This window comes from Ailuropoda melanoleuca, unplaced genomic scaffold, assembly GCF_002007445.2.
Source record: "Ailuropoda melanoleuca isolate Jingjing unplaced genomic scaffold, ASM200744v2 unplaced-scaffold11384, whole genome shotgun sequence".
Classification (NCBI taxonomy): domain Eukaryota; kingdom Metazoa; phylum Chordata; class Mammalia; order Carnivora; family Ursidae; genus Ailuropoda; species Ailuropoda melanoleuca.
This window is the reverse complement of record NW_023179820.1, coordinates 6,521,181-6,665,359: the sequence shown is the minus strand read 5'-3', so window position 1 is coordinate 6,665,359 and position 144,179 is coordinate 6,521,181. Positions and strand designations below refer to the sequence as shown.

Below are 144,179 nucleotides of genomic sequence, written 5' to 3'. Positions count from 1 at the left end.
CTCAAGAAACAAGAAAAGTCTCAATACACATCTTAACCTTACACCTAAAGGAGCTGGAGAAAGAACAGCAAATAAAGCCTAAATCCAGCAAGAGAAGAAAAATAATAAAGATTAGATCAGAAATCAATGATAAGAGGAGAACAGATCAATGAAACTAGGAACTGGTTCTTTAAGCGTATTAAGATCGATAAACCCCTAGCGATACATATCAAAAGAGAGAGAGAGAAAGAGAAAGGACCCAAATAAATAAAATCATAAGTGAAAGAGGAGAGCTCACAAGCAACAGTGAAGAAATAAAAAAAATTATGAGAATATTATGAGCAATTACATGCCAACAAATTAGACATATAATCTTTCTGGAAGAAATGGATAAATTCCTAGAAACATATAAATTACCAAAACTGAAAGGGGAAGAAATAGAAAACCTGAATGTATCCATTATCAGCAAAGAAATTGAAGTAGTAATCAAAAATCTCCCAACAGGGGCACCTGGGTGGCTCAGCTGGTTAAGTGTCTGCCCTTGGCTCACATCATGATCTCAGGGTCCTGGGATTGAGCCTTACTTCAGGCTCCCTGCTCAGCAAGGTGTTTGCTTCTCCCTCTCCCTCTGCTTCTTGTCCCGCTTGTGCCTGTCTCTCTCTCTCAAATAAATAACTAAAAGAAACCTTTAAGAAAAAAATCTCCTAACATACAAGAGTCCAGAGCCAGATGGCCTCCCAGCGGAATTTTGCCAAACATTTATAGAAGAATTAATATTTATTCTTCTGAAACTGTTTCAAAAAATAGAAATGGAAGGAAAACTTCCAAACTCATCCTATGAGGCCAGCATAACCTTGATCCCAAAACCAGACAAAGACCCCACCAAAATGGAGAATTACAGGCCAATATCCCCGATGAACATAAATGTAAAAATTCTCACCAAGATACTATCTAATAGGACCCAACAGTACATTAAAAGGATTATTCACCATGACCAAGTGGGATCTATTCCTGGGCTGCAAAGGAGGTTCAACATCCACAAGTCAATCAATGTGTTATACCACATTAATAAAAGAAAGGAGAAGAATCATATGATTCTCTCAGTGGATGCAGAAAAAGAATTTGACAAAATACAGCATCCTTTCTTGAAAAAAAACTCTCTGCAGTGTAGGAATAGAAGAAAAATGCCTCAATGTCATAAAAGCCATATATGAAAAGACCACAGTGAACATCATCCTCAATGGTGGAAAACTGAGAGCTTTTACTCTAAGGTCAAGAACACAGCAGGGATGTCCGCTCTCACCACTGTTGTTCAACATAGTACCGGAAGACCTAGCCTCAGCAATCAGACAACAGAAGAAATAAAAGGCATCCAAATTGGCAAAGAAGAAGTCAAACTTTCACTCTTTGCAGATGATACTCTATGTAGGAAACCCAAAAGACTCCACCCAAAAATTGCTACAACTGATGCAAGAATTCAGCAAAGTTGCTGGATATAAAATCAATGCACAGAAGTCAGTTGCATTTCTATACACGAACAATAAGGCAGAAGAAAGACAAATCAAGGAATCAATCCCATTTATAATTGCCCCCAAACCATAAGGTATCTAGGAATAAACCTAACCAAAGACGTAAATGATCTGTACTCTGAAAAATATAGTACACCTATGAAAGAAATTGAAGAAGACACAAAGAAATGGAAAAACATCCCATGCTCACAGATTGGAAGAACAAATATTGTTAAAATGTCTATGCTACCCAAAGCAATCTTCACATTCAATGCAATCCCTATAAAAATACCATCAGCATTTTTCACAGAGCTAGAACAGACAATTATAAAATTTGTATGGAACCACAAAGGACCCCGAATAGCCAGAGGAATATTGAAAAAGAAAAACAAATGTGGAGGCATCACAATTCTGAACTTCAATCTGTATTACAAAGCTGTAATCATCAAAACAGTATAGTACTGCTATAAAAACAGACACATAGATCAATGGAACAGAATAGAGAACCCAGAAATGGACCCTCCATTCTATGGTCGACTAATCTTTGACAAAGTAAGAAAGAATAACCAATGGAAAAAGATAGTCTTTTCAACAGATGGTGTTGGGAAAATTGTACAGCCACACACAGAAGAATGAAACTGTACCAACTTCTTGTACCACACACAAAAATAAACTCAAAATGGACGAAAAACCTAAATGTAAAACAGGAATCCATCAAACTCCTAGAGGAGAACATAGGCAGGAACCTCTTTGACCTCTGCTGCAGCAACTTCTTGCTAGACATGTCTCCAAAGGCAAGGGAAACCAAAGCAAAAATGAACTATTGGGACTTCATCAGGACAAACAGCTTTTCCACAGCAAAGGAAATAGTCAACAAAACTAAAAGGTAACTCACAAAATGGGAGGAGATACTTGCAAATGACATATCAGATAAAGGGCTAGTATCCAAAATCTATAAAGAACTTGTCAAACTCAACACCCAAAAACCAAATAATCCAATCAAGAAATGGGCAGAAGACATGAACAGACATTTCTGCAAAGAGGACATCCAAATGGCCAACAGACACATGAAAAAATGCCCCATATCACTGGGATTCAGGGAAATACAAATGAAAACCACAATGAGATACCACCTCACTCCAGTCAGAATGGCTAAAATTAAAAAGTCAGGAAACAACAGATGTTGGCAAGGATGTGGGGAAATGGGAACCCTCTTACACTGTTGGTAGGAATGCAAACTGGTACAGCTACTCTGGGAATCAGTATGGAGGTTCCTGAAAAAGTATAAAATAGAGCTACCCCCATGACCCAGCAATTGCACTACTGGGTATTTATCCAAAGGATAAAAACACAGTGACGAAGGAACACATGCAGCCCAATGTTTATAGCAGCAATGTCCACAATAGCCAAACTTTGGGAAGAGCCCAGGTGTCCATCGACAGATGAATGGATAAAGAAGATGTGGTATATATATACAATGGAATATTACTCAGCCATCCAAAAGAATGAAATCTTGCCATTTGCAAATATGTGGATGGAACTAGAAGGTATTTGCTAAGTGAAATAAGTTAGAGAAAGAGAAATATATGATTTCACTCATACGTAGAATTTGAGAAATAAAACAGATGAACATAGGGGAAGGGATGGAAAAATAAAATAAGATGAAAACAGAGGGCAGACAAGCCATAGGAGACTCTTAACTATAGAAAAGAAAATGAGGGTTGCTGGAGGGGAGGTGGGTGAGGAGAATGGGATAACTGGGTGATGGGCATTAAGGAAGGCACGTGATAGAATGAGCACTGGGTGTTACATGCAACTGATGAATCACAAATTCTACCTCTGAAACTAATAATACACTATATGTTAATCAAATTGAATTTAAATTGAAAAAAAGGAAACCAGGAGAACAATATCTTAATATCAGTAGAGAGTGTCAACAATACAGAAATAAAAATTATGGGGTGCCTGTGTGGCTTAGCTGATTAAGTGTCTGCCTTTGGCTCAGGTTATGATCCCAGGGTCCTGGGATCGAGCCCCACATCGGGCTCCCTGCTCAGCCGGGAGCCTGCTTCTCCCTCTGCCTCTGCCATTCCCCCTGCTTGTGTGCTTGTGATCTCTTCTCTCTCATTCTGTGTCAAATAAATAAATAAAATCTTAAAAAAAAAGAAATAAAAATTATGCAAAGCTACCAAATAGATATCTGGAGCTGAAAGAACAATAACTGAAATGAAAATTCACTAGAGGAAATCTACAGCAAATTGAAACAGAGGAATCAGCGGACTTGAATTTAGGACAATTGAAATTAGCCAGTCTCAGGAGCAGGAAAAAAAACGAAGACAAATAAAGAGAGCCTAAGTAATTTGTGGAAAACCATCAAGTGTACATATAATGGGAGTCCTAGAAGGAGAAAAGAGAGTCAGAAAGAATATGGGAAGGAGTGAATGGCCACTTCTTCCAACCCTGACACCCAACAAATTTAATGGAATATATGAATCTTCATGTCCAACAAACTTAATGAACTCCAAGTAGAATACTCAAAAGATAGACACACTCAGCCAACTGAAATCAAACTGTCAAAAGACTGAATTTTGAATGCATCAAGAATCAAGCAACTCGTAATGTCCAAGTTTCCTCCATATAATAAAGAGCCAATTTCTCAGCACAAATTATGGAGGCCAGAAAGCAGTAGGATGTTATATGTAAAGTATTGAAAGAAAAAAAAAAGATGAACAATTCTATATCTGGCAAAACCATTCCTCAAAAATGGAAAAATTAAGACATGCACAAAAACAAAAGCTAAGGGAGTTTGATACCTGCCATTAAAGAAATGCTAAAGGAACTCGTTCAGGCTAAAATGATAGGATGTTAGACAGTAACTTGAAGACATATGAAGAAATAAAGGACAGCAGTAAAGGTACTTACGTAGGTTAATATAAATGCCTGTATTATTCTATTTTGGGCTTGTGACTTCTCTTTGTTTTCTACCTCATTTAAAAGACAAATGTATAAAACATTAATTATAAATCTAGGTTATTGGGGTGCCTGGGTGACTCAGTTGTTTCAGTGTCTGCCTTTGGCTCACGTCATGATCCCAGGGTCCTGGGAATGAGCCCTGGGTGCATCAGGCTCCCTGCTCAGCGGAGAGTCTGCTTCTCCCTTTGCCTCTCCCCTTGCTTGTGCTCTCTCTCTCTGTGTGTGTGTGTCAAATAAATAGATAAACAAACAAACAAACAAATAAATAAATAAAATCTTCAAAAAAATATAAATCTAGTTACTGGTCATGCATTTGGTAAAGATTTAATTTGTGACAACTGTATAAATGGGGAAGGGCAGAGTTGTATAGGAGCAAAGCATTTGTATACTACTGAAGCTGATTTTGGATTATTAAAACGAGAATGCTATAATTTTAAAATGTTACTTGTACTTTCAGATATTATGAAGCTGGGCAGATCCTGGCTGGGCTGAGTATATAGGATCTCATTTTCCTCCTAGCCCTCTGACTCTTCCCCGAAGCAGTAAAGGAAATGAGAACAGAGTAAAAATGATATACTGGAAGAAATCAATCACAAAAGAAGGCTGGAAAGGAGAAACGGAGGAACAATAAAGTTAAAAGATACAGGAAAAAGTAGCAAAATGGCACAAGTATGTACTTACTAATAATTATCTTTAGAGGATTAAATTATTCAATTTATGAATAATTGAATTTAATAATAATTTAACAATAATTTAAAAACTTAAAAGAAATCAGGAGAACAATATCTCAATATCAATAGAGAGTATTAACAATAAAGAGATAAAAATCATAAAAAGTTACCAAAATAGATATCTGGAGCCGAAAGAACAGTAATTGAAACAAAAATTCACTGTAGTTGAATTACTCCATTTTCACTTCCTTTTTTGCATATTTTAAGTTATTTTCTTAGTGGTTACTCTGGGGATTACAGTTAACATTTTATCTTTTATTTCACTGAGGGGCTTCAGGGAAGGGTTGAAGGATTACCCTCCATGACCAAATGAGATTTATGTCAGGAATTCAAGAATGGTTCACCATAAGCAAATCATGCAATGTAATCCACTATGTTAACACAATGAGGGAAAAATTTGATATGATCATGTCAATTGACACCAAAAAACCTTTGACAAAATTTAATAACTATTCAAGATAGAAATGCTCAAAAAACTAGGAATAAGGAAAGTTCCTCAACACGGTAAAAATCATCTGTGAAAACTCCACAGCTAACATCATACTCAATATTGAAAGACTGAAAGCTTTACTTCTAAGATCAGAAGCAAGAGAATGATTTCTGCTTTCACTATTCTATTCAACACTGTATTGGAAGCTCTGTCAGAGGAACTAAGCAAGAAAAAGAAGTAGTGGTACCGGGCTGGCTCAGTCAGTAGAGCATGCAACTTTTGATCTCAGGGTCATGAGTTCAAGCCCCATTTTGGGTGGCGCTTAAAAAAAAAAAAAAAAAAAAAAAAAAAAAGAATTAAGAAAGAAAGAAAGAGAAATAAAAAAGCATGAAAATTGAAAAGGAAGAAGTAAAAGTCTTTCCCAGATGAAATAATCTTACTATGTAGAAAATCCAAAAGAATTAAAAAAATAGATTCACTAATTAAAAATTCACTAGATTCACTAATTAAAAAAATTCACTAATAAACTCAGTGAATTTGCAGGATACAAAATCAACATACAAAAATATGTTGTATTTGTAAACACTAGCAATGAACAATTTGAAAAGGAAATTAAAACAATTCCATTTTCTTTTTTTTTTCTTTTTTTTAAAGTTTATTTATTTATTCAACAGAGATAGAGACAGCCAGCGAGAGAGGGAACACAAGCAGGGGGAGTGGGAGAGGAAGAATCAGGCCCATAGCAGAAGAGCCCGATGTGGGGCTCGATCCCATAACGCCGGGCTCACGCCCTGAGCCGAAGGCAGACGCTCAACCGCTGTGCCACCCAGGTGCCCCAACAATTCCATTTTCGATAGCATTCAAAAGAATAAAACACCTAGGAATAAATTTAACCAAGGTAAAAGATTTGTACACTAAAAACTACAAAATATTGTGAAAAGAAATTAATGTAGCTCTAATTTAGGAAAGACATTCCATTCTTTTAAAGATTTTTGAATTTTTTAATTTTTGGGTAATTTCTACAACCAACATGGAGTCTGAACTCAAAACCCTGAGATCAAGAGTCACATGCTTCATCAACTAAGCCAACCAGGTGCCCCAAGACATTCCATTTTTATGAACTGTAACACTTAATCTTGTTAAAATGGCAATGGCAATCTTCATGATCTTGGATTTGCCAATGGTTTCTTAGGTATGACAATAAAAGTACAAGCAACAAAGGAAGACAGATAAATGTCTTCAATGAAGTCTAATAGGTTGGGCATCAAAAATCACTATCAAGAGAAACTACAGAATGGGAAACAATATTTGCAAATCATATCTGATGAGTATAGTGTCTGGAAAATATAAAAAATTCTTCAAAAACAAAAGACAACCTGATTAAAAATTGGGCAAAGAACTTGAATAGACATTTCTCCAGATGTACAAATGGCCACCAAGCACATTATAATATGTTTAGCACAGTTAGTCATTAGGGGAGTGCAAATTAAAATCCACTTCACGGGGTGCTTGGGTGGCTCAGTCAGTTGATTAGCTTGAGTCTTGGCTTAGGCGCAGGTCCTGATCTCAGGGTTGTGAGATTGAGCCCCTCCTTGGGTTCTGTGCTCATTGGGGCTTGAGATTCTGTCTCTCCCTCTCCCTCCCCCTCTGCTCCTCCCCTTGGTTGTGCAGGAGCATGCTGTCCTTCTTTCTCAAATAAAAAATACTTTATTTTTAAAATTTAAAAATTAAAAAAACAAAATCCATTTCACACCCACTAGGATGGTTAAAATAAAAAATATGTATAAAAATAAAAGGGGCGCCTGGGTGGCTCAGTCAGTTGAGCGTCTGCCTTTGGTTCTAGTTATGATCCTGGGGTCCTGGGATGGAGCCCCACAACCAGCTCCCTGCCCAGCGGTGACTCTGCTTCTCCCTCTCCCTCTGTTCCTCCCCCCTGAGAGCGAATATCAAGAGTCAGCACGCATTCTCTCTCTTTCAAATGGATAAATACAATCTTTTAAAAAATGTATAACAAGTAAAAACATGAAAAACAAGTGTGGATGCGGACAAATTGGAACCCTAGTACATTTCTGGTGGGAATGTAAAATGGTGTAACGGCTGTGGAAAACAGATGGCAATTTCTCAAAATTAAATAATTACCCTAAGACCTAACAACCCACTCCTAGGTACATACTGAAAAGAATTCAAAACAGGTGTTTACACAAAACTTTGTATGTGAATATTCATAATGGCACTATTTGCAAGAGTGAAATTGGGAAATAGTGAAAGATAAGTTGAAACAATGCACATGGACATCAATTAATGAATAAAAAATGTGGTACAGCCATATAATGTGATATTATTCAGCCATAACATGGAATGAAATAGTGATACATGCTACACCATAGATAAACATTATGCTAAGTGAAAGAAGCCTGTCACAAAAGGTCACATATTGTATGATTCCACTTGTATGAAAGGATAGACTATTCAAGTCCACAGAGAAAGAAAGCAGATTAGTGATTTACAAGACTTGGGGATTGGGGAATCAGGAATGACTGCTTAAAGGGTGCACGGTGTCTTTTTGAGGTGATGAAATCTTTGGAAATCTTTTTGGAACTAAAGGTGATGGTTGGGTAACATTGTGATTGCACTAAAGGGTACTGAACTGCACATTTTAAATTAGTTAAAATGGTAAATTTTTTGTTGATAAAGTTATTTGTATATTGGGGCCCACAAATGGGGGTTGCCCCTGTGGCTCAGTCTAAATCACAAACCTAAGCCTGCACTAAAGGGAAACACCTGTCAGGGAAACATTACACACAACAATCAATCTTCTATAAATCTTGCTCTTGCCCCAAATCCCTTGTGATGGGTGCTCTGATGCGTGTGAGACCTTGGATCCATGGATTGTATTCACTAGGAGAAAAGATACCAAACTCGTTACTAAATTGTTTTAGTTTTGTCATTGGATAACATTATGTGTATTTTACCACAGTAAAAAAACAAAACAAAACCAAAACAAACAAACAAACAAAAAAACACCCAACAGGGGCGCCTGGGTGGCTCAGCCGGTTAAGTGACTGACTCTTGATACTGGCTCAGGTTATGATCTCAGGGTCCTGAGATGGAGCCCTGAGTATGGAGCCTGTTTAAGATTCTCGCTCACTCTGTCTCTCTCTCCCTGCCCCACCCCTGCTCATGCACTCTCTCTCTAAAACAAACAAAACAAACTGATTCTTTGGGGGGAAAAACAAAAATGACAATTATTAGAGTAAATGTATAAATCAATAAACATAAAGGAAGATTTTTTACATGTGCATTAATAGAACGCAAAAAAGTGAGGTATAAGTATTTGAACAATAAAATTAATTTGTGGCTAAAGAGCCTATATGGAGCCTCCTATCTGCTATTATAGAATGCAAATGCTTTTTTTTTCTTTTTTAAGATTTATTTCAGAGAGAGAAAGCATGCAGGGGGTGGGGTGGGGGATGGACGGAGAGAGAGGGAGAGAGAGAATTCCAAGAGGACTCCCCACCCAACCCAGAGTCATGAGGGGCTTCAGCCAGGGACCCCTGAGATCATGATCTCAGCAGAAACCGGGAGTCAGAAGCTCAGTGGACTGACACACCCAGATGCCCCTAGCATACAAATTCTTTTTCAGGACACTAGTATATTTATAAAAATTGACAAAATAAATCTCAACAACTACCCTAGAACCAGTTACTTCCCAATCATACAGTCTCACTGTATGTTGGGAATCAATAATAAAAAGATAAAAACGAAACGAAGTACATGAAATAAAAAGAAGGGGAAAAGGACAAAATTCCTCTTCCTCCCAAATAACTGACTAGAAGTAGGAAAAATCTGTCATTGTAATATAGAACAAACATTATTAGCTGATGAATTTTGAATAATGATAAGCTAAATTTGGTGTGGGGATATGTCTGCAAATAGCATGAGTTGGTAGTAAAAGGTATAACTGGGCAAAGACCCTTTGAAGGAGACTATACTCTCCACCATTAAGAACACAGGTATTTCAATTTTCTACATTGGTTTAGTCATAACCCTCAAATTAAGGATGTCAACTTCCTCACTGATCTTCAGAAGCAGCTTAGATGCTTATTTCTCTGTTGAGAAAATTTCTCTCAACTATTAGTCAACTGTAGTCAAATACTGTGTTCAGACATTCTGAGTCAGGAAACAAACCTGACTGGGTCTCGGTTTTTGAGGAGCTTACAAACGATTTGACCTAGGGGGTGATTTTGGGGGGATTGGGGCGGGGTGCTGGTTTTCAAGGTAGCCTCCCACGGAAAAAAGGCTTGGGTTCTGACTGCCTTTATTTATTTTTTAAATTTGAGCGAGGGAGAGAGAGCGAGCGAGCAAGCGCCAGCGCACTGAGGTAGAGTGGGAGGAAGCAGCCGACTCCCCACTGGACAGAGAACCTGATGTGTGGCTCAATCCGAGGGCCCGGAGATCACGACCTAAGCCGAGGGCGGACGCTGAACCGCCTGAGCCATACCTTCGCCCTCTGAGTGCCTTAAAAAACCACCAACATTTCACTCTCCAAAACCGCCTCGGTTCAGAGCTCGGTGGGTGTCCGTGGATCTAAAGCTCATCCTGGGCGGAGACTAGGCCGGAGGCGCACGCGCGGCAAAACTCGGCCCCGCCTCCTACAGACTTTTACAACGGCCTGGCGGGAAGCCCTGCCGCCCAGTTTGCGTGTCCTTTCATTGACAGCTTCGGTCGACGCCCGTCTGGCGGGCGCCGTGGCGCGCGGTTTCCCAGCGATCCGCTGTCTATTGGCAGTGCCTGCACGGTGCGCTCGGAGCTCGATTGGCGCTGCCTGCGGGGGCGGAGTCGCTGGTCCTGCCGCCGCCGCGGGCTTGGTTTGTGAGGAAAGGCCTAGGCCCGGGCCTGCTGTGGTGGGCTTGCCCAGCGCCTGGGCTCTCGTCTTGGCGTCTCCTCAGCTCCAGTTACGCCCTCTTCCCGACCCAAACGGGCTGGGCGCGGGGAAGACCTGCGGGAGCCATGGAGGACGAGGTGGTTCGCATTGCCAAGAAGATGGACAAGATGGTGCAGAAGAAGAACGCGGTGAGCGCGGCAGGCGACGCGGGCCGGGAGGGAGGCCGGACGGCTGCCCGGGGTCGGACGCGGCGGGCTTCGGGCCGGGCCCTCTGGAGCGCCCGGCCCGCCCACGCCGGCCCTCCCGGCGCGGGAAGCCGGCGTGGACTGTGCCCGCATCCTGGGGAGGGCGTCCGGGAGGAGGTGGCTTTGGCACCGTTCTTATGTTTCCAAGTCTCTCGTTGTTAGTACAGCGTACTAAAACTAATCGGGACATTCTCTTATTTTAAACTTGCAGAGTAGATTTACTCGCTAATTACCTTTTCAGTTTAGCTTAAGAATTGAAGAGTGTAGAAAGCCCTTCACAGTTTGTAAGAATTCGTTCTCTTTTCCATGATCGCTGGTTAACAACTAGAAATAATACCACGTGGAAGTTTGTGATATGTTTTAGACATCAAGCTGATAAGTTAAATTTTGGGATTTTTTTTTTTTTTTGAAGAATGCTGAACATTCACTTGATTTATCTCGCCTACGCTACCTGTTTGTTTGGCAATTAAAAAGGTAGAGTATGCTAGTATACTTGGCAAGTTGCTAAACGTTTTTTAAAAAGTGGATGTTGTCAGGTGGTGGTATGTAAAGAACTCTGATTAAAACGTACAACTAAGGTGTGCTGGTAGATGCATTTGGCCAGATGTCATTGCTGAGTACTCTTAAGTAGTTTACAGTTAATACCAGTGGCATTATCTTGTTATTGATAAAGTGTTTATATGAACATGTTTTCTTTGTGGTTTGTATGAAGTCTTGCAATTTCTGCATTTTTGTCCACCAGTGTGTGCTTTCAGTCCTCTGATTCAGAGTCAACTGTTTTCAACTGCAGCTCCATGATTGTCTTCACCTGAATTTGTTCCACCCTGCTCAGTACACTTTCAGTATCAGTGTACCTGAAATAACTTATTCCTATCTATGAAATAAATTCTATGTCAAACTAATGTGAAGGAGAAAAGGGATGCTCTGATTTGTACAGCACTTTAGAGTTAAAAAGCATCTGTGCAAAATTCTTTTGGGACTCACAGCTATTATGGTGTACCCATTTTGCAGAATAAGAAACAGAGAGATTAAGTAATTCACCCACTTAAATTAAGTACTGTGCAATTTGGATTAAGCCAGGACCCAGGATTTCTACTGGACAGCATTCCACAGCAGAAAATAGTGTTAAACCGTGAGTTCTTAAGACTTTGTACAGAGTCTGTTCCTCTTTTCTTTAACAGGTGTGGTGCCTAGCATGTAATTTCATACCCTGTTAATCTGTATTTGCAATTTTGGCCTTTTAAAGTATTTCCTGTTTGTTTTCTGCTCCAGACATTACCTTTGCCATTTATTTTTCTCATTGATACAGCCCCATGCAAGTGATGAGATCTGATTATTTGATAGGCTGAACATTTCTGTTATTTTGTTTAAACTGGAAAGTTTTTTTTCTTTACCTTAAGATCCCTAGATTTGCACAGTAGAAGCTCTGAGGGAAAAAGGCCTTTTGTTGGGTAATTTATTTTCTCTAATTCAGGCTATAATGTGTATCCATTAATCATGTAATGCGTTAGCTGTTTGTTTCCTTTCCTTGTAATAGGTTTTTCCTAAAAATGAGTAATTCCTTAGTGGATAAGTATGGAGAAGACTATTTTGTATTTATCTGCAGTTCTCAAGATATAAAGGAATAATGATGAGTCCGGAGGACAATGAGGATGAACTCCACAGATACTCCTCAAATCTCATTTTTCTGATAGTTCAAAACTTGACCAATATGGAAACTTGCCCCTCAAAAAGAAAGATAAAATTGATTGGCTCTTTTATGTTTTTTTTCTTCTCCCTTTTCCTGTATATCTTACATAAATTCAAATTGGCAAATGAAATAAAGAGAAAGGGAAGTGGTTCTGAATGACTCTCCCTCTTTGCCCTCCAAAGCACATCAACCCACAAATAGTTTTTTTAGAGGTCAGTAATTTTACAGAAGTTGTTCTGGGGGTTGTAGGATTATCCCCGTGTGTGTGTGTGTGTGTGTGTGTGTGTGTGTGTGTTTGGTTTCCAGATTTTCTCTTGTCAGCTTTTTAAAATATTTTTATACTACAAAGAAGTAAATTTTGCTTGAAAAATAGTTTTCCTCTTGAATTGGCAAGTTTAAGTGCTGTTATTGGATATATTATTTAATAAAGCATAGGTGTCACATTTAAGTACTAATAAAAATAGCTATCATTTATTGAACTATTACTCTGAGCCAGGCATTTGGCTAAGTACTTATTCCTGGGACAATTTTGCGTGATGAGTAATATCCCCATTCTAAAAATAAGGAAACTATTTGGAAAGTTAAGTGAATTGTCCTAAGCCAAATTAGCTAGAAGTGAGCGGATGAAGACATGAATCTAAATCTGTTTTGCCCAAAGTTAGTACTACTTTCCTAAGGTGCAGTGTCTCTCTAAAAGACCCTTTTTTTGAACCTTGCGTGGGTACAGTTAGGTGAATATAAGATCAGGAAGTAAGAGTATTTGCTCTTCTGGGGAAGGCAGGTTTCCCTAAATATCCACTTAATATCCTGACCCTAGTACTATCCAGAATGTTGTACCATGTATATACTTAATCTTGAACTGTATTAGCAGTTTTGCAAGTGTACACTCTGAGACCTTGATGAACCACCTAAGTTAGTTCCAAATTTTCAGGTATTAGCTGTTTTTTTTTTTTTTATGTCATTTAAACTTTTTTTTTAAATGTCACTTTGACTTGATGTCAACAAGCAAGTCTGACTCCTAATCTGGGTTCAAATCTTGGTTCCTCTGAACTTTAGCAGTGTGATCTTAGGTTCCTTAACATCTCTACTAAAACCATTTTAGGTTTTTGTTTTTTTGTTTTTGGGGGCCTTTTTGGTGGTAAATTGGAGATAACATAGTAAAGATTAGATGAATTAAAAATCTTGGCAGCCCCTAAGATATGGTAAGTGATAAAAAAAACCTTTATTACATGACTCTAGAAGGAGTGAGGTAACTTAGAATTTTCAAATTCATAGATTTTGTCATTGGTGTTGAGCTTTGTTTATTATTTCTGCATTGAAGACTCAGGGCTGAATAGAATTAAATTGTTGAGTGAGAAATTGAAATTAGATGTTAGAATATCCTAGGAACTGGGATACTTGGAATGTATAAATTTCGAAGTGTTATACCTGGGTTGAAGAAGAAAACTTTGGTTTTCCTATCAGGGTTAGATTAATTAGTATACAATGAAATTTAGAATGACTACACAATTTTTTTGTAACAGCCTTATTGAAATACATAATACAATTCTCCCTTTTAAAGGGTACAATTCAGTGGTTTTTAGTATATTCACAGATTTGTACAGCTCTCACCACACTATCTAATTTAAGAGCACTTTAATCACTCCAAAAAAAGAAACCTGTACCCATTAAGTAGTCACCATATATCTACATCCCCTTTCCCCCCCATCTGTTTTCTGTCTCTGTGGACTTGCTATTCGGGACATTTCATATAAATGGAATTATACAACACATGTTTATATAAATGGAATCATAAATTATGTGGTCTTTTGTGGTGGGCCTCTTTTACTTAGTGTTTTCAGGATTCATCTATGTTATAGCAGATATCAGTACTTCATTCCTTTGTATTACTGAATAGCACTACTGTACTGGTGGATATACTTCATTTTTGTTTATTCATCGTTTGATGGACATTTTGGGCTGTTAGCCACTTTTTTCGTATTGCTACGTCATATGATAACTATGTTTAACTTTTTGAGAAGTTGCCAAACTGTTTTCCAAAGTTGCTGCACCATTTTACATTCCTACCAGCAATGGTTGAGAGTTCCAATTTTACCACGTCTTCATCAACACCTGTTATTATATCTTTTCTGATTATAGCCATCACAGTGGATATGAAGAGGTATCTCATTGTGATTTTGATTTGCATTTCTCTGATGACTGATGATGAACATTTTTCATTGTTTGCTGGCTTTTTCTGTATCTTTGGAGAAATATTTGTTCAGATCCTTTGACCTTTTTTTTTTTTTAAGATTTTATTTATTTATGTGACAGAGAGACAGCCAGTGAGAGAGGGAACACAGCAGGGGAGTGGGAGAAGAAGAAGCAGGCTTCCCAGCAGAGGAGCCCGATGTGGGACTCGATCCCGGAACGCCGGGATCACGCCCTGAGCCAAAGGCAGACGCTTAACGACTGCGCTACCCAGGCGCCCTGCTTTGCCCATTTCTTAACTGAGTATTTGTATTATTGAATTGTAAGAATTCTTTATATTCTGAATACTAGACTCTTTTTTTAAATGATTTTTTATTATATTATGTTAGTCACCATACAGTACATCCCCGGATTCCGATGTAAAGTTCGATGCTTCATTAGTTGCGTATAACACCCAGTGCACCGTGCAATACGTGCCCTCCTTACTACCCATCACTGCTCTATCCCAATCCCCCACCCCCCTCCCCTCTGAGGCCCTCAGTTTGTTTCTCATAGTCCATAGTCTCTCATGTTTCATTCCCCCTTCTGATTACCCCCCTTTTCTTTATCCCTTTCTTCCCCTACCGATCATCCTAGTTCTTATGTTCCATAGATGAGAGAAATCATATGATAAGTCTTTCTCTGCTTGACTTATTTCACTTAGCATTATCTCCTCCAGTGCTGTCCATGTTGCAGCAAATGTTGAGATGAATACTAGACTCTTATCAGAGACAGGATTTGTGTATATTGTCTCCTATTCTATGGGTTATCTTTTCACTCTCTTGATAACTGTCTTTTGAAGTTAAAGAACTTTCATGTTTTATGAAGTCAGATTTATGTGTTTTTTCTTTTGTTGCCTGTGCTTTTGGTTGAGAATAACTACAAATTTGAGATGACATAGTAAAATTATAATTCCTAGTATATAGTGATGTTGCTGAGCCATAATGAAAATGTTTACAGTGTTTCCTTGTTTTTTTTTTTTTAAGATTTTATTAATTTATTTGACACAAGCAAGGGGAGGGACAAGCAGCTAGAGAGGGAGAAGCAGGCTCCCCGCTGACCAGGGAGCCCAACATGGGGCTTGATCCCAGGACTCTGGGATCATGACCTGAGCCAAAGGCAGCTGCTTAACAGAGTGAGCTACCCAGGCATCACTCCATTTTTTTTTTTTTTTAAGATTTCATTTATTTGAGAAAGAGGGTACGAGAAGGGGGAGGGTCAGAGGGAGAAGCAGACTCCCTGCTGAGTGGGGAGCCTGATGTGGGATTCGATCCTGAGACTCGATCCTGAGACTTAAGGATCATGACCTGAGCCGAAGGCAGTCGCTTAACCGACTGAGCCACACAGGTGCCCCAGTGTTTCCTTTTGAAAAAAAATAAGTAGCACCTTAATCGTTTAAACCTTGGAATCTCATAATTCTAAGTGGTGGTTGAGCTGACTGAGCTTAAATAATGCTTACTTAAAATGCTGGCTTATGGCTCTTTGAGAATATTGTTATGCTGGAAGTAGATACATTTTTTAAATTTCTTTGTATCCCCTTATCAACCATCTCCTATGTGTCAGGCACTCTTATTTCAGTACTTCACAGTGTTATATTACTCCATTTGACCATTTTAACTGTTTTAGGTCAGTGTATTATGCTCTCCTACATAGAAAGAAGCTGAAGCTTGAAAAGGACAAATAACATTCCCAAGATCTTACAATTAGGAAATGGCAGTGCATGGATTTGAATTTAGATCTGTTATATATATAGCCCATGTTCTTCATTGTATATTCTGTGTTGCTTCCTCCTCCTCACATCTCCTTGAGGAGAAGGATGTTTGTATCCTATACAAGCTTGTATATACTGGGTGCTCAGTACAAATTTGAATACCATATTTTGTAAAAGTACTTGTTTCTGATGCCAGTACCAGCCATGTAATAAAGTCCTGTGATAGCTGTTGATTATTCAGCCAGTAATATGAACTAAATTTGACTCTGAAAGATAAGGTAGAATCTTTCTTTCTCTTGCATCATTATCTGTAGGAGATGCTGCAATCTAATAGACTTGACCTTTAGATGCAGGTGATGATTGGGGAAGGATAGAATATAAGTTTCTTGTTTGACAGTGCTATTCACCCCAGTTCTTGGAGCAGAACTGCTACCAATGGACCTATGAAAAGGAACTAACAGTGGTGTGAGGGTCAGGAGATTATAGTTCTTGTCCTTTTACATCACCTATCAGTTGGCCAAGTCACTTTCCTTTTCTGAGTTTTCTTCGTATAATTAAGGGTTTTGAAGTAGATGCTCAAAGATTTATGTTTATTTTTAAATTCCCTGAAGTCAGAAAGGATTTGTTTTGCTCATTGCTGTATCCTCAGAGTTTTGTACACAGTTAACGAGTATTTGTTGAGAAGCGTAAGTATAATTTGACAGAACTGGGTAGGTCTCACCCTTTTTAGTTAGTAGTAATCATATGACTGTGCAAGTTTCCTAAATTAGCTGGGTTTTCAATTCTTCTTCTGTAAAATGGGGATAAAAGGTTACCTGCTTCTATAAGGTTTATTGTGAAGATGAAATTATATATATATATTAGAATACATATAATATATATAAAGTATATATAGTATTTATATATATATTTTATATATAAATATATAAAGTATTTAACATAGTGCTTGGCACATAGTAATATTCAAAGAAGCTTTTGTCACTGAATTAATATATGATCATCTGTTTTTGCCTTTTGCCCATTCAGATCATCATAGTTGTTTATTTCTTAAAGAACTTTAATTGAAATATTCATCCTATTTGGCTAGAGCATAGTGTAATTATGAGAAAGGTCATAGTTTCATCCCATGAATATTATTTAGCTTTTTTTTCTTCCATAGCTTGTATCTCTGACTCCAGTCTCACCAAAGAGATCAGAGTAAAAAAGAGTGTGGTGAAATTAATGCAAATCCCTCTATTGCTTCTACTTGGGAAACAGCTTAAACCTTTTTTAAAATAATATTTTTTATTATATTATGTTAGTCACCATACAGTACATCCCTACTTTTTGATGTAAAGTTCCATGATTTATTACGTGCGTATAACATCCGGTGCACCATTCAATACGTGCCCTCCTTAATACCCATCACCAGCCTATCCCATTCCTCCCACCCCCCTCCCCTTTGAAGTCCTCAGTTTGTTTCCCAGAGTCCATAGTCTCTCATGGTTCATTCCCCCTTCTGAAAACAGCTTAAACCTTATGCCACATTGCTGATGTGTTAGAAGAATCAACTTTATATGTGACAAAATTGTGTAAGTCTAAGGACTCCTAGAAGTGTGATTCTTTATCTTCCTTTCTAATTGATCCTAGGTCAGAAATGGATTAGAAAGTCCATGGAGACGTGGGTAGAAGAAAAACGTCTATGGTAGTTATAAGATACAAGTCCACAGTCTCTTAATCAAAACTTTTAGAGTCTGATATATTTGAGAATTCCACCGTTTGCAGATTTTATTAAGAAAATATGAGGGGCGCCTGGGTGGCACAGCGGTTAAGCGTCTGCCTTCGGCTCAGGGCGTGATCCCGGCGTTGCGGGATCGAGCCCCACATCAGGCTCCTCCGCTGGGAGCCTGCTTCTTCCTCTCCCACTCCCCCTGCTTGTGTTCCCTCTCTTGCTGGCTGTCTCTATCTCTGTCAAATAAAAAAAAAAAATAAAATCTTTAAAAAAAAAAAAAAAAGAAAATATGATACATACATCATACATCTCAGCAAGATCTGGGCAGTTCCCACTAATCAGACATTAACATTTCTATAGTGAAATGTAGTATTCTCACATATAGTGGGATATATAGAACATAAATGGCTTTACATATGTTGAGAATAGGTGTTGCTGGCAAATGAGTTTATTGAAAATCTATAAGAAATTTTGATTTTTCAAGGGTTTTGGTTTTGGGATTTGCAGATGGCAGATTGAAGACCCCATATGTTCACAGAGACGTCATTCCTGTAGAAATTCCTGATTACTAGTAAATTTAAGGTCAATGTTAGTTTTCTTATTAACAACTATAATGTTTCACTGTTTTTGGTTACCTCTAAAAGAAAAGATTTTATACAATTTTAAAATCAGAAGGGATCTTTAAGCAGTAAATCGTTAAAATCCATCATAATAACCTGTTTCATAATTGCTGTTGAACTTAAGTTTTTACTTATGAGGTACTGGGTGAAATTAAAATGATATATCTGTTTGTTGCCAGAAGAAAAGTTAATACTTTTTAATTCTCCACAGCCAAGTCTGATGTCTCAACTTTAAATGGAAAAGTTACATGACTGGAAGCCTTTACTCGATTTTATATTTAAGAAATGTGATAATACCATAAGGTTCTATGCTTGTTTTTTCCTTTGGGGTACACAATGAGGGACATGCTCCTGGGCTTTCTGTTTGCCTGGGATATGCTGTGTTTCATTGGTTTGTAGGGTGCCTAGTTTTCGTATTTTAATATTTCAGAAAGCAGAATGAGTTACACATATATTGTCACCCAGATGGCTGTTGGGATGTACTTTCACAGGCAGAACATCAAACCCAGCATCAACATTTGCAGAGTGGGTGTCAGTGGCTTGGAAGAAACTCTGAAAAACATTAGTGGAGTGCTCTTTGAACCTCATGGAGCCAAATGGTTGAAGAGCAGTGGGGCTGAAAAACAGCTAGCTCTACACGCTACAAAGCTAGCTAAGAGCTAAAGGCTTTAGCTCTTTGATGGATTCTTTTATGAAACACTGCATTACTAGTGTTTTGACACTACTTTTTGTGGGATAAAAACATATTATTGAATCTGAGTCAAAAAGTTATTCATAAGCATTGGGGACTCTGAATGTGATGTAGTTTTAGAAACACCTTAGCCAATTTATTTTGCTTATGTTTTTCCTTTATATATGTAAAAGGTGATACATGATAAAAATTTCAAGTCTAAAAGAATTAGAAAAGTAATAAAAAGTGATAAAATACTATGCCATAGTTTAATATCTTTTCTCTATTAGTGGCATATAGACTAATAATGTGTCTAAATATAGTACAGTAAGTGAATATTAGATTAAATAAAATATGATTAAGTGAATGTATTATATGAAATATGAGACATTAAATGAATATCAAATCAGAACATTTGGCCATAAGATGGAGATGGTACTGTTGCTTCTCATCTTATTTCATTCCTTTTTTAACTGTAGGTGGTTTATGTAATTCTTCTAGGAGCCTTATTTTGTTCCATCTTCACCATCAACATGGGAACCTTTGATTCTAGTTGGCAGTGGACAGGCCTGTGAGCTTAATATCTTAATTCTGAGTTTTCTCTCAGAATTTGCTTTTTCCTACTTTGTAAGAATCAGGTAGACAGCAGTGTTTTTGTGACAGACCAGGAAGATACAGAGAGACCTCAAGACAATTCTAGTAAAGATATGCCCTTTCCCACTCTCCCTGTGTGTGAGTGAATGCTAGAGGTGCTGCAGCATCTTCTGACCCCCATTCCCACTTTCTCCGGGTTGGCTCCTTAATCAAATAGGTGTTCTCTATGGAAATTTGGGGTGTGTTATGCCACCACAGTAAGAAACATGTTTCACATTTCTAATTGGGACACATAAACCAATACTATATTAAAAATGACCTTTAACAAAGCAGTACTTAATAAGTGCTAGTCATAACCCAGTGAATGGATTTTATATTTCTTCAATGAGTTGCAACCATTATTTGAAAAATACTACCTCTCTTTCCCTTTCTGCCTTTTATGTATATACTATTCCCATTTGAATAAGTGAGCCATAGTGTGTTATGGACAGGAAAACATAAATCTCTCGTTGGTCCTTGCTTTATCATCTGGGAAGTTCAATACACAATGATTTTTTTTTATAGGCCGGAGCATTGGATTTACTGAAGGAGCTTAAGAATATTCCCATGACCCTGGAATTATTACAGGTATGTGCTAATATGTGTCATGATTTGAATAGGTAATTGTCATAAAATATCAAAACATTTTTAATACCATTAAGTTTTTTGTATTGTCCTGTTATGGTGTAAACCATTATTAACTTTCGGGGTTTTTTTTAAGATGGTGACATAAATCAATAGTCTCCTAAGTTACCATTATAGAAAAATGTTGCCTTCCTCAGGAAGAATAAAACCTGAATCTCCTAGTTTGAAATCTCACTGTGAAAGGAAAGGAAGTTGGACTCTTGGCCTTGATTTGATCTCCCTAGATCTCACTTTCTTGGTCTGTCATTGACAGCTGCTGCCAGCATGAAGCTAGCCTCTGGGGTACCTTTTAGTCATCATTCCTATTTCTCCCCAGTTGCACCCCCTCTTCTGCCCTAGGCAAGAACTAATCAATCTACCTTTTGTCTCTTTGGATTTACCGCTTCTGGAGATTTCATAATAATGAAGTTGTACAAAATCTGACCTTTTGTGTCTGGCTGCCTTTTTTTTTTTTTTTTTTTTAAATTTTAAGTACCATCTACCCCTCAACGTGGGGCTTGAACTCACAACTCCAAGAGCAAGAGTCACATGCTCTAACAACTGAGTCAGCCAGGCACCTCTCTGGCTTCTTTTACTTAGCATAATCTTCAGGGTTCATCCATGTTGTAGCATGTATCAGTACTTCCTTCCTTTTTATGGCTGAATAATATTCCATTGTATGGATAATACCACATTTTGTTTATCCATTTGTCGTTGATGGACATTTGAGTTATTTCTTTTTGGTTGTTATGACTCCTGCTTTGCACATTCATGTATAGGTTTGTGTGTTTTTGTTTCTCTTGGGTAGAGATCTCTGAAAGAGTGGAAATGATGAGGCATAAGGTAACTTTATGTTGAATATTTTGAGGATCTGTCAGACTGTTTACCCAAATGACTGTACCATTTTACATTCCCAACAGCAAGTAAAAAGATTCCAGTTTATCCACATTCTTGCCAACCTTTGTTATTATCTTTAATTATAGCCATCTTAGTGGGTGTGAAGTGATAGCTCATTGTGGTATTGATTTCCATTTCCCTAATGACTAATTATGTTCAACATCTTATCATGTACTTCTTAACCATTCATATGTTTTCTTTGGAGAAATGTCATTTGAGATCTTTTGCCTGTTTTCGAGTTGGATAGTTTGTTTTTTTATTACTAATTTGTAATAGTTGTTTATATATTCTAGATACAAGTCCCTTAATCATATGTAGGATTTTCAAATATTATTTCCCATTCTATGGGTTATTTTTACTTTCTTACTTCTTTGAAGCACAAAAGTTTAAAATTTTGTTGTAGTCTGATTTACATATTTTCTTTGGTTGTTTGGGCTTTAGTTGTCAAATCTAAAAGTTACTTAATTCAAGGTTATGAAAATTTATTCCTTTTGGGTTTTTTTTTTTTTTGGCTCTTTCATTTAGTTCTGTGATTCATTTTGAGTTAATTTTCATGTGTGGTATAAAGAAGAGGTCCAATTTCATTCTTTTACATATGGATGTCAACTTGTTTACTTTTTAATATTTTTCTCTAATGAATTATCTTGACATTCTTATTGAAAATGATAAAAAATGTAGGAGTTTATTTCTGGATTCTTAAGTCTATTCCATTAATCTGCATGTCTCTCCTTATATAGGAGCACACTGTAGTTTTGTAGTAAGTTTTGAATTTGGGAATTGCGAGTCCTTCAACTTTCTTCTTCTTTTTCAAGATTGTTTTGGCTATTTTGGATCCCTTGTATTTCCGTATGAACTTAGGATAAGCTTATCAGTTTCTGTACAAAAGGCAGCTGGGATTTTAATAGGGATTGTATTGAATCTGTAGTTCAATATTATTAGTATCGCAATCTTAACATTTAAGTCTTATGATCAGTGAATATGGGATGCCTTTCTATTTATTTAGGTCTTTAATTTCTTTCAACAATGTTTTTAGTAGCCTTTATGTTTTTTACTTTAAGATTTAGTGGCTATCTTAAATCATCTTGGCAAAAACCCATGAGTGATCATAAAGGTGATTTTTCTTCTAAAACATATGAGTCTGCTTAGTTCCTGTGGTGCTGACAGTGTCTCTTAATCTCACTACTCATTCCTTTCTGTCTTAATCACCAATGTGCAGCTGATTCCCTAAGTCTGCTTAATGCCCTCCCTATCTTTCCAAGGTAGTGTCTTTCTAATTGCATAGCTGGTGTTCTATAGAAACCAGATGGCCATACGTGGGCAAAGGCATACATTTTCTCTGTCTAGAATTTCACAACGTATAGTTGATCTCAAAAACCTTCATTAGTTCCGCAATCAAGAAGCCTGTTCAACTCTACAATTCTTTTTTTTTAAAAAATCACTTATTTATTTATTTTTAAAAATTTTATTTATTTATTTGATAGAGGGCACAAGCAGGGGAGGGGTAGAGGAAGAGTGAGAAGGCAGACTGTCCATTGAGTGGGGAGCCCAGTGTGGGGCTCAATCCCAGGACCCAAGCCGAAGGCAGGCACTTAACCGACTGAGCCACCCAGGCAGCCCTAACTCTACAATTCTTAATGTTATTTGAGCACACAACACTTTTTTTATAGGCTACCTGTTACATCCTATAAATTGTAGTGTACTGGTTTTAGGAAAAATCCAGAGTCTAGAGAATTCTTAGAGGTACATCTAGACTTGGTTATCAAAGTAAAATAGCTTCATAGTCCTTTCTTCTGTCTCGTTTCTTTTACTGTTCTCCAAATACCCACTTTAAAAAGTACCCAGATCTTTGTCAGTCTACCTTAGCAGCCCCATTTCCTACTATTTTTGACTAGACAATATCTTCCTTAAATAAGCATGCTTATTACAGATGCCTAATCTCCATATGGGTTTTCATAGGTTTTAAGCAGGAAATTATTGGCTCTAGTGATGAAAACATCCTGTAATAGTTAAAAAGCAATCAGCCACAGCACACGATTTGTTCATACTCTTCTTATATCTTTGCTTGCCTCTGACTACTTCCTAAAATTCCATTTTCTTTGCTAATCTGTCTCTACTTCAAGCTTCAGAACTATATTAGTAACGCAAATGATTTCCCCCACTCATTCCAAAAGTACGTTTTCTTCTAGGTTGGTGGGGTGGGTTGTAGCGGGGTGGTGAGGAGGAGCTGTGAGTTGGTGCTGGAGAAGGAGTTCCGAAGGCATCAGCTATAAGGAAGTCAGACCTGACACTTGGTATGGTGGCTGCAAGTGCAAGCCTGGCTTCTGAGCACTTAGCTGTATCCAGTAGGACAGTTCTGGGTCCACACAGTTGTAGGCTATGCCATCCAGCCCAGGCATTTGCTTCTGGAAAATTTTCTATATTGAAGTGTTTTAGAAAAGTTCTAAAAAGTTTTAAAGTTCTCAAAATATATTCTTCTCTAAAAAAAGTTTTGAGACCATTTTATTAAAGTAATAAACATCTTTCTTTGGGGAAAACCCTCCCAAAACATTAATCTCAAAACATTTTTGGATTTTAGAATTGTGGAGTCCCCTTTATCTTTCTGCTCTGGAGTCTTATCTGCCTTGCATAGCCTTCCATAGGTATAACATAGGTCAGTCCAGCTAAACACATATTCTAAATTCTTGAACCAGATTTCTGTCCTGAATCTCTTTGTTGAGAAGATTGAATAATTTAGCAGGAAACCGTAAGTATCCATTTATTATTCTGCCTTAAAGTTTATATCAGCGGGGTTCCCTCTTTTTTTTTTTTTTTGCCACTAACAATTCCATTTGTTGTTTTTTTCTTCCACTGACCATGTTTTGAAAGACTGTCTACTAACAACTTGAACTTTCTAAATAATTTACCATTTTTTATTTATCATCCTTAATTGGCCTGTCATAGCTTTTGTGTTCTTGGAGTACAATTTGAGAACTATTGATGTGCTGGAAGGAGCATGGACTTTGGAGGTGGGCAGACCTGCATTAAAATCCCAGCTCTGCCAATTAGTAACGGTGTATTGCTGGACAAGTAGGGATAATGTTCTCAACTTTAAAGGGTTGTTAGGAAGATGAACGAATATGGATGCTCCCGGCATAATCCTGTCATCATCATCATCATCATCATCATCATAATACCACATGATATATTCCTGTATTCTGTGAAGTGCATTTTAATGTCTGTGATTATATGCTGGTTTGGGGCAAAAAAATGCTTTTCAGCCTCTGTAGATGGTAATATTTGGGTATTCTCATTAAAGTCACGGCAGATCTATGGAGTAATCTATAGAGAAGAATATATAGAAACAAAGAAGTGCATATATTAGTCATGATTGCTTTAGCATGGCTTATATATAAATACAAACATTTTATATTTTATTCTTTGAGAGATATGGAAAGACTGATTTCATTTTACTAGTTAACCAGCCTTATTACAGTAGCAGCTTATATGCTTGCAGATCTCTGATCATAACCTTGATGAGTCCAGTATTTGATCTGAAGATGCATATATCTTAATTCTGTAGTATACTATTATAAGAATTCAAATAATGGAGGTTTTTTCTGTTCTACAGTGGAAACAGAAGATGAAACACTAAAATGTCTGAAATAAAGCAGCTTGTACAAATTTTTTTGTCATTGCCTTGCAGTCCACAAGAATTGGAATGTCAGTAAATGCTATTCGCAAGCAGAGTACAGATGAAGAAGTTACATCTTTAGCAAAGTCGCTCATCAAATCCTGGAAAAAGTTATTAGGTATAATTGATCTTCCCTTTATATATTTATGATCTGTTTATTCACACGTTTGGTGTTTTTCATTTTTTTCTGTGTATAAATATAAATGTATTGAAATCAGTGCCTTTTATTAAGAGGGAGTAGCATTAGTTTGACCTTGAGGGTTTTGGTTTTTAAGTTAGTCAAATTTAGCTTTTTTTATCTTTTAGCACTTATAACTGGACTTCCTCTTTAAGAAAATTTTCCCCCATGGGAAAGTTGTCATACTTTTTAAAAAGGTTTTTGAAATAATTTTCTAACTTAGAGAAAGTTTACAAGAACAATAAAAATTTACTCATGTGTATCTTTTTCTAGATCATTAATTTTTAATATTTGCTATATTTGTCATATTTCTGTCTTCTCTTTCTCTATGTATGTGTTCATAAATGCACAAATATTTACTGAACCATTTGAGAATAGTTGCATCTATCGTGCTTTACCCTTTAATACTTAAGTGTGTATTTCCTTGGAACAAGTTTATTTTCTTATGTAATCATAATATAGGGAATTCAGGAAATTTAACATTGGTATAGTACTGTAATCTACGGTGCAGGTTCCTGTTTTGTCAGGTGTCCCAGTGATGTCCTCTATAGCTTTTTTTTTCTCTTTCAGAACAAGATCTAGTCTAGGATCACATACGTAGTCTTTTGAACTGGAATAGTTTTTTTTTTTCTTTTTTTTTTTTTAAAGATTTTATTTATTTATTTGACAGAGAGAGACAGCCAGCGAGAGAGGGAACACAAGCAGGGGGAGTGGGAGAGGAAGAAGCAGGCTCTTAGCAGAGAAGCCTGATGTGGGGCGTGATCCCAGAACGCTGGGATCACGCCCTGAGCCGAAGGCAGACGCTTAACGACTGCGCCACCCAGGCGCCCCGATCTGGAATAGTTCTTAAGCCTTCTTATGTTATTTATGCCATTGACTGTTTGAAGAATATAAGCACTCATCTTTGTTTTTAATAGCAGATTAAAAGAGTCCTGATTTGACTTTGTTATTTTCTCAGGACTAGATCAGGTTGTGCATCCGTAGTTGGAATACTACATGTTGTGTCCTTCTGTGGTTATCACATCCAGAGGCATTGATGATGATGTTAATTTTGAGAACCTAGTCAATGCATATACTGTATAGTTTATCATTTTTTTTTCTTGTATCTAGTAGGCATTCTGTGAGAGAGACTTTAAAATCCTGAAACTATCTTGCTTCTCATCAGACCTCCCCCCATCCCCCATTTAGTATCCACCAATTCTTGCAAAAGTGTGATTTTCTAACTCTTCTACTTCAGTATTTATAAATCCACATTCTATTACTACCAGAAAGAACCCACCTTTTACTTCCCAGTTATTTTTCTTTTAGGGGATTCCTATTTTATAACATGGATTATAATCCATTACTGTTAATATTATTTTGATATTTATATTATCCCAGATTTGACCAGTGGGCACCTTTCAAATTGGCTCCTGTGTCTTTTTGACAAACCCCTTCAGTTTTATCTCTTTTTTATATTCTGGAATCAAAAAATGTGTTGGGTTCATCTATCTTCCTTGCCCCAGCCTGGAATCAGCCATTTCTCTAAGCAGTTATTAGCCTTAGATGGAAGAGAAAAATAGAAAAAAGTTGAACCTTTCAAAATTTCAAAGGCAACAATAATAACAAAAAACCTATTACTTCCAAGAGCCTGGAAACCAGGAACTAATTGTAAAGCCTCTAAAATTTAAAAAGTTTAGTCTTAAGTAAATTAAATATATGTTCCTGTATTAGATTCTGGACCAGAAAAAAAAAATTGCCATAAAGATCATTATTGGGAAAATTGACAGAATTTTTGTAAGCTCTGTAGGTAAGTAAATAGTATTGTATCATTGTAAAATTTACTTATTTACTGTGGTTGTATAAATGAATTTCTTTTTTCTTGGGAAATACACAGTTAAGTATTTTGGGATTAAGGAGCATAATATCTGGGGCGCCTTGGGTGGCACAGCAGTTAAGCGTCTGCCTTCGGCTCAGGTCGTGATCCCGGCGTTGTGGGATCGAGCCCCACATCAGGCTCCTCCGCTATGAGCCTGCTTCTTCCTCTCCCACTCCCCCTGCTTGTGTTCCCTCTCTCGCTGGCTGTCTCTATCTCTGTCGAATAAATAAATAAAATCTTTAAAAAAAAAAAAAAGAAAATAAGTAGCAGATATCATGCTTTTTTTTTCCCAAAGATTTTATTTATTTATTCGACAGAGATAGAGACAGCCAGCGAGAGAGGGAACACAAGCAGGGGGAGTGGGAGAGGAAGAAGCAGGCTCATAGCGGAGGAGCCTGATGTGNGAGGAGCCTGATGTGGGGCTCGATCCCACAACACCGGGATCACGACCTGAGCCGAAGGCAGACGCTTAACTGCTGTGCCACCCAGGCGCCCCTGCTACTTATTTTCAAATGGTTCAAAAGAAATATGTGTGCACACGACAGTGTATGTATATAGTAGGGGGCAATGAATGAATGAGGAAGCAAGTGTACTAGACATTAACACTTGGGGAATCTGAGTGAAGCGTGTGTGTGCGCGTGTGTTTTAAAGATTTATTTATTTTATTTTATAATAATTTTTTATTATGTTAGTCACCATACAGTATATCCCTAGTTTTTGATGTAAAGTTCTATGATTCATTACTTGCGTATAACACCCAGTGCACCATGCAATATGTGCCCTCCTTTATACCCATCACCGACCTGTCCCATTCCCCCACCCCCCTCCCCTCTGAAGCCCCCAGTTTGTTTCCCAGAGTCCATAGTCTCTCATGGTTCATTCCCCCTTCTGTTTACCCTGCCTTTCTTCTTCCCTTTCTTCTCCAACCTATCTTCCTCCTTTATGTTCCATAAATGAGTGAAACCATATGATAATTGTCTTTCTCTGCTTGACTTATTTCGTTTAGCATTATCTCCTCCAGTCCCGTCCATGTTGCTGCAAATGTTGTGAAATCGTTAAAAGATTTATTATTTATTTTAGAGAGTGTGAAGGGGGCAGGGGCAGAGGGAGAGGAGAGAAACTCAAGCCGAGTCCACGCTGAGTACAGAGCCCGAAGTGGGTCCCAATCCCAGGACCCTGACCTATCACTACTTGAGCCAAAACCAAGAGTCGAACGGTTAACCGCCACCCAGGAGCTCCTGAGTAAAATTTTTTGCGCCATTCTAAAACATTTGTGCAAGCTTCAGATTATTTCAAAATAAAAAGCTTTTAAAAGAAATCTAGTCTTTAAAGACAAACTGAAACTTTATGTTTATAATTAATTTAAATTTTAAATCTAATTCCATATTCTAAAGTAATTAGAATTTGCCATAGAAAGTTGACTGAGAACCATATACATATGTTTTCATTTCTGGAAAGATGGTTTACATTTTGTGGGACATTGTAGTTATGTTCATTTAATATCACATTTAAAGAAGTTTTTCTCTTATACTTATTGGAGGTATCTGATCTCATTACAAATTCTCCTTTAAAAACTTTTTTTAATGAAAAGATTTCCATGTTCAGTAAATATGGAGAATTGGAGGAGGAAAAGAAATCATTCTTAAGTCTGTCTAAATATAACCATCAGTTAATATCTTGTTGCATTTCTTGTCTTTTTTTCTCCTTGTGTATGGATTTTGCTTCAACTATAATTCTTTTTATGCTGTATATATATTTACTTATATTGCCTTTTTTAATGAAAAATTTTTTATATTTTTATATTATCATTAACTCACTTTTATTGGCTTCAGAATAATCCAATTATGCCATAATTTAATCATTTGCCTATTAGATGTGTTTTTTCTTAACTTTATAGCTATTATAAATAATGTCTTTTTTCCTTTTTGTTTTAAAGATTTTATTTATTAGAGAGAGAGGGAGAGAGCAAGCACAAGCAGGGGGAGCAGCAGCTAGGGGAGGAGCAGGCTCCCAACTGAGGAGGGAGCCCAACGCGGGGTTCGATCACAGGACTGTGGGATCATGGCCCAAGCTGAAGGCAGCTGCTTAACCAACTGAGCCACCCAGGCGCCCCTATAAATAATGTCCTGATGAATATCTTCCTGGCTAAAGCTTTTTCTTTAGATTATTAGCTAGGTTTCCAGAAGATTTACTACTACTGCTACACTGCAGCATAGTTTTGAGTATTTAACATAGGAATGCATTTAACCCTCCCAGGAGCCCACTGAGCTAGGTGTCATTGTATTTCCCATTTTCTAATGAGGAATGGAGACACTGAGAGATTAAGTATCTTGTGCACAGTTGGATTGGTGGTGAGGTGTGATCTGCAGATAGTCTCAGTCCAGAGTTGGACCACTTCTCTCTGGGTCTGCTATATTGCCCACAACACTATATTCAGACAGAATTCTTTTAAGGCTATTTCCACCTCTTACAGCTCTGCTTCCTTAAAGCATTGCACCAGTTCACACTGTTAGAGCAGTGTGTGGGATCCCTATGACTGCATTGGATCCTTGTTAGATAGTACTGCATTGTTACATCACCTTTCAAATGCTTTCTACCCTCTTAGTTTTGGAGTATTTCCTAGTCCTTGTTATGTTATTTAATGTCATTATTAATCTTTGTTTTCTACCATCTTTAGGCTTTGGGGCCTTCCACATGAATTGTAGAGAATAAAGGGGGCAATAAAATTAGTATGTGAAAACTAACACAATATCATAGGGGACTTGAATTGTATTTTGGATTTGGTAACCCTAACGTTTACAAGATGAGTTCTAGAATTGTGGATTAGACTGTTCTCTATCAGCCTCATTTGGATTAGCATTTTTAGAGTCATTTGGGGAACTTTTAAAGATTTTGGTGCTCATGCCTCACTGCCAGAGATTTGGATTGAATGGATCAGGATAGGAGCTTGAGCATAACGATATGCTTAAAAGTTACATAGGTGGTCCTGATAAACAGTTGAATATGTATATGTTCTTTTATATGCTGTACAGAGGGATATGGAGAAGTATTTATGTAGCTCTTATTACAAATGTCGGGATCAAAATGTAAATAGATAAGTGGGATTATTTATGCAGTAGATCCAAACGTTTTCTGAACCCAGCTTCAGAAGGCTGTTCTGGTTGATTTAAATATGTATGTTTCTTTTCATTGTTAAGCAGTTGCACTGGCCCAACCTATTTTACACCTTACCTCTTAAAGCTTGTGCACTCTATGTTACTTTATGGATTATTTAAGATAGAGGAGGTGTTAGGTAGGGCTTACAAATTCTGAAGTCTTTTCTATGAAAATGTTCTTTGTTTACTATCCCCGAAATATTTGTATACATTTTGGATACTACCTCAGATTTTTTGACTTCATGAAAAATTGTTAAAATAATATTGCTATATATGCTTTGCAATTTCATTTTTTTTTTTTTAAAGATTTTTTATTTATTTATAAGACAGAGATAGAGGCAGCCAGCGAGAGAGGGAACACAAGCAGGGGGAGAGGGAGAGGAAAGAAGCAGGCTCATAGCAGAGGAGCCTGACGTGGGGCTCGATCCCATAACGCCGGGATCACGCCCTGAGCCGAAGGGAGACGCTTAACCGCTCTGCCACCCAGGCGCCCCTGCAATTTCATTTTTAAAATAACAGTTACTGATATTATTTCCATATTCTTTCCTTTGTTCTATATATTTTTCTTTTTCGTTTCATTTATTTATTATTTTTTAAAGATTTTATTTTTAAGTATATTTTTCACCATTTTAGGTTCCCATTGGCATATGAATTTGTGTGTCCCACTAAAGGAGGGGGTTTATTTGGGAATGCTAAGCATGCATTGTGAAAAATACCTAAGTACATATGCTAATAGAATAACTTGCATAAACTTCATTTACTGTTGAAAATTTAGGATTTTTGGTTTTTTTGTTGCATCAATAGCCTGATAATATGCAGTAGTTCCATTTTGTAATTTTTTTTTAACAAATGCTAACAACTGAGGGATTTTTATAATTTTCAGATGGACCATCAACAGATAAAGACCCTGAAGAAAAGAAAAAAGATACTGCAATTACATCACAGAATAGCCCTGAAGCAAGAGAAGAAAGGTATGTCACTTCATGGAAATCATTTCTGTTGGAAGTCATAGTTGTATTTGACTGTCACTTCCTCCATGGTCTTATTTATGGTCTCGTATCTGTACTCCTTTTTCTATTTTCTTTAAAGATTTTATTTATTTATTTGACAGAGATAGACACAGCCAGCGAGAGAGGGAACACAAGCAGGGGGAGTAGGAGAGGAAGAAGCAGGCTCACAGCGGAGGAGCCTGATATGGGGCTTGATCCCACAACGCCGGGATCACGCCCTGAGCCGAAGGCAGACGCTCAACCGCTGTGCCACCCAGGCGCCCCTCTTTTTTCTATTTTCTAATCAAACGAAATTAGTAAATGTATATAGCCAAATAGAATATTCTAAGGTTTCTTTCAAGATTTTCATGGAAATTTAAAAGAGACTTAGAAGATACTACATAAATAAGGAGGAATTATTTACACTGTATTCAACAAGTTTAATTGAATGGAATCCCTGGTATAGCACTAATAGAATTGATAATGAAGGTTCTGATTAGGGATTCAAGTGATTAGTTCTGTTATTTACCACATTTCTTCTTTAGATTTTTTTTTTTTTTTGGCCCTGCATCTGTTTCTCTTTTTATGCTTTTTTCCTTTTCAATTCAGCTGTCTGTCCTAAGAATTAAAATGTGAAGTTCAGTAATGAAGGGTTCAAATTGTTCCTCAGTCTTCATGAGGCCTTTGTATTTATTCTTCCCTGTCACATATAATGAATGAACTGTATAATATCCAGCATGTTGATGTGGTAGGTGATATGCCTTGTAGGTTAAATACAGTTCCTCTGTTCTTGGGAAGCTTGTATTTTAACACTTGACTCTGATGCAGAGTAATAGTTCTCAAAGTGTGGTCCCTGGAACATCAGGTAACCTGGCAACTTGCTAGCAAAGCGAATTCTTGGCCTCCACCCTGGAACTATTGAATCAGGAATTATAGTGGTGGGGCCCAGAAATCTGTTTTTAATAAGCTTTTCAGGTGCTTCTGAACTCAAGTTTTAGGCCACCTATTTCAACTTCGTTTATTTCTTAGTATTTTCCCAGAAGTGATAATGTACCCCTCATGGGTTCAGTAAAAATAATTAATATCCCATACACTGTTGACTTATGCATTAGAACTAACTAAACTTGATGATAAGAGGTGAGCTAAAGAAAGGGTAAACATCAGTTGTCAATAATATTTATTCATTGTTTCTAACTCTTTTGAGATAGTTTTAAACTATTAGAAAATTTTAAGAACAGAGAACTCCCAGTTGCCACTATGTGTGTATATGCATACGTGTGTGTGTGTACATACTCAGACACATGAATAATTTTATTTTGAACCAAATGAGAGTCCTTTATATCCCTAAATACATCAGTGTGTATTTTTCTGAGAACAAGGATGCTTTCTTACATCTAAGCACAATATAGATACCAATGTCCAGAAGTTAGGATTAATACAATACCTTTTTTCTAATCTGTAGGGCTTATTCATATGTTAGCAGTTTTCCCAATAAACTATTTTATTGCAGAGGAAAAAGATTTTTCCATAATATCATCCAGGATCACATACTGCATTTAGCTATCATCTCTGGTTTCCTTTAATCTGGAGTAATTCTTCAGTCTGTCACTCTTTCATGACCATAATTTTTTTTTTAATTATAGGCCATAATTTATGTAATTTTTAACAAATGCTTTCAGTTGTGTTATATTCAAAGTCACTGACCTCATGCCTTGAATGTGAAATATAAAAGTATAGGCAGATATTTTAAATAGATATCAGAGGAGGAATAAGTTCCTAGTATATTTTTATCTGTTTTATGTAATTGAAGTTTAGGGAGAGAACCTATTGACAAATGCACAGAATTATCACATGAAGCCTGACAAAGTGGTTGGTATCTATCCATACACATGCACGCTTAACGCACTCTCTGAAGACAAGGCTTCAGGAAGGAGGTGATTAAACGTAGAAGGTATACAGAAGGACTGTTCTGCCCATGGGGATCCGTTTGTGCAGTTTGATAGTGGGTTATGTGGAGAGAGAGGAGTACGTATCTCCTTGGAGCAGTGCGGGAAGTTACTCTGGTGGGCGAATGGTGTCTTTGGAAAGGTTTGTGGCAAATATTTTCAATGTGATAAATGTTAATTGAAACCCTGCAGAAGATATTTTGGTGAGACTCTTAAGAAGTTAGAAGCAATAGAAATGATTAGGATGACTGGAAAACTGTTAAACTGTCCTGATTGAGTTGATGTTTCTAGGGAGGATTAAAGAAACATTTTCATATTCTTACAACTCATTTCCCACTATACATGTTTTTTATCCAGAAGGGAGTGTTTTAAATATAAACCTTTGTGGTTGTCTAATTGGAACAAGGTTTTTCAAACATTGTTTTTCCCCCTTTGGTCATGGTTGAGAGCTGTCGTATTCTCTCGTATCATCCCCTCACCCTTCTCATAACCAAGATCCTTGTTTTCATTTATTGTATTAAGCTGTAATGTGTATTTTCTTTATTAAAAATATTATTTAATGTTTAAAAGGAAAATCAGGTGTTTAATTGGTTAAAAAAACCATGAAACATGTCTCAGGTTTCCTAAAATTTTATCTTTTTAGAAATCTGTATGCATGCAATTTCTTTTTTCATGTAAGAGCTACTGAATACAATCTCATTTAGGCCAAAAATTTTTGTTTTTTGAGAGTGAGAGTAATGATGTTACTTTCTTAAGAGAATTTTTCCTGTTTTCTTTTTGGTGTGTGTGTGATGTATGTGTATTTTAGTAGTTCCAGTGGCAACATAAGCAGCAGAAAGGATGAGACAAATGCTCGAGATACTTACGTTTCATCTTTTCCTCGGGCACCAAGCACTTCTGATTCTGTACGGTTAAAGTGTAGGGAGATGCTTGCCGCAGCTCTCCGAACGGGAGGTAAGTTTAATGTACCCTGTTTCGTTGCCTATTCCTTTGTTCCTCACCACCACTGCCGCATGTCCACCTCCATGTTTCTGTTTCACTAGTGGCATCCCCGTGATAGCTGCTTGCACTGCTTAGTTCAGGAAGACGTTGTAGCAAATAGGGGTTACTGATGGCAGGGAGCACTAGGCATGCTGGGGCCTCTGCTCACTACTATATAGTTCCAAGAAGAAGATTCCTTCTAATATATGGATGTTTCCCTTGATTCAGAGTAACTTAAAGGTTTTTCACAAATCTTTTTTTCCCCCATTTTTGATCTGCAAGCCCTAGTTGACCCTTGGATAATAGGAGTTTGAAGTGCGTGGGTTTACTTATAATGTAAATTTTTTTCAACAAAAACAGAACAATAATGTAAATGTGTTTTCTCTTATCATTTTCTTAGTAACATTTTCTTTAGAAGCTTACTCTATTATAAGAATATAGTATATAGTGCATATATAAAATATGTGCTAATTGTTTATGTTATTGGTAAGGCTTTTGGTCAACAGTAGGCTATTACTGGTCAAGTTTTTGGGGAGTCAAAGGTTATATGTGGATTTTTGACTGCACAGAGAGTTGGCATCCCTAACCCCTGTGTTGTTCAAGGGTCAACTGTAATTACTCTGGTCCCCAGATTGAGCATTAATGGTAATGTATTTGTGTCCTGTTGTTAAATGTTAGTATGACATATAGTATTTAAGTTTTATATTCATAATTCCATTTTTTACTTTTTTTTAAGTGGAAAAGAGATCTTGATTTATATATGGGAGCCTTAATTTAATTTGAAGTTATTCATTCTTATGTAATATTTATCATCTTACACATCCATTCCTTTTCTATTATACTGAACCATAGTCAGTATGACCTATTTTTCTCTTTACTCTGCCCTTTTTATTTTGATTCCCTTACTGTCTCTTTATATATTTTTTCTTTTTTCTTCCTAGTTTCTTTTTATTTCCTTCTGTCCGTTTGAATATTTGCATAGGAGTCTTCTGAGTGTGTCCATATATGTGATTGGCAGATGAAATGAATGGTTTCTTTGCATTGAAGCCTGAGTCACAGGAGACAAGACAGTTCTTTCTATAACTTTCTCTACTCTCTGCTGGAGCAACCAGAATTTATGGAGTTGTGAAATGAGGAATTGCCTGCTAGATCAATTACTTCCCCACTCCTGAGGGATAAGGAGTCACCAATGCAGGAGCACTGTGGACATTAGGTGAATCCAGAGGAGGAGTCTAGTGGGTAGGAAAGAGACCACATTCTAATGAAACTAAGCAAAAAGGATTCTTTATTAGGGCAATGGGGTTGAAGAAATAGGAATGCAGTTTAATTTACCTATACTGAAATTTTTTTCAATGTCATAATCACTCATTTTTGACAATTCTTTGTGCCTGTGTTTAGATGACTACGTTGCTATTGGAGCTGATGAGGAAGAATTAGGATCTCAAATTGAGGAAGATATCCTTTGTGTGTGTGTTCATGATTGTTTAAATAATCTGCTAGATTAACTATTTTTCTTCTTCCTATATAGAATTTAGAGTTTAATTTTTCAGTTTCTATCTTCATTGTATTATTTTCCAAGGAAAGGATAGGGCCATCCATGTCATTTTATTCTTGCTTTCTTGTTATTCAAAAGTAAAACGTATGTGATAGTATTTTTATTTTTCTGCCTTGCACATTGAGTATGTGGCTTCTTAATTGAATTTGTACAAAAGGGCATGGAAGACACATTATACGTGTGAAGTAGGGTTTCACGTTTAGGGGATCGCAGCAAAGCATGTGAGGTACCCTGAGTTCATTATCCAGGAGGGAAGTGTGTTTGTCATGGGCACCATGGAAGGGGCTTTGGGAGAGGGGTCGTTCACATCTGGGTGACCATGTGACCACAGAACTATCTGAGTTTTGGAAATGGCCTTGTTGGAAAGAAAGTGCTGCTCTTCAGGCTCGCCTGTTCTGTTGAGGGGGAAAAAAACTGCTAAATTAGCTTCTTGCTGAGCTGGGGAAGGAAATGAACCATTCGGGGCCACCATGAATGGTTTCTTCCCAGAGGGCTCCCAAAGGAACTGTGTAGTCACCAAGCCTTTTAGAATCCTTTATAGAATTCAGATTTGGGCAAGTGAAAGTTTACATAAATGCAGACTTCTTTTCACAAGTCTCCTTACTCAAGCGGAGTACCTAAGTTACTTTTTGAAACGTCTTTAATTTGTGTGCTGCAGGCATTCAACATTAAGAAGAAAGCATTGCTCATTCATAGTGTAAAAGTAGGATTACTGTTACTTGCCAGTTACAGATAAAGAAATGTGGTAGACTCACTGCCTTGTTAGCTTAATCTAATTTGGAAACTGTTTTGGAGAACTGCTTAGGAATTTCAGGAATTCTTATTTTGGTGAAATAGGAAAAAAAATAATTTTATAATTTAACCTTTTTTCCTTAACGGCCTAGTACCTATATATCAAGAAATAAGGAATACAGACATGAAATACAAAAATAGAGTACGAAGTAGGATATCAAATCTTAAAGATGCTAAGAATCCAAATTTAAGGAAAAATGTACTGTGTGGAAATATTCCTCCTGACTTATTCGCTAGAATGACAGCAGAGGTGAGTATATGTGAATATAATGTTTCCATGATGTGATTACATGATGTCAAGTGAAAAGTCTGTAAATCATGAAGTACTATATAAGTACTACATTTATATCATTATTAGCTATTCTGGTATATGTATAACATACTAGACAAATACTTACGGTGATTGAATCTGTTGGTATCAGTACTTTGTCTCTTCCGCAACTGTACCATGATCTTTGGTTGATTGCCTTAAATCATTGTCTAAAAACGAAACTGTTTTTACTTATTTTAGATTCATGAGGAATTGAAGATTTGAATATCTAATTGCAAACAGACTTTGTAATCTCCAAGTTCTTTCTTTTTTTTTTTTTTTAAAGATTTTATTTATTTATTTGAGAGAGACAGAGAGTGCAAGTGGGATGAGGGGCCGAAGGAGAAGCAGACTCCGCTGAGCAGGGAGCCCGATGCAGGTCTCGATCCCAGGACTCCGGGATCATGACCTGGGTCGAAGGCAGATGCTTAACCAACTGAGCCATCCAGGCACCCCTCCAAGTTGTTTTCATGGCTAAAGCCCATAAAATTGGTCACATCTTATTGACTTCTCCTTAAATTTTAGGGAATGATGGAGAAAATGAAATTCAGAGCTTGCTATTTATAGACACAGCTGTTCATAGTCTGCAGTCTCATTATTTTATTACACACCCAAGAGAGTGAATTTGTCTTTCTATATAGCTAATAAAAATTATTATATTTTTAACATTCATTTTTTTTAAACCTCATTAAAATAACCTAAAACTTTAAATTAGAGACCATAGTGTAATGAACTCCTATATATCCATCACCCAAGCTTCATATATTTTCAAGAATTTGTCATCTTTGGGGTGCCTGGGTGGCTCAGTCAGTTAAGCGTCTGCCTTTGGCTCAGGTCATGATCCCAGGGTCCTGGGATTGAGCCCCAAGTTGGGCTCTCTGCTCTGTGGGAAGTCTGCTTCTCTTTCCCTTTGCCTCCCTCCCCCCCGCCCCCTTCCCCCAGCTCATGCCCACTCTCTCTCCAAATAAAGAAAATCTTAAAAAAAAACAAAAAATGACTTTGTGATCCTTTTCATCTATCCCTTTTTTCTTTTTTCTTCTTTTCCCCTGAATTGTTTTCCAACAAATCCCAGACATTATGTCTTTTTACCTTTATAAACCTAAGAGAGATACCTTTAAAAATACAATTTTCAAAAAAAGTCTGATAATTTTCTTACATAATTAATTACATTGTCATCACTACATCCAACAAAGCTAACAGTAATTCCTAACTTATATATTCATATTTTCCTGATTGTGCATTTGTTTGTATCAGGATCCAAGTCTGCACAGTATTTTTAGTTGGGTCTCTAAAGATTTTGTACATGTATGTTTAAATCCCTTGCAGTCTCTTCTCCTGCCCCTGACCCCTTTTTTTTTCCATGACACTGACCTGTTGAAGAAACCAATTTATCTCTTCAACCATTCCCACAGTATGAGTTGTCTCTTTCTTCCTCGTGATGTTATTTAACTTTTCTGTCCCCTCTATTTTTTGTGAACTGGAAGCTAGGTTGATAGGCTCAATTACATACAAATTCAACTGGTTTTCTCCACATAAATACTTTGTAATTGGTGCTTTTTACTTCGTATTGCATCAGGAGACACATGTCTTGTTGCTCTACTGTTAGCATGCTGACATTGATCAGTGGGTTTGGATATTAACAGTCTGATTCCTCCATTGTAAAGTTCTCCTTCGACCTTTCATCTAATGTATTCATCCACTGATTTCCTTCCTGAATTGGTTAAATTATTAGGAGTTGCATAATAGTGATTTCTAAAGTTCTGTCATTCTTTTCACATTTATTAGCTAGATTTCTTTGATAAAGAAGCATTTTCCCTTGTAAACTCAGGCACTTGGTGACCCTTTTGGTTTGGATAGGAAGGGCAGGTAACTGTGAAACTTCTTTCGCTTTAGTTAACGGTTATCAGAATGAAGAGTTGGTGCCCTGGTTACTGCCACAAACTGCGTTTGTTCCTGTTTTTGCATGCTTGTGCTCTCCTTTTTCAGTATCATCATGGAGTTGTGACATTTTTATCTATCCAGGGGGAATTGGTTCTTTACAGTGATTTATTTTGATAGCTGAGGAAATTGTCCTATCTTTGGCTAATGCAAGCTCCTTCATGTTAGCCCCTCGTCCATATGACTCAACCACAAAAGTCTTTGGTAGCTTCCATGCTTCTCTGGCACAAAAGGATGACCCTGGCTTATCTTGTGCATTTTTTTTTTCTTTTAGAGTGTGAGTGGGCAGGGGTGGGGGGCAGAGGGTGAAGGAGAGAGAGAATCCCAAGCAAACTCCGCATTGAGCACAGAGTTGATGTGGGGCTGGATCTCACAACCCTGAGATCATAACCTGAGCCAAAACCAAGAGTTGGATGCTCAGCTGACTGAGCCAGCAAGGCACCCCAAATCCTGTGCATTTCTTGACTCAAAATGGGAACCAGATATTCCTCCAAAGATTCCTGGTTCCTTTTTGGGGAGGGCAGTGGTACTGACAACGATCTGGATATAGAGATGCTCATTGGTACAGTATTACTACATTGTTTATAAACCTTTAAGCAGCAAGGAAATCTAATTTTCACATAGAAACTTAAAAGTATTTGATGAAATTTGAAAAGAAAGCAAACTCTGAGTTCTTTGAGGAAAAATAATTTTTCACTTCTAAAACTTCAAAAGTTGGTTTTTGTTCCATTATTATTAAGCTAATTGAACATAAAAACATTCAGGTTATATATAGAAGATGCCTATAACTGAGTGGTATTGCCACCCCACTGACAGGAAATGGCTAGTGATGAACTCAAAGAGATGCGGAAAAACTTGACCAAAGAAGCCATCAGAGAGCATCAGATGGCCAAGACGGGTGGAACCCAGACTGACTTATTCACATGTGGCAAATGTAAAAAGAAGAACTGCACTTACACACAGGTTTGTGATTATTTATAGATTCTTATTTTCATGTTAAGAACGCTTGAAGATATTGTGCTATAAGTCAAGTAAGTCAGAGAAAGACAAATACCATATGATCTCACATATATAGAATCTAAAAAGAAAAAAAAATGAAACACTCATATACAGAGAACAAACTGGTGGTGGTTGTGGTTGTTGGAGAAGAGGGGTGGGGGATGCATGAAGTAAGGGGATTAAGAGGTACAAACTTCCAGTTATAAAATAAGTCACAAGGATGTGATACACAGCATAGAAAATATAGTCAGTAATGTAGTAACTTTGTATAGTGGCAGAGGCTAAACCTATGAAGATAACCATTTTGTAATGTATAAAAATATCAAATCACTGTGTTGTACACTTGAAACTAATATAATATTGTATGTCAATTATAATCAATTAAAACTAACTAAATAACATAAATAGAATGCTTACAACTCCTGTTTCAAAACAAGTAGTAAAGATAGTTTGATAATGCTTGCTTAATACTAACACATTACAGTTAATTGAAAATAAGTTGATACATTTATACTTTCATGGAAGTTGTTACTGTGAAAGCTATACCAATTAAATAAAATTTATAAAAATCATTGTAGGATTTAATGAAATGGCCATATTCTTTCTCTAAGAGTTGAGCAGTTGATTATTGGTTAGTATATAAACTGGTTATAATTCTTTTCATTTGGCAGGGTCATGTAATTTAAGGAAAGTTGTCTACTCTTCCTCACTTGGAGTGTGGGTACCTTTTGCTTAATTGCTTTCCAGATACTGATTGCTTTTGTGCACCATATTGATGACTTTTCACATACGATGTGACCTTCCTTTTTTGTTCTTGGACAAAAAGAAAGCTGAAAAGAGCCACATAATGGTTGTTTTTGTTGTATATGCGTATGTGAAAATGGCTTATCACTGTCATTAATTTCATTTGTCAAGTGGGTATTTTTGTGCTGCGTCTATAATCTACTAAACTCAAAATTTTCTTCTTAAAGAACAACTTACAGTTAATGTTTTAGGGTAATGGATTTAGGGAATTGAATTTTCTGATTGACAGAAAAGTAAGCAGTTTAAGAAAGTAGAATTACTAGAGGACAGCATAGGCAGCAACCTCTATGACATCGGCCACAGCAACCTTTTTCATGACACATCTCCAAAGGCAAGAGAAACAAAAGATAAAATGAACTTGTGGGACTTCATCAAGATAAAAAGCTTCTGCACAGCCAAGGAAACAGTCAAAAAAACTAAGAGACAGCCCACAGAATGGGAGAATATATTTGCAAAGGACACTACAGATAAAAGACTGGTATCCAAGATCTACAAAGAACTTCTCAAACTCACAAGAAACAAATAAACAAATCATAAAATGGGCAGAAGATATGAACAGACACTTTTCCAATGAAGACATACAAATGGCTAACAGACACATGAAAAAATGTTCAAGATCATTAGCCATCAGGGAAATTCAAATCAAAACTACACTGGGATACCACCTTACGCAGTTAAAATGGCAAAAATTGACAAGGCAAGAAACAACAATTGTTGGAGAGGATGTGGAGAAAGGGGATCCCTCCTACATTGTTGGTGGGAATGCAAGTTGGTACAGCCACTCTGGAAAACAGTGTGGAGGTCCCTTAAAAAGTTAAAAATTGAGCTACCCTATGACCCAGCCATTGCACTACTGGGTGTTTACCCCAAAGATACTGACGTAGTGAGGAGAAGGGCCATATGCGCCCCAATGTTCATAGCAGCATTGTCCACAATAGCTAAATCATGGCAGGAGCCGAGATGCCCTTCAACAGATGACTGGCTTAAGAAGCTGTGGTCCATATATACAATGGAATATTACTCAGCTATCAGAAAGAACGAGTTCTCAACATTTGCTGCAACATGGACAGCACTGGAGGAGATAATGCTAGGTGAAATGAGTCAAGCAGAGAAAGACAATTATGATATGATTTCTCTCATCTATGGAACATAAGAACTAGGAAGGTCGGCAGGAGAAGAAAGGGATGAAGAAAGGGGGGTAATCAGAAGGGGGAATGAAGCATGACAGACTATGGACCCTGAGAAACAAACTGAGGGCTTCAGAGGGGAGGTGGGTGGGGGAATGGGATAGGCTGGTGATTAGTAAGGAGGGCACGTATTTCATGTTGCACTGGGTGTTATACAACTAATGAATCGTGGAACTTTACATCAAAAACCAGGGATGTACTGTATGGTGACTAACATAATATAATAAAAAAATATTACTATAAAAAATTAAAAAAAAAGAAAGTAGAATTACTAAACTCTATATATAAGTTGTAGGAAGGATTTGCTTTTTTTTTCTTTTTAATTTTTAGTAGGTGTCATATTCTCAAGGTTAAAAATTCAAAAGGTACAAAAGATTGTGACTGGAACGTTCCCTTCCCACTTTTGCCTGCAGCAACTTGGTCCCACCTCCCTGGAGGTAAACCAGGTTACTCATTTGTTGGGTGGCTTTCTGTGTGTTTATGCATACACATGCAAATATGAATATATTTTTGTTTTCCCTTTTTTAAAATTTTTTTATATTTTTAGTAATCTCTGTACCCAATGTAGGGCTCAAACCAATGACCCCAAAACCAAGAATTGCATGCTCTTCTGACCGAGCCAGCCAGGCGCCCCTGTTTTCCCATTTCCTAAACACATGTGGTAGCACATTATATAAACTTCTGCCTCTTTTAGTTTTTAAAGGTACATAACAGTCCCATTTTCAGATAGGTTCTATTTAACCAATCCAAAGTCCTCTGTCTTTTTGAAGTCTTCATTTAATCATAGTTATAGATCTGATATTTCAGTATTTTATTTTGGGGAACTATTACTACTGATAGTCACTAAAATATATTAACATACGAAAGTGGCTTCAGAAATTTCTGAGTTTGGATTACTCTTTTTTCTTTTGATTAGGCAGAAAAATCTCAGCAATAAAAATTCTGTCCTGAATATCCTACATAGTAGGAAGTATTAAGTATTAATAGAAAGACATTTAAAAGCCAAAGCTTCTTTAAAACATTTGAAGTCAGGGTGCCTGGGTGGCTCAGTTGGTTGAGCGTCTGACTCTTGATTTTGGCTCCCGTCATGATCTCCGGGTCCTAGGATCAAGCCCCTGTTGGGCTTGTGCTCAGTGTGGAGTCTGCTTGAGGTTCTCACTCCCTCTCCCTCTGCCCCTCTCCCCTTGCTCACTTTCTCTAAATAAATAAAATCTTAAAAAAAAAACAAAACACCCATATGAAGTAGAAGTGATATATTTACATAATCAGCCACAATAAAAAATGTTTCTTTTAATAGAAAGAACCTAGTCTAAAGATGAAGTCAGTATGATTTTCTTAGAATCAATTCTGTCAATAGACAGAAAACTTCCAAAGTTGGCAAAATTACAGTTATAATTAAGTTTGACTCTTAGTTAACATGTACCTACCAGGAGATCAACATTTTTCCCAGAGAGCAAAAAAGTTCCTCCTTTCTAAGTATATTTAGGGCCCTAGTTATAAATACATGAGAATATTTCAGAAAGATTTTTTCAAACCATTTTTATCTGAAGACCTTAAATAATTTGCAGAATGCTATTCTTTTGAGAGTGCCTCTTCTTTATCTCCCTTTGGGCTTTTGAGTTAAAAATCATGTTGATGGTTGACAAGTATTGTGTGCTTCTCATCTTCAAGGCAGTAATATACTGGATTTCATCATCCCACACTAAATTTAAATAGACCTTATTCAGAATGCAGTATTGTTGGTATTCAGGTTCTTGCCTTCACCCATCTTCTTCATCTCCCCCATAACTTAAACCTAAGAATAACCTTTAATAATGTGCTGTCAGCTTCATTCAGGAATGTACAGTTGAAAAAAAGCCTTCTGTCTCTGGGACCTTGTTTTCAATAATTCTCAGTAGAGAACTTCAGAAGTCTATTATGTTGATAAAATTTTAAAAAAATGATACTAGCTTATTTATTATTTTTTTTTCCTGAGTTCTCTTTTTGTTTTAAAAGTTTTAGTTGTGGCAAAATACACATAACCTAAAATTTACTACCTTAACCATTTTTCAGTATACAGTTGAGTAGTTGTACATTCATAATATCGTGGCAATCTCCAGGACTCTCTTTCTCTTGCAAGACTGAAACTCTATACCCATTAAACAGTAACTGTACGTTTCCCTAGCTCCTGGCAACCACCAGTCTCTGAATTTGACTACTGTAGGTAGTCAAAAGGATAAGTGGAACCACATAACAGTTACTCGTCCTTTTTTTGTCCCTGGCTTATTTCTGATATCTGATCTATTCTAAGGTAGTAATTAGAAGCACAAAGAAATGTGTACAGGTCAACATCACTAATCATCAGGGAAATGCAAATTAAAACCATGTAATGTTCATAAATGGTTGTTCATATTATAGCATGTGTCAATTTCCTTCCTTTTTAAGGCTGAATAATAATCCACTGTATATACCACATTTTGTTTATCCAACTGTTGATGGACACTGGGTTGCTTCCATCTTTTGGGCTGTTACAAATAATGCTGCTGTAAACTTCTGTATAAAAATACCTCTTTGAGACCCTGCTTTCCATTCTTTTGGGTATTTTCTCAGGAGTGGGATTTCTGGGTCATAAGAGCTTTTTTTTAAAAAATTTTTTATTTTTTAAGAGAGGGATGGTGGGGGACAGGCAGAGGGAAAGGGAGAGAGAGAGAATCTTAAGCACACTCCACACCCAGATCCCACAACCCTAAAATCATGACCCAAGCCAATATCAAGTCAGACACTTAACTGAGCCACCCAGGCGTCCCTATATTAGCTGTTTTAAGGCAATGTAAAGTACCTATTTATAGAAAAATGGAAAATACAGAAAAATATGAACAAAACATTTAAAATCACCCATTAATCTGCATTCAGAAAGAACAGTGGTCAATATTTTGGTGCCTGCTGTATTTTATAAAGTTTTTCTAATCTAGTTGTAGCTAAATACTGTAAGCCATTTTTTAAAAAAGATTTTATTTATTAGGGAGAGAGCACCAGCAGTGGGGAGAGGCAGAATGAGAGGGAGAAACAGACTCCCTGCTGAGCAGGGAGCCTGGTGTGGGGCTCAATCCCAGGACCCTGAGATCATGACCTGAGCTGAAGGCAGAGGCTTAACTGACTGAGCCATCCAGCTGCCCCTGTAAACCATTTTATGTACAGTTGACCCTTGAACAACACGGGTTTGAACCGCATAAGTCCACTTAACACACAAATTTTTTCAACAAATACTTGTCCAGTACTGTAAATGTATTTTCCTTCTGATTTTTGTAATCACATTTTCTTTTCTGTAGCTTGCTTTAAGAATTCAGTATATAGTAGGTATAACATACAAAATATGTCTTAATCAACAGTTTGTGTTGTTGGTAAGGCTTGTAGTTAACAGTAGACCATTAGTTGTGTTTTGAGGGAGTTAGATGTGGATGTTCAACTGCATGAGGAGTTGGCGCCCTTAACCTCCACATTGTTCAAGGTAGAACTGTACTTCTTTTCACTTAGCTACTATAATAATGTAAACATTTTCCTTTAATCATTTAAAATACACCCAAAAACTTTTGTAAACATCTTCATGGCTATATAATATTCCATCAGATGGGTATGCTCTTATTTCATTATTTCCCTGTTGGATATTTAAGTTGTTTCCAGTGTTTGCGCTATTACAAAATTACACTTCAAACATCCCTGTACACAGATCTCCCACTCCCAACTTTATGACGAATAATTGACATATAATTGGATGTTTTTAAAGTGTACAGTGTGATGATCTGATACACATATATGTTGTGGAATGATTACCAGGATCAAGATAATTAACATATCCATTACCTCACATTGTTAATTCTTTTTTGGTGTGTGTGGTAAGAATGCTTAAGATATACTCTTAACTGTAGTCACTATGCTGTATATTACATCCTCAGAAATTACTATTTTTATGTTTGAAAGTTTATATCCTTTGACCTTTATATCTCCATTTCCTCCTTCTCCCAGCCCCTAGCAGCTACCATCTGTTCTCAGTTTCGGTGAAATCTGCATTTATTTATTTATTAAGGTGCCACATATAAGTGATACTGTACAGTATTTGTCGTTCTCTGGCATATTTTATTTAGCATGCCTTCCAGGTCCATCTGTGTTGTCTCAAATGGTAGGATTTCCTTCTTTTTTATGGCTCAATAATATTCCATTGTGTGTATGTATCACTGTTCTTTATCCGTTCTTCAGCTGAAGGACATTTAGATTGTTTTCATATCTTGGCTGTTGTGAGTAATGCAGTGAACATGGGAGTGTAGATAACTCTTTGTGGTATTGATTTCATTTCCTTCAGATATATATGCAGAATGGGATTGCTGGATCATAAAGTAGTTGATTTTATTTTTCATGCTGGCTCTTTTTATTTTTATTATTATTATTTATTTATTTTTTAAAGTCAGGTCCTCCCCCAACGTGGGGCTCAGACTCACAACCCCGAGATCAAGAGTTGCATGCTCTACCAACTGAGCCAGCCAGGCACTCCTGTGTGATAGTTTAATTTTTTGAGGATCTGCCATCCTGTTTTCCGTAATGAATATACCAGTTTACATTCTTACCAACAGTGTACAGGAGTTCCCTTTTCTCTACATCCTCAGCAATATTTGTTATCTCTTCTTTTTTATAATAGCCATTCTAATAGGTGTGAGGTTATATTCCTTGTGGTTTTCATGTGTATTTCCCTAATGATGTTGATCTGTACATAGGTCTTTATTTGTGTTTCTTTTTTTTTTTTTTAAGATTTTATTTATTTATTTGACAGAGATAGAGACAGCCAGTGTGAGAGGGAACACAAGCAGAGGGGGTGGGAGAGGAAGAAGCAGGCTCATAGCGGAAGAGCCTGATGTGGGGCTCGATCCCACAACACCGGGATCACGCCCTGAGCCGAAGGCAGACGCTTAACCGCTATGCCACCCAGGCGCCCCTATTTGTGTTTCTAATTACTGCCTTAGTTGTTAAGTTTCTAGGTCAGAGAGAATGGATGTTTGAGGCTCTTACCTTGTTGCTGCATTTTAGCAAGGTTGTGACAGTTTATATTTTTCAGAATGAAATATTCATAATTTTTACATCTCTGCTAATTTATAAGAGAAAATTGACATATCTTTTAATTAACATTTCTGTGCTTCTTAGTGATGATGAAGTTTTTTAATATTTATTGGCCGTTTATGAAAAGTATGTGTGACTTTAGGTGGTTTTCCCACCTGTTTGGGATAAATTAAACATGAAAAGACAAACAAGCAATGACTTAGGAAAAATGCAGTTTTGAAATATGTGTCCTTTTGACATTACTTAGCTTGTTGGAACTTGTTTCAGGCTCTTACACCTTTTATTGTGGTACTGTTTGGTTATTGTATATCTTAATGTAGAATGTTCTTGTTTAGGTCAAACTTTTTATAGTATTATAAAAAGTAATATTTTTTACTTGATTTTGCTGCAGGTACAAACTCGTAGTGCTGATGAACCGATGACAACATTTGTTGTCTGCAATGAATGTGGAAATCGATGGAAGGTATATGACACTTTCTTATATTCATATTTTACCCATTTATAATAGATTTCTTCATGTTTTTTCATAAGACTACCTGCATATCTAAATATATACATTTGCTCATGCTGCCCAGTAATATGGAAGTTCATGACAAATCATTTGTAAAGGAATATGCTATATTGAACTCTATTAGAAATTAGGAATGTTAACTTAATTTTCCTATCTTCGTATTGTTTTGGTGCAGGAGTAACAGGATTGTATCTTAACTGCAGTTACTGTATCATAGTTTTCTATATACTATACTCATTTAATTGCTTTGAGTCTGGTACTTCCAGAAACTCTGTCTTCATAGATTTGGGGTATTATTTGTCTTCATAGATTTTGATTCTGGGAAGATTACCTTGGTGAAATCCAGCAGGATGGTTTTAGTGTTTATTTTAGGAATTAACAGATGAGCACCGTCATGGTTTGGTAGGCTTTTCACTGAGCCTTCATATCGCCTGTGAACTCTTGAATTAGCCCCACACAGGCAAGTGTATGTTTACACTTAATCATTTAAATGATCCCTTCTTGAGTGATTTTTGTGAGCCACAGAAATATAATTTAAACTTGGGAGAAGGATTACACATCACTTCTGAGACCATTTTTATTGTTAATAGAGATGGGGATGCCGTGGGTGTGTGGGAAGGCTCATGTGGTAGGAATATAGTCTTTGGAGCCAAATAGGTTTTGAACTCTGATTCTTATCATTGGTGAACTGTAATTTTCTCACATATTATATGTAAATAATATCTACATCACAGGCTGTGGTGAAGAGTACAGATAATATATTTAAAAAGTGCCTGATAATTGTTGGTGTTCCAAAAATGCTGGTTCATTTATTAGTTTTTGTGAAGCTTGTGTGATTCTTCTTTTTTTTTTAAAGCTATACTTAGCTTTAGCCCTTTGGTGGTTATTTTGAATTATTCACCTAAGTTAAAGCATTTTTTGAAAATCAGAAGTGAATTAAAATCTAGACAGGGGGGGAATATCCTCCACAAATATGGTATGGGACTTTGGCCCTAGACAGTATTTTAGGGATTGAGGCCAGTACCCATTTTATTATATATAAAGATTTAGTTCTGAGCTGGGAAGGTTACTGGTATTAAGAGTGTCATCATGATTTGAAACAGTGTCTCCTGTCCTGAGTTGGTAGAAGTTTTTTACATTGGTTAAAGACAGGGAAATTCATAGTTAATTTATTTTCGGTCCTATTGAGCAAGTTTGGCTTTTCCAGATAGCTCTTAGATTTATTTCACATAATGGATAATGACGATGATGATGATTTCTGTTATTATTGGGCATATTGCAGTTTGTTTTGAATACAGGCAGTTTGCAGCATAGTTCTGACATAGTACTTCTTGGATTTAAGAAAGTTCAATTTAATGTAGAAAGCTAATGCCTAAGGGTGACTTACTCTAGAAGTTTAAGTTTGGAATTCATTTTTTTTTTCAATTCATTTTTTTTAACCTAAAAATGTTAAGAAGAGGGGTACTTAATAAAATATTTTATACTGTTTCTTCAGTTATATATTCCTACTGATTCTAAATTGGAAAAGTCAAACAGGATAAGTGTGTTTGTGTGCAATATAGCATCTGTTTTAAAAATGCCTCTTTCATTAGGAGCTTATATAAGGTGTATACTGTGTTAAATGGGGGCGGGGCACACCCCATTGTATTTAAGTGTCTCATGAAATACTTTCTCTCTCTCTCTTTTTTTTTTTTTTTTTTTTTTTTTTTTTTACAGTTCTGTTGAGTTGGAAGAAATGGCAAAATGTCTGGACCATTAAAAAATGGATTTTGTAATTAGCTTTAAAACTAGGCCAAGCATATAGTTTTCCTGCAAATCAGATTTTTAAAGTAACATACATCCCTTGGGTTAGTCTTGGTTTTTGACATAGCATTCCTTCCTTAAATGCCTTCTGTAGTTTCAGATCAGTAGGGAGACCACATAATAATTGTATGGTATCTGTTTGAAAACATTTCTTTTCAGTTTTATAGTAAGTTGATATTAAACTTTTGTCAGTTAAACTTTTGACAGTTTATTTTACCTTTATTTTTCTTTTAAAAGAAAAATGTACCTTAACTTTTTTACAGTCCAAACATACACAGTAGAAATATTATTCTTCTCAGTTAATACATAAATGGAAATTACATTTTTCCCCCATATTGGCACGTACCTGCAAATAGTAAAGGAGGAGAAAAGGTAATGTAAGTTTATCAAATGTGGTGTGTATTCAGATAATACTTGACCAGCTTATCTAAATTGTACATAATATTTGAACTAGCCTATGAGATTGATCTTAATTATTATGTTCACAAGTCTGGGATAGCTAGATATTATTTTGCATTTGTAACTAACCGTGATAATCATTTCATGTAATTTCTTGTACATGTTTATGACTTGTTCTTAGTAGATTTTACTTTTGGAAACATGACTTTGTTGAAATCAGTTTGGTTTTGTTGTTTATTTACCTGTTTGACTTTGTAGTGTATTTTAGTTTTGCAGAACACTGTTGTAGTTTAGTAGGTTTTTCATAAATCCCAGCATAGGCAAAGAATGAAAGCTTCTGACCATTTTTCCCCTCATAGGAAGACATACCTGGGAAGAAAATATTAGCATTTTAGTACAGTTTAGTTACTATAAACAGTTTTGACTTGATTTTGATTTGGAAATCTTTACTGACCAAGGATTAAGTTTAAGGACTATATAAATCATTAAACCTGTGGTCTTTCCATATGGAGTTTGGTAGAATATATTTTTGTACTGAGTTGAATTGCTCTTTTTCTGTTAGACAATGAATGAGGTTGTTCAACAGACTGAATATATGGGCTATAATGCAGTTGGTTTTACAGAACAGATCTTATAATTATATTTTATTTTTTACATGTGTACCATTTGTTTTGTTAGGAATAAGAAAAAATGTTTCTCATGTAGGTTCCTTAGGGTACACTTTCACTAGCTCATCTTAAAGGCCACTTTTACAAAGGCCACATTTTATTATGCTAAATCTGTATTCTATCAGACTCCTATAGGAAGACTTCAGTACATGCTTTGCACTCCCCTTTGCTCCCTTTTCCCATTTTTTAAAATGCAAATCAATTTGATGTAATACAGAAAGCAACATTAAAGGTCCCTGTTAGGACCCCATATATGAGCATTGGCCCACTGGTACCATCCTGTCTCTACTTTGGCATTTCACAGATTAACCTTTATCACTTGAAAAATAAAGTGCATTTTTGGAACAATGAGTTTTGGAAGAATAAAACTAAAATAGTCCCACTTTTAAATTAAGTGATCCATTTTTAAATTTGTAATTCAATAAAGTTTCTTGTTATTAAACATGTATCACATTTTGTCATTTTATTTAGATATTGACACCTGCTCTACCTTTTGTTTCAAAAGTTCTCTCCCAGCTATTAAGGTGGTTATTTATTTATTTATTTTAGAGTGTGTGCATGTGCGGGTGAGCAGGGAGGGGTTTGAGGTGGGGAGAGAGAGAGAAAACCCAAGCAGACTCAATGCTGAGTGCAGAGCCCGAAGCGGGGCTTGATCCTATGCCTGAGATTATGACCTGACCTGAAATCAAGAGTCGGATGCTTAACTGACTGAGCCACCCAGGTGTCCCCAACTAAACACTAAGGTGTTTTTAAAGGATAGTTTTAATTGAGTGATGCCTGCCTAGTTTTAAGTAAAGACTAGTATTGAGCAGTAGTACAGAACATGTTTTTCTTTTCTCTCTTCCTGGACTCCTGGTGAGGGAGGCAGGGGTGGTTCTCAGTAGAGCGTCAAGCACATCCTGTGTGTGCGCTTAACATAATATGAGAGACCATAGTCTTAGTAGTGAAAAATACTAGCCAGTTGTAAAGTAATGGGAAGTAAAAGTAACTGTGTTAAATGAATATATGTACATGAATATACATTAAATGAATTTACAGAAGAATTAAATGAGACATATGTAGTGGGAGTTAATGAACGACCATCCTGGGAAAGCAGAAAATAACCATCTTTGTTTTCTAGCTTAGAGGTGATGAGCATTGGTTTACAAGTTTTGCTAAGCCATGGCAAAAGTTCTGAAGTACTTTGTTTTAAAGATTTATTTATTAGAGAGAGAGACTGGGGGAGGGGCAGAGGGAGAGAATCTTCAAGCAGACTCCTCACTGAGTGTGGAGCCTGAGGCGGGGCTTGATCCCACCACCCATGAGATCATGACCTGAGCTGAAACCAGGAGTTGGACACTTAACTGAGCCACCCAGAAGTTTATATATAACAAATGGAGAATAACTTTAAAGTATTAACAGGGTATCAGAAGAAATAGGCTATTCACTTTGAATTTTTGAAGGTACACAGTGATTGTTCTTGGAGATTAAAGTGTAATTCAGGGATTTGAATCGGATTTACTTCTCAAATAAAAACCGTAGTTAGAGTGTTGTGGTTTAAAGAGTTTTAATCAACAAGTACTCTTCTCCCTCCAGCCCTGCTCACACACACACACACACACACACACACACACACACACGTTTAGCTGTAGAAAATTAGCCATTTAAGAAGAGTTGAATATCCCACTGGGAAATGTGATGTGAATAGTCACTGACATAAAAACCGCATATTGTCAGTTTCAAAAATAAAAAAAGCAGCAGCATTGTAGATGCTGCTTCACAGTAAATAAGAGTTACTCATTGACAAGTTCCTAGGTAGTAATGGAAGAATTAGGTTGCAGAAAAGTTAACTGAAGTCAGTCGAAAGTAGTAAGAGACATGTGTTGGAAGAATCTCATCACGTGGCTTTACTAGATAACCAACAGCTGTAACTTCGTAAAGATGGAGTTGGTAAGTTTTTATGGGAAACTTGTTCACTGTTGTATCTTTAACACCTAGAAGCATACTCATCACATAGTAGATGCTCATGAAGTGGTTTTTCCTGGTTGTGTTAGTGCTTGTGCATGACATTGTTCTTGACCATATAGGAGCTGAGATGTAAATAATCCACGTGTTGAGGACCTGCAGAAGCAGTGTAGGTAACTACTAGTTGTCAATGTTTTAGACTCCCATCCTTAAAGGAAGAAATGTAATGAGGTAGAGTCTTGGGAGATCTCTTTTGGTACCTTAATTCTGCAAAGTGATGCAACAGTTTTATTGCTAATCGAAAAAAGTTTTTTTTGTTTTGTTTTGTTTTTTGTTTTTTTCAAATGGACCTGTATACACCTGTACTTGTTTACCCAACTGGTGGATGGTAAATGAAAGCACACATGACTACCTCAAATGACTTGTTCTGATTCCTCCCCCTGGGTGCTATAAAAAGACAGCTAATTATTATTTTTTTCCCCTTAATGCATGACTGCAAAGATAGCAACATTTCATATGTGACCTGCCATATAGGCCAGTTAAATTAGCCCAAGTGTGTCCAGAATTAGAGGACTGAGCTGTTTTGAAAAAAAAAAAGTTTTTTTTCAAACCCTTAAATATGGTTTACAGTATGTATCCAAATTATTTTTGTAATAATGCCATTTGAAAGTATAGCTGACATAAAATAAAAAGCAAAAACCATGAGAGCACTGAATGGAATGGCTTAGCCCTACCTTTTGTCTTTTTGGCATTAGTTCCCAAGTATTTTGTCTGATTCATTTAGGGAATGCCTTCTCACTTCCATATGGCCTTGGGGGTCTATCATTCACTGTCCCACTCCACCCCATGCCCCTTCCCAGGGATTGCTCTCTGAAAGGTGAGAAACGCCGTTCTCTACTGGAAGAGCTAAACTAGCAGGAGCTGCATCTGGGCTTGCTGTACCATTTTGCCCACGATATGCAGAGTCCCTCTGTTTGTGATGAAGCTGAAGGCCGCTGAAATGGAGAGAAGGTCTGGATAACACTCAATGTCTGGATTTGATTGTGCTGAAGCAAGAACTACCCTGGGCTTCCTACTTACGAAAGCCAGTCAGTTTCCTTTGTGTGTTAAGCTAGTTTGAGATAGATTTCTGTAACAAGGAACTGAAAAAAATTCTTTAAATCCTTAATTGTTTTGGATGAATATTTAAATCGGGTAAATGTAAACTGATTCTAAATAAAAGTACTGATATTGGAATATCAAAACTTTTGAGAGTACTACTAAGATTGCCAGGTAATTGCAGAAGCAGCGTAAGTGATCTGGAAGGGCAATTAAAGTCACGGGTAATTTATCAGCCTGATTTATCTCAGGATTGTTTCAGTAATCTGTCCATTATGTTCCCTCTTAATGATTGCAGCCCTAATCCTGTTTTATTATAATTCATCAAAACATGTCCGTAAGACCAAATGCTCAATCCTCTCCCTGTTAAAAACTTTATTTATTTATTTATTTATTTGTTTGTTTATTTATTTATTTATGGGGTGGGAGGGTCAGAGAGAGAGGGAGAGAGAATTACCTTAAGCAGGCTCCACGCCCATTATGGAGCCTGACACGGGGCTTGATCTCACAACCCTGAGATCATGATCTGAGCCAAAATAAAGAGTCGGACACCCAACTGAGCTGCCTAGGTACCCCACTCCCCATTAAAAACTTAAAAATTTGAAATATAATATTGTATTGAGTGTACAACATAATGGTTCAATATAAGTATATTTTGCAAAACGATTGTCGCAATAAGTAGTTAACATCGCTCACCACACATAATTACAATACTTTTTTCTGATGGGAACTTTTAAGATCTATATTCTTAGTAACTTTCAAAATATATGATACAGCATTGGTAACTAGTCACCCTACTGTTAATTTTTTAAAATTTTTATGCTTAAGTAGATAATTACTTTTTTTACTCAGACTTCTCATTCTTTGGCTAATCAAGTTTTAACTTCTGCTTTTCTTATAGTTAATATTTTGATTATTTGCTTTTCCAGTGTATTTCTCGGGACAGTTAATTCAAGTTGATAATTTATAATGTCGATAATTTATAAGGCTGCAATTTCATATCCCATGAGATTAAGTTGGCATTACTCAGGAAAAATTCTGTTTGGTGACTGTTGTACTTTAGATAACTCAAAATAGAAGTTTATGCTTACGCACATGCCAGGAAAGAAAGCTTAGATGGTTTAGCTCCCAACTTAGTAACTAGTGGAGAAAAAAACCTGGCTTGTCTAAGACAGTAGTAGAATTTTTATATATGAAGGCTGATTTTTATTTTTTTTTAAAAATTTTTTATGAAGTCTGATTTTTAATAAACGTCATGTTTAATAAGAAAAACTCCTGAGCCTTCATGAGTCATGAGGGCAGAGGGGATTGGTCAAGGCTACTTTTTTTTTTTTTTTAAGATTTTGTTTATTTATTTGACAGAGATAGAAACAGCCAGCCGAGAGAGGGAACACAAGCAGGGGGAGAGGGAGAGGAAGAAGCAGGCTCATAGCGGAGGAGCCTGATGTGGGGCTCGATCCCATAACGCCGGGATCACGCCCTGAGCCAAAGGCAGATGCTTAACCGCTGTGCCACCCAGGCGGCCCTGATGAAGGCTACTTTTAACTACCACCTATGAAACTGGTTTTATTACCTTTGTCTTTTGGGTCAAAATCATGAACTAAAAATGATCTCCCTGGCTCTGTAATTTTCTCTACGTCTCTTGTGTTTGTGTGTATGTGCTCATATTGGCTTTCTAGTCCTCTGTCCTAGGGAATCAGCATTGCATACTGTTTAAGAGCACAGGCTTTTGATCTGCGCAGATTCAAATCCAACTACCACTTACTAGCTGTGAGACTTGGACCAAGGAACTTCTCCTCTGTGAAGGGAAACACCATCCTACCTTAGAAGGGCCAAACAATAATTTGTAAAGACCTTGAAACAGTACTCAGCTCAATCAATTGAATTTTTTTTAGAATGGCTGTTTAAAAAAAAACAATTTTTTAAAAAAATTAAGTAGTCTCTGTGCCTCACGTGGGGCTCGAACTCAAGACCTCAAGATCAAGAGTTGAATGCTCCACCGACTGAGCCAGGCAGGCGCCCCCCGAATGGCCATTATTAATTAACATAAATAGGCACACATACATATCCTACAATTTGCTTTTTTCCTTTAACAGTTAATCTGAGAACACTCCCTGCCAAGCATAAAGATATATCGGATTATCACCATAGAGCAGTTTGTGGGCCTATATAGCATTTTCTTTAAAGACTGTTCCCCTGTGGGTAGTTTTTGTTTTGATGTAGGATAGATTCTTAAAAGTCTAGCTGGCTTGCTAATGGATATGTACATCCAGAATGAAAGATATTGCCAGATTGCTTTCCAAAAAGTCAAACTAGTTTACCTACCTATCAACAGGATATAAAGGCCCATTTCCTGATACCTTTGCTAATACTGGATATTATCAGACATTTTGGTTTGGACAAATCTAGGGAGCAAGAAGTAACTACTATCCTCTTGTTTTAATTCAAGTTACTATGATGATCTTTTTGTATTTATTATGCGCATCTTTTCTTGTTGATACCCAGTTGATTTCTTCTGTTAATTCTGTTTTTGTTGTGTCTTTCCTTTTTAGTCTATAGAGTTGTCTTGTTAGTTTGCAGGTACTCCTAACCATCTGCAGAGTGATCTTTAGTGTGTTTTATAGCCTGATGTTTGTGTTTGAATTCTTTTTATGTTGTCTTTGTGGCACAGAATTTAAATTTTTTTCATATAATCCAATCATTAGTATTTTATGGTTTCTGGGTTTCATGTTTTGCTTAGGAAGACCTTTTCCATCTGAAGTTATAAAAATATTGCCTACATTTTCTTCCAATATTCTTATAATGGTCTCTTTTTAAAAAGCTTTTAGATCTTTAAACAGTTTGGAACTTACATTTGTTTATATATATCCATTTTTTCCCCAAATAGAGCACCATCCATCCCAACAAAATAAGCTCTTCAAAGTTTACTTAAGAATTCTTAAAAACCTTAGAATTGCGTTCAATTTGTCCTTTTGGAGCTGCCCCAGGATTCTTTCATATACATAGATGTCACTAGCGATTTACCCACAAGATTGGTTTTGTAGTGGGAGTGAGCTCTGTAGCCACGGGGGCTGTGATGATCTCTTTCTGAGATGTGACACATTGTGAAATAAATTTGGAATGGAATTTTTGTTTTAGAATTATGTTCATGCTGTAACTCTCCAGTTCTACAAACATTTATTGAATACTGTTCTTAACTAGATCATATATATAGAGAGAGGGATAAGGTATATTTTCAATGCCTCTGGAGCTTATAGTCTAATGGGAAAGACAGATATGTCAACATAATTTGTAAACTCAGATGATAAGTATTTGTAAAGGAAAATCCTGGAATACTAAAGAATGGCACCCAACACAATGGAAGTATGAATCAGGAGATCAGTTAAGGTTTTTTGGAAGCAGGGATGTGTGAGGTAAATCTTAAAGGAATGACAGGAGCTCGCTGAGTGAAGGGTGGCATTGTAGAGAGGGGTAGAAGAAAGTATGAACAGTATGAGCAGTTATGAAAGGATGAATATATACTTGTCTATAAGTATATATTCTAGAGTCTAAACCATGTGTGGGGTTGGCTAGGAAGCCAATAGCCCAACTATATATAGAGGCCCTTGCTTGTACCCCACACCAAGAATTTGGTATTTGTACTCTGGGCAACCAGGAATTACTGAGGATTTTAAGGAGTGGAGGGAGGGTGATGAGCAGATTTGCGTCGGTCACCTTGTGGCATATTGAAAGGTGGATTTGAAAGGCTGAGATGGGGGCAGGGAGACCAGTTAGGAGGCTCTTGGCAATGATACTGGCAGGTGTGAGATAATGGGGATCAGAAGGAGAAACACGAGAAAAATTTTGGAGTTAAGATCAGCAGTGCTTGGTGACTGTATCTGCAAGGAGAAAGAAGGGAAAAGTTGGCACCTAGAGAAGAGCTTAGGTGACTGGCTGGGTGACTGGGGACATAGGCAGAGGTGGGACTTGGAGGGAGGGGGGCAGTGGGATGACAAGTCAGAATTTAGATGAATTTCACTCCTCTGTGGGATATGCAAGGGGAGATTGTCCAACTGGCAGCTGATTGTGAAAAGATGGAGGAAGTCTACACCAGGTCCTGATCTGGTAGCCATGAGCGCGTGGGCAGTAATTTAAACAATGAGAAGGGGGAAGCATGTAGATTAGTAAGGAAAGCAAGCCAAGGCGTATACCTTGGAGGCCATGGCATTTAGTGGGCAAGTAATAATAGTAATAACTAACATATAGAGATTGCTTCATGTATTTTACTTGGATTAGGGTTTTTTTGGTCTTTTGAAAAAAATCTTATTTTTATTATTTTTAAAAAGATTTTATTTGAGATAGAACGCACAAGCGGGGCGTGGGGGCGTGCAGAGGGAGAGGGAGAAGCAGACTCCCTGTTGAGCAGGGAGCAGGATGTGAGGCTCCATCCCGGGATCATGACCTGAGCCACAGGCAGATGCTTAACAGACTGAGCCACCCAGGCGCCCCTAAAGATTTTTTTAAAAAATAATTTCTATACCCAACGTATGGCTCGAACTCACAACCCTGAGATCAAGAATCGCATACCCTACTGACTGAGCTAGTCAGGCGCCCCCACGAGGGATGGTTTGAATTTGCACAGCAAACCGACAGTCTCTCTTTTGCTGTCCTGCCCGCGGCTCCCTTTTACTGTCCTCAATAAACTTCTGTCTCCTTTCGGGGGGAAATCTGCACAGCAATGCTAGCGTTAAGGTACCATTATTATCCCCGTTTGTATAGACGAAGAAACAGGCCCAGAAAGACTGGTACCCACCAACAGGCAGTGAGCAGGAGTCAGTCTGGCTGCAGAGCCCAAACCCTTAGCTGCTGTGCCCCACTGGCTGGGAAGGGAGCGGAGGGAGACGAGGAGAACACGGGGAACAGCGAGAGCAGCACAGAAGACAAGGAAGTAGTGTTTCCGGCGAGGCGTGGTCAGTGTCGAAGCCGCGCAGTCTACCGAGATCTCGGGGGCGTCGGGCTGGGCTGGAGGAGACCCCTGCACCGGGGGTGGGCGCGCTGCCCAGGTTCGAGGAGCGCATGCGGAGATGAGCAAATGGAGACAGCAGGAGAGCCAAGTCTGATGAGAAAGGAAGGCGAGCCTGCAGTTACGTGACACAGGCTCGTTTTTAATTGGGGGATCCAAGGAAGCACGTGGTATGGGGAAAACTCAAGGTGAAGCTTAGAGCGTGGGAGCATGCAGGGAGCGGAGTTCCAGGTAAGAGCGTTTAATTGACCACTATGTGCCCCCCACCCCTTCGTTTGCAGCCGTATCCCCACTTTCTTACATGAACCGAGAAGGCAAATCCTAAATTTTCTTTGGGAACTCTTGTTTCTCCTTCCACTGTGGCAAGGATTTACCCTCCGCTCTTTTCACGCTATAACTCTATCGGCAATCTTACTCATCTGTGTTGAAAAATCCCAAATACTCCAGCCTAAAATCTCGACCACTCAGGTCCCTCTGTCCAACTGAGGTCTTGACACCTTTTATCTTACAGTCGCTTCATGCGCTGCACATTTACAACGACTCATCTGGGGTTGGTTCAGTTACAACCCTTTCCCTACACCTCCACCCCAACACCCCCCCATCCCCTGCCAAAATCTTCTGTAGCCCCTCAAGACTTCTCTAGCTCAGTTCCTCCCTGTTCTAGTACTTGCTACAGTATACGGTAGCTACTATAGACACCTGTCGTCCTTACTTAAATGTAAACCAGAGGGCAAGAGTTTATGCCTCAATCACAGGTCCTTTGTCTAGTGAAAAAATGAGGCTGCAGATTATGGTATCAAAAGCACATGTAAGGCGTTGATGTCTTGAAAAGGAAAGAGCACCTTATTCCCGGGGACTGGACTGAGGGAGGTGAGAACAGCTGCCCATCCGGACAGATTTGTAGGTTACACAGGAAGATGAAGTGGGTGGGGACCCATTTCACCATGAAGTAGGAGGTAAGATGTTGTACTGAGAACGAGGGCAAGGGGCTTAGTCTGGGGCTTGAAGAGCGTAATGAAGAAATCGTCAGGCCAGATGAGGATAACCAGGAGGAAAGAACCCCTCTCCCCCAAGGGTGAAGGCTGCCGTGGGCCCCTGGCACATTTCTAACCCACTACTCAAACTGTTCCAGATTTTGCATGTCTTTCCCATTCACCACAGTGATGGGTTTCTTCAGGATGACTTAGGGATAAACCACCAGTTTTACCTAGAAGCTGTTTAAGTTATCCATTTGCCTACAATTAAAAACAGTGGGATCTAAATTCAGAATGCTAGTCTGGGAGCTAAATGATACCTTGCACGTCTCCCTACTTACTTCATCCTATGGTCCCCAATATTTAACATGTAGAAAAAAAATGGAGATAAAACTCTTGTGCTTTATTTTTTGAGTGAAAATGCCCATATTTCCTTGAATAATAAAAATGAAAATATGCTTATTTGAAAGTTCCAGTATGAACGCGACTAAGTAGCAAATTAAAAATTCAGTCTTTAGGTTGGCAGATTCTGATAATAAAATCATGGTTACTTTTCAACGAAAGAATTTTTCTAAACACTACTTCTCTTACCAAACAGGTGCGACCGATCCACTTAAGAGCACAGTACTTTCCTTAACCATTATAGACACGTGCACATACATACACGGATTCTAAGATAAAAGCGGGATGCCATTTTTATAAGTTGGTGACACTTTATAAAATGGGAATTTGGGTCCTGTGATGGCACTGAGAAGCAAAATATTCAAAACAGCTGGACGGAAGGAAGGAGTAGCTAAGAAACACTTGAACCCCTTTTCCTTGGCAGGAGAGTCATCAGGTAGAAACTGTACTCATGCAAAACAAAGGCAGTCCTGTTGGCTCCAGTGGACACGCATGCCCCAGGCGGGAGTGTCTTCTAGAATGTTCTTTGCCATTGACAACATGCTGTGGTGACCGTAAATGTAAATATACTATCTTTTTTTTAAGACAGCCATACCCCCCTTTTTTTTTTCAAAAGTATCACTACAAGTGGCCGCAGTTTACAATGTGAATATATAGCCTTCTGTAAAAGGAAGCGTCTGCTGATTAAAACAGCCCAAGTATTACTCTAGCAGAAGATACTACTACCTCTAAGTTCCCTGTACTAGATATAGTCCATCAGTTCTTTTATTATTTTATTAATAATAAATATGTTTGATAACATCCTATGCTTCAACTGATTTCTCAGCTAAGGACTGAAGCAGATCTTTATAGAGGGCAGAGTTCATGAACCGGGGATATGAGTCTCTGTGCATTAACGTGTAGATCTGGAGTTGTGCATCATCAAAGATGTGTTGGGATGGCTCCACCATGTTCCTATTGATGACTTCTCTTACTCGGGAGTCCAAGCTGACCTGTCAGCAGAAACACGTAAGAGTGGTATTAGATATATTTCCCTTTGGAAATCCTTGTTCTGTTTTTTAAAAACCCCAAACCAAAGTCATCCAAAAATCTAAATTGCTGAAAAAGAAACTGAACACATAAACAACAGAGGGTTCTCAAATTTCCCCGGTGTCAGAAGGCCCTAGAATGCCTGTTAAACAGATTGCTGGCTGCCAGCTGCAGAGTTTCTGACTTGGGAGGTCAGGGGAGGGGCCTGAAAATGTGTATTTCTCATAAGTTCTAGGTAATGCTGGTGGGGATCACACTGCTTTAGAAAACCACAACATTGTTTTCCTTCTTTAAAGTGATTGTACTGTGTCCTTGACGCCTTGCTAATTTCCTAATAGCATTAGGGCTAAACCCTGGAGGTCCCAGACTAGAGCCAGTCGCAGATTTCTGGGAATGCGTGTCAGGCTGGCTGGTGAATGGACGCTAACCGTGGAAGGGTTAAGAGCACAGGGCCCGTATTTATTTATTTATTTATTTTTGTTAGATTCCATCTATTTATTTGACAGAGAGAGAGACAGCCAGTGAGAGAGGGAACACAGCAGGGAGAGTGGGAGAGTAAGAAGCAGGCTCCCAGTGGAGAAGGGAGCCCAACGCGGGGCTTGATCCCAGGACCCTGGGATCACGCCCTGAGCCAAAGGCAGACACCCAATGACTGAGCCACCCAGGCTCTCCAGAGCCCATGTTTAAATTAACCCAGCTACGTCACTGATTAGTTGTGGGGCCTGGGGCAAAGGAAGCTGCACCCTCACGAACTTCTCCATAAAGGAGATGACGGTGATGGTAGCTGGTGGGGATTTAATGAGAATTTATTTAAAGTGCTTGGAATTCATTAAGCCCTTAGGAGATGTTGGCTCTTCTTTCTCTGATGTTTTGCTCATCCTAGAAAAGGCTGTCTCAGACCAGCCGAATAAAGAGGAGTACAGGCTGCAGAGACGAGCTCACATATTTTCTGTTCTGTGCGAAGAGCCTTAGCCAGACCAGCTCTGCCCTGGGAGGCCATGATAATCCCAATGCTATACAATGCACATGCTACTCTTTATGATAAAACTGAAAATAAGACTAGCTGACCAGTAAAGACTGACTTCAGTGATCTATCTTTCCAGATGCATATACCCACTTTCCTCCTGGAAAGCCCCTTGTGCCCCCTCACAGGTAACTCAATACATTTGACCTTGAACAACATGGGTTTGAATTGCATGGGTCCACTTATAGTGGATTTTTTTTTTTTAAATAAACATCAAGTACCGTAAGTGCATTTTTCTCTTACCATTTCGAGTAACAATTTCTTTTCTGTAACTTTATTGTAAGAATACAGTATAAAATACATATACAAAGCACATGTTAACAGACTGTTTATGTTGTCAGGCTTCTAGTCAACAGTAGGCTCTTAGTAGTTAAGTTTTCAGGGAGTCAAAGTTATATGTAGATTATTGAGTGTGTGGGGTCAGTGCCCCCAATCCCCTGTTGTTCAAGGGCCAACTCTACATTCAACACAGATTGCCAGCATCTCCAGATCTCTTTCTTGGATAGCTTGTGAAGGAAGAGAACTATTTATTTCCATCCAGTTCCAAGTCCTTCTCATCCTTCTTTTTCCCTCTGGCTCTGTAGTCACAAAGTCTTGGGGACCCTGCCTCTTTAACCCTTTTCAGATCTGTCCACCTCGTCCCTCTTCTCTAGCAAGACCCTTGGGGAGGTCACTCACCATTTCCTGCTGGACTGGTTCACTGGCCTCCTACCTGGTCTCCTGTCTCCTGAGTGCCCCTCCAAACCACCCCACTGTTTGGTCAGAGGGCTCTTTCCAAAGTACAAACCCCACTCTGACACTCCAACTTCAGACTGGCACTGACTTGGCCATGCGCTCAGGGTAAGTCCAAAGTTTAAAATTAGTAAGACTTTATGATCTGCTTCCACGAAAACCCTAGTCTACCTTACTGTTCCACTCAAGAATGTAAAGAATTTGGAATTCCACTTGGAATTTAAAGAAAGAAGGAGCTAGGGGCGCCCAGGTGGCGTAGTTGGCGAGCCTCGGACTCTTGGTTTCAGCTCAGCAGGTCATGATCTCAAGGTCGTGAGATTGAGCCCTGTGTCGGGCTCAATGCTTAGTGGGGAATCTGCTGGAGATTCTCTCTCTCTCTCTCTCTCTCTCTCTCTCTCTCTCTCTCTCTCTCTCTCGCTCCCTCTGCCCCTCCCCCCACTCACTCACATGATCACTCTCAAATAAATACATCTTTAAAAAATTAAGAAAGAAGGAGCTCGGTTTTGATATCATCCTGACCCCACAGATTTTAGATTTGAAGGAACAAAAACTGGGGGAAGGAAGCTTGACTGATGCCCCTCTGACAGTCTCTCTTCTCTAAGGGAAGGACACCACAGGGAAAACCTCTGTGGCACATTACCAAGGTTATTTCTATTCAAATAAAAATAGCTCTAAAAATAACTGGTGTTCAGAATAAAAGGATAATTTTATTTAAAGAAACGCTTACAGGGCATGATGTTTTTAAAGTGTTTACAATAAAATGCATAGACTCCCCCTTCTGGAGAATCTGGTGAAAGTCAGAAATACTTTCTCCAGAAAGAGGCCCAAAAGCTTTCACAGATTTCCGGGCCCACTGAGAGCCCGCATGTGGGACCACAGTCAAAGGCATCTGGGTACTACGAGTGCAGGTGGGATCGCCATCTCTGTTTTGGGGTAGCCGTACTGTGCCCTTCGTTTTACCAACGGCCTCCCGGGAGGAAGCCCTTTGAGGGGTACCTACCTCTTTAGGAGAAAGAATAGAAATGTAGTCTTCATAGATTATCCTTGCTTTCTCTTCAATGATGGTTTTATTAGCTTCCTTTTTCAGTTCCTCGCACGCCATCCAGAAAAGCATATTTTCTTCACTGAATTCTGTTCGGAGGAATTCCCGAAAAGCATTCCTTCCCGCCGGAGTGAGCATTACCTTGTCGAAGGACTGAGCCCAGGCGTTGACTTCCTCCAGAGTGGGACTTGGGCTTGGTGGAGACGGAAAGAAATGGGCAAGAGGGAGCCATGTTATCAGTAGTTACTTTGAATTTCCTCACTAGCAAGGGTATATACCCTTTTCCCCTCTGAGAACGAAAATGTGCTCCTCGGCCCTCCTAGGAAGGGAGAGAGCTGTGCTCATTTCTTTACGCCTTTGGCAAAAACACGCAAGTATGATCCTTTCAAATTGTTCAGCTGGAGATGCTCGCAGACTGATTGCTAGAAGAACTGCTAAGAACATACTTGTTTACGTCTCGATGAGTCCTGGCAAAGTTTTAAAATTGTAACAGTAAAGAAAAGTTCTAGAAGCATGCGACCAAGACTTCTCAGTCACCTGTGACAGAAGTACGTCAGACTTCAGCACACTACCTTCCAGAACAGCCATGGGGCTGTGTCTCTTTTGTGGTTTTTAAAACTTGAAAGAGAATTTTAAAGAGCAAGGGAAATGAATATGTTATATAACTGCAAGCTAGAAAGGATGATAAACACACTCACCGTGAGAACCAGCTCGTCACCACCAGCTGCACCTACCGTGGTCCCATGGCCACACCCCACTCTCCTGAGGGAACTGCTGGGCTTGACTTTGGACTCACCCTGGTTTACTTTATTTTTATTTATATGTTAATTATATTGAGGTCAGAAAACATCGTCTGTGCAGCAATGATCCCTATTAAATAATTTCTTTCCCCCTTTCTTCTCATTGTTTTTATGTAGGTAGGGATCCCTGAAGAATATATCCTTCAGTGGTTTTTTTCCCCTTCACTTTATAAAAATGGCTGGCTCTATGTTGTCTTCTGCCACTTGTTTTGGTCACCCAACACTAAGTGTCTAAGATTCGCCCACGTTGGTGTATGTGGCCAGAGTTCCCAAGTACTCAGGATTTATCTCCAACCTTCCATTCTTGTACTGTCCTCTTTTGGTTTTGGTATCCCTGTTGAATTGATTTCTTAGACATCTGGGTAGTTATACAAGACCTGTATAACCTTGGAATGATTAATTCCAGAACTGCTTTATGGAACCAATCTGTAAAACCCATTGGATCTAGTGTTTCTTTTGTAGGAGGGTGTTGTGAGTTAAACAACGTTCCCTAAAAAAGATATGTTGACGTCCTAACTCTAGTACCTCAGATTGTCACTGGATTTGGAAATCGTGTCCTTGTAGATTTAACTAAGTTAAAATTAGGTGATTAAGATGAGCCCTGATCCAGTAGGACTGGTATTTAGATACAAGGGGAATCTGGGGGCGCCTGGGTGGCTCAGTCAGTTAAGCATCTGCCTTGGGCTCAGGTCATGATCCCGGGATTCTGGGATCCAGCCCCGCATCAGGCGCCCTGCTCAGCCGGGAGCCTGCTTCTCCCTCTCCCTCTGCCTGCTACTCCCCCTACTCATGCTCTCTCTCTGTCAAATAAATAAATAAATAAATAAATAAAATCTTAAGAAAAAACAGGGGAGTCTGGAGGCTGAGACAGGCACACCCTGGGATAAGATGGTCCTGTGATTAGGGCGGTATATCTACAAGCCAAGGAATGCCATTAGAGGAGCTCTAAGAGGGGAGGAAGGGATCTCCCATAGAGCCATCAGACAGCATGGCCCTGCTAACACCTTGATTTTGGACTTTTGGCTTCAAGAAAAGTGTAGACTTCTGGCTTCAGAAAAGTAATATTAACAACATAAAGAAAAAAATAATACAGAGGGATCCCATGTGCCATTTGTCCAGTTTCCTCAAGGTGGCATCTTGCAAAACTATAGTACAACTTCACAGTCCTCCAGGACACTTCTGATAGTTGAATTCTGCTCACTTATTTTTGTGAATCCATCTTTGATTGGTTTACACATTTCAGAGACCATTACTTTATATTTTATTGCAGATGATTCTAATATCTGACGTCCTTCGGGCTCTAAATCCAAGCATTGTTTCTGCGGACTGTCATTTGTGGGCTGTGTCCTTTTAGTTTTAGCTTACATTCTGGTTGGTCTTAATCCTTAGAAAACTGAGTCAGGGGCGCCTGGGTGGCACAGCGGTTAAGCGTCTGCCTTTGGCTCAGGGCGTGATCCCAGCATTATGGGATCGAGCCCCACATCAGGCTCTTCTGCTATGAGCCTGCTTCTTCCTCTCCCACTCCCCCTGCTTGTGTACCCTCTCTCCCTGGCTGTCTCTATCTCTGTCAAATAAATAAATAAAATCTTAAAAAAAAAAAAAAGAAAAAAGAAAACTAAGAGTCAAAATTGTGGATATTTTCGTCTTTTTGCAGAGGTCATGTGTTGGCTTCTTCTGAGATCTAGAAGGTGTTACTGACCCATGACCACTTGCGCTTAATCTGGGATCTCAGTTTCAACACCACGTCCCCACCCTGCTCTGCCCTTGTTCTCAGAGAAAACCCTTCTTTCCCGTGCTTAGTAGTCACTACTCAGGGTTTTGCTTATCTTTTTATTTGGTTTGGTTTTTCAGGTACTTTGTCATTTTCCTTTCTAGGAGTCCAGTGATGCAAAAATTTTAGAATAATGCAAAATCTGTTATTTTGCATTGGGAAGGCCCTCCGATTATCTACTCTGCCACACAGCCAAAAGTTACTTAAAAGGTTAATTAAATTAATTATTCAATTAACTAAATAATTAAATTGGTGGAGTAAAGTATGCTAAATTACGTTCCTTAAATATGAAGATTCAAAAGATACTTTTTTACTCCTGTCAGTTTAAGAAATATATATTAAAGGATGATTCTGAAAAACTTAAAGGCAATTGGTAGTACATCTTTTTAAAATTAAGAGAGAGCAGAGGCACCTGGCTGAGTCACTTGGTAGAGCATGCAACTCTTGATCTCGGGGTTTTGAGTTCGAGCCCCACATTGGGTGTGGAGCCTACTTAAACACACCAACCAACAAACAAATAAATAAAAATATTTAAAATAAGAGCAAGCATATACTTTCCACAGTACCGAAGGACCTAAAAACAAAGAAGGCACAGTTCAAATAGCAAAAACCCAAACCAAAGCCAAACAAACATAGATTAAGGAAGTAATTAGGAGGTATTACAAGGAATCAAAGAATATGCTAGAAGACTAAACTTACCAGTCATCATCAAGATAACTGACCCAATGTCATTGGATTCTATTGCCCCATTTAGAGACAAACTGCTATGGGGCCAAAATCCAATATAATGCTATTTTCAGGAAACATACAAAATATTACAAAATTTAAGAACAAGTAGACAGGTAAAGATATATGAGACAAATGCAAATAAGAATAATATTAATATCTAAATAGAATTGGAAACAAAAGGCATTATGTTGGATAAAGTCATTTCATATTCTGGAATTTGATTGAGAACAAATAATGGCCAACATATATTGAATGCTTGCCGGGCTCACAACAATAGCCACGGTAAACTATTATCCCCATTTTACACACAAGAAAACCGAGGCACAGTGTGGTGTCTCAGTAAAGTGCCCAAGGTCCCACTGGCAGGATGGTTATAGTCAGTCCTCGATGAGGCATTCTGGTTCCAGATATAACAGCCTCAAGGCTTTGGTACAGAATACAACATACCAAAATATATAGGGGAAAGCCCTTTTTAAAAAGGTTTTTTTTTTTTTTTTTGGTAATCTCTACACCCAGCATGGGGCTTGAACTCACAACCCTGAAATCACGAGTCGCATGCTCTTCCAATTCAGCCAGCCAGGTGCCTCAAGATAAAAGCTATCTTAAAAAAAAAAAATTTTTTTTTTAATTTTTAAGATTTTGTTTATTGAGAGAGAGAGAGAAAGAGAGAGAGAGCACGAGCTGGAGGAGGAGCAAAGGGAGAATCAGACTCCCAGCTGAGTAGGGAGTGGGATGCAGGGCTCAATCCCACGACTCCGAGACTGTGACTTGAGCCGAAGGCAGACACTTCATGAACTGAACCACCGAGGCGCCCATTGATAAAAGCTATTTTTAAACAAACTCATAAATTGTGGAATATTTTTAAAAAGTTTTCATTTATTTAATTTTTTTAGTAATCTCTACACCCAACATGGGGCTTGAACTCATGACCCTGAGGTGAAGTCTCATGCTCTTCCAACTGAGCATGCCAGGTGCCCCAAATTGTGGAAGATTTTAATATGCTCCCCAGACTTTGAAAAATCTGGGTAAGGATAAATAAGATAAAGAATGAAAAAGAAACACTTAAGTAACCTTTTAGGCTACTTGGTTTTTTCCCCTCAAAAATAAGCAATTTAATATAAGACCTATTTGAACAATGCTTTTAGGATATTTGTCCAGTATCTGTAATTACATAGGTATAATACCAAGAAAAGGTATTAGAATAGGTAAGTGAAAGTAAGCCAGCTGATAATACAGGAACAAAAAGATAATTTTAAAATCTGATATTATGGAAAGTAATTTATGTGTTTTCTTCCCAACTTTTTTCGAAATACTTAAATTAAGACAACACTACATTAGCAAGAGTATGAATTTATAGTTAAGGAAAAAAGTGGGCATTTAAAACTTTCCTGGAAACCAAACATGTATGTTTCATTATGGTCTTTTATTTTAAAAAAGTCTATGCCTATGAAAATATGATAATGTCATATTTTGTCAGGAAGCATTAATTTCTATTTGTGATTAGCAGGGATGAAATTAATAATGGAACTAATTTTTCTCCCTGTCACATTTTGAACTCTGCAGAGTGGAAATGGGATGCCGCATTATGATTTGATATTATTAAGCTGCAATTAGAGAAACTGTGTTATAATGCCGGAAAATTCAAAACAATAAGGCTGGCATTTCTGTCAATTTAGTGAGCTAAACAATAATGAGATTTACCTTTCTTTTTTTTTTTTAATTTTTTTTATTATGTTAGTCACCATACAGTACATCCCTGGTTTTTGATGTAAAGTTCGATGATTCATTAGTTGCATATAACACCCAGTGCACCATGCAATACGTGCCCTCCTTACTACCCATCTTACCTTTCTTCACAGGTTGGAAGGTCTTCTCGTCGGAGTTCATGGGAGGGCCTCCTGGGTCTCTGTTCTTCTTGGTTTCTAACAGTAAGACTGCATGAAACAAGACATTTACATGTCAGTTGAGATCATTCTGCTTCAAGGACTATTTTAAAGGGAACTCCAGATTACCAAGTGGAATTTCCTTCTTTTCTTGAAAAAAATTGACCCTGACTGGTTTTCTTAGGAAAACCAAAAGTAGGTCACCTGGGTGGCTCAGTCGCTTAAGCATCTGCCTTCAGCTCAGGTCATGATCTCGGGGTCCTGGGATGGAGCCCCGTTGGGCTGCCTACTCAGCAGGGGGCCTGCTTCTCCCTCTCTCTCTGCCTCTGCTCTCCACTCATGCATACTCTTTCTCAAATAAATAAAAAATCTTAAAAAAAAAGAAAACCAAAAGTATGCTAAAATACTAGCAAAATAAATTATAATATTGTGGTCTATACTAGTTGAGGGAGAGTTTACATTTAGATTAATAGTTCTTTTTTTTTAAGATTTTATTTATTTGAGAGAGAGAGAGAGCAAGAGAGCACAAGCAGGGTGAGCAGCAGGCAGAGGGAGAAACAGGTTCCCCACTGAACAAGGAGCCTGATGTGGGACTCGATCCCAGGACCCCGGGATCGTGACCTGAGCCGAAGGCAGACGCTTAGGCGACTGAGCCACCCAGGCTACCCCGATTAATAGTTATTTTCATAAAAACATGTCCGTTAGAAAGTAATAATAAGGTCAGGTTATCAGGGGTGTTTTGGATTTTCATCTCATTTCTGCGCCTTGAAAAAAAGTATACATTCTCTAGTCAAAATGTGTTTGTGTTTCCAGTCAAAATGGAGGTTTTAGATATTTATAGGCACCCATGCAAAAGCGTTAGAGAAAACCAGGAGGGCACACAATCACAATTTACCGTGTCTTTCAGGAGACCTTACATTTCCTCGTATGCATCTGCTACATCTCTTTGTGCTTATTCCAAGTGTTGTGGTGTTACAGCAAACACGATTTTCATCTCATCTCCTAACTGGTTCCTGTTTGCACACATCAAGGCTCTTACTTTCTTAGTAGCTTTACTGAGCATCATTTATATAACACGAAGTTTCCTGTTCCAAGTGTACGATTCAGTACTTTGTAGCATAATCACAAGGCCGTACAACCATCACCATAATCTAACTTCGGAACGTTTTCATCACCCTGAAAGGAAGCCCCAAGGAGCAGCCCCTCCTCACTACACCCTAGTTGACTTCCTGTCTCTGTTGACACGCCTCTCGTGGATGACACAGCACGCGGTCTTTGGTGGCTGCCTTCTTCCACCTGGCATCGTGTTTTTAAGGTTCATTGTAGTGGGTATCAGTACCTCACTCCTTTTTGCAGCTTAATAACATTCCATCGTATGGCTATGTGACAGTTTGTCACCCATCCATCAGCTGGTGGACATTTAGGTTATTTGCACTCTTTGGCTATTACAAATAATTCTGCTGTGCATGGTCATGTGCTAGTTTTTTGTGTGGATGTTTGTTTTTCTTTTGGGTAGACACTTAGGAGCAGAAATGCTTTCCCGTGGTAACTCTATTTTTAAAATGTTGAAGAAACTGTTTTCAAAAGCAGCTGCATTCCTACCAGGAATGCCGGAGGGACCCAGTTTCTCCACATCCTTGTCAACACTTGTTAGTGTCTGTGTTTTTTATTCTCACCATCTCAGGGGGTAGGAGGTGGTATCTCATTGTGGTTTTGACTTACATTTTGCTAATGGCTAACGAGATGGGGTACTTTTTCTTTACCTATTTGTATGTCCTCTTTGGAGACCTGTCTACTCAGAACTTTTGCCTACTTTTATTTTCTAAGTTTACTTTATTTGATTTAATTTATTTTTATTTAAATGTCTTTTTGTAAAAAAAAAAAAAGATTTATCTATTTATTTTAGAGAGAGCGGGGTGGGAGGGGGGGACAGAGAGAGAGGAAGAGAGAATCTCAAGCAGACTTTCCGCTGAGCACAGAGCCCAACTTGGGGCTCTGTCTCACCAGCCTGAGATCATGACCGCAGCCGAAATCAGAGTCAGATGCTCAATTGACTGAGCCACCCAGACGCTCCTCTTTTGCCTACTTTTAAATTGGTTTGTCTTTTTACTTTTGAATTGTAAGAGTTCTTCACGTTCTGAAGGCTATTCTTTTTTTTTTACACTAATTCTATACCTTCTTTGTATTGAATTCTTCTGTGTTTGCATTACTTTAGCAACAATTCTCTTGAGATTTCCAGGTATACTCTCCTACCTTCTGCAGACAGGGAGAGTCTTCCCATATCTCTTCTGATTCTTAGGCCTCAGGTTGTATTCTCTTCTCCCACTGCATCAACTGATAGCTAAAGTGCACAGCAGGGGAGAGCATAGACACCCTTGCCTTGGTCTTGCTTTCAGGAGGAATGCTTTTAGCTCCCCATTAATTTCAAGATGGATTTTTATTCTTGGTTATTTGAGCTTGCTTTATCCGACTATATTGCTCCTGTACCCTTTTCTATCCCTTTTATTATATCTTTCCTTTCTACCATTTTATAAGAGCAATTCAGCCTATTTTTAGCACATTCGCTTTATGGATTTTCAGTAATTGTGTGTGTGTGTGTGTGTGTGCAGCTAGCTGTTTTTCATTAATGCAAAGTCATTAGAAATGCAGGAACTCTTCTAACTTGCTGCTTTCATGATGCCAGTTTCAGTAATTGGTTTCTCGAAACAAAAACTTAAGAGGCATCTGGAGGGCGTTCTTGCTGCAGAAGCATTAATACTACTCGACTTCTTAAGCTTCTTTCGTAAGCAGAAAACATCAGTACACAATGGGTATGAAAAATCAAAGAGAAAAAGAAAGGATGAATTTGACACAAGATTTCTAAGAGAACTGGAAGTTACATTGTGAATTAAATAACACAATCTTTATTTAAGCTTTGACATTTTTTCCATGTCTTTTTTTTAAAAGTAGAAATATTTCTCAATGAGATAATGTGTTCTTAAAAAAGTGAAAAATTTATTTTGTGTCAAGTTTTTAACCTGAGTGTATTGTTATTGTTACAGTAGAACAAGAGAACGTTGCTGAAAGCTAAAATAGTTGCTCACCATGTTTAAGTGCTATTCAGTAAAAGAAGCCCCATGGTTAGATATATTTTGGTAAATTTTTGAGCTACAAAGAGAAAAAAATTCTTCAATCTTCTAGAAAGGAAAAAAGTTTAAGAAATCCAGCATCTGCATGACTTTTTTGATAAAACAAAATGCCAGAAGGCCATGAAGCAGAATTCTGAGAAAGATAATACAAGGTCTTTGAAAACATATTGCCTTTTTCTTTTCTTAAAAATTGCCTCTACTGTGTATTGTCAACATGGATATGTCTCAAAAACGTGCTGAGAAAAAAAAATCAAGGAGATTAAACATTGAAACAGTTAAAGTTTGCTATGTACTTTAAAAAAAAAAGATTTTATTTATTTATTTATTTATTTATTTATTTATTTATTTGAGAGAGAGGGGCAGAGAGGGGCAGAGGGAGAGGGTATAGAGAATTCCAAGCAGACTCCACGCTGAGCGCTGAGCATGAAGCCCGACCTGGGGCTCGATCCCACAATCCTGAGATCATGACCTGAGCCAAAATAAACATTTGGACGCTTAACCAACTGAGCCACCCAGGTGCCCCACAAATTTTTTTTTCCCCTCCAGCACATGCATTTAAATGCTGATGGTATTACATTGAATAACTACACTGCAATATATTTATCCATTCTCTGTTCATGAACTTTAGAGACCTTTTCAATTTTTCTCAATCAGATTAATGCTTCAGTGAATCCTCTCCGACAGGTCTCCTTTTGCCTAGGTGCAAAAGGTGCAAAAAAAACCTAGAGGTTTTTTTAGGGTGGAGTATTATATTTAGAAGCCTATATATTTAGCTTTCACATATCCAATCCTTGTTGGTAGGAGCAAAGCGGATTATGTTTTCTCCTTCATTTCATTTGCTTTTTTTTCTTCTGGCTATTATATTCTTATTCATCTCCTGAAGTTCTTTCTTTATGTGTTCTAGGTTAATGTTCTTTGTTTGTTAAATGCCTTGTAATTATCTTCTCCCAGTATGTTCTATCTGTTCATTATACTTCTGATCTTTTGTTAAACACATTTTAAAAATAGTTTTATTCAGATATAATTTGCACACTGTAAACTCACAATTTAAATGGTAGTAGTCAACGGTTTTAGTATATTCATACCATTGTGCAGCCATCACCATGACTTTAGAACAGTTTATCACTGCAAAATGAAACTGTACACATCAACACCCATTTCCCCTAGGCCTAGGGAACTGCTAATCTACTTCCTGTCTCTGTGAATTTATCTATTCTGGACATTTCACATAAATGGAATCATACAGTATGTGGTCTTTGGTGTCTGTCTTCTTTCACTTAGCATCATCTTTTCAAAGTTCATCCATGTTTTAGGGTTTCAATACTTCACTCCTTTTATGGTCAAATCATATTCGACTCTATGGATATATACCACATTTTGTTCATCCATTCACCAGTTGATGGACATTTGGGTTCCTTCCACTTTTTGGCTGGTATTAATCATACTGCTGTAAATATTCATGTACATGTCTTTGTGTAGAATATGTTTCTATTTTTCTTGTTAGACACATTTTTATATTTTATTGTAGTCAGATTTATGACTTTTTAGAAAGTTGTTCTTCCCAATACCAAGATCAGAAAGATAATATCCTATATTTTATTATTGGCTACTCATATTTAGGCCTTTAAACTAACATCTGGAATTGATCTTGGGTTTGTTTGTTTTTGGTAGGAAGAGATCGGGTTTTGTATGTGCTGCAATATAGGAAAAGAAATATTTTTGTGGATTTGGATACCAGGTGGGGTGACCAACTTTCCTGGTTTGCCTGGGACTCATAGGTTTTCTGGAGCACAGGCCTTTTCAGTGCTAAAACCAAGACAGTCCCAGGCAACTGGGATGAGCTGGTCACCCTAATACCAAGTATCTTGGTATTTATAGAATTATTGATTCTCTCTTTTGTTAATACCACTTTTGTCATATGTTGATCATTCTCTATATTTCTTTTATTGTCTTCCATCAATGGGAAACTATCTGTGATACTTCTGACTAATCAAGAAAACCATTAATTTGGAAAGAAAATGTAATTTTTCTTCTAAGGAAGTCTGAAGTTCTCTGATTTGTCTACCATGAACATGAGAATATTTGTTTACAACCTTGGATTTACACTTTTTAACACAAAATTAAATATGATGTTTTATAGCTATATGGGTCCATGACTGCTACTTGTTTCTCATGACTACCCTCTGGGTTCACTTTTTCTTCCTGAAGCACTCTTTCTTAGTTCTTTTAGGGAGGGTCTGAAGACAGTTAGCTCTGTTGGCCTTTGGATGTCTGAAAATGTCTTGTTTTACCCCCACTCTTGAATTATAGTTTGACTAAGTTTTCCATTGCTTTTCTCCAGTTCTTTGAAGACATTGCTCTATTGTATTCTTTTAATTGAATCATAATGAACATACAATGTTATATTAGTTTCAGGTGTACAATATAACAATTCAACATTGTTTCTCATTGTTCTACTGTCTGTAAAGTCACACACAATATGTGAGGCAGAAGTGTTGGCTCTGATGATGATGTCTAAGCACAGCTCTATAATTTATTCACCATAGTTGGTGTCAGTAGAAGGAGCCTGCTCTGGAAATGGCATGCCACCACCTGCTATGTTCACACCATCAGTCCTGTACAATGTTCAGAGCACAATCTCAGACTCCCGTGTCCCTCTGAGGCAGCAGAAAAGGCAGGGTGATGGGGTCAACAGCAGTCTCCTCTGCACCAGGATATTTCTGCCCATCTCTCAACATCATCTCTAATTATCTCACTGAAACTGATTAGCGGAGTGAAAGACTGGAAGAAGGGCCAAAATGAAATCCCGTCACCACTGGTGGGTGTCCTCCTGATCTAGGGTGGGTCCTGAACACCCACGCATGTAGGGTGTGCCAAGATGGGCCTCTCCTCTGGTTTTCCTGCCGTGTCCTTTAGATTCCTGAAGGCTGAAGCCTTTCCTGGAGTGCCAGACTGCTTGGCTCCTGCCAGCCCCACAGCTCTCATATTCCCACTTGCCATCTGGGGTTTTGCTCTGAACAGGCCAACCACCCACCATCCTGACTCCATCAGTCCTCAGAGTGTTGTATTGCTGGGTCCCATCCACCAGATCGGAACTTCCTGGAAGTTAACACTAGCTCAAATCAATCAAGAGACCAAATTTTCCTGGACATTTAATGTCAGCCTCCACCTGCTTCACCCCAATTATAACAGTCCTGTCACCGTTGTTGATAGCTGTGCTATCACCCGGCCATCTTCTCTACTGGGGAGTGAGGGCTTGGTCCAACTTGTGGTCAAGCCTACATAAATATACAATAATTTAATTGCCTAAAGTTAGGAACACACTTGGTAAGCGCAAGCACTTCTTGTAGTCAAGATTTCAGAAATGCCACCTAACAGTCCCATGATTCCTAGGTGTAAACTCTATACATTTCTCCAGACCTTTGACAGTGACTCAAATGGTCAAGGATATTTTCCATTCTAGTTGTGTATCTCTCTTTCGAAGCAAAGATTTTGCATCTTCTTGTACCAGTAAGTTAGCTTATATTTTTATATTCTTCTGTTAAGCATATGTTTTGACATTTCTCTTTATGGAAACATGAAATTAATAAAAGAAAAGCAGAAGACAAGCTCCCTGTACTTAATCTTGAAGACCCACCTTAAATTCGAACTCTTCTACAAATTAATTAAATAATTAATTAGTTATTTATTTTATTATTAATGTATAATGTATTGTTTGTTTCAGGGGTACAGGTCTGTGATTCATCAGTCCTACACAACACCTAGTGCTCACCACAACACGTACCCTCCCCAGTGTCCGTCACCCAGTCACCCCATATCCCCACCTCCCTCCCCTCCAGCAACCCTCAGTTTGTTTCCTGAGATTAAGAGTCTCTTACGGTTTGCCTCCCTCTCTGGTTTCATCTCGTTTCTTTTTTTTCCTCTCTTCCCCTATGATCCTCTGCCTTGTTTCTTAAATTCCACACATCAGTGAGATCATATCATTGTCTTTCTCTGATTGACTTATTTCACTTAGCATAATACCCTCTAGTTCCATCCACTGGAATGTCATTGCAAATGGCAAGATTTCATTTTTTTGATGGCTGCATAATATACAAAGTCTTAATACCAAGTAGAATGCCTTGATTTCACTGCTTCCTAACCATCTAGTTATTGTTTCTGCCCAAATATTAATATTCGATCACCAATGGCCTTAGACTGTTCTTTAGTTGTTTAACACACTAACCTGATTTCAGGGATTGGAACAGAAGTCCCTTGGGCACTGGGTATTATACGTAACTAATGAATCATTGGACACTACATCAAAAACTAATGATGTACTGTACAGTGGCTAACCGAACGTAATAAAAATTTTAAAAAATAAAAATTTTCAATGGGAAAAAAACCTGATACTCTTTTTTAAAACAGCAGTTTCTCAAGTCCCTTGAGAACTGGAATACAGAGCCCCTTCGTGTGTGTATGTGTGTGTGTGTGTGTGTGTGTGTTGTTTTGTTGTCCTTCACAGATCCCAAATCAGTGTCAGGCATATAGTAGTTGTTTAAAGGGGTGTCTGGGTGGCGCAGTCAGTTAAGCATCCGACTCTTGGTTTTGGCTCAGGTTGTGATCTCAGGGTTGTGAGTTTGAGCCCTATGTTGGGCTCCACATTTAGCATGAAGTCTGCTTGAGATTCTCTCCCCCCCCCCCGCCCCTCCTGCTCATGCTGTCTCTGTCAAATAAATAAGTAAATATTAAAAAAAAAAAACAAAAAACAAGTAGAGAGTTAATCATAAGCTGGCACTACTCAGGGGAACCCTCCGCCAGTCAGGAGCACATGACTGAGAAAAACCCCAACCTTACCAGGAACAGCTGCAGCAGCAGCACCAGCAGAAGCAGCAGGCGTTGGACCCGCGGTCCCCCCCTCCGGGCTGGCCTGGCGTGGAGCCTGTGGTCTCCTGGGCTGCAGGCATCTGCCGTTTCCGCATCTCCGACTGCTCAGATCTCATGAGCTGCAACAGTGCAAGCAAAAGGGGGGCCAGTTACCACCACACACGGCCAGAGAGTCAGTTGTCTGGATCACTGAGAAGACACAATTATGACTCTCTCCAGGTCATTTCTGCAAATTCTGGCAAAATTTATATAGCCAACATTTCATGGCGGTTATCTGCCAAGCACTGTGAATAAAAGGATGAATGGAGGGGGTCCCTGCCCTAAGGCGCTTCCAGTTCAGGAGAGCACTCAGACAAACACTGACATCACCTACACGAGGCCATCGTGGTGACGGCTACGATGAGAGCATTCGGCAGCCCTGATGTCCCCTTTGGGGTGAACTGCCAAGGAGCAGTCCCAGGTGACAGCTGAGTTAGGGATACCCACAAGGCATGACTGTGAGCACCATGGGCCAGAGCGTGCATACGGGAGGAAGCCAGGCCAAGATGGCACCATGCAAACAAGGCAGGAGGACGGAAGTCCTGGGAGGCTGTCGCTTTCTGAGACCCTCTGAGGTTCAAGTCTTAACTCGCTGTGAAACCGTGAAGAAGTTTGGCCACTCCGATATGTGCAAAGGACCTAGATCCCCGCCTGCTACTTAGCGTTGCTCAATTATTCCCAGGAAGCAAGGGAGGGCTGGGGACCATGGCCTGCTCTGACCTGTCCTGCCATCTGCAAGGACAGTCACCCTGGCCTGCCTCAGTGTACAGCAACCCATTGCAAACAAGGTCTATGCCCTTCAACCCATCCTTTTTCTGAGGACCACAAGAATGGCCGAAGGAGAGAAGCATTAAAGCAGCGTTAAGAACGAGAAATTGCCACGTGCACTTTTCCATTTGATACTATCGTTCGATCATTGGTGAAGTAAAAGCAAAAAATACCAAAGCTACATTAAAGAATCTTAAATAAGACTTGGGATTAAATTCCGGATGTGTTCTTCTATCCCAACACTAGATTTATCTCTTCCTACTATTACTGATTCTTATACTCTATTGGACTTTTTTTTTTTAAAGATTTTATTTATTTGACACAGAGAGAGCACCCAAGCAGCGGGAGCGGTAGGCAGAGGGAGAGAAGCAGGCTCTCTGCTGAGCAAGGAGCCCCATGCGGGACTTGATCACGACCGGAACCAAAGGCAGAGGCTTAATCGACTGAGCCACCCAGGTACCCCTGGACTTTGTTTTAATGATTATAGTTTTAGTATATGTTTTATATTGGGTAGGGTAAGTTCACAAACTTAAAAAAAACTTGTTTTTGGCTGTTCGTGTTTTCTCATCCAGTTGAATTTTGGAATCAGCTTTTCAAAGTCCAGAAATAACCACGTTAGGATTTTGAGTAGGACCACATTGAATTTACAGGTCTATTTATGAGACAGGACATCTGTTTGAGTACCTGCCAAATCAGGATGACTCCTCTGGAGCAGCCCTTTTAATTATCCCAGGATGTAGTTCCAGGAGCGTAAGAGAGACGCGGTCAAGTGTTTACTGTCCTTGCATCCACAGCCGGAACGACGCTCACAACTCCCGGCCACAGTGCCCAGCTCGAGCAGTCCAGGACGCCTGCACAGGGGTGGCTGGCTTGTTCAAAGGGTGGAGACAGAGACATTTGTCCAATTCACAGCCACGTTTTATGGGCACCACTGGGAGACAATCTTCTTTTAATGCCCCTGGGGTAGAAACCTGGGGCTCCTCCAGGCATCTGCCGCATTGCAGAGACACAGACTGACGACAGTTTCCCTTCATTCAAGACACTGAGGGGCAAGAACTAGCCCACACAGGCTTCAAACAAAGATGCTGGGCGCAGGAGATGCCCCAAGTGATTATTTTCTAAGAGATACTGATGCAACTTGCCTCATTAAAAAGAAAAAAAATCCCAACAGCTTCCCAGAAGAAGGAAGGATTGTGATGAGGTAACGTCAACGGGTTTCAAGGGACTACATTTCCGACATCTTTCCAACACTGGGTCTTCCCAATCAGTACATGACATATGTGTTCACTGAGAGCCACTCTTCTGTAGATTTTAAAGACTTTCCTCAAACAGGTCTTACATATTTTCGATAGGTTTATTTCTGAGTATTTATGGATCCAGTTTTACTGCTGTTGTAAATACTTTGCTGCTTCAAGTTTCTAAGTAGTTATTTTGGCGTATAGGAAGGCTAAGGGTACCATATCTGGCCTCCCTGCTGAATTCTCTTATTAATTCTGGTAGTCTTTCTACTGATCCTCTTGGGTTTTCTAGGTGGATAATCATACTGTCTATAAATAGTCACGCTTGTCTGTTTACTTTCTGTATCTTTCCAAGTACAAGATCCTTCCTCTCCTTGGTCTTACTTCACTGGCCATGAAGTTCCATAAACATTGAAAAGTAGCAGTACTTGTGGGTGCCTTTGACTTCTTCATGACTTTAACAAGAAGACTGATGGCACTTTACCCATATGTGTGATGTGTGCTGGAGGTTTCTGGGAGAAGATAGTTTTACAGAGTTAAGCATATTTTCTTCTATTAGTTACACAGTACAGAATAAGTTGTGCCTGCTTAACTTATTATTTATTTTACCAGAGATGGAGAGTGTGAGTGGGAGTAGGGGCAGAAGGAGCAGGAGAGGGAATCTCAAGCTGACGCGAGCTCTGAGTGGAGTCTGAGGCTGGGCTCGATTCCAGGACACCAACATCATGACCTGAGCGAAACCAAGAGTCAGCTGCCCAACCGACTGAGCCACCCAGGAGGCACCCCCCCATCTTACTACTTAACATATTTTACTTTGCTTGTACACACCTCATGTTCGTAAATCCCGGGAAGACTTAATGATTTAGGGAGCAAACTCTGAGAGAACATCATAGGGTTGCTCATGACTAAAGATAGCCTTCAGAAATCAAAGGCAAATGACATCAAAGTCTGTTCTCACACATTTTGGTAAAAAGCTCTATTGAGGTGAACAAACATACAGTCTGCACAAACTGTTTAAAGGGTATAATTTGGTGAGGTCTGGCAGGTACATACCTGTGAAACTACCACAACAATCAAGACCACATCATCCACGCAAGCTTCCTCACACCCCTCGGGAGTCCCTCCCTCAGGCCCCTCTCTCTCCTGTTCCTGCCCTCACTCAACAGTCACTGACCTGCTTTCTGCCACCAGATGTTAATTTGCATTTTTAAGAATTTTATACAAATGGAATCTTTTTTGTCTGGCTTCTTTCAGTCAGCATGATTATTTCTCGAAGGTTATGTGTATCAATCATTCATTCTTTTTTTAAATTTCTGAGCTGTATTCCATTGTCTAGATGTATATCATTTGCTTATCCATGTGCCTGTTGCTGGCCTTGCACCTTTTCGATGGCTCCTGAAAGGATTATATATATAAGGCACTGTCTTCTTTTGAACACAGAAGTCTTCTATCAGACAAGATGAGAGGTGCATGTGGCTGACATTGTATTAAAATTTACAGCACTGTAACAGTTGTAATGTTTCTAGTTTGTTCTTCTATATTGAATAATGCTTGATGATTATGGTATTTATTGGATTAGTCATGGTTGCTAACCATTTTCCTCACTTACAATTCCTCCTTTATTTTCTTAGTGTTCCATGTTTCAATTCATCTTTATAGAGTTTCAACTTAGCTTCATCATCTATTTAATTTTTCCTCTGTTTAACATTAGAATTTCTTGTATGATTTCTTGGAAACCTTACACGTGGTTCAGTAATGTTGACATCTTGAATCGTTTAAAACTTTGGATAAACAAGAAATATATGCTATTCCTATAAAATCTATAAGCAACCTATCTCCTCTCAGTTCCAAAATTTCTAAATGAATAGCAATGGTTTTCACTCAATTACTAGGTGTTGGAGTGTTCAGTGGAGGGAGTAGTTAGTCTTGATGATTTATGCCCTGCTGAGCCATGGTGGAATAAGAGAGTGTGAGAAAAGGCAAAAAGTATTGATAAAATCTGAATATTAAATAGTAGCAAAATGTTGATAATTGTTGAAGTTGTGTCTTTAACACATGGACTTTGTTATACTTTCCTCTCTACATTTTTTTTTTTTTTGACAGCAAGGATGCAAGCTGGGGGGAGGGAGAGGGAGAGAGAATCTTAAGCAGGCTCCATGCCCAGCATGGGGCCTGACCCGGGGCTCCTTCTCACGACCCTAAGATCATGACCTGAGCTGAAATCAAGAGTTGGATGTTTAACCAACTGAGCCACCCAGGCGCTCCCTTCCTCTGTACAATTAAGTATGTTTGAAAATTTTAAGTTTTTAAAATGTTGAATTCTATCAGTTAAAAAAATCTATTGAGAATATGAATCTATTAAGAATATGAATTTTCTCCTTTGAATAGTAAACGAAGTAAATTAATGAATTTCTTAATTTTGAATCACCTTTACCTTACTAAGTAAACTCTTCTTGGATCTAAAAGATGGTTATTCTTTTATTATACTGCTGAAATTGATTTGGTGATATTTATAAGGAGTTTTAAAAAATCAATCAATCTATTTTTTAAGAATAAAGATTTATTAATTTATCTGAGAGAGAGAGGGAGAGGGAGGAGGAGGGAAAGAATCTGAAGCAGACTCCACGGAGCCGAGGTGGGGCTTGATCTCACAACCTGGAGATCACGACTTGAGCAGAAACCAAGAGTCGGAGGCCCAGCTAACAAAGCCACCCAGGCAACCCTATCTATCTTTATTAAGAAGTTACTTTTGTCCATCCTGAAGATTTGCAGAATTTGCCAGTAAAATTACTGAAATCTCTCAAGACTGGCTTGTTGACTATGTTTTCAATTTCTTTTTTGATTTGTTCTTTTTCATCTTCTTCCTTTCTTTGAGTCGATATATTTTTCACCTCCTGTAAGAAAAATCCATCCATGTCATCTAGTTTGCAAACGTACTGAAACTCATTATTAATAGCCATCTTATCACTGTCAGAATGCGATGCTTTAAACTGCTGCCTGCTTGTTTAAAAGACAAATGTGTAATTGCTTATGGGATAGGTGCATATTTAGTGTCATGAAATATTTGCAGAGACTTAATTTTTCAATGTGATAGCTAATTAATATGAAGCCTAAAAACATGTATTATAAAGATTTTATTTATTTATTTGACAGAGAGAGAGAGAGCACAAGCAGGGGGAGCGGCAGGCAGAGGGAGAAGCAGGCTCCCTGCTGAGCAAGGAACTACATGCAGGACTTGATCCTAGGACCCCGGGATCATGACCTGAGCCGGAGGCAGAGGCTTAACCGACCGAGCCACCCAGGTGTCCCTAAAAGCATATATTGAATGAATGCTACCTATTTACAAGATTTTTAAAATATGTCATTGGTATGTATTAGCTCAGCTAGTCCTTGCAGACATTGGCATATGATCTGATGAGCCAAACTAGCTTTGTGTATCTTTTTTCCTTTGCCTTCACCGTATCTGTGGGAGAAGCCTGTACACATTTCATTTCCATTTATTCTCTCTAAATAACATGGAATCAGTGCTTCTTTATCATTGCTATTGTTTTGCTCTTCAGGCGAGTGTCTGGCATAGACTGCTGGGCATCACCTCAGTGTCCACTGGGATGTCACATACATAATGCCCCAGTAACTGGCTGCCTTTGCTTCAGAAGTTATATGAATGCAAAACCAACGTCAGTGACCTCAGATGCTTTATTCTATAATTTATGGCATTTAAAGAGCAGCCTGAGGAAATGGGAATAATACAGGTTGGCAATTTATTAAATATTCAGATCTTAACCGAAAGATAATCCTACTCAAACATGGCTTTTCCCCAATTCCTAGGAACCTGGCATTTAAGAGAATTCTTTCAAAGTTCACATAAAAGCCAAGGCAAACTCATAATCTTGATCACACTCTTTTAGTAATTTGGAATCAAAAGCAGTATCTTGTTAGAAAAAAATGTAACTTAACCATAATTAGCTCAGAAAAGTTATTTATTTTCTGGTAAACTTTAACTTTCATTATAGTTTCCTACCTCTGAGAACAGCTATTTTTGAATTACACATTGGGAAAATGATGACATGTAAGTACTGTATGAAAAAATTCTCTCTTAAGGCCTAAGACCTGAGCTCCTATTAGAATCATAGACAAGATCCCAGTGAAGGAGAACCAAGAAACTTAGAGGGCATAAATTCAAAACCTTCCTCAGCAATTCTTTTTTTTTTTTTTTTAAAGATTTTATTTATTTATTTGACAGAGACAGAGACAGCCAGCAAGAGAGGGAACACAAGCAGGGGGAGTGGGAGAGGAAGAAGCAGGCTCATACGGAGGAGCCTGATGTGGGGCTCGATCCCATAACGCCGGGATCACGCCCTGAGCCGAAGGCAGACGCTTAACCACTGTGCCACCCAGGCGCCCCATTCCTCAGCAATTCTTAGAACATGATCTTACCATCAGGGGACAGTTCAGGTCCCTGAAAGTTAAACCAATATATTAAGGAAACTAGAGTAAGGCCAACCTCCCATGAAGGCAACCCAAATCCCAAATCCATTTATACAGCCTCTGAGTTCATTTTTCTTTAACACACTTTGGCTCTTGAAGTATTTTCCCTTTGGGCAGTACTCCATTGTGGATCATGAGTGTATGAAAATTAATAAAGGGAAACCTCACTAAAATGGAGTCGGGAAACCAGAAGGGGGAGCTCTCACCCCTTACCAGTTGATGTCAATTACAGGAAGAACTGCCAATTACAGACCCCCAACAGAAGAATCTCCAACAGGAAAGAATCATCAATTACAGGCCACAACAGGAAAAGATACACATTACATCTCCTCCAAGAAATCAACTACCCCAGCAACTCAGCCAATGAGAAACCCTCATCACCCTGAACTCTTGCTTTTCTCAAATGGACATTTTTTCAAAACAACCCCTCCCCCAGCTTCCTCCTTCTCCATAAAATAACATTACTTTCCTTTGTTGGACTAGCCTATGGGTTTCTGCCGTGGCTTGCCTGTCCTAAGTTGCAATTCTCTGCTATTCTTGAATAAACCTGTTTTTTGCTGGTAATATAAGTTTTATTTTTATCACAGTAAATTTCATGAATTTCTGTTTTCATTTCCATATTCTTTATTTATCTACTTTCTCGAAAACTACTTTGTTTTCTCCTCACCTCTGGCACTAAATTCTTAGTTCATTTATTTTCCATCACTGCTGTTTTCCAATTAATGCATTTTGGGCTACACATTTTTATCCAATTACTGCTTTGATCGTAACTATGAGTTTTGATATATGGAACTACTGTTTAATTCCAAAGAGCTCAGATCAAATTTAAGCTCAGATTTCTTTTTATCCAAGGTTTTTCAGAAGTTTATTTTTAATTTCTTGACTAGCCTGTCATTAGCTTATATATATTTTTTGCACTGATTAGAAAATGTGACCTCTATGACTTTCCCACTTTTGAATATATTGAGATCTGAGGGTAACTTTCTTCAAGGTTTAAAAGGATGTAGCTTTGCTTACCTTTAGTTTTATGTTTTCCAGGATGTTGTGTAAATGAAATCATACAGTATGTAGTCACCTCTAGAATTTTCCATTCATTTTCTGGGATCATAATGTCATTGGGATGCAAGAACCTATTAGCCTGGCCACTTGCCTCACAGCAGAATCATTACTTCCCAAACCAATGGGGTCCCTCTGATTCTTTAAATATTTTGGAAAGATTCTTTAAATTGTAATACAGATAAGAAGGATGTCAACACGTTGAAACATCAAATGTTTCACAAGAAAGGTGATTCATGGGCTCGAGGAGTTGTTACGCAGCCCCCTCACCTGAGATAGAGAAGAGTGGGAATGGGGTGGGCACAGAGCACAGGACGCCTTGCGCCCTCGCCCTCGCTACCCATGAACTCGTCATTCCCACCACACTCTCCGAAAGGTATGTTGCAGAAGTGACGGGTTTGAGTTTTGCCCTTCCTCTGTTTTCACATTGAAGGAGTTACAATGAAGTCCAAACGGGGTGGGAGGAGAAGGCTGAGAACTATTTCTGGTAGTTTATAGCTTCAGTCATTCCAAATATACCGACTCTACTAGGTCGACTACAAATGAGCGTGAGACCCTGCGTGTGACGCTTCCTCTTGCACTACAACGGCACACGCTAACTGTACGTCCTTTCCCGTCATGCCCTGTATCTCTCCCCCGAAAATCTTTTCAAATGGCTGGATCCACACCAGCAACAATCTCCCCTCCTCGGGAGCAGCTTCTGTTCATTTATCTCGCGCTGCTTGCTGAGCTCCCACTGCCAGTGGTGCTGGGCCCATTAGAACGGTGGTGACACTCCAGGAATATTCTCTGTGCTGCCGCCTCAAGAGACTCTCATTTCCTTGTTCTGCAGTAACATTTCTCAGTATTTAGCAGAATTTGCTCCTAATTTTACCCTGCTGTTGATCTTCCTACCATTTAAGTTTCCCCAGCCTGAAACAGCTTTTTCTAACATGATTTTGCCCTGGATGCACGATGAGTTTTCACAGATACCACCTTTAAGTCTATATCCTACACCCCGACCCTGCCCCTTGGCAAGCACAGCCAGAGTGTGCTCAACAGCCACGTGGCAGACGGCTGAATGAGCTCCTGCAGGTGCTGGCCACACTTGTTCTTTGTGCTGGGTGCTCAATTGCGGGGGCAGGGGAGGAAGCCAGGCTCCAGGTCCCTCTCAGAGGGCACCTCACTTCTGAAGAACTGGAGAAATTCAGGTGAACGGGCTGGGGAAAGGGACTGTTCAAAGTCCTTACACAGGTTGGAGGGAGGTACAAATCGGGTGTGATCAGCACTGGGCTTCCAGGCCCCGAAGGAGGTCGCTTCTGAGGGTGTTTGGCTTTCAGGCTGGTTAACCACAGGAAGTCTCTCTCATTCAAGAATCTACACCATGAAGTTTGAAAAACAGACTAGCTGAAATCAGCAGGGCTCATTTCACTCCTGAACTCCCTGGGTTTAGCTACTTAATCTGAAAACACCAACAGGTGAATGCAGCTTTCTCTGAGTCCCAGAGTCCCAGTGTTAACACCAGATCACCTGATGGTAATTAAGTCACAACCAAGCCCACTGCCTGCCCAAGGCTTCCACCTGTTACTCTCAGCTGCTGAGAAATGAGCTGAACCTAGGTCAACAGTGATGTTTCTATTTTGTTTAGCCGAACCCTGAAACAATTTCACGTTTGAGGGAATGTCGGCACATTACCCTATGGTACAGTCATCACCAGAAAGAAGTACAACTCACTCCAGCTCATGAAATATTAATGAAAATCTGGCAGTTACTTGCACTGACTTCGACATAGTCAACTGGACCAAAGCTCCAATCAGAGCTGTATCTTTCACTTTATATGACACAGAGAGCTAGTAGTTTTTAGTACCTCGTGGATTGGTTGGGCGATCTTAGCTCTTCCTCTGTGCAAAACTATGAGTTTTCAAAAATTTCTGTCCTTTGATTTTATTGTCTGAATAATTTGGTTGCTATTTTAAGAAAAAGCTGGTTCATTGTTCTAGGAGGGGAAGTCAACTGAAAGCTTACTAATAACAATAGGCATTTTAGAATTATAATTACTTCCAGATGGATGCTTACACATGTCCTCACCTCTTAAAAAACACGTATGTTACCATCTGTTTTGCAGTGACTCTGAATGGAAATCTTTACTCTCCTGTTTAAATAGCTGCCACCAAGTTTAAGACTATAATAGTAATGTCTTTTCTGCTGTTATTAAATGGATGTATTATATAACTCAACTTTTATGATTGCCTTTGGGCAATATCAGAAATAATGAGTATGATCTGAAGGGAATTAATCAATTGTGCATGTTTTAACTTGTTCTTTCTTAATTTCAACCAACAATTAAAGAACATTTTTTTGAGTAATGATTGAAATCTTTATCCCGGCCTTTCCTTATCTCAAGAGACCATGGGGAATTTCTCAAGGACATTGGAGATGGGTGCATTCCCAATGGTAACATAGCTCAGGGGCACCTCAGAATGTACTAAAGGCGTATTAAAATCTTTGGGGCTGCTTTAGGAAATCTTCAGATCATGAAAGAATGTGTCAGGCAGTCATTAACAGCTTGCATGAGAATTTCTACCAGCTTTTTTAGTGTTTCTCAGCAAGGAACAGGCCCTCTAACAAGAATTTATGAGTCAATTACTGCAAATTACTGGAAAAAAAAACAGGACAACTTATTTGCAACATGGAAAAATTACTGTCCAAATTTGAACTTATTTCCATGGACAAACCTACCCATTTCCTACCCTCTTCCTGTCTTGGTAAGCAGTGTTGCTGTCTATCCAGTTGTCTAAAAAAGCTTGAAGCCACCCTCCGCTCTTCCCACTTCCAGCTCTTGGCAAAGCCAAATGAAGACTCCTCCCCCAAGATGTTTTTCATGTCCATCCCTCTTTTTTCTCCCACATGCCTAGGCCCTAGTTAGCCTCTCTGGCCTTGGATTATGAGGAAAGTCTCCACATCAATCACTCTGCCTCTATTCTGGCTTCGGATCCCTGGAAAAAGGGTAAATTCTGGAAGGAGCTGTGAGAGAGTTATCACTGCCCTTCCTCCCTCTGTGGTCTTTCTTTTTCACTCTTTCTTTTGAGGCAGCATTTTAGGTGGTACTTGGTAGGGAAGGAGTTGACTTTGGGATGAGTGTGCTTTTGCTTGGGGGATACATTTTCATTTTGGAGGAAGGTGAGGCTGGGGAACTGCAGAAGCACAGTTTATCGGGGTACCTGGCTGGCTCAGTTGGAAGAGCATGCAACTCTTGATCTTGGGGTTGTGAGTTCAAGACCCATGTTGGGTGTAGAGATTACTTAAAAAGAAAACAGAGGGGTGCCTGAGTGGCTCCATTGGTTAAGCATCTGACTTTTTTTTTAAGATTTTATTTATTTGTCAGAGAGAACACAAGCAGAGAGAGCTGCAGGCAGAGGGAGAAGCAGACTCCCCGCTGAGCAAGGAGCCCCATGTGGGACTCGATCCAGGACCCTGGGATCATGACCTGAGTTGAAGGCAGACATTTAACCGACTGAGCCACCCAGGCATCCCAAGCATCTGACTCTTGATTATGGCTCAGATCATGATCTCAGGGTCGTGAGACTGAGCCCTTCATCAGGCTCCACTGGGTTTAAAGCCTGCTTAAAATTCTCTCTCTCTCCCTCTGCCCCTTCACCCCCTCTGTCCCTCTCTAAAAAAGAAGAAGAGCGGGTTTTCTGATGCTGCTCTGGCTTAGGCCCTGAAGAACCTAGAGAGAAGCAAGAACAGTGCTAGGTCATCAGGGTTAGAGACCTGGCAATGACCATGGGCAGGAATGTGGTCTGCTTCTCATTGTTTCTTGTGCCCTATCTCTCAGGGACCTAACTGCTGTGGAACGTGGCTAGTTGGAGAGCAGATGTAGTCAAGATAAGGAATGTTAATTCTGGGACTATGTAACTAGCATTCTAGGTTAGTCAAATCTGACACATTTTTCTAAACTGATATTTCTTTTTTTTTTTTTTTTCCAAAGATTTTATTTATTTATTCGACAGAGATAGAGACAGCCAGTGAGAGAGGGAACACAAGCAGGGGGAGTGGGAGAGGAAGAAGCAGGCTCATAATAGAGGAGCCTGATGTGGGGCTCGATCCCACAACGCCAGGATCACGCCCTGAGCCGAAGGCAGACGCTTAACCGCTATGCCACCCAGGCGCCCCCTAAACTGATATTTCTTTTCCTATAACAATTGTTGGACATCTCATTTATTTATCCAAAATATTTTAAAAAGAAAACTATATCAAAACATTAATACAGTGATTTTTTTCATGATGGTAGAATAGCATACAGGAGGCACTAGAAATAATATAAGTACATGTCAAACAAAACACATATTTATTCATAAACATACATATATGTATATATACACATGCACAATAATGATAGCAAAATGGTTTAATAAATTAACCTGTCCATTTTCATTTTGAGGAAATAAATTGCCAGTGTATGAATGGATTCCACCTGATTCCTCTGTCAAAAATATAAAAATCAGTCATTTTTGTTTTTACATTTAAAAGTTCAGCTTTTTGGGGGCACCTTGGTTTAGGCTTGGGTCGTGATCTTGCAGTTGAGGGATCAAGCCCCACATCGGGCTCACCCTCAGCTCAGAGTCTGCTTAAGTTTCTCTCTCTCACTCTGCTCCTCCCCCGCCCCAGTCTCTCTCTCTCAAATAAATGAATCTTTTTAAAAAAATTAAAAGTTTAGCTTTTTCTTCATTTTCATAGCAGTCCATAACCTAAAATCAGCTTAACGATACCATGCAGATTCAGCCAACTACTAAAACATAGGGAATGGCGCACACACACACACACACACACACACACACACACGGCACACCCCAGAAGAGCTGAAATAATGAAGAAAATGCCAAGTATGGTGATGACCTGGAGCAGCCTACATTGCTGATGGGAGTGTATAATGGAACCACCCTTTGGAACACTCACAGAACCCATGAAAGCTGACCATATGCACACCCTCTGACCCAGCCATTGCAATCCCTAGTGCCCACTCCTAAGAAAGGCTGCACCGAAAGCATGCATTAGGACATTCTTGCACGAACTACACATAATCGCCTAAAACTACTCAAATGTTCATCAATAGTAGAATGGATAAATTGTGATATATTCATACAACGGGCTACTGTTCAGCAACGGTTGATTTACAATTACCTCAACATGCGGATGAATCTCACCAGCAACGCTGCGTAAGAGAGCCAGGGGATACAGCCTTTATACCGCCTAACTCCATTAAAAGAAAAATACAAGCCCTGGCAAAACTGTCGTCCGCTGTCAGGAGTCAGACAGTGCTTCCGCTCGGTGAGGAGGTTTCTGGGAACCTGTAACGTGCTGCTGCCACAATGCGGGGGCGGGTTACAGGGGTGTGCTGAGTGATGCAAACGGACGAACCCGTATGCGCACTTTTCTATTAGTACGGCAGGGTCTCAAAGAAAGTTACGATGAAGACAAGGCAGGCTAGAAGCCATGACCGTGGAAGACGGGTGGAAGAGAGGTTTATAATTGTCTGGATGTCTGTCACCTGCCAGGGCGTCTGACTTCATGCGCCTCCCCGGCAACACGAGGCAGGGGAACACCGCGCCTGGGAAGACTTGCCAGCACCAACAGCCGGCTCGCCAGACTCCAGAGGCTGGCTTGCCTCCTCTCTCCTCTCTGAGTGTTCCTTTTTGGTCTACTCTTACTGCAAGGTGTTTGCCTTGTGCTTTTAATGTTTTCCACCCTTATGTCAAAGGACCGGAAAGCGTTATGGAGGAGGAACTTTTTAAAATGTGTAATAGCACTGGGTGCCATACGCAACTCATGAATCGTGGAACACTACATCAAAAACCAGTGATGTACTGTATGGTGGTTAACCGAACATAATAAAAATAAATAAATAAGATATGTAATAGTGATTGAGATACTGTCCGTTTCACACAGAAATCCTACGAAGTTCTTGGCATGAATCTGGAGCCCAATAAGCACCATCATGGCCTTGCAAAAGATTTTTCTATGCTCCAATGTTGTTGGATACTGTCAACGAGACAGTGTGAGAAACGGTGGTGGGGACATGCTCTTCACAAGCTTCCTGGGTGCTTTGTTCAGTTTCTCAAATGTGGAAAATATGCCGAGTCTTTGATGGTGTAGCAGGAAGATCAGGCAAAGACTGACCTGATCAGGGCGCCTGGGGGGCTCAGTTGGTGAAGCACCTGCCTTTGGCTCAGGTCATGATCCCAGAGCCCTGGATCAAGCCCCTGCACAGCGGGCAGTCTGCTTCTCCCTCTCTTCCTCCCACCCTGCTCATGCTCTCTCTCAAATAAATAAATAAATAAAATCTTTTAAAAAAAAAAGAATGATCCGATTATAAGTCTAGGATAAAAAGTTTAAAAATATGACCACATTGTTTGTTTTCAAAGCGTTTTCCTGCTGACCTGGTTACACATTTATCGAGCTCCACCTGATGCAGTCCATGTTGCAGGGGAGGGGATCTGGGGTGAGTTTCACTATCTCTGCCAAGGGCTTATGTTCTAGGCAGAGAAACACAAAATCATGACAACAAATAGGTAAGATGCTAAAATGGTTGACACCCCATAGCATCATGAGGGGTTATGGCCAGGGAAGATCTCTGAGGAGGGGGCACCTGAAGGGAGACCAATGATGAAGTGAGGTGGGTGCACACAAATGTTGGCGGGTGCTTCTAAGAAGGAACTGCAAATACAAATGATACTGGCCCGTCCTGGAACATGCAGAAAGGGTGGTGACTGATAAAGGGAAGGAGGGCGCTGAGGACACATGAGTCAGGGAGATGAGAATGGGCTGGAGGCCTCAGAGACCAAAGAATTTATGGAGGGGAGCACCAGAGTGAGCAAATGGGTGGGTCACAGGCATGGGTTTTAGGATAAGGTTTCTGAGGAGGTGCAGTGGGTTATGGCGGATCCTGGGGATGGTCCCATACATGAGGGCTGAGGTGTGGGAGGGGAAAAGCCTCCTGGAACTGAGAAATCAAGAAGCTGAGAGACCAGAGGGTAGCACAGGTCATTTACAGGGATGTGAAGACAGGGCCAGTGCTGGAAAGGCAATGACGCCCACGTGCTAGAGTCTTCTACTCGAGGGCAGGGACCAGAGGGTGCGTAGATGATGGAAAGGAGCAGAAGTGGAGGTTCACTCTAAGGACACGCATTCAAAAGAAGTTTGGGTTTTTTTTTTTTTTTAGTTGTGGTAAATTTACATAAAATTTATCATTTTAACCATTTTTAAGTGTACAGTTCAGTGGCGCTAAGCACACTCACACTGCTCTCCTACCATCACCACCATCTGTCTCTAGAACGTTTTCATCTCCAAATGAAACTCTGAATTCATGAAATACTAACTTCCCATCCCCACCTTCCCCAGCCCCTGACAACCACTGTTCTACTTTCTGTCTCTAAAAATATGAGTCGTCTAGGTACCTCAAATAAGTGGAATCATACAGTATTTGTCGTTCATGTCTGACTTATTATACCCAGCACCATGTCTTCAAGGTTCACCCATGTTGTAGCTTGTGTCGGAATTTAAGAACAGGGTCTTTGAGGGAAGAATGTTTTGGAAGTGGCCACAGAAACACCCACCTTACTTCTAAGTATGGAAGTAAGTGGTAGAATCTCAGTGGAAAAACGCCTGCAATTACCAGGGGCATGGGGAAAAGCACTGCCTTCCGAGAGTAGCCAGATTTCAGTGAGAGAAGGAAGGGAAGGGATGTTGAGACACTTGTGAAAAACTGGGGCATTCTGGTGGCAGACTGAGTTCCAGAGAGCACGGTGGGCAGGAGGCAGAGGGGCATGCGATGAAGCCAGATGGCAGAGCTGCGCATCCCTGTAGTGACCGGGATCAGAAGCCTAGTGGGAATAACAGTTTATGTGGAGAAGTCCTGCAAGTCTTGGGCTGACACTTCAAGAATAATCACTGAAAAATAATGAGCATAATTGAGGGGCATCTGGCTGACTCAGTCGGCTAAGCGTCTGCCTTCGGCTCAGGTCACGATCCCAGGGTCCTGGGATGGAGCCCCGCATTGGGCTCCCTGCTCAGGAGGGGAGTCCACTTCTCCCTCTGTGCTCCCCCAACCCTCTCAAATAAATAAATAAAATCTTAAAAAAATATATTAACAAAAAAATAATGAGCAACTGGTCCAGAATTTCTACAATTTCCCTATGCCACCTAGGAAAGAGATCATGGGGCTTCAAGTCAGGGTCTATTTCTACTCTGACCATTGCCACTCGTGTGGCCTGAACCAAACTACTCCATCGTCCTAAGCCTCCACCTCCTCAACTGGGTATCAGCCGTAAGTGAGAGAACGTACGTGGAAGGTCTCTGAGAACTAGGAAGTGCTACTCTCATGCCATTATTATTATTTTAACTCAGTACTCACCAATGATATGTCACGGAAAAGACAGAATGAGTAGTGTGGGGAAGTCTTTAAATTGTGTGTGTGTGTGTGTGTGTGTGTGTGTGTGTGTGTGTATGTGTGTGTTTTGTTATAAGGAGGCTCCATGCCCACCGTGGAACCCAACCCCAGTGGAGCCTGAACTCACAACCTGAGATCAAGGACCTGAGCTGAGATTAAGAGTCGGATGCCCAACCGACTGTGCCACCCAAGTGTCCCTAAATTGTGTGTGTGTTTTAAGATTTTATTTATTTATTTGACAGTGAGAGAGAGAGATCACAAGTAGGCAGAACGGCAGGCAGAAGGAGAGGGAGAAGCGGGCTCCCCACTGAGCAGAAAGCCTGACGCAGGGCTGTATCCCAGGACTCTGGGACAATGACCTGAGCCAAAGGCAGATGCTCAACCGAGCCACCCAGGTGCCCCCTAAATTGTGTGTTTTTTAAAAAAGATTTTATTTATTTATTTTGAGAGAGCGAGCATGAGCATGGGGGTGGGGGAGGGGCAGAAGGAGAAGAAGCAGCAGGTTCCCTACTGAGCAGGGAGCCTGACGTGGGGTTCAACCCCAGGACCCTGAGACCATGACCTGAGCTGAAGGCCAACGCTTAACCAACTGAGCCACCCAGGCGCCCCCTAAATTGTGTTTTAAGATCATAAACAAATCCATCCTATACCCTTGTATCTACATTCAGCAGAGAGTGAAACAGCCGGGTCCGCGCTTACCCACCCTCAGACCTCTGGCACCTCAACCATTCACAAACCTAGAAGAAACCTATAATGCCTCGTCCTGCTTGCAAGTGGTAACAAAACAGCTGAGGAGAGGGAGAATGGGAAGACCAGAGGAGTGCCCATGTGTTAGCTTGCCAACCAGAGCTAAGGAACTTTTGCACATTCACTGGGAAGCCTGGGGAGAACCTGCCTGAGGCCTGGGCAGGAAGAGGTCCGGGTGCAGCCCTGACTTTCCCACTGTCAGGCTTTGTGACTTCAGCAATGGGCCACCTTCCCGGGCCTCAGTTTTCCTATCTGCAAATTGAAGGATGATGACTAGCTTTTCTTCTTATTCTAAGATGCTATTACACGGGTGAAGCATGCAAACATTGCTGAGTGAAAAAAAGCCAGATATAAAAGGCCACATATTGTAGGACTCCTTTTACATGAAATATCTAAAAGAAGCGAAGCTGTAGAAACAGAAGGTAGATCAGTGGTTGCTAGGGGCTGCGGGACACAGGGGCTTGGTGGGTGACAGCTGGGGGTGTTGGGTTTCTTCTCAATGATGAAATCATCTAATGTTCTAAAATGGATTATGGAGATTGCTACACACTCTGACTATATTAAAAGCCATTGAACTGTACACTTTAAATGGGTGAATTGTATGGTATTGTAAATTATCTCCCAATAAATTTTATTAAAATGCCATTACTTTATATAGACTTGTCACCTGAACTAATGTAAGATTGTGTCAGCTACAATTAAAACAATTTTTTTAGATACCATTTTTCAATTTACTTTAAAGGCAGCCTGTTGGGCTGCATGAGTCCAAAAAAGCAGGGACACTGGCTGTGAGTTCAGTTCTGGCCCTGATGTGGTGACCCTACATAAGTCATTTGCCCGTGCTGGGCTTCTGGTGGCTGAGTCATTCCCACTTGCTGTTTTGTAAAGTTAACGTTCACTGGGCATGGTATTTAACTGGGCATTGTTAGGTATTACAAAGGAATGCCATGACTTAGAGCCAAGACACATCAGGACAAGGAAAGAAAAATATGCAGGGAAGAAGACTAAGGAGAGAGAACACGTGGCAGGGAGAAGCAGCTGCGCTGTCTGGTGTGTTGGGAACAGCGACACACCAGTAACACAGGCTGGCAACTGGCGAGGGGGAGAGGGCTGTGGGCGCATCACAGGGCACCCACAGGGTGTAGTCGGAGGGTGGACAAGCAGCCCAACTCCCGAAAGAAATGCTACATTATGGCCCAGAACTGTGTATAGCGCCTAATATTTAGAGTTTTTCAAGTCTTTATTTGAAAAAGGAAGTGCCATGAAAATACTTCCCCAGGGGCATCTGGGTAGCTCAGTTGGTTAAGCGTCTGCCTTCGGTTCAGGTCATGATGCCAGGGTCCTGGAATTGAGCCTTGCATCGGGGCTCTTTGCTCAGTGGGGAGCCTGCTTCTCCCTCTCCCTCTGCCCCTCCCTCTGCTTGTGCTCTCTCTCTGACAAATAAATAAAATCTTAAAAAAAAGGAAAGAAAATACTTCCCCAGACATCACGTTATAGTGGGAAATTCAGATGAACATGCCATTCACCTTACATAGCCTGTCAGTACCCCCCTGTATATGGAAGTCGGTTGGTACAAAGATTCAGAATGCAAGCTCTTTCCTTGGTTGAAAGCACAAGAAGTGCGCTTTGGCCCAGATAATTTTCATGTTTACAGTCTTTCCTACATTCGACAGTGGAGAGGTGGTTCTCAAAGTGCATGTAGAGAAACTGAAATGCGTAAAGCCCAATTACATTTTAAATTTTATTTGATAGAGAAGATAGTAAGTGTGATTAATGCTGCATTGGCCCTCACTGTGTTCAATCTGCATATTGCATCTCTCTCTGGTGTTGAAATCTAAATAAACCTAGCGCCCAGAGGGTATCATGTATTATGCATGCTTCAATATAACCCTAAGAATGTGAACTGAAATTTGATATGAATTTAAATCCTCTACAAACTCACACTTACAAAAGTGTCTAAAGTAAGGATGAAATGTTAAGAGTGAAGCCAGTTTCTTCTTTGGTTCTAAGGTGATACATGGAATATACCTTCCCCACAGGAAAAGGGATAAAGCCCCTCCATGCTCTCCTAATTGGCCCCCCTATTCCTAGGTATACTCTGAATACCCTTCCATACTAGGACAACGGTCTGGAAACATCTGATATCCTTAGACACATTTCTGGAGATGATACAGTTTCCTCAACCCAGAGTTCTCCAAATTAACAATGCGGAGGGGTAATGCAACATTACCACCATCATCCTTGCCCGGAGGGGTAGGAGGGATGGAAGACGTGGGGGTAAGGGGGTGTGGAGGGCTGCAGATCAAGGAGGCATTCCAGCCCCGCTGAGGGACAGGACATCTAAGGGCTGGCCTGGGGCACACACTGTCAAGATCTTTTGGCAAACAGAGGCTCGTTACCCTTGCTGCATATGCCCAGACACACTTTGTGCCTGTTAGCCACTCTGTAACTGTTGAACTGACCTACCAAGCTTCTGAAAGGCCCTTAGGAAATAATGTTTTTAGCATAACTCAAAGGGGCTGGTCTGAAACGATACAGTAGGAAGTTCAAGCACCACTCATGAAGTGGTCTGGCCAAATCACTGAACCTAAGTCTATTCCAGCCTTTGGATCTAACATCTAGTTTGCAGAAATGTAGGGAGTAGAGGAACAAGTTCAGCATCATGAGGAAGAAGCAAATAAATTCATGGTGTAGGACAATCCACTGGGCAGTGCACCCAGTTTCTTCCCCAAGTTAGTGTGTGAAAAAGAAGATGGAGGGTAGACTGAGGAGAAATGATTAGTGTTAGGGACTGAAACGTGTCCCCTGCATTTTATGTTGATGTCCTAATCCCCAGTACTGCAGAATGTGACTTTATTTGGACACAGGGTCTTTAAAAGAGGTGATTAAGTTAAAATAAGACCAGTGGGGTGGGGTCAAGATCATACCTGACTGGTGTCCTTATAAGGAGCAGAAATCGGGACACAAGAAAGACACTGAGGATGCGTGCACACACACACAGGAGGAAGAAAATGTGAGGACAAAGAGGAGAGCTGTGTGCCAAGCCAAGGAGAGAGAAGTCAGGAGAAAGCAAACCTGCCCACACCTTGATCTTGAAGATCCAGCCTTCAAACTGTGAGAAAATAAATTTCTGTTGTTTAAGCCCCCCCAGTTGGTGGTATTTGATATGGCAGCCCTAGCAAACGAATGCAGATGTTAAATGATGCTAAAATCGTGTTAATTTTGTTAGGTATGATAAAGGCACTGCTATTATTATATGGACATTGTATTTTTAATGTGCTTAGTATAAGGCTATTGAATTTCTTAAAAGTAACATTCATTTTTATTTTAACTGTCTTTAATGAGTAACGTTTGTAATGAAGCTTACTATCATTGTCCCAAAGCAATTAGCTAGAACTATGGAAACTCTTATGACAAGGCCTCCTTCTTTGATCACAAGTGAGAGTAAGGCCTTACCCAGGGCTGCAGAAGCCCCCCACCACTCTGGTCCAGTCTGCTGGGACTCTCCTAACCCATCTGTTTATGCTGGTCACAAATCTTACAGACATTAGGCCTGGATGACTATTTGCTAGTTGAAGAACTAATTTTCCACCAATTATAGCAGATGGGTTGTGAAATGTGTTAATGTACATGCAAATTAAGGATAATAAAAGTGTACAAAAATCTGTGTTCCTAAGTAACTAACTAGCCTTCTGTACTCCTTACAGGTCTGTCTGGGCAAATTTTTCCTCTATATCTCTTTTACCACAAATTCTACTTTCCCACATATATAAAATTCTCCATGATCCCTTATGGATAAAAGCGTTGGATCCTCAAACTTTGCCTTATGTCCATTACTAGATGTTTTCATCCTGTGATGACAGCAAGCTCCTATCCTATTTAAAGCTTTTAGATCGTAAGTAATTTGAATCTCTGAAAGCCTCGAGAATCTGAGTGATACACACAGCTTTTGCGCATATTATTTCCCTCCGGCCCTCCTTCATTAGTACTTTTGGAGTTTGTTAAATGTCCTCAAGTTTTCCTGTTCACATAAAAATGCTGAATGTTGAAGTGGTGGATACCCAAAGGAACGTTAAGTTAGATCCTCTGACTTCATTTCCTATAGGAGATTGTCTTTAATTGAATTTTTGGTCTTGTCCTTAGGAATTTTTTTCTTAAAGAGTGCACATGTTTTTTTAAGGTAAATTTCTTTTTTTTTTTTTAAGATTTTATTTATTTATTTGACAGAGAGAGAAAGACAGCGAGAGAGGGAACACAAGCAGGGGCAGAGGAAGAGGGAGAAGCAGGCTTCCTGCCGAGCAGGGAGCCCAGTGTGGGGCTTGATCCCAGGACCCTGGGATCATAACCCTAGCCGAAGGCAAATGCTTAACAACTGAGCCACCCAGGCGCCCCAAGAGTGCACAATTTTTCTAAGAAATAACATTGCCAGGGGTTGAATGTCATATTTACTTTCATAGAGACTGTTTCCTATGAAAATGTAGTAATACTTCACACTTATATTTAGGTTATAGATGCGAGGGAGGCAAACCTTTTCTGTACAGGACCAGAGTGTGAATACTGGAGCCTTTGCAGGGCCTTATGGTGTCCATTGCAACATCTTAGCTCTGCCTCTATTGGTGCAAAAGCAGTCACAGACATCATGTCGCTGAATGAATGTGGCCCTGTTCCAATAAAACTTTATGGACATTGAAATTCAAATTTCGTAACATTTTCATGTGTCATGAAATAGTCTTCTTCTTTTGATTTTTCCCCCCAACAATTAAAAAATGTAAACATTGAGCTTCCCGGCTGGTGAACACATCTAGATGCTGGGAGGGTGGTGTCCCCACAGAAGGCAAGGAAGCTCCATGCCCCTCCTCCCGTGCCTTGCTCTTGGCATCTCTTCCACTGGGCTGTTGCTGAGTTACTGACCCCCGTCCCCCCCAAGAAGAAATGCTGCTAGCAGACTGCGTTTGGATTTGAACTGTGATTCTTCCCTGAGTCCCCAGCCTGCCAGGGCTCTAGCCCATCAAGATTTTGGACGTGCCAAGTTTCCACAATCGTGTGAGCCGATTCCTCAAAATAAATCTCTCTCTCTATATATATATGATAAATAATTTTTAAAAATGTGAAAACCATTTTTAGTGTACAGGTCATACAAAAACAGGCAGCAGTCTGGATTTGGCCCATGCACCCGAGTTTGCTGACCTCTGTAGTAAATATATAGACTCTCAGTAGATTGCTTACAGTTTTAGAAAAGAAAGTGCAGATTCTAGGCAGCAATATCCCATTGATTACACTAAAGAATTTCCCACCATAACCTCATGAGAATTTAGTGTACCACAGCACAGTAAGCTACATATCATAAAAAGTCTAACAAATTCTCATTTCTGCCTCCAGCCCAGGCCAATCTCTTCATTTAGAAACACGTCAAACCGACTGCCTACTCGCTGCCACAGCTGCAGCTTTTGCGGGCATCTGAGACTTTAGGGTTTAAAGTAGACTCCCAAGTCTCCTCTTCTGCCCCTTCTGTTTCCTCTCCAAGCTTCTCCAAGTCCATACGTGGTGCCCCCATCCACCCACATCTGAAAGAAGGAAGAGAAAATTCAGGAAAAATATCTTCAAGGAAAAAGACAATAGGTCAAGGCAGGCCACAATTCCTCTGCACCAACTAAAAAAGCAGATAAATGACTAGAATCACATTTCTAAAGACATCAGAGAGCTATGGAAGCAAAAAGATTAAATTAACTAAAATTTCTGAGAGGGAGAGCTCTTCAAAAGTGAGCAGTCTGTTTTTGCCCTTGAGTGCATTTGCTGACTCTAGGTTTGGGTTGAGAATATAAAGGAACTCCACAGTTTCATGTGGGAGAACCAGGACCCATGTGTAACAAGGCCATCTTCAAACACATGCATGGCCTCCTCCAGATATTTACCAGATGTGGAAGCCACGTGGGGAAGGTGGGTGCAGAAAGCAAGCTCCAAACCTCTGAAGGGGGCACTGAGTGTCTCAGTCTTTCAAGACTGAGGAGACAGAAACCCACTAGGCTGTAACTCTGAAGCCCAGGGAAAACACTTGAGGAATGTGAAAAAGCCAGAGGTTACCTATGTCTTATTAAAATTGCAACTGGCCCAAACTCATTTCAATACCTGTTAGTACTGAAGTGGACAGCCTCTCATCCTCACAGAGGAAACCCCTCCAAGGGAGAGTCCTTGCTGTGGACAATACAACCTGAACCAACACAGTTTCTTTACATATGGTGTGTACGTACAATAAAAATTAGGAGGTATGTGAAGAGACAGAAAGATGTTCCATAAGAAACAAGTAATAGAGCAGACTCACAAACAATATCAATATTGGATTTAGTAGATATGAATTTGATGTACAAAACTGATGGAAAGATGGAGAATTTCATCAGAGAATTTAAATGTATTAAAAAGAATCAAATAGACAGAGTATATTGTGAACAAAACACCTTCTGAAATTAACAACTCCCTAGATGGTTTGACGGAAACCTGGGCACAGCAGAAGACAGGTAAAATAAAATAATACACAGGTTGAAAGAAAGTATTCAATGGAAGGAGAGAGAGACCAAAAAAAAAAAAAAAAGGAAAAAAAGAAAAGAGGGAAAAAAGTGTAAAACAGAGCATAGAATAAGAGACACAAGGGAAGACAGGGAAAGTCTAATGTATGTAGAATTTGAGTCCCAGGAGCAGGAGAGAAAGAGAGAAAACAGGCAAGAAGATGTTGAGTGAACATTTCCCAAAATTGGTGAATGATATCAATCTACAGATACAAAAAGCTCAGCACATTGAAAACAGGACAAATACAAAACCACACCATATTTATTCTAACTGTGGCAAGTCAAAAACAAAGAAAAGAATTTTAAATCAGTCGGAGGAAAAGCCCTGTTACTTTCAGAGAAGCAGGACTTTTCAACAGGAACTACAGAAGTCAAAAGGCAATGGTTTGAGAACATAAGGCAAGGCACATGGGACATGCAATAAACACAGCCACACATTTTTGACAATAACTTATATCCAGAATATATAAAGAATTCTTATGAATGAAAAAGAAGACAGACAACACAATGGAAAAATGGGCCAAAGACTCGTAGAGGCAGTTTATAATAGAAGATAAATCAACAAAATGGCCAATAAAAAGACGCTCAACATCATTAGCAATCAGAGAAATACAAACAACTTTTTAAAATATTTTATTTACTTGACAGAGAGAGATTGAGCACGCACGCACAAGCAGGGGAAGCAGCAGAGGGAGAGGCTTCCCACTGAGCTGGGAGCCGGATGCAGAACTCGATCCCAGGACCCCGGGATCATGACCTGAACCGAAGACAGACGCTGAACCGACTGAGCCACCGAGGTGCCCCAAGAAATACAGACTAAAACCATAACGAATTACCACTACACTGCCACCAGAATGACTAAAATTAAATGGGTGGACAATGCTAAATGTTGGTGAGGACATGAAACAACATATTGCTGGTGGGATTGTAAGTTAGTTTGGCACGTAAAAACAGTTTGAAAAACTGACAGTATCTAAGTAAAGCTAAACATATACTGGATCTTTACCCAGCAATTTCACTCCTGGGCATCCAATGGAAATAGGGCTATGTTTGTCAAAAGACATGAATAAGAATACTAATATTAGCATTATTCGTAATAGGCCCATACTAGAAACAACTCAAATGTCCTTCAACAGTGAAACAGATGAATGAACTATATTGTGTTAACACAAAGGAACACCAGACAGCATTGAAAATCACAATACATGCAAGAACGAGAGAATCTCAAAAAAATAATGCTGAGCTAAAGAACCAGATGCAAAGAATATGTACTATATAATTCCATCTGAAGTTCAGAAAAGGCCCAGCTAATACAGTTGACCCTTGAACACCACAGGGGTTGGGACGCTGACTTCCCCATGCAGCTGAAAATTTGCCTGTAACTTCTGACTACCCCCAAACTAAACTATATAGCCTACTGTTGCCTGGGTGCCTTACTGATAACATAAACAGTTGATTAACACATGCTTTATATTATATGTATTATACACTGTATTCTTACACCAAAGTAAGTTAGAGAAAATAAAATGTTATTAAAAATCATAAGGGAAATACTTCTACAGTACTGTACTGTATTAAAAAAAAAAATCCATGTGTAAGTTGACCCAAGCAGTTCAAACCTGGGTTTTTCAGGGTCAATTGTATATGGTTTGAAAACTTACGAGAGTGGTTATCTGTGGGAGTAATGACTGGGCAAAAGCAAGAGCGGGTCTTCTGGATACGAGCTGAACTTATCCTGTATCTTAATCTAGAGCAGTGGTGAGGGATCTTGCCCTCCAGGAAATATTTGGCAATGTCTGGAGACATTTTTCGTTGTCACATCTGGGGAAGGGTGCAACTGGCATCTAGGGGTAGAGGACAGGGATGTTACTAAGCATCCTACAATGCACAGGACAGTCAGTCCCCCAAAGAGGGAGGTATTCAATCGGGGTATAGTCACGTAAGGTTTAAGTTGTACACTGAAGATATGTACACTTTACTATAAGTTATAATTCAAATAAAGATAAAAGCAATAATGAATGTCACAAAAGTGTTATAGCTCCTCACTGAAATTTAGCAAACTTACATAGAAACTTTGTTGCAGTTTTATATATAGCCTAATTCATTAGAGTCCTAATGACCTGAATTTGCCAGGCATTACATTTAAGTCAGGAAGAACGGAACTCTTTATGTTCTGTCCCCATTAAATGCCAAGAAGTATCTACACTTCCCCATGTAGCAGAATATGTATGAATTAGGATCTGGGTTATAGCTAGGAATGGATACTTGTAGAAATACAAAAATGGTGTATGTAAAGTCCACACGTCTGGGATTTTCTTGGAGCCATTCTGTTGAACTGGCTTGGGAGATTGCTACAGAGTCATCACTCCCTGTATTAATGCCCTGTATTTCTGTCCAGAAGATACAGAAAAATAAACATGTACTTTTAAGCAGTAGTCTAACCTTTGTTCTCAAGATAATAACTTTTTGTCACTAATTATCAACAAATTAAGAAATTTACTGGTCCCTTACATCTCATTCTCACTCCACCCTGAGATGTAAAATTCGTTTGCAAAGGGGGGGTAAGGCATATGTTGCATCGTTCTTTCCAGTGTCTTGCATAAATGCAACAGCTTATATAAGCTTATGTTGATCTAGCCATACAGCCCTAAAAGGGTTACAGCAAGTGCAAGGAGTTGCTAGCCTCGGAATAGCATCACACACCTGTGTCCCAGCTCCTGAACAAATACTCCTCAGTTCGTGTCAGAGGTGATAGGCACAAATGGAGCTAAACCAGACAACAAGGCGTACCCCTCTACCTCATTGTTGGGCTGACCTGCTTTTGTACAACACAGGACCCCAGGAAGTCAAACTGCTAAGTAACTGCATGAGATGCTCTTGTCTAAAAGCCAAATACTAATATGTACTTTAAAAGGATTTTACAGTTCAGAGTAAAATTAAGTAATAAGTAGAAATCGAGCACATCCAAACCAGAACAGTTAACTGGCTTTAAAAATCGCTGAAGTACCTGAAGTAAAATATCACCGCTAGGCAACAGAGCAAGTGATTCCCTGTGCAGATAGCTAGAATCTAATCATTGGGATTAGAATCAGGGCAATTTATTCTATGAATCCATCATCATGTCATATTCCCTTGTGCTCTCAGTCACATCAAATTTTATTGTGAATGGCTGCCGCAAAAGCCCATTCGATTATTCTATGAACTGACTCACCCCATGCAGCGTCGTCTAGATTCTCGAGCTGCTCAAGGTAAAATTCACGGACCATCTCAGATAGGTGCCGGGTAGTCAGTGACTCACGCTTATTATACTAAATGCTAAGCTCTGACTCAGAGTGAACCCTGTGAGTTGCTGACTGATACTATATGTATTTGACTAGAAGCAGCTCACACTGTGACTCACCTGGTGGTACACTGAAAACCAATCTGAAATATTCCCAATTGGACAGTGATTCACATTCTATTCATACTGGGACTTGACTTAACACATGGGGTTTCAAAACTCGGTTCTGCTGAACTGGCTTGGGAGATTGCTACAAAGTCACTCCCTACTTAATGCCCTGCATTTCTGTCTAAAAACACGTGGTAGGTATACAGAGGTGCAAAGTCAAGGGTAAGATATTCAGTTCATGCACTGGAGAGAACCATGGTTTCCTTCTTCAAGGAGGCAAGAACGGTTCCTAGAAGTGCTCTCTTTGGAGAACAAATCATTCCTATAATCCTAAATAACTTTGTAAGGTCAGATGCTCACTTGAAAGGCTCTGTCATACAATTCCTAAACTGCTCGTGTGAGGGCTGGACCTTGAAGCTACCTGCTGGAAGGTGAATGTCATTACACTGCCGTGTGCAGAAATGAAAGAACAGTAGGATATTAGGAATTTATGTTCAAGTGCCTGGAATAGAAACCATTACTTACCAAGCCACTGCATTAAAATAAGAAAGCCCCCCCCCTTCACTCATGCTTGTCCACAAAATCTGGAATAATAAAATCTCCTTTTATGTAATTTTGAAGGCCTTTCCTAAAAAGCTCTCTTTAAGTCAGCAGAAAGAAGACTTTAAGAATTTAAGAAAAGCTCAGAAGTTATTTCTAAGGAAGAACTGCTACAAGGGATTAATAGAATATGCAACCAAATGTGTACTCCACTGGGACCCTGAATTCCAGTGCTGGCTCTGCCTCTAGCTTGATCTGTGACCTTAGCCTACTTTAGGTAAGTCCTACCTCCTGCTGTGCCAGGCCAACGAAGCTGTGGGACAGCAGCCAAATTACTGTCTGGTCTTTCTTGCGTTGTATATAACACATGCTTGTATATTTTCCCTTAGGTAATGACTTCTAGTTTCCTATTTGTTAAAGATTCATAAACCTGCAGTAAACAGAAACGTATCAATGTGATGTATAAGAGCCTTGGGTGGCTAGTCAGAAGACTTAACTCTAATCCTATTTGGGGCCCTATTTAGCTGGAGATCTCCAGTAGGGACCTCTACCCTCTCTGAATATTTCCTCAGCTGTAAAGTGAAGGAATCTGACTTTTATCATTCTATGTACTTCTTTCTTTATTTTTAAAGTGATCTCTGTGCCCATCTTGGGGCTCTAACTCACAACTGAGAGATCAAATGTCTGAACCAACCATGTGCCCCATCTTTCTCTATTCTTGATATTATAAGAGTATTTTGGCTGAAATGTTTACAATCATCTTATAGAAGTTAGCATTTCTAGCTTCCAAGGTAAACTTGCAGCTTCTCTTAAATACAACTGACCTGGTGCAGTATTTTAATACAGACTTTGAATTTTCTGTATATACCATGACCTAGTGTGTTTTTTTTTTATCATATCTGTTTTACGAAGTGAAACATTTTGAAAGTTAGAGATAATTTTCAACAATGCTGCTTGAAATGTGTATATAAGTATTTCACAATTATTTGAAATAAAAAGGGTCCAGATGCTGTAGAAACGCACTGTATTTAAAATTTACATAACAACCTAGAAAATATTTACTGTTTTTCTAATTTCAGTGATGAACATCTTCTATTTTATTATATATACTCTTTAGAGCATACCAAAAATTGCATTTTGTTCCTGATCTTATTATACAGTATTTTGAAAGCTTCTTAGCCAATTTTGCATAAATATAGTAATAGTAATACCAGCTTTTGTTTGATATGTGACAGAGCTCTATTGTATTAATTTACTGAATGCTGGCAGCTACCCAATCATGTAGGTATTTTTTCTTATCCTCATTTTACAGATGATAAAACAAGGGCGCCAAAACGTTAAGTTACTTGCCTGAGGTCACACAGCCAGGCTGGGATTTGAATCCAGGCAGTTACAGAACCCAGGACTCTGACCTATCAGGCAATACTGCCTCTCATATGCGTTACTGATACGCGAAATAGAAGCCATTTAATGAGCAGAAAGTAGATAGGATGAGGCCCAGTACAGGTTATGAGCAAAAATTAGGTAATGAGCAAAAACAAGAATTTACAGGTGGAATCGTTTCATTACAAATGTCCTCCCCAAGTCTAGGGAGGAAGTCAGTTCGTTTCTTGAACTCGGACCCTTGTTTAGTCAATTCCATTATCTGCAATCACTAGAAGTAAAATGAAGCCAAGCCACACTGGGGCCCCCAGAGGAGGGGGACAGACCCAAGTGGGATGGCTGGAGATTGGGGCAGGAAGTTCCCTGCTTTCCCCACAATCCAGAGGCAAGAAGGAGCCCAGCGGCCGAGTGACTGCTTTTCCAAGGCGGTGGGCGAGAGGAGTCCCGCCCGCACCGCAGGCACGGGCCACGGTTGGAACCCCCAGCGAACTCCCCTAGTCCGCCTGGTTGGCATAGTCGGGGTCTGAAAGAGCCATGGTGGTCTCCCCCGGATTCAGAGAAGGAAAAGAAGGGAGGAGAGAGTTCCCCTCTAGCGTTCTCCTACTCCTGGATAGAAACTGCATTCACTTTCACTCCTCTAACTGTCCGCCGCCGGCCGCGAGGGTGCCGTAGAGGCACCCCGGGCTCCCAGCTCGCGCCCGCGTCGCGGGTTTCGAGCACTCTCCACCGCCGCGTCCCGCCCGCCGCCGGGGTCGCTGGGGGCCCTGGCCGCTTGCCCGGATTTTCCTCGGAAACTGGTGAGTCCGGGAAACCCACTCCTGTCTCGGAGCGCCGCCTCCCGCAGGGCCCTTCCCCGCCCACTCACCACCCACGCCCGGTGGGGAGGTCGCAGAGCCGAGACGACCCAGTGCCCACCGTTTTCCGCCCACCTCCCGGGACGCGGAGCACACAGACCCCGCCCGCAAACGCCCACCCGCTCCGGCTCGCTCCTAGGCCCCTCCCCGCCCACTCCCCACAGCTGGGGGAAGGGAGTCTCCACGCACACCCACTCCAGAAAGTCCCCCGATCCCTTCCCGCTGGCGCGACGACCCTCCTAGGTCCCCCGCGCGCCCACGCCCCCTTCCAGTCTCCGCAGTCCGGCCGCCGCGACACGTTCCAACTTACCGAGCGCAGCTCCGAGAGTGCGGAAGACTCAATCGCCCCGGTTTGTTAGGAAAAACACCTCCGGCGCCTACACCTTAACCTCCTTGGCGCGGGCCAAGGGTGGGCGACAGTTCAGTCCATTAGGTTTTCAAGAGCGTAAAAGAGGACAACGAGTCAGACCCTCCAGGGTGCGTGAGCAGGCACTTTCCGGGTCCCCCGCCTGAGCTGCGCTTTTCTTAAAGGGAGGTTTTGCGATTTAGGGAGTGTCTCCTCTTCCTTCCTACCTGCGCTCAAACTGCCCGCCTCCGGCACCCGGCCGGGTGAGAATGCCGACGTTTCCACCGCCTGGAGTTCCCCAAATCTATTACGGGGGTCAGTACGCATTTTAGGCTTTAAGGGCTAGGCTCTCGCTCCCCTACCCACTCACTTACCCCAGGCCACAGAGGTTGAATCGTGCGGACCCCCTGCTGGACCCGGCAGAAACTGATCGTGGTGGCTGGACGCCCCCCTTGAGACCCAGTCACACCCTAAGCCCATACGCCCCCACAATACGCACTGACTGACCTACGCGGCCGGACCCGCGGATGAGGAGACGGACCGGCACCCGCTCCCGCCATCGCGGTGACTACCAGAGCTCCAGGTCTTGCCCTGCGTGCGCGCCGCGCTTGGCCCCGGCCACTTCCCAGCCCGAGGCCTTAGAGTGAGTCCGAGAGGGAAAAGGGGGAGGAGGCGTTGAGGATGCGGGATACTCACGATTTCACCGTCCACCGGGCGAGCAGGAGGGGAAGCTCCGGCCAGCTCGCCTCCGTCGGCCGTGCGCATGCGTCCCGCGTGTCCTTTATTTTTTTTATTACAATACCAACTCGTGGCCTTACTACGCCCGCGATCGCTTTCCCCGGTTTTCCTCTTCTTCTAGCTCTCGGTCTTTCCTCTCACCTTCTTCTCCCTCTCTCAAGCTCCCTCAGCTCTGCCTCCTCCCCGCCCCCTCACTCCCGCCTCCTCTGCTGGGCTATCCCTGTCTCGCCTCCCTCATGCGGCGGCGCGCTTCACTGCGGCGGGGGCTGGGGGGGTCGCTCCGGGCTCCAAGCAGGACCTAATCCGCGGCGGAACTGTAACCCCCTCCTCCAGCCCGGAATTAGGCAGAATCCAGAGTGTGGGCGCTAAGCCAAGCGAACGTGGAGAGAGTCTGCAAGACCCCCTCGCGCTCCCTCCGCTTTGGCGCGCGGGGGCTGAGCAAGACTCGGCTGTGCTGGAATGCGTGCTCAGACCTTGTGAATGAAGGGGGGCGGAGGGAAGTGCAAGTGTGAGTGTGCTGGGGGCGGGGTGCGCCGCGCGCGGAGGGCGTGCTCTATCCCTGGAGAGTCACGCTATGGACTACCCAGCCTCTGGAGAGCAGCCCCCTACCTTCTCTCTTTACCCGGGTGGTTCTCCGAGCTCTGCACCCGTCCCACCCCGGTACTGCCTCTGCTGGTCCCTCACTGGAAAGGAGTTCCACGCCCTCTTCCTGCTGCCGGAGCTGGTGGCCCCACCAGGTTGGGGGTGGGGGCGGGGGGGGGTGGCTAACTCCGGATTCCGGATCCCGCTGAGACCCTTGGCTGCTTCCTTCCGTCCCCAGGGGTTCCGAAGTCCAGGGGTAGGGAGAGACCCGGGGGTGGAGCGGAAAAACGCTGCCGCCCAGCTCCGCGGGCACAGAGCACCGCGTGTCCCTATAGACCCAGCCGTGTGCCCTCGGGAACGAGACGGAGACCGACCGCCCGAGCCCGGCGCGGGAACTTGGGGGGCTAAACTGAAGCTGGAAGCTGACCTGATTCAAAAATAACATCACGTCATTTCCTCCCCGTCCTCCAGAGCCTGCAGATGCTGAGAGGGCAGGGGAGTGGGAGTGCGAGGAGGGGGCGGAGGAGCTTTGGGGGGGGCTTGCAGGAAGGGGGTTGATCGACACGTTGAGAACGAGAGTTTGAGAAGCAGACTCAGGAATGGCCAGGACTCCCGCTTCCACAGTTTCCATTGACACTGGAAGGAAATGGTCCAGGAAAAACTAGCTTCGAGGGTCTACTGCGGAAAGGGGGTGTCAGGCGAGGCGCCGGCGCCTTTTTCTTGAACTAGCTCAAGCCTCTCTTGATCTTCCCATCAAAACTCTCGGCCCCTCCCTCGCCCCCTCCCGCTCCCCTTGCGGGCCGGAGCCCCTGCTGGCCCGTTGTGGAGTGGGTCAGTCGAGATTAGGAAGGAGCAGGGGCTGCTGGTGTCTGGGTGAGGCCGGGGGTGGGGCGTGGTGGAAAACTGTACTCACGAGCATGGGCGAGCTCTGCCCAGTGCAGGCGTCCTCTTCCGTGGGCAGGCGTCCCCCCGGGGGTCGTCTGGGCAGTGCCAGAGCTGCCCCCAGCAGGAGCGACAGGCGGCCTGGCCGCTCTCCCTGCCCTCTTGAGAGCCCGGCCGCTGGCAGGGAGCGAGCGGGAAGCAGGAGGGAGAAGTCCGGGCGCCGCTGGGGAGCCCCAGAAGGGGGTCGCCGGAGAAGGTGAGAGAAGAATCGCGCGAGGCCAGAGAGCGTGCTAGAAAGGAGGCTGAGCAGCTTCGGGGCAGCGGGCGAGTCTGGGAGCTGTGCAGGGCCGGCGGCAGGAAGGGTAAGAGGTAGGGGGAGAGAAACAAAACCAACGCACCATTACTGTTTGGTGTAGCTACAGGCTGAAGAAAATGGGCATTTAGTATCATACTACAGCATTTTGAGACTGTACTTTGGGGGTGCAAGAGAAGGTAGGTGAAAGCAAAAGGAAAGGCCTTTGGTTGGATTCTCCTTCCTCTTTCTCCTTTTCTCCCTCCTCCCCTCTCTCCTTTCTAACTCTCTGCTACTCATTGCGGTTATTGGACCAGCAGCTTTAATAACAACCAGCAGTTAATAACAACAGAATCTGGGACCCTATCGTGAACCATGGCACCAGAATCTGAATGTTAACATTCCCAGGGGGTTCATATGCACCTTAAATCTGAGATGCAATGTGCATCTGTATTCATACGTCTTGGTTCTTTAGGATTTCCTAGTGAGTGAACATCTCCTAGTTCCCTTTTGGAACTCTTGCTCTTCTCCCACTTTCCCTCTGACCTTTCCCACCTCCTAAAGTGCCTAGAGCTCTCCCTGCTGAGGCACTGAAGTTGGACTTTGTTACTAGGTTCCGTTGTGAGAGGTGTCTAGGGGGGAATTGATTAGTGTCAGAAGATTGAGCAATCCCAGACCCAGGATGGGTGGAAGAAGAGACTGGCTGATTTGACTTTGGTTGTGCTGGTGGCGTGGGTGGGATATCAGGACTGTGTTGGGTCTCAGGAGTGCACACTATGCAGGGCCCCTTTCCACACTATGCATCCATCTTATTCTCAGGAACACAGGCCTTTCCACCTTCCACTTGTTGCTTAGGCTATATAAACGGCCAGTGTAAAGGTAAAATTATTGTTATTATTTTCTTTGAAAGTAGAGGGTAGCATTAATTTAGAAGTCAGAAGCCCAGAGTTCTAGACTGAGCCTTGCAACCAACTCCACAGCTAACCTTGGGAAAGTCTTTTTATTCTTTGAATTTATCTGCTTCATTTTTTGAGTAAATGGATTGAACTCAGTGGCTTCTTAAGGTCACCTGCCTTGTCAGGCTCTCATTTTTGAGCTCTTAGAGCTTCTTGGTCCACTAACATTAAGAGAAGCTACAATCCAGAACCTAACTCAGCCAATCCAAACATCTCCCTCAAGCAAAACAAAAAGACAATTTAATCTGTTTGTGAAAAACAAGAGTGGTGGTTGCCAAGAAAATTAAAGGTGGAGGCGGGAAGCAGCGAATAAAAGTGACAGGGTGGCGAGGCGCGGGAGGGGGCTTGGCGAGCCGGGCGGGACGCGAGTCCCAAGGGCGCGGCGGCCGCTCTCCAGGGTCCTGAAGGCGGGAGCGGCCACGGGAGGCCTCCGTGGGCTTGGCTAGGTTCCCCGGCTCTGCTGTTGCCAGGCCCGGCATGTTTTCTTTGGGCGGTGGAAGTCTTGTGGGAAGCGACTGTCGGGAGGGAGGGAGGAAACCTAGCAACCCATTCTCATTCATGAGGCCCTTTCTGGGAAGCCGCCGAATGTGTTGGCTGATTTGTCTTTCGGTCGTTTGTATGCGCTCGGGGAAAGAGTGGAGGTTGGTTTGCATTTCCGAGTAAGTTCACACTGTTTCGCTTCCCCTTATTACCTTTTCCAGGAGAATGGGGTCTTTCTCCTAGTATTTTCATTCTCCACGTTCAGATGCTTCTCTCCCCTCCCCCGCTTTTTGGCACCATGAGTTTATTTTAGGGGTTGGACCTGAGAGCCAGGGAGGCTTCTGGAGAAGTGCCAACAGCTCTCGAGGCGGGGGGAAAATGAGAGATTTGGAAAACGCTCAGAGCCGGCCTTGGTGCCCAGCTTTAGTCTTGCCGGGGAGGAGGACAGGGGACCAGGCTCTTGGTCTGGGGTTGGGGTGGGTCCCCCGCCGGCGCCAATCGAGCTCGGATGCCGCGGGCAGCTGGGCTTGGGCGGGTGGCAGCTAGCTCCGTGCGCACCTGCCGGTGATGGTGGGCCAGCGGCCGCGTCTGCCCCGAGCGCGCTGCTGGATGGCAGCAGAAACCTAAGGGGATGCGAGCACCGGGGCCTGAAGGACCCCATGCAAAGGAAGTCAAGAAAGAACCGGTTCAGCCCCTGGCGACCCAGAGCTTGACTAAGCCCACGCGCGACCCTTCCCGACCAGCCTTCATGCGAGGGCTTGAGCAAAGCTTAAATCGCTGAAAACGAGCAACAGGCACACTTCTGCGACCCATACCCCATTCCTAGGGGCCCGAAGGAAGCTTCATGGGACTTCCGTGGGTCCCAGAATTTGCGTCTCCAGCTCATATTTTCAAAAAGTTTTGTGAGAATGTGTGAACCTGTAACCTGACCCTTCTCTCTTCTCCTCTCCCAAGTCCTTCTTCCCAAGTCACTTGCACGCCCCTTCCCCAGGCACGCTTCATTAAGCATTTTGCTTCGCTCCTTTGCTTCAAGACAGAGACGCTTGTGAGGAAAATAGTGGAAATATTCAGGCAGAATAAAAGTCTCAAACTCAGCCGCAGAAACACAAAGCCCCAGCTCCACTGCTCCTTTGGAGACATTCAGCTTTTACCCTTCCCTAGATTGGTCTTTTCTCTCAGCATCAGGAGCCTGCTTTCCAATTCTGGCCGGTGTCTGGAAACACTCTGCAGTCAGAGCGAGTCTGGTCAGGGACCACAGGCTTCCCTAACATGCAGGGGTGTGAAGCATGATAGGTGCAAGGTGCTGAAATCTGACTTCTTCTGGCCCTCCTGGCAAGGACAGAGCTCTGGGAGTATCAGGGTAGCCACAAAATTCCATCTGAGAAAAGTTATCTGAGGAAAGACCTTCAGCTGCCCACAGCACTCCAGAGATCTGTGTCTTCCTTTTAGGCCAGATTCTAGATGACAGTCTGAGGGTTTCACTAACATTAGCCACAAAACAGAATCATCTTGGAATCTGTATTCCTGAAAGCACTGATCCTTAGAAATCCAGAAGACTTAGGGAATACTTTATAAAGATCAAATATCCACTTCCCTAATTAATCATATTGGCTACTGAACCATGCAGAGGAGTTAATCACCACACCCAAATAAATATACACAAAGTCTCATCCTTTTAAAACACAAATCGAAAATTTTCATTCACCCTTAAATAGCGACATTTCATAAAAGAAACATCCATGGCAGGATTAAATTACTCTTAACCAAAAATTACTGAGAGCCTTTAGAATTAAAATCACAGTTAGAATAAAATTTAAAATTAGATTTAATTTTATGAGATGATCTATTTTTTTCCTGGACTCTTTTTTTAAAAAAAAAATCTGTTTGCTTTGGTTTAGCCTTATTATACATTTTTATTTTCCATTATTTGGAGAAACAATTCCTCCACTTGGATCTAAGAGTTGAATTGGCAGTGATTTAAAACTCTGATGGCAAGTCTTTGCTAGTGCTGACTATAAAGCATGCAGATTGGAAAGTGGCAAGATAAAAGATAGATCATGGATATTAGAGTCACAGGTTAATATTAATTCGAGGCCAACCAAACTATTAATAACTTGTTTCTATTAGGATTCACTTCAAATCTCAATGTTCTTAGTGAAAGTACAACTGTTAAAAAGAATATCTCTGTAGCTCATAATTAGTTCTGACTTCATCCATTCTTTTAATAACTTTTTAAATGGATCTATGCCTAGGACTTATATGAAGGTGTTGTAAGTCGATGTTACATAATGGAGCATTGATACTGAGGAAGGTGGGGCTAGGAACAGAAGTGGAAGGGACCAGAAATAAGGGCTACTTAGGTGACATGTATGTCTGGGGAAGGGAAACAATTTAGGTTCTGTCTGCTCAGTTCTTTCAGAGAAAACTGGGCCCTCTACCTTTCTCCTGGTGTTGTTAACTGAATGAGGAGCTTAAGATAGGTGGTGGATTTTTATTTGAATATATATACATATATTTATTTGAATTATATGCAACACTGAACTCTTGATTTTCCCTTCCAAACTTTCTCCTCCATCTCAGTGAATGGCAACATGATCATTTTTATTCAGGTCAAAAACACTGGAGTATCCCTTCTTCTTATATTCACAGCAATCACTCTGTGTTATAAGCTGAAGTGGGTCTCCCCCAAAATCATATGTTGAAATCCTAACCCCCAGTACTTCAGAATATGGCCTTATTTAAAAATAGGATGGTAGCAGGTATAATTAGTAAAGAAGAGTCATATTAGAATAGTATGAGCCCCTAATCCCATATGACTGGCGTCCTTATAAAAAGGAGAAATATGCCAGCAATCACACTACTTGGTATTTATCCTAAAGATACAGACATAGTGAAAAGGGGGCACATGCACCCCAGTGTTCATAGCAGAAATGTCCACAATAGCCGAACTGTGAAAGGAGCCGAGGTGCCCTTCAACAGATGAATGGATAAAGATGTGGTCCCTATATACAATGGGATATTACTCAGCCATCAGAAAGGATGAATATCCAACATTTGCATCAACATGGTTGGAACTGGAGGAGATTATACTAAGTGAAGTAAGTCAAGCATAGAAAGACAATAATCATATGGTTTCACTTATTTCTGGAACATAAGGAATAGCAGGGAGGACATTAGGAGAAGGAAGGGAAAAATGAAAGGGGGAAAATCAGAGGGGGAGATAAACCATGAGAGACTATGGACTCTGGGAAACAAATTGAGGGTGTCGGGGGGAAGGGTGTGGGGGGATGGCCTAGCCTGGGGATGGGTATTAAGGAGGGCATGTATTGCATGTAGCGCTGGGTGTTACACGCAAACAATGAATCATGGAACACTACATCAAAAACAAAGGATGTACTGTATGGTGACTAGCAACACAATAAAAAAATTTTTAACAAAAAGGAGAAATTTGGACACAGAGACACGCACCAGGAGACTGCCGTGTCAAAATGAAAGCAGAGATGGAGGTGATACACCCACAGGCCACGGAGTGCCAGAGATTGCCAGCAAACCATCAGAAATGAGGAAGAGGCGTGGAACAGATTCTCCCTCTGAAGAAATCCAGCTACAAGACTGACATAGAAACCCTGTCTCAGTTTCCAGCCTGTTGATCTACCCTGCAGGTTTTAGATCAAGACTGAAATACCAATTCTAACCTGAATTTCCAACTTGCTGGCTTGCCCTACAGATTTGAGACTTGGCAGCCAAAGCAAATGAATGAGTCAATTCCTTAAGATAAATCTCCTTCTCCCTCTCCCCACCACTCCTCTCCCCTCCCTGCTTCTCTCTCTCTCATTTTTTACCTATCACATACTATATATATCCTATAGGTTTTGGTTCTCTAGAGAACCTTGACTAATATTCTCGGGTACAGGTCTTATCATCATTCACCTGGACTATTGAATTATCCTCTTCCTGGTGTTTCTACTTCCCCTTTGCCTCATTTCCCCTTAAAATTGAAGCCAGGATTTTTCTTTAAAATCTAGGTCGGGCTATGTCACTCCGCAACTTCAAACTTTCTATTGGCTTCTTATTTCAGAGTAAAATCCAAAGTCCTTACATTAGCCCTCAAGGAATAGCATGAATGCTCCCATCCTACCATGAAGATCCCCTCTTCTTATACTGCTATTCTTGAAATATTGGTTTTGTATAGAACTTTTTACTATTTGGCATACAATGTATTTACTTCTTTGTTTGTATGATGAAAGTAGTCATTTTTTCTCTTTTGTTCATTGCTAGTGTCTAGAACACTGCTTGGCCCTTAACAAAGTGCTCAATAAATATTTGTAGGGCAAATGAATGCAAAACAAGCTCAAATATTAATCACTCAAAAAGCAATGGAATTCTGATGCATGCTACAACATGGATGAACTTTGAAAACTTGCTAAGTGAAAGAAGCTGGATGCAAAGGACAAAGATATGATTCCACTTACATGAGGTATCAAAAATAGGCAAATTCATGCAGTTAGAAAGTAGAACGGTGGTTACCAGGGGCTGGTGGGAGAGAAGAATGGAGAGTTACCGTTTAATGGATGTAGAGTGTACTGGTTGATAGAAGAGTTCTGGAAATGGACAGTGGTGATGGTTCTACAACCTTGTGAGTGTATTTAATGTCACTGAATGATACACTTAAAAATGGTTAAAATGGTAATTTATTTTATGCTGTTTATATTTTCCCACAGTTTTAAAAGAACATTAAAAACTCTTCACGGTGTGAGCTCAGAGGAGCCTGAGAATGTCCACCTGGTGGGGAAAAACAGCTGAGTAAATCACTCCTGATTTTGCCAGAATCTCTTGGGGTTCCCCCACTTTGATTTTTGCTGCCACTAGCTAAAAGTGTTTGCAAGATAGACATTGCCAACTCCCTTTCTATTCTAGAATGTAGTGGGGCATAGATTGTAGTATGTAGAGGTAGAAAGAACAGCTGAAGCAGGGTCCAAGAAAGGTCTTGTAGGCCACTCATTTCTTCATTCTTTCAATAAACATTTATCACGTGTCTCTTAAGTATCAGGCACTTTTCTGGATACTCTGGATTCAAAGTGAGTGAGGAAGAAAATGATCTACTCTTATAGTGTGGTGAAAGAGGGGATAGTAATCTATGGAGACTGAAGAGGGCAAGTAAGTCACGGCAAGGATTTTGGACTTTATTTTAAAAGCAATCAGAAGTCACTGAAAGATTTTAAGCAAGAAAGTGACATGATCTGATTTATATTTTTAAAAGACTCTTTTGGTGCTTTGTGTTGGAGTGAATTGGAAGGGGGTGCACATGAGAATAGTGAAAACAGGAGGCTTTGGAATGGTCCAAGTGAGAGAAGATGATGACTTGGACAGTAATGGGGATAAAATATAGAGCAATGGACAGAGATATGTTTTATAGAGAATTAATGGCACTTCAGATGGATTGAATGTGCAGACTGAGAAAAAGGGAATCAAAGATAATACCCTGTTCTGAGATGAGTGGTTGGGTGGCTGGCTGGAATGAGAAAGATGAGGGGGGAAATCAAGAATCCTGGTAAACATGTTTCCTAGATGCCTATGAGTCATTCAAAGAGAGCTGCTAAATAGCTTGCTGTAAAAGAGCCTTGAGCTCAGGGTAGAGGTCTGGGTGGGAGTCCAGGAGCTGTGCATTTAGGAGTTATTAGCATAAAATGGTATTTAAAGCTATTGGAATTGGGTAGGATTCCTAGAAAAAGATGAAAAAATAGAACTAGATTGAATCAATTTAAGGAGTTTGAACCACATCCAGATGGAAATGGGGAGCCACTGACAAAACTTAATCAGGGAATTAATAGGATCAGGTTTGTATTTTAGAAAGATCTCTCTGTCCTCTGGTGTTACTTAGAGGCAGGCATGACTGGAAAGAGAGACCAGGAAACATGCTGCTGCAATAATTTTGGGGGAGATGATAGTGAATGATCTAGAAAAATGTTAAATGCAGTGGGGATAACTAAATGAACAGATCAAGAGATAACTTTGAATACTGTGACCAAAATGTGCTGATCAATTAGAGGTGTGAAATGTGGACAAGAGCAAGGTCAAGGGTTATGCCTCCCATGTTGCTAGTTCAAAACCTGGTGGTTGATGGTACCCATTTTTACTGAGATAAAGAACTTAGGAGAATAAGAGTTTGGGCAAAGGTAAAGACAATTGCTAATTTTGAAGTGCCTGTTAGACACATAAATCTAGATGGTCAGTGGACTTTTGTAAATTCATGCATGGACTGCAGGAGACAGAGCCTGAGTGGAGTCATCAGTCCATAAGCTGTCTCAGAGCCTTTGACGCTGCCCAGATCAGCCAAGGAGAACAAGTCCAGTGAGAAGAGAAAAGGACCAAGGATGAAAACTTAGGGAACTTCCAATATTTCAGAGGCAGTAAAGGGAAAGGAAGTTTTAAATGAGACTGAAAGGGAGCAGCCAGGGAAGAAGGGAATAAAACAAAAGGGACATCATCTATTATGTTCCAGACTCTGGTTAATGTTATGTCATTTATTTCTTTTTTGTAACCCTGCAAGCAGGTATTGATCTCCTCTCCATTTTACAGAAGACCATATTGAGACTCAAGTGAAATAAGTTGGCCAAAGACATTTATCCAGAAAACAGCCGAAAAAGTTTGAAGGAATTTAAACAAATCTTGGACTATCAAGTTTCTACCCTTCAGTCGTTAACAAAAGGAATGAATCTCGTGTGCGCATGCACCCATGTACATATATTTGTATATACATAGAGTATCTCTAGGAGGATACAAAGAAGCTGGTAAGACTGAAGAGTGGTTGCCTTGGGTGGATCGGGGAATAGAGGTTGGCGACTGGCCAGATGGAGACTTACTATGTTGTATACACTATTAGGCTCTGTATTGTTGTAATAAAGTCTGTAATAAAGAGTTGGTGCTTTTCTTTCTTTCTTTCTTTTCCTTCCTCCCTCCCTCTCTTTTTCTTTCTTTCTTTCTTTCTTTCTTTCTTTCTTTCTTTCTTTCTTTCTTTCTTTCTTTCTTTCTCTCCTCTCTCTCTCTCTCTCTCTCTCTCTCTCTTTCTTTCTTTCTTTCTTTCTTTCTTTCTTTCTTCTTTCTCTTTCATGCTTGACTGTTGACAGTTTTCAGTCCCCACTACTCTCCTTTCCCTTCTGCCCCATCCAGGCAAACTGATAGGACCGCCTAGATGCTTTCTCCTTTGGCACCTGCAGGAAGTTCAAGCCATGCAAGTCTTGGCTTTTGCAAAGGAGAACCCTCAATTCCAGCCCCACCATAAAATCCCAAGCTGCTCGCCTTCTGTTCTCTCCAGCCATTTTTGGACCTGTTAACAAGCATCCTACCTTGCTCTCCTCAGAGGGCCTCATTATGGGAGTAACACACCTCTCTCTACTCTCTTGGTATTTGTGTGTCCTCATTGGTCTGGACAACTGAACCAAATTTAGGGTGTGTGTGTGGGAGGGTCCGTTCTTCCTGTGTAGAATGCAACAATTGTATTAGGTCACAAGTGTAAGGCTGGACTAGTCTGATTTTGAATATTCCAGTTAAAAAATAAAAATTAACTAGCACATTTTTAAATGGTAAGAATAAAAAATGGTCCATGTACAAAGACCTAAGATTTTATTTTATTTTATTTTTAAAGATTTTATTTATTTATTTGACAGAGATAGAGACAGCCAGTGAGAGAGGGAACACAAGCAGGGGGAGTGGGAGAGGAAGAAGCAGGCTCATAGCCAAAGAGCCTGATGTGGGGCTCGATCCCATAACGCCGGGATCACGCCCTGAGCCGAAGGCAGACGCTTAACCGCTGTGCCACCCAGGCGCCCCCAAGACCTAAGATTTTAAGATCCATATGGGCCTTCTCCACCATATTTCTTATCTGCTGGCTCATTAAAAAGGCTGAGAAAGAAAAGGAAACTAAAATGAACTGAAATCTTTGCTCTTTCTTCCATACTATTCTATATCTCTAGAGATCATGAAGGGAATTGTTGTTACGTAAAATATCAGAAAATCGAAAAGAAAAATTCAGAATGAATTTTTGAAGCTTAGGGATGTTTTTCTGGAATATCCAACTCTATAAAAATTGCATTTGTCCAAACTACCATATTTTTAAAAATAATGGATTCTTACAATTAAAAAATGCCTACATGTATTTAAGTATGTATATGTATATATCCAAGCAAGGTATTCCTGGGGTATAGTAAGCAGTACTCTAACTTACAAATTTAACTTAAAATCCCTACTATATTTTGCATTCTTATTTTTATCATATTTTTGACATATTTTACCCCGATGTGCAAACACTTACAAAATGTTCTCATACATGCATCTCACTACTCACCACCCCCTTCCTTATTTGGTGAGGAAGCTACAGACCAGTGAGCTCAGATGATTTCTGTTAGGGTGGCAAGAAACAGAACTGGGCCACCAAGTAGTACTTCCTGACTGTGTGCTTCTTGACCCATATCCAGGAGACGTGGTTGTTATTTACTGATGACAGTAACGAGGATTGACAGCGACAGTGAACAAGGACAGCGATACTGTTGATTCATATCTCCAAATGCCTCTGATGGCTGCTCAAGTAGTTAAGTGCCTTTGACCACATTATTTCTTTTAGACCAAAATTCCAATTTCCCTTCCTTCTTCCACCCAGCAAGTCATGAGCATTCCATGACTAGCTTGCTTCCAAACTGCGCTTGGAGATTGAACGCCTGACTTCAACTCTATAGACGCTGGGTCAGTTAACCACATGGCTGTTCATTCTATGGTTTCCTTAGTAATACAGTTACTTCTCTGAGGTCCTAAAAGGACAGTATAGCTTTATAATAGCCTGATTTACCTAAAACTAAAGAACAGTATTTTAAGCCATAACAGAGAAGCCCCTAACACTTTAGATACAGTAAAGAATACCCACCAAAGTGAAGGCTGTAGGACAATCTGCCTCACATGGTGTCACACGCCTTTGGTAAGTTAAATCCATGGAGTGCAGAATATTGATATTCTGAAATGAAATATGATGTAGTCGAAACTCTGTATAATTTATAAAGTCCCTATTTAATTATTTTTTCAAGAGCGCTTCTAATCTTAGTGCAGCTAAACTTTGCACAATGATTGACAGAGTCTAATATAATTGTAAATCATACCTTTATTTTTCAGTTCATATGCAGTTTCTCCTAAGAAGATATAGAACAGGTCAACAAGGGTTCATATTGTAATGTTTCATCCTAAGGCTTTTCAAGGATTGGTGTCAGTAACTATGAGGAATGAAAAACCCTGTCATCGAAATCCCAAGAGCCAGTGGAAGCAAACAGAAGCTTGAAGGACGCAAGCGTGAGAAATTCAGGGGACGGGGCTGCTCACATAACCAGAGGTCTTCTTTATCTTAAGTCATCTGTTTATAAAAGTTTCCAGCACTGCTTTCATTTGAATCCTAACATTTTCTGGGGGCTCTGTTTTTCCCCTGGGGTGCCTAGAGGGAAGAAGGGAGAAGGTTGGCAAAAGCACAGAGTAGTGGAAAAGCCACAGAAGGAGGAAGGGGTGGCAGAGTCAGGAGACGGAGGCCCTACCGGCCATGTCCCTTGCAACTTTGGATAAGTGGGCTTCAGTTTCCTTTTCTGCACAGATGGATTTAGTGGAGAGGGTCTCTAGGGCTTCCAAAGAGCTGATTTCTGGGTTCAGTGTGGGGCCTATTCTCTGATACATAATCACTTTCCGTTGTTCTCTCTTGGGACTCCTTCCCCAACACATGGAAATGTGCGTGTGTATGTGAGTGTGCATGTGCACGTGCATACACACACACACAGACACACACACTAACCCTGTACTTTAGAGCAGAGAAGCAGAGCAGAATCCAGAGGGAGCTCTGGAGACCAGCATGCCTCCCCAGGCAAGCACTTATCAACATTCCCGTTGCGACTTCCCCAGCTCACTTAATTCAATTATAGCATCCTCCTCAACAGTTTCCACCTCGGAGCTTGCACAGCGCCTCAGTCCACTCTAACCTGTCCCCCACCCTGCAGAAGGAGTGATCTCTCTAAAAGGCAAGTGCGATCATGTTACTCCCCTCCCTCTAACCATTCACTGACTCCTCATTTCTCTGTAGGCCCGGATGTAACACATAGACCTTTTGCTATTTGATCTGTACTCTCATTCACTTTTCTTTCCCACTATTAATTTGCACTCAGTTCCAACTATATTAAGGTTCCTCAGCTCCTAAAATCCCCTTGTTCATGTTCATTCCTGGATCTTTGTAAACATTCTCCTGCTGAATCATTACCCGTTCATAATCTGCTCCTCTTCCCTCCCAGCGCAGTCTCTTACTTAGCCTTCAAGTCTCAGCTTAGGTGCTGTTTCCTCCAGGAAGCTCTCCCAGTTTGGGTTAGCTGCCCGTACTCTTTCTCTTATCACAGCATTTCCTGCACTGAATTGTGATAGTTTGTGAGGGTCAGGACTTTGCTCTTATACAGACCTGTGTCTCCAAAACCTAAAGCAGTACTGAGACATAATGTGTGTTCAATCAGTATTTCTTAAATGAATGAACTTAGACATGACGTGATCTGGACTTGATAACTGTTGAAGCTGGGTAATGTGTACATCGAGTTCTATTATGCCATTATTTACTATGCTATTTTCTCTGCTTTTATGTATATTTGACATTTGTTGTAACAAAAAGATTTTTAAAAAAGATTTTATTTATTTATTTGAGAGAGAGAGAGCATGAGTCGGGGGAGGGACAGAGGGAGAAGAAGTCTCCCTGGGATCATGACCTGAGCCGAAAGCAGCAGCCCAACTCACTGAGCCATCCAGGCGCCACATAATAAAAAGATTTTTCAAAAGACATGATTTTTAACTTCTAAACAATGTATCTCAAATCTTTTTAAATTGTAATAGACAAGAGAAATAGTGGAGTAGAAGCTGCCACAATTCCATGTGCAAGCCTCCTGGGCATGAGGTTTGCTACAATGGCTGTTCAGAGAAGGTGTGATGTGAAAGGGAACACAGGCAGGTCTTCCTATAGGAGCCTGCCCTCCGTTTGTCCCCATGGTCCCAGGCCGGATCCACCCATTTCACACTGGTGGAGCACAAAAATCAACAAGCAAGATGGCAAGAACAAGGGAAGACATTGTTCTGTCCAAAGTGGAAATTTGTCACAGGGCTCAGGAAGGCTGCATGGGCTTTGTAGCTTTTCCAGTGGTTCCTAATAAACCAGGCTTTGTGTGAGTCTCACTCAGGCTGCACAGGACCCTGTCCTAAGGCTTTCTCTCTCCTCTGGCTTGGCTGCCGGGAGAACTTGTTAGCCCTCATTGATTTCTTTGAGTTGGACTCCACTGAATTGGATTGCTTTGCTTTCCATTTTAAAAGGGGTATTTTTCTTGAGGAAGCTGGAAGTTGGCACGGACTTGAAATTTCATATTTTGAAACCATTCAGGATCCATAACTATCATTAATTTCCTTCATGGCACTTGAGACATTTGGCTGAAGAAAGAATCTAACAACGGCCTTAGCTTAAAGAGGCAGAGAAAACTCAATATTTCACCCATGTGGTGGGAACAAAGTAGGAAAATAATAAATTTCTATCTGTTAATCAATTGGCAAATCAGTATTAACTGGGCTCTTAGTATGTGCCCAGTGCGAGTGAGGCTCCATCTGTAGATGGGAATAATTAGATTAACTGTTGTGGGGGAAACTGGGTACAAGTCAAACGTGGGTTCTCTAGGACAGCAGCACAGGACCAGCGGGAAGCCTGGACCCATGGATACAGATTGTTTTTTAAAAGTCAAAGTATCTGATTAAAAAAAAAACTAATAAAATTACGTGCAAGAGGTATTTTTTTCTTAATTTTATACATGATAAAACCAAGACAGAATTAAGACCGACTTGGACCTGAATCCAAAAACCAGTTCTTGCCAGTACAAAGACATTACTGTTATGTCATCATACTGCCTGGTTTGTGCCTGCGTACACCAAAAAGATGCACATAACTGAGCTTCTTCATCTGGGATAAAGAATGTCTTCAAGTAATCAGACTTCCGTCAGTTACAACTGAGCCGCAAGTTTTACTAGTTTGAGATCCTGCAATGCTGTGCTGTCCACCAGATGTCAGCATTTACCATTCTTTCACTCCCTTGGGTCTTGCTGTTACAAAGTATTAGGTCCCAAGAGCCCTGTCTTGCCCTTGGGCTCCTCAAAATGGTTTTTGCAGCTGGGCATGAGGTGAAGGGCTGTGTGCCATGAGGTGAGGGCGCTGCTGAGTGCTGAATCTTGACTCAGTGAGAAGGAATTTGAAAATGTCATAAGCTCTCTGCTGCCCTGATTTTCTAAAATCCAAAGGTATTCAATTTTTCTCTGCTCCTTTGTGGTTTCATGTATCTAAAAACCAGCTCATTTCTGATGGATGAGCCAAGCAGAGTTATAACCTGGCCTTTGGCCAAGACTGCACAGAAAAAGAGGAGGTTTTAAAGGTCTAGGAGGACGCCAGGAATGCCGCGGCTTCTCTGTAATCAGCAGCAGAAGCCAGTGCCAGATGCGACTGGGATTTGGACCAGGCCGGAGTATGGCTTCTGAGAAGTGGCCAGAAATAGCCCCAAACACCAGGTCTCTCTTCTGCTCAGCTTCTATATGCCTCAGATTACACTACTGCAAGTTCATCCTTGTGGATCTAATATTACCATTCCTTGTAGATTTCGTGAGCAGGAACAATCTATGAATTCATTTATATCTAAGTGCAAATGAATTTGAACCTAATTTTTTTTCTAATGGGAGAGACCAGGCCAGAATGAAAAATGGGGTACCTTGGGGATGCTTGGAAATGTGGAGGAAAGGTTTAAGGTGAGGGGTAGGGGAAAGAGCGAGGGTGACAAACTTCTGTGATCTCCCAGGCTGGCCCAGGCTAATGGACATGGTGCCTGGGAGACCTTCTGCTTTCTGTCCCTCATACCCTCCGCATCTCCACCTTTCTGTTTCAAATGTTGCGAAGAATGCACAGAAGACAATGATTGGTCCCCCAAAGCCTGGAATCCCTTAGGGGCCAACAAATGATGGAAGATGCCTGTCTTTCTTTTCCAAAATTGCCACTCTGGGAAAGGGGAAGCTTACTGACCTTGATGACACCAGCAAGTTGTTAAAAATAGTCAGTTTGTAGATATTTTTAAAGAGAAGACAAACATGGGGAAAAGGAAGCAATAGTAGCTGGCTTTTATTTGCTAATCACATGCTTATTTTTCAATCTAGCAAACTTGTTCTGTAACAGAAGTGTCTATATAATTAAGTGCATGTCCTCCTTGGCGATGCTCATGGTGGTAAAGCTCTCTCCTCAACTGAAAACTTCAAAAAATATACCCTTCAGAACATGTGACATTCTGGGCAAATGGTCACAGATGAAAGTCTTAAATAAATGGGGTTCACTCTAACTTGCAGAAGCAGAGAGAGCAGATTTATTACAGAATGGAGAAATGTGTGAAATTGGTAATATCAAATGCTTTGATCATTTTTTTCTAGTAATGTTTTATTCATTCCATTTGGTCATTTCTGCTCAACTATTCTTATACAACCTCAGGCAACCTTTAATGATAGTTTATAGGTAAAGAAGTTCATGTAGCAGTGTGTCTGGGTTACTGGATTACCCGGACTGACTAAAGGGAGCACAGCAGATCACACAAAAACCTCATGGTCTCCCGTGTCTGGTGGAGGAGGGGGTTTGTCTGGTGACTCCAGACTTCAGTTGCTGTGGGGCCCACCCACAGATCTTTGCTAAATTGGGGATAAATGGAGGAGATGTGTGGATTTATCTCTGAAATGTGATTGTAAAGCTTGCAAGTGATAGATACAAAAATGCCAGATCTCAAACGTCCAAATTAGCACCATCTTCTTCAAGCGTCATGGTTACTTTGGGAGGCTGTACACTGGTTCAAAGTTGCAGTCACTCAAAATGTGCTGGTCAACTCCTCTAAGATTGTCTCTCAGCCTACAGAAGGACAAGAACAGATTGATCCAGGGGTAGATACCAGACCCATACTGGGCCAGATTCTATCTCTTGGGAGTTGGAAATGAGGACATGGAGATGCAAAGATGAGAGACTGCTTTTTGATGCTGAGCTGGCTTTCTAGCACCTTCCATAGACTCCTAGGCTCAGGTTCCTGAACTGCCAGGCTCCTGCCTTCCTGCTGTTTCCTTTTGTCTTCTGGTCATACACAGTTTGAATGGGCAGTTACCAAAATGTGTTGAGACTATGCTTATGATATTTTAGTCTTATTTCAAATAAAAGTCCTTGGAATGCTCTATCACTTGAAAATGAATCCCTAGAATTTTTAGTGCTGAGAATTCAAAATTTTGTAAGCACAACATATTCTCATGGAAAAACATATTTCGTTACATCATTGATGTCAAATGAAATTACTTATGTAGTTTGCAGTTTGGGTTTCATTCTTGAATATTTGAAATATATTCCAATAGACACTGCAGGGTTTAAACTAAATATTACCTGTCAGCATATGTGCTTCATTTTAAAATGTCTTTTTTCAGTCATTTTATATGCAGTAACTATGAAACCATTCTACGGACATTTCTAAAATAAACTCCCACATGACACAGCCTAATCTGAATTGCTTTTACCCACAGAATGGAAATACATCGTTCATACAGAACTTATAACAACAAGTTTACTATCAAAGGCTCCCAGTAAAGTTCATCAACATCTTTGCCTTCTAAGAAAGCAAAACTTTAATGTAAATTTCTTAAGATATTTGCAGTTTTTTAATGATTTTGTAAAGGCTGGCTTGATTTTTTTTAAGTTTATTTATTTTTTTCTAGTAATCTCTACACCCAGTGTGGGGCTCGAACTCACGACCCTGAGATCAAGAGTTGCATGCTCTTTTGACTGAGCCAGCCATGTATGTGCCCCAAGGCTGGCTTGATTTCGACATGAAAGCCAACAACATGGCTTTGTGAGATCTTTTGAATAGGGGAAATGAGACTTAGATATATTTTTTCCTAACCAATAATTTAAAATCTGAGCATTATAAGATTTATGAAAAAAAGCCCAAACCGTATAATGAGGCCAACCCGGACTTTTACAGTATGTTTTTAATACTTCCAGACAGGATCTTTTGCCATTTTTATTTTTTATTTTTACTTAATTATTATTATTTAGGATCTTTTGCCATTTTTATATTTTATTTATTTATTTTTTTAAAGATTTTATTTATTTATTTGACAGAGACAGAGACAGCCAGCAAGAGAGGGAACACAAGCAGGGGGAGTGGGAGAGGAAGAAGGAGTCTTCTAGCGGAGGAGCCTGACGTGGGGCTCAATCCCATAACACCGGGATCACGCCCTGAGCTGAAGGCAGATGCTTAACCGCTGTGCCACCCAGGCGCCCCTCTTTTGCCATTTTTAAAGGTTTTTCTGAAAGGTCAAGATCAGTTGTGCTATCCAATGAATGTGTGAAGTGTGTGCTAACAGCTCCCACTGTGGTATAAATAGATATATGGAAGTTGTATTTATGTATTTATGTGTCTATTTGTTGTTTAATTTCAAAGGGTAAATTCTAAGCTCCAGTCTTTGTGATTAAAAAAATATTTTTATTATGTTAATTTTCAAATAAAAAAAACCCAGAGCAAATACACTCTCGAACTCTCATATCCATCACTCAGCATCAACATATTGCCAATTCTGCTTCATCTCTTACTCCTCCTTATTCCCCACTTCCCCTGTTATTTTAAAGGAAGTCGAAGGTCATATGTCATTTCTTCTGAAAGCATTTCCTCTTGCCTCTTTGGGACTGAAAAAAAAAAAAAAAACATAACCACAGTTTCTTCTGACTTCCTTCTACCGGACATGAGGAATACGACTGTTGTTTCTCCTCTCCTCCCTTCCTCTCTGTGTGTCTGTGAATTTAATTTGGAGTTGTAAGCCCCTTCCCTCATTCATTTCTCTTTTCTTTTTATAATATAACCAAACTTTTAACGAATAATCATATTTTGCAGTCTCTTTTTATGTCTAATATCTCCATCTGAGCGACTGTTTCAATAATTACTGTCAATCCTTGCCAACTGTGACTTCCATATTTTTCATTGCTCTGAAACATATTTTCATGTGACTTATACGTGTGGCTGTGTCATAATCTGTATACTTGCATATCTTAAAATGTCTTTGTCTTGAGTTAAGGCATGAATGACACTTGCTTATAAATAATTCTTGGGACATAAAGTTTTTTTCTTCAAAGCTTTCTTACTGTAATTCAGTTGTCTTCAGTTATCTAGTCAGAGAATTGTAAGGTAAAGGTCCTTCTTGTTTCCTTATAGGTAATCTTATTTTTTCCTCTCTTAATTTTTTTTTTAAAGATTTTATTTATTCGACAGAGAGACAGCCAGCGAGAGAGGGAGGGAACACAAGCAGGCGGAGTGGGAGAGGAAGAAGCAGGCTCATAGCGGAGGAGCCTGATGTGGGGCTCGATCCCATAACGCCGGGATCACGCCCTGAGCTGAAGGCAGACGCTTAACCTCTGTGCCACCCAGGCGCCCCTCCTCTCTTAATTTTTGAAATTCGAACATTTGAACATTCCATGAGGATATTTCTAGGGTTAGTTCTATTTTCATTAAATTTGCTTGTACTACATATGTCTTCTTAGAGTATTGTCTGAAATCTTTATTACATCGGAAATATAAAATTATGTTTAAAGAAAACTTGATGATTGTTGTTTCATCTACTCAGATCCCACTTACATCTATTCCCTTTATCTGTCCCGAAAGTGAATTTCCAAGATATGACCTTCCTATCTATTATGTTTTCATCATTTTAATTTCTTTATCTTTCTCCTCTGTGTTGTGACCGACTTTCTTAAATATACTTTTCTATTTTGATGGTCTTAGTCGGCTCTTAAATCTCCTTCCCTCCTTCCTTCCCTTTTTAAATCAATGACTGCATGTCTTATCTCCATTAAAACTTACTTTTCTTTTTGGTGACACCTCAGTAACTTCAGAAATGCAACATCTGCTTGAATATTGTAATGAATACAACACAGGTATATATTATTAAAATACTGCCTCTATTTTGTACAGGAGTGTGCCATGGTAGTACAGTCAACCCAGAGCCAAAGCCACCCGTAGCAGCAGAAAACACTCTGGCTCAGGAGGGAGAATCTCCCAGCAGTGGTATAGACAGACATGGGGCTGCAGTGACACTTGGTTATGAATAATTCTTGGGACATAATGTTTTTTTCTTCAAAGCTCTCTTTCCATAAATCAATTTTCAGTTATTTAGAGCTTCAGCAAATTATAAGGTAAGAAAAGAAGCACTATGTGGGTTTTCCACTCAAGCGGTAGCGTCCTGCCCTTGCATATTTAGGACTCTCTGTGGCCATGCCACAGTACCCTGGAAGATAAGAAGTATTATGCTAAGCGAGATAAGTCGGGCAGAGAAAGACAGATACCATATGATTTCACTCATAGGTGGAACTTAAGAAACAAAAAAAGAGTGAACAACAACACAATAATAAAAGATAGCTATACTCTGTTTGCCTCACCTGAGCACCCTAGACAGGTACTAGAGGATTGCCAATTAACATTTGCATGCTAACTGTGGGAGATACAGTCACAACGAACTTCCAAATGAACCTTTTCTGAAGAGGTTTGAGAGCATCTCAGGTATTAAACTAATTATTACAGAATTCTCTTCAGAGGGACTTCAAAGAATAAGAACCGATTTTTATCCTTCTTATTGAACTTACTTTCACAAATGGAGGCAAAAAAATAATTTTCTCTTCCAAATATATTAATGTTAAGGTATTGGATACCAGAAGCATAATTCCTTTTTACTAAGATTTTTTTTCTTCTTTTCGGTATCCTTTTCATCACACAAAACTCCATTGTCTTTGTAGCTACCTTTTTGGGCCTTGACATTTATTTTTCTCCTCTTAGTGCATAACGTCTCAAAACAAATGCTTTGATCAGCTGCTCAAGGGATCACACGTCTGGAATGGGGGCACTTAGAAGCCTATGCTCTTAGAGGCGCATTGATGTTGGAATGATACGAAAAATAATTCTGTGGAGGGGCACCTGGCTGACTTAGTCCATAGGGCACGAGACTCAGTCTCCGGGTAAAAAAAAAGTGATTTTGTGGAAACAACTTTCTTGTCTAAGCTCTGACCGTGTTTATTACCGAAGAAGAATGCATTGACACATATACATATAAATCTATATCGATAGATGGATTTTACTTCTTGTAAGTGTGGCTTTAATGCTTTCTCTCTTTCTCATGTCTGTCACTTAGGAAGAGTGATTGGCCCAGGGGATACCCTGCCTCCCACTTGCACTCCTTGCCCTGAATGAAAGGAAGCAAAAATCCTGATGGAGAAAAAAAATTCTGCTGAAGATGGGTGTGTGATTAGGTGGACGGGGATATTAATTTATTTTGTAGTAAATTAGTGGCCCATGTTGGGGTACTTTGGGGTGAATGCACAGGGAAAACACTATAAGTCTGGCTTCAAGCCTATGAAATTAAAGCCTACTTTCTAAATCACTATCAGAAGCTATTGAATTAGTAATAAAATCAGTTCCAAAAAAACCCCCTAGGTTCAAATCACCACTCAGATGACTTCACACATGTAACCAACAACATTTCCAAAGTTGTTTTCTCATCTCTCACACAGGTCTCATGACACGAGTGCTACCGACCCAGCAAAACTGGTGAAGGATCCAAATGAAAGAACAACTGAAGGAACTGCAACAATAAATGTAGGCAACACTGTGTTGGTATCATCAGTCTGACTGCCTTTGTTTTCTTTTAACTTTTTATTTTGAGATAATTATAGATTCATCGTAAGTTCCAAAAGAGAATGTGCAAAGTGGTCCCAGGCACATTTGGCTCAGTTTTCCTAATGGAAACTGCATAACTCTTGTACAGTATCAGAGCCAGGAAACTGACATTGGTACGATTCCTAGAGCTGATTTACATTCCCCGAGTTTTACAAGCACTCGTGTGTGTGTGTGTGTGTGTGTGTGTGTGTGTATAGTTCTAAGGAATTTTCTCACATCTGTAGGTTTGTGTAGCCACCACTGAAATCAAGATAAAGAACTGTCCCACCATTCCACCCCTTTGTAGTTACATCCACCACCCTCTCTGTGTCCTAATCTTTGGCAACTACGAAGCTGTTCTCTCTCTCTATAATTTTATCTCAAGAATGTTACATAAATGGAACCACACAGTATTTGGTTTTCTGGGATTATTATTTTTTCACTCTGCATCATTCCCTTGAGATTTATCCAAGGGCCATGTAACAATAGCTCATTCCTTTTGTATATCAACAGTCGATTCTTTTTTGTTGTTTCACAGTGTTCCACAGTATGGATGTACCATAGTTCTTCACTCATCACTCGAAGGGCTTTTGGGTTGTTTCTGTTTTTGGTTGTTGTGAATGAAGCTGCTGTGAATGTTGGCATACAGATTTTGTGTGAACGTGGGTTCTTGTTTCTCTGGGATAAATGCCCAGTAGTGAAACAGCTGGGCCACAGGATCCTTGCATGTTTGGTTTTGTAAGACACTGCCAAATTGTTTTCCTGATGGGTTGTACCATTGTGCATTCTTACTAGGAATGTATGGGTGATCTATCTAGTTTCTCTACATCCTTACCAGCACTAGGTTTTTGTCAATTTTTTTTTTAAGTGGAGTCCAATGCAGGGTTCAAACTCATGACCCTGAAATCAAGACCTGAGCTGGGATCAAGAGTTGGACATCTGACTGACTGAGCCACTTAAGCACCCCTCACTGATTTTCATTTTAGCCATTCCGATAGGTATGTAGTGATATTTTATTGTGTTTTTAGTTTGTGTTTTCCTAATGGCTTTGATGTTGATTATCTTTTCATGTATTTGTTTGCCATCTGTATATGCTCTTTGATGGAACTCTTGTTCATTTTCTTTGCCTGGTATTCTAGTTGATTGTTTGTTAATTTATTCTTGAGTTTTGTGACTTCTTGATGTTATTCTAAATGCAAGGCCTTTGTCAGACATAGAGTTTGCAAATATTTTCTCAAAGTCAGTAGTTGTCTTTTTATCCTCTTAGAAGGGTTTTTGGCAAAGCAAAAATTTTTTTTGATATTTTGAGGTTCAACTTAATTTTTTCCTTTGTGGACTATACTTTTGGTGTCTAAGAGCTCTGCTCAGCCTTAGGTAACAAAGATTTAAAATTTTTTTCCTGAAAGTTTTATAGTTTTATTTACAGTTGTACATTTTATAAGTCCGTGATGCATTTTGAGTCAATTTCTGTATAATGTGTGAGGCTTAGGTTGAGGATTTTTGAAGGTTTTTATCACTGGCCTCTGGACATCTAGAGACATTCTAGCCCATGCTCTCCCTGTCTACTTTTCTATATTTCTAGACATTATTTCATGTCTACCTTAAATTTCATCTCTTTCACTCTTTCATTAGGCCCTTTCAGTTGTTTTACTCCATACTGGTCATACACCATCCCTAACTTCTTACCGTGCTCCTGATCAAAGGAATGTAATTACACAGATATCCTCTACTATTGACACGAGTCATGCTGATAATGATAATTTGTTAATATGTTGATATGTTTGTCTTTCCCAATATGTTGTAAGTCTGCAAAGAGGAAGGAGCATATCTTTTTCCTTCTCAAAACCTAGCCCAGGTTTTGCAGATAGTAAGGAGGCTGTGCTACTTGTAGAATTAAAATGAATTGAGTTATATGTGTTAGAAGAGGGACATGTTCACCTATATGTGTCTCTATATTCAGATGCAACATAAAAAGATTTTTTGAGGCGGCAAAACTGAGCGGAGAGGCCAGTAGCAACCCAACTGGATCACTCCTGACTGCTCACACCTGCTGCTATACAGGCTGGAACCTGTTTAGTAGGGTGACTGAGGTCAGGCTCGTAGGATTGCCCAGTGCTGGCAGTGCATTTGATTCCAGGATGCTGTTGAAAGATGTACTGCTGATTCATAAAAACTTTTCCTATGTATTTGCCTATGATTCTGCTTAAAGCATACCCCTCAATACAGTTAGAATTTTGAAATTATATGTGTGTGCACATAATATCTATATGCACACATAAAACATACCTATGTTGTTGTTGCTGTCTGTTTCCTCAGAGTAGCCTCCAAATTCTACCTTTCAGAAATCTCTTTTGCATGGGTTCCCTACACTTAGGTTTAGATGACCACTAATTAAGGACTTCCAGCCAGTATATCCATTTCATTTTAGTTTCCTAAAGACCTAGTGCTCAGGTAATAATAGGAGCTGTGGAATATCGCATTTTATTTGTTCACATCTCTCTGAAAGCTCAAAAGTGAAGGTCAGTACATTTCTACATTTTTTTTCTTCCTGTGCCAATTAGTTACAATGAGATGCCTGACAATAAAACATGATAATTATCAGGATATGAGCCATGGCACAAGGACAGATCAATTTTTTGGTGTTAAAGTATTTGGGTAGGTTTGCTGCAGTATGATTGCAGTGTTTATTTCTGAGCTCTGATTATTGGTCGGCATTAACACATGCCCATCCCCCTCCACTCTGAATAACCTTTTAAGAGATGATTCTATTCATAGTTAAGAGGATTTACAGACTTAAACTGCAAAGATACAACACTGAGCAGGGACATTGTCACTCTTCAGGGAAATAATGTTATCTATGGGTAGAAATTCATGCTTAGAAAATTCACCGTAGGAGGGGCGCCTGGGTGACATGGCAGCTAAGTGTCTGCCTTCGGCCCAGGGCGTGATCCCAGCGTTATGGGATCAGCCCCACATCAGGCTCCTCGGCTTTGAGCTGCTTCTTCCTCTCCCACTCCCCCTGCTTGCGTTCCCTCTCTCGCTGGCTGTCTCTATCTCTGTCAAATAAATAAAAATAAAATCTTTAAAAAAAAGAAGAAAAAATTCACCGTAGGAAACTAAGAATTTAGGAAAAACATCACTTAGCTTCTTAATGTTCTTATGTTCCTGTATTATTTTATCAGTTTTTTTCTTGGGCAATTTTTGTAGAAAGCAGTCTACAATTTTTCTTTCATTACTATATGGGATATAATTTTTATTTCAGAGAAAAACACCCAAGCCACGATAACTACAAAACATCAATAGTCGGAAAAATCTATGGATATGTTTCCGGCTTTTTAAAACATTACCTCCTGAAACAAACAAATAAACAATAAATAAATAAGCATTTGTCTTAGTAAGGGGAAGCTGTTTAGGTTGGAGAAAACTGGACAGATCTAGTAATTATTATCAAGGTTCTGGTTTTTCTCTTAGGGTCAGCTTGAAAACATTTTGATAAGTCCTCCGTAAGATAAAGTGAGAAACAGTATGAAAGCTTGCTTATGGTTTTATATTCTTTCCGGATAAACTTTTTCCTTGTCAAGAAAGGATCATGGATTGTGAAGATTGTCTTACCTTGACATCACGTACAGCCTTGGTGCTGCCTTCATTTTCCATGGTTTGGTGAATGTTTGCGTTATATCCCTCAGCCCTAGGCGGGGGCAGAAACTGCTTCCACATAGATGGCCTGGAGAAATGTTTCTGGAGGCACTTTTGGTTGTCTTGGGAAGGAGTGGGCATGTTTTTACAATAAAGTTCCAAATGAGTCCTGCAGCTTGATTTTAACAACACTAGCCCAGGGTCCACTCTATTTCTCTTTGTTTGGCTGATGTTGGGCCATCTGTCAGTCAGCTGGGGACCTCCCTGGAAAGTTACAGTATCTGAAGCAAAAGGATTATCTGTTTTGTGGATCAGCAGCTTATCCGCTAGTGTTCTATTCCAGGTTGAGCCTCCTATTTTGAATGTCTAGGTATGTTACGACTGCCCCCTACAGGCAGCAATGAACTCCTAATTCCAATTTAATCCTAAAACAAAATTGAAAGAAATGATATTAAGTGATATATTACTTAGGATATAATGATAAAGGGAATAGATTGTTTTGCAAAATTCTGCATTAGTTGTGCACGACAGGGACTAGTACTTGGTAATCTTGGGCTACGCAAACAAGAGGCAGGTGGTCTGCTTAATCTATGTAGGTTTCTTAAAAGGTCATTTTAGCAGCAGTCAGTTTTGTGGCTAGAAATGTGTGCTAAACTCATACCCAAACTTAAGACCAAGGATTATTACAACCTAATTGATATCATGTAGGATTAAAGTGATTTTTCTTATGAAGTAACTAGTCATGTAATGATTCAGCCAAGAGGTGGCTTCTAACATCATACTTCACATTTGTGAGGTGCCTTAGAAACAAAGATGATTAAACAGAGTGGAAAAAAGTAGAACATAATACCTTTCTCTCAAGGGATACCTAATGCTCAAGTAGCCCTTGCTGGGTCTGGGGGTGCACAGAGGTAAAGATGTCCGGTGTGTATTACTAGGGATTATGAACTGGAGAAGTTTCCTTTTGTAAAATGACCCCAGGCCTCCAGAATTGGTATACAAAACAGACACAATCCCTATCAACATCTCAGCTTCCTTTTTTCTTTTCTTTCAGCTTCCTTTTTTTTTCTTTTTTGCAGAAACTGATAGGTTGATTCTAAAATTCATATGAGATTGTAAGGAACCCAAAATATCCAAAACAATCTTATAAAAAGAAGAACAAAGTTGGAAGATTCACATTTCTCAATTTTAAAGCTTATTATAAAACCACAATAATTAATATTGTGGTACTGGCATAAAGATAGACATATAGATCAACAGAATAGAATTGAGAGTCCATAAATAAATCCATACATTTATGGTCAGTTGATTTTTGACAAGGTGCCAGAGTAATTCAGCAGAGGAAAGAATTGTCTTTTCTACAAATAAATGGTGCTGAAACAACTGGATAACTACAGGCAGAAAAATTAAGTTGGACTTCTACCTCACACGACATAGAAAATTAACTCAAAATGAATCGTAGACTTATATGTAAGAGCTGAGACTATAAAACTGGTAGAAGAAAATGTAGGGGTAAATCTTCGTGACCTTGGATTAGACAAAGCCTTCTTACATACAATACCAAAAGCGCAAGGGACAAAAGAAAAAGCAGGTAAACCGGACTTCAGCAAAATGAAAAATTCTGATTTTCGAAAAACCTCATCAAGAAAGTGAAAAGATAACCCGCAAAATAGGAGAAAATATTGCAAATCATATATACACAGTAAGAGAATTATATCCAGAATACGTAAAGAGTTCTTACAACTAACAAAACAAAACAAAATTTAACTGAAAATAGGTTATGTGTCTAAATAGACATTTCTCCAAAGAAGATATACTAATGGACAATAAGCCCATGAAAATATGCTCAGCATCATCAGCCATTAGGGGAAAGCAAGTCAAAATCACAATGATTTTACATTCAATAAGTTAGCTTCAATTAAAAAGACAGACAAAGACAAATGTTAGTGAGTATGTGGAGAAACTGGGACTCTCATACATTGTTGGTGGAAATGTAAAATGTTGCAACCACTTTGGAAAACAGTTTGGCAGTTCCTCAAAATGTTCAACATAGTTACCGTAAGATCCAGCAATTTCCTCCTAGATGTCTACTGAAATAAGAGAAGTGAAATATGTGTTCACATCTAAAGACTTGCACACAAATGTCCGGTAACTGGAACCAACCCACATGCCCAACAACTGGTGAACAGACAAAGTAAAGGGTATCTGTACAATGGAATATTATTCAGCAATAAAAAGGAATGAAGTGCTGATACATGCAACAACATGAATAACCTTAAACACATGCTGAGAGAAGCCGGTCACAAAAAACCACACAGTGTATGATTCTATTTGTAAGAAAATGCCCAGAATAGGCAAATGTTGAGATACAGAAAGTGGATTAGCGGTTGCCTAGGGCAGGAGGGTTTGGGAAGAGATGGGGAGTGACTACCAACGAATAAAATGTTTCTTTTTGGTGTCACAAAAATTATAAAACTGATTTCAGTGATGGTTTCAGAACCTGGTGAATATACTAAAAACCATTTAGTTGTGTATGTTAGTGGGTGAATTGTATGGTATGTGAATTATATCTCAATAATGCTGTTAAACTTTCTCTAAAAAAGCGAGGCAACTCTTCAAGTAACCAAATGTTTTGGAGAGGGGTCATAAATAAATCTCTTGTCAGTTAAGATATGGTTGTGAAGATATGGTTGAACTATTATTGGTCTAAGGGTCGCAGGACCTGGTTCTAGACTCAGAATGAAAACGGAATAGGTGGTATTGATATTCTCAAATTGACCTGTGCAATCTTTAGAGCTGGGAGATTATTTTGTCCTCCTGCCCATTTTGTCTCTGTGCATTTTGTGAATGGGGAAGCTTGCATGGGATATTAGGAGATGTGTTCAAGGGCTATATATACAGTAGTACAGTTGGGACCAGCCTCTGTGTCTTCATATCCTAGGGCCAGAGCACAGTGTTCTGAGCCACTCTGCAAACCAAATCATTCTTGTTTCTCTTTTTCTTTAATGATGTCATTTAGGTCCACCAACCTTTTTCTCTTGCTCCAGTTTTCCTTTTTGCACCCTCTATTGTTGTGCCAAACCTTGGAGGAAACATTTCATTCAAATGTTTGTTAAGTTCTCCCTAGCACTCTCCCCATGCTTGCAAAAATTCTCATGTTTGGGAACTTCTTTCTAGTTAACAACCATTTCTATAAAAATTCTTTCATCTTCTTAAATTTAATATGTTGATAATTTTATCTAGATCTGCTAATAAAACACTGCACACTTAGTTCCTGAGGGATCCTAGCAGAAATTATTTTTTCATGTTTGAGGTGTGTGTGTGTGTGTATAGTGACATAGTAGCATTGATTGGCCTTCCCTGATATTCTGGGTAAACCAAGTTTCCTGGAGATTACAGGAAGGGGAATTGCATGAAAAAAAAATTTATGATCTGTCAAAGTTAAGTACTTATTGGCAAATATGTATTTATTTTGCATTATCTCAAGTAAGAACATCTCCTAAAGGGTGAGTATAACAGGCACAACTGAAGGACTTGTGTCTAGGAAGCATAATCAGCTCGGAGTGTGGTGGGAGAAGGGAGGTTAGTGGACTATTAATCTATACGACCCTGACTTGGTTTCTACTCCTGAGAATGGCAGAAAGCTGGTGGATTGACAGTCGATTGAGTAAGTGTTAATGAGGATGAACAGAAAAACCCTAAGCCTGGAGGAGCCCAGCCAACACTCTTCCCTCGTGCAAATGAGGCTGAGGGTATGCAGGTCCAGGGAGGGAAATTCTTACAGGGGCCCATCTCAGACAGTCATGAAAGAGTAAGATAAGGGAGCTCTCCAAGACTGCTCACCTGGTCATAGCTCACATTGTGGATCACCGCATTTGTTCTACTGGTAGGATAGGCAGTCTTTGCTGTATGTCATGGATCCAAACCGTTACCTTGTTTTTCCTTCATCACTGTGTGTTGGAAGTGTTTGTGGTAAAAGCACCACTTAACCATGGATTGATAGCTTTGAGGACCCATGCATGAACCAGACTGCAAGGAGTGCAAATAACCAATGACCCTTGACTTTCAGCTGGATGCAGTGACTAGAAAATATTCTGGGTTGTCTTCCTTTAGAATGAGTGAAAACATTTTCTAAATGATTTTATTTTATTTGAGAGAGAGAGAGAGAAAGGAAGCACAAGCAGGGGAAGCATTAGGCATAGGGAGAAGCAGGCTCCCCGCTGAGCAGGGAGTCCGATGCTATGCGATGTGGGGCTCGATCCCAGGACCCTGGGATCATGACCTGAGCCGAAGGCAGATACTTAACTGACTGAGCGACCCAGGCGCCCTGAGTGAATACATTTTAAATGTCATTTAGAATATGTTCAGTGGGAATGTTTTTGCAAGTGTATATATGGAAAAAAGGGAATTGTGCTTGTGTGTGTGTGTGTGTGTGTGTACACTGAGCTCACAAGAGGTGGCGTGGAGTGGACTTCTTTTTTTCTTGTCCACCATTTGTGTCCTTATTTCTAATAACACAACTCCAGTTTTCTTCGGGAAAATACATCTATCCCATCCTCAACCCTTGTGATTTGCTTAGGGCTCACTCTGCATCCAGCCCCAGGTCTGTGAACAACTTGGCAAGTTAGTGAATTCCATCCTACTGCCCACACACAGTAAGTGCTCCAGGTCAAGTGTGTGACTTGTTCAATTAGGGTCAACCCCAGGACTTTTGCTAAAACTATCAGAAAAGCAATACTGCTTTTTTCCCACCAGGGTTACTAACCAGTAGAATATAAACCTGCTGCCATTGGTGTCTATCTTTGCCAATACTTGCACAGAGCCTCCTTAAGAATGAAATCAGCTCACTGAGAACCAGAATAGAGAGGCAGGCAGAAAGAAAGACAGATTCCTGACATCATTTGAGCAATTCGCTGTCCCTGAAGATCTAGTCCTAGACTCTTCATTTACATGATCCAATAACTTCCAAATAAAAAAAAATTGATTTTGAGGATATTATTACTATTTGTTTAAGTTAGCTTGATCTGTTTCCTTTCACCTGCAGGATTGATGAAAGTCTTATTGGAGCGCTCAACACAGAATAGACTTTTGCTACATGCTAGCTATTATTATTATTTTGGCTGCTGTGACTGTATTAGTTATTTATTGTTGCATAACAAGTGTTCCACAACTTAGCGGTTTAAGATAACATTTATTGTCTGACAGTAATAGGAGCTGACTGCAGTTTTGCTGATCCTCTGGCTCAAGGTCTCTGCTGTGTCAAGGTGTCAGCTGGGGCTGTAGTCATCTCAAGGCTTCACTGGGGAAGGCTCCACTTTGAGGCTCGCTCACATGGCTGTTGCCGAAATTTAGTTCCTTGAACGCAAGTGAACTAAGGGCACCAATTCCTTGCTGGTCGCTGACTGGAGTCCGCCCTCAGCTTCTGCCACATCAGGCTGTGCGAGGGGCAGTTTACCACCTGGCAGCTTGCTTCACCAGTGCGAATAAGTGAGAATAACCCAAAAGAATGCAAGCAAGATGGAAGTCACAGTCTCTTGTAACCTGATGTCAGAAGTGACATCCCCTTTCCTTTGCTGTATTCTGTGTCTTAGAAGAAGGTCAGTATGTCTAGCCCATGCTCGGGAGAGAGGATCACAGAAGGGCAGGAATAACTGGGAGGTGGGATTACTTGAGCCACTTTAGAAGCTGCTACCACAGTGACCATATTTTTAAATTTTCCAATTGTGGGAGATTGTCATTATGGGGCCAATAGAGCAGTATAATAAAATTGACTTATGTGGAAAATCCGTAAGAATTTAGGGCACTGGTATCGCAAGTAAGTGAAATCCTGTGTGATTGATGTTACATCTGCTTTGGTAATACCAACACAGAGGCTGTGAGGATAGTTAGTTAGAGGACTTTGTAAAGGTGTCATGGTGTCAATACTCTGAGTTACTGTTAGGCCAAAGAAGGTCAGCTTCCTGCAAATGCCTGTTGTATGAAAGACAATGGAAAAACCATTATTCCATTAAACTAACAGTTTATTCAGTGAGCTGCAAAAACTTCTCAAAGTCCTCTCCCAACTGAAGGTAGGCTGGTAGCCTAATATTCACTAGGGGCAATTAGTGTTTCATGTTAAATTATCTTTTAGAATAGGATTTCCTTTGACTGGAACTCCTCTATCTCTATGGGCAAATATAAGTTTAACCCACATTTGGAAAGAAAAGATTGGAAATGATGATGTTCATAACGTTTATTATGTTTTAGAGTTCTATGAAAAAAATTTCTTATTTTTTCTACTTCTGATCACTTCTAAGTGGTATATTTTCTCCAAACATATAATATGATCCTATTCTAGTGGGAAAAAAGTTAAACATATGGGATATTGACTTAATTTAACGAACGTATTAATTATTACTATTATTTTTCTCCTGTCGCTGTAGTTTTATATTATTTCCCTTGTGTCATTTCCAAATTGCAAATCTAGAGCTCAATTGTCAAGGAATTACAAAGCAGCTCAGAGGATATCTTGCATATGCTGTAACTGACAGTTGGCAATTTGAGGTCACTAATAGATGTATTGAAGAGATAATGTGAGGGACAGATCATGAGGGGTGCCTGCCTCTTCTCTTCTCCCTAATGCCAGATAGATCCCTGGTGATGCTTGGAGAAGACCATCCTGGGTGACCTGAGGACTAGCCTCTCTCCATCACTGCATTGTTCCTGAATTTTTTTTTCATGCTTTTGTGCCTCTCTGTAAAGAGGATTGCTCATGGAACCTGCTGACACCTGCTGCATAATGACAGGTCTGGGGCTGGGGTGGTGCAGGGAAGATGCTGCGCAGAGCATACCTGGTCACCAGCTTTGCTCAGGGAGGCAGAGAAATATGCTCTGCATCTTGCCAGGAAGTGAACTGCTTCACCTTAAAAATGACAACATTTTCAAGGGGGTCAGGAGTAGAAAGAAGGAAAGGGACTGGCTCAGAATCTGTGAATCATGCTTTCTCTCTTTTGCCAGAATGCCCTCTGTCTGTTTCTTAATGTGCCTGTGTTGCTTAGGACAGGCACCAGTGTCAGTTCTAAGGTGGAGCCGCCGGACCTCTCTCTCCTCTCTGTGAGCAGCAGCATCACCTGCCTCTTCTAGGTGCCTGGAGCAGTTTGAGATGTACCTCTGTCATTGCACTTACTGAGATCATCTGACTGCATCTGTGCTCCTCAGCGGGACTCTCACAACTCCGAAGCTTGACCCCCACCCCCCAAAATTGGGGTGCCTGCCATGTTGGGGACACTAAGTGAATGTGTCTCCGACGGAATGAGAGAGAGAGGAATTAAACATGCTTGCTCTTGTGATTTGTCTGCTCACAGGAGTTTTAGTCGTTGTCAATGATGTGTAATCATGCTTTGTTCTGGCGGTGGGATTAAGTGGCTTCATTTGTATTGTGTATTAGTCATCTTGGGCTCCCATAACAAAATACCATAGACTGTGTGGCTTAACCAACAGCAATTTATTTTCTTACCCTTCTGGAGGCTAGACGTCTGAGAACAGGGTGCTGCTGTGGTCGGGTTCTGGTGAGAGCCCTCTTCCTGGCTTGTAGATAGCTACCTTCTCGCCGTGTCCTCAGATGGCTTTCCTTGGTGTCTGGTGTCTCTTCTTATAGAGACACTAATCCCATGATGAGGGCATCTCTATGACCTCATCTAACCCTAATTACCTCCTGAAGGCCCCATTTCTAAATATCATCATACTGAGGTTTACGACTTCAACACATGGATTTTGAGGGAAACACATTCAGTTCATAATGTTAAAAGGTAAACTGAGGCACATTAACATTTTTTTTCAAGCATTTATTTGAGTTACTATCAATTTGAACCAGGCGGCACCAAACTGAAAGTGCTTGAAACGAGCTTGGGAAAAGGCTTGTAAGAACAGATGTGGAAGCAGAGCAAGGAAATGATTTGATTGGCTACAGATTAGGTGGTTGGCTAATCTGGAAAAGTCTAGGTGGCTGTTTGTGATTGTTTAGTATCCTTGTCTATGGTACAAGTGCATTTACAGGAATTGACTCTGGGTTACACGGTCTACCAAGGCATTAGAGGGAGCTCAGTCTAATGGCCTCCTAGGTTAATTACTTTAACAATTTCCCCTTTTGGCCATCTTCTTGTACATGATGGATTGACCAAAAAATTGGTATTAGTGCCACCCTCGGCCGCTCTCAGGGTTAATTTGTTTCGCTGTGAAACTCATAGGTTATGATGTCAGTTTGTGAAAGATTTTTACTATTCATCTCCTTGTTCATCTTGTTTCTCTTTTTCCCAGCTCAGGTGAGACCATCTGATGTACAAGCATGTATTTAAGACTTCACTTTTCTTATTTATTTGACACAGAGAAAGAGCACATAAGTAGCCAGAGTGGCAGGCAGAGGAAAAGGGAGAAGCAGGCTCCCCGCTGAGCAGAGAGCCTGATGTGGGGCTCCATCCCAGGACCCTGGGATCATGACCTGAGCCAAAGGCAGACACTTACCCAACTGAGCCACCGGTGCCCTGGTATTTAAGGCTCTTGAGAGATACTACTTTAAGTAGACGTAACATAAAACATAATTATTGTTGAAAAGTCCATTTATAAGCTTTTACTTTCATCTATTCAATGTACTTGTTCTTAACAATGACGTGGAGATTACTCCTGAAAATTTCACAAGATATTAAATAGCTGTCCATCATCTCAAGTTATTTTTCTTGCTGCAACATTTTGTAACAGCCGTACTATCAGCTTATTTGACTAGTAAACCTAGGTAGAATTGAAGTTGTATGTCTGCATTATATTTTAATGTTGATAACTCTGAAGACATGAATGCTTTAATTAAAACAACCAAACTTAGACTAGCTTTTACCCAGATTATGCCAGATCATGTGAACTTGAAAAACTTTTGGGTTAGTTTCTATATTTCTGAGAGAATACTTAATTTATGTGAACACTTAATTTATTTTTCTTTAAGCCAATTAAATAGACTTCTACAAATTAATTCTGCCAATACCATCTGGAGATAGAAAAGTCATACATCTATAACACATCTATAGACATAAATAAACATATAGCAGACACTTTTTAAATTTTAGCCAGGAGACAAGTATTATAATACAAAACTCACTAGTTTCTAAAAGAACCGTTGGATCTTGTGTTCCTGGAGGTTGGAATAAGTTAAGATTACTTGCTCTGATGCCTAAAGCTTTTTTCTGATATTTATGCAGACGATTTATGATTTTTTCATTTGCTTTTTAAAGAAATTTCTAAGAGGCCATTTTGAATTCATTCAGTCTCTTAGAAGCTTCTGCATACCAATCAAAAGATGTATCCCATTATTTTTGGGAAATTTGGGGCACCTTTTTCTATAGGGCACTTTATAAATGGATGAGCTTATCTAGATTAAAAGTTCCCCAGTGTTGGCCAATGTAATTCAAGATTATCTTTGGTAAATTTCATACACTTGTTCAGACAAACACAGGTTCTGGGCTCATAATTTTCCTATGTATACTCAGGCAGAATCCTAGCTGGTGGAATCCCAGACTCTTTGACTTAGAGGAACCCATTTTGTTTTGCTCTCTCTCTTTTTCCATTAAAACAGAATTTTAGCTACTGGAGGCCTCACAATGGACCCATACCAGTTTAACTCAGAGCAACTCCAACTCTGGACCCAGTCTGGAAAAAGAAATGCTCAAACAAAGCTGGAGAGCTCACAGTGCAAAAGCTGCAGAGCTCAGATCTGAAAGGAACTTTCTGCACCCTCAAAGAAAGAGGTGGGCACAGTGGGCTTAGCAGGTGCTTTTGCCCGATTGCTCCTCGAGAGCTGTCAAAGGTCTCCTTTGGATCCTATTTCTGACACCAGAACTTTTAAAAGACAAGCTAAGCCATATTAAAACTTTGAAGAGTTTATTCGAGAGATTCTATGTCGGAAATTGGACATAGTTTCACATCAGGCAGTGCCAAACCAAAAGTGGTTAGGAGCACTCTGCGAACAGTAGTTGGGGAAAAGGCTTTTACAGAGCAGATGCAGAAGCAAAGCAAGGGAATTATTTGGCCACAGGTTAAGCAGGTGCCTCATTTAAGAAAACCTAGGGGCGCCTGGGTGTGTCAGTCGTTAAGCATCTGCCTTCAGCTCAGGGTGTGATCCTGGCATTCTGGGATCGAGCCTCACATCAGGCTCCTCCGCTGGGAGCCTACTTCTTCCTCTCCCACTCCCCCTGCTTGTGTTCCCTCTCTCTCTGGCTGTCTCTCTGTCTGTCAAATAAATAAATAAAATCTTAAAAAAATAAAAAAAAGAAAACCTAGTTGGCTGTTCGTGATTTGTTGCCTTTTTTTTTTTTTTAAGATTTTATTTATTTATTTTGAGAGAGAGAGAGTGAGCGCAGGCTGGGGGAGAGGCAGGGGCAGAAGAAGAGGGAGAAGCAGACTCCCAGCTGAGCAGGGAGCCCAACATGGGACTCGGTCCCAGGACCCTGGGATCATGACCCAGCCGAAGGCAGACGTTCAACCAGCTGAGCCACCCAGGCGCCCTGTGATTTGTTGCTCTTAAATTTTGTTTTCTGGGATACAAGCACATTTACAGGAATTGACTCTGGCTTAGGTTTTGGTTTGCTTATGTAGGCTACCCAGACATTACAGCCATCTGGGTCTAAGGGCCTCCTTTAACAATAGCGTATTATGTTACAAACTGCTGAGGACCAACTGGCTGACACACGGGCTCGTAACAAATCAGGGAGTCAGGCAGCCGTCCAGGCAACACTTTTCCTACCCTTTGTCTCCTTATAATTAGGATCTCTATTTTTCAGGGTAGTGACTGATTGGTGGTCCCTAAAAGATATGTCCACATCAAATCCTAGGAATCTGTGAATGTTTCCTTATTTGGAAGAGGTCTTTGCAGATGTAAATAAGTTAAGGATCTTGATATGAGCAGATCATTTTTAGTCATCCAGGTGGGCCATAAATCCAACGACAAGGTCCTCATAAGGCACGGAGGTGGAAGCAGCATCATGACCGCGGAGGGAGAGATTGGAATGTTACAGGCACTGAAAGCTGTGAGAGGCAAGGATTGGATTCTATCCCAGAACCCTGGGAGAAGCGTAGTGCTGCTGTTACCTTGATTTTAGACCTCTGCCCTCCAGAACTGGAAAGAATACATTTCTGAAACTTCTGGGGTTTTAAAGCCAGCCCTCATGTTTGTGA

At 40.2% G+C, this 144,179-nt stretch overlaps 2 protein-coding genes and 1 long non-coding RNA gene across 7 annotated transcripts; 2 read left to right on the top strand and 1 right to left on the bottom strand.

Moving 5' to 3' along the window:
• Window positions 1–10,315: 10,315 nt before the first annotated feature.
• Window positions 10,316–50,812, top strand: TCEA1 (transcription elongation factor A1). Of its 2 annotated transcripts, none has more exons than XM_034650146.1 (10): window positions 10,316–10,694; window positions 20,541–20,603; window positions 25,219–25,324; window positions 31,281–31,368; window positions 34,144–34,286; window positions 35,712–35,768; window positions 36,756–36,910; window positions 39,725–39,871; window positions 47,375–47,446; window positions 49,211–50,812. In XM_034650146.1, exons 1-10 carry the CDS (start codon window positions 10,632–10,634, stop codon window positions 49,217–49,219), a joined length of 903 nt encoding a protein of 300 aa, XP_034506037.1. In that variant the 5' UTR covers window positions 10,316–10,631; the 3' UTR covers window positions 49,220–50,812. The 2 variants fall into 2 exon arrangements, with proteins under 2 accessions (XP_034506037.1, XP_002929610.1); XM_002929564.4 differs by having other exon boundaries at window positions 10,323–10,694; window positions 34,141–34,286.
• Window positions 50,813–59,747: 8,935 nt separating this feature from the next.
• RGS20 (regulator of G protein signaling 20) lies at window positions 59,748–107,984 on the bottom strand. Of its 4 annotated transcripts, none has more exons than XM_019810270.2 (5): window positions 107,320–107,984; window positions 76,759–76,907; window positions 68,759–68,845; window positions 63,570–63,804; window positions 59,748–60,776 (listed from the first exon to the last, which is right to left on the bottom strand). In XM_019810270.2, exons 1-5 carry the CDS (start codon window positions 107,386–107,388, stop codon window positions 60,588–60,590), a joined length of 729 nt encoding a protein of 242 aa, XP_019665829.1. In that variant the 5' UTR covers window positions 107,389–107,984; the 3' UTR covers window positions 59,748–60,587. The 4 variants fall into 4 exon arrangements, with proteins under 4 accessions (XP_019665829.1, XP_034506054.1, XP_011235921.1 ...); XM_034650163.1 differs by lacking the exon at window positions 107,320–107,984 and adding an exon at window positions 107,131–107,282 and having other exon boundaries at window positions 60,588–60,776; XM_011237619.3 differs by lacking the exon at window positions 107,320–107,984 and adding an exon at window positions 106,588–107,007 and having other exon boundaries at window positions 60,588–60,776.
• A 517-nt stretch (window positions 107,985–108,501) lies between these two features.
• LOC117797708 lies at window positions 108,502–129,308 on the top strand. Its single transcript, XR_004622662.1, has 3 exons — window positions 108,502–109,081; window positions 128,824–128,929; window positions 129,203–129,308. It is a non-coding gene; the product is annotated as an uncharacterized LOC117797708 (long non-coding RNA).
• Window positions 129,309–144,179: the final 14,871 nt, after the last annotated feature.

Excerpts from the sequence above, each read along its gene's own strand:
- TCEA1 (XM_002929564.4), top strand. The coding sequence starts at position 10,632 with ATGGAGGACGAGGTGGTTCGCATTGCCAAGAAGATGGACAAGATGGTG. Across the intron at positions 31,369-34,140 it reads CCTGAAGCAAGAGAAGAAAG|TAGTTCCAGTGGCAACATAA; the intron begins GTATGTCACTTC and ends TGTGTATTTTAG. Across the intron at positions 34,287-35,711 it reads CGCAGCTCTCCGAACGGGAG|ATGACTACGTTGCTATTGGA; the intron begins GTAAGTTTAATG and ends GCCTGTGTTTAG.
- RGS20 (XM_019810270.2), bottom strand. The coding sequence starts at position 107,388 with ATGCGCACGGCCGACGGAGGCGAGCTGGCCGGAGCTTCCCCTCCTGCT. Across the intron at positions 76,908-107,319 it reads GCCCGGTGGACGGTGAAATC|CTCATGAGATCTGAGCAGTC; the intron begins GTGAGTATCCCG and ends GCACTGTTGCAG. Across the intron at positions 68,846-76,758 it reads TGCTGCTGCAGCTGTTCCTG|TCTTACTGTTAGAAACCAAG; the intron begins GTAAGGTTGGGG and ends TGTTTCATGCAG.